General features: G+C 32.2%; 15 protein-coding genes across 23 annotated transcripts in view; 10 read left to right on the plus strand and 5 right to left on the minus strand.

Annotated features, from left to right (window-relative positions):
• The window catches only part of Bm9882 (Posterior Sex Combs gene., putative), a gene marked incomplete at both ends in the record, with an annotated part of 4144 nt that extends 499 nt beyond the window's left edge, over window positions 1-3645 (minus strand). The window contains 8 exons of the mRNA XM_001899694.1: window positions 286-449; window positions 520-985; window positions 1074-1328; window positions 1631-1848; window positions 1977-2181; window positions 2418-2635; window positions 2977-3209; window positions 3543-3645. Coding sequence (XP_001899729.1) covers window positions 286-449; window positions 520-985; window positions 1074-1328; window positions 1631-1848; window positions 1977-2181; window positions 2418-2635; window positions 2977-3209; window positions 3543-3645 — 1862 coding nt within the window. The remainder of the gene's footprint in view (window positions 1-285; window positions 450-519; window positions 986-1073; window positions 1329-1630; window positions 1849-1976; window positions 2182-2417; window positions 2636-2976; window positions 3210-3542) is intronic.
• Window positions 3646-8021: 4376 nt separating this feature from the next.
• Bm7709 (Uncharacterized protein) lies at window positions 8022-9066 on the minus strand (the record flags this gene model as incomplete). The annotated part of the gene is made up of 2 exons (XM_001899695.2): window positions 8022-8222; window positions 9013-9066. The coding sequence occupies 2 exons, from the start codon at window positions 9064-9066 to the stop codon at window positions 8022-8024; spliced, it is 255 nt and encodes an 84-aa protein (XP_001899730.2).
• Window positions 9067-23321: 14255 nt separating this feature from the next.
• Window positions 23322-24716, plus strand: Bm13099 (Uncharacterized protein; the record flags this gene model as incomplete). The annotated part of the gene is made up of 3 exons (XM_043076731.1): window positions 23322-23414; window positions 24364-24561; window positions 24663-24716. The coding sequence occupies 3 exons, from the start codon at window positions 23322-23324 to the stop codon at window positions 24714-24716; spliced, it is 345 nt and encodes a 114-aa protein (XP_042932665.1).
• Window positions 24717-25997: 1281 nt separating this feature from the next.
• Window positions 25998-29899, plus strand: Bm9880 (Protein cec-1., putative; the record flags this gene model as incomplete). Its single annotated transcript, XM_001899696.2, has 9 exons — window positions 25998-26063; window positions 26933-26976; window positions 27112-27329; window positions 27428-27732; window positions 27959-28102; window positions 28308-28377; window positions 28594-28736; window positions 28976-29047; window positions 29771-29899. 9 exons carry the CDS (start codon window positions 25998-26000, stop codon window positions 29897-29899), a joined length of 1191 nt encoding a protein of 396 aa, XP_001899731.2.
• A 591-nt stretch (window positions 29900-30490) lies between these two features.
• Window positions 30491-30655, minus strand: Bm9879 (Uncharacterized protein; the record flags this gene model as incomplete). Its single annotated transcript, XM_043076732.1, has 1 exon — window positions 30491-30655. The coding sequence occupies one exon, from the start codon at window positions 30653-30655 to the stop codon at window positions 30491-30493; it is 165 nt and encodes a 54-aa protein (XP_042932666.1).
• A 5718-nt stretch (window positions 30656-36373) lies between these two features.
• Window positions 36374-37648, plus strand: Bm9878 (Uncharacterized protein; the record flags this gene model as incomplete). Its single annotated transcript, XM_001899698.2, has 3 exons — window positions 36374-36410; window positions 36552-36619; window positions 37085-37648. The coding sequence occupies 3 exons, from the start codon at window positions 36374-36376 to the stop codon at window positions 37646-37648; spliced, it is 669 nt and encodes a 222-aa protein (XP_001899733.2).
• A 1933-nt stretch (window positions 37649-39581) lies between these two features.
• Bm2621 (Hypothetical UPF0287 protein C35D10.17 in chromosome III, putative) lies at window positions 39582-40291 on the plus strand (the record flags this gene model as incomplete). Its single annotated transcript, XM_043076733.1, has 3 exons — window positions 39582-39616; window positions 39956-39988; window positions 40144-40291. The coding sequence occupies 3 exons, from the start codon at window positions 39582-39584 to the stop codon at window positions 40289-40291; spliced, it is 216 nt and encodes a 71-aa protein (XP_042932667.1).
• A 980-nt stretch (window positions 40292-41271) lies between these two features.
• On the plus strand, window positions 41272-42388 carry Bm17379 (Uncharacterized protein; the record flags this gene model as incomplete). The annotated part of the gene is made up of 4 exons (XM_043076734.1): window positions 41272-41362; window positions 41465-41540; window positions 41659-41777; window positions 42348-42388. The coding sequence occupies 4 exons, from the start codon at window positions 41272-41274 to the stop codon at window positions 42386-42388; spliced, it is 327 nt and encodes a 108-aa protein (XP_042932668.1).
• Window positions 42389-45913: 3525 nt separating this feature from the next.
• Bma-unc-16 lies at window positions 45914-58207 on the plus strand (the record flags this gene model as incomplete). Of its 4 annotated transcripts, XM_043076735.1 has the most annotated exons (28): window positions 45914-45973; window positions 46751-46891; window positions 47033-47191; window positions 47389-47509; window positions 47626-47806; window positions 48711-48832; window positions 48957-49107; window positions 49588-49628; window positions 51339-51453; window positions 51587-51722; window positions 51910-52094; window positions 52221-52346; window positions 52458-52644; window positions 52805-52948; window positions 53454-53637; window positions 53728-53852; window positions 53951-54041; window positions 54167-54238; window positions 54422-54541; window positions 55049-55184; window positions 55467-55547; window positions 55852-55919; window positions 56318-56466; window positions 56542-56713; window positions 56852-56965; window positions 57311-57517; window positions 57913-58029; window positions 58113-58207. In XM_043076735.1, 28 exons carry the CDS (start codon window positions 45914-45916, stop codon window positions 58205-58207), a joined length of 3600 nt encoding a protein of 1199 aa, XP_042932669.1. The 4 variants fall into 4 exon arrangements, with proteins under 4 accessions (XP_042932669.1, XP_042932670.1, XP_042932671.1 ...); XM_043076736.1 differs by lacking the exon at window positions 54422-54541; XM_043076737.1 differs by lacking the exons at window positions 45914-45973; window positions 46751-46891; window positions 47033-47191; ... (3 more) ...; window positions 48957-49107; window positions 49588-49628 and having other exon boundaries at window positions 51341-51453.
• A 928-nt stretch (window positions 58208-59135) lies between these two features.
• Bm9877 (Uncharacterized protein) lies at window positions 59136-62178 on the minus strand (the record flags this gene model as incomplete). The annotated part of the gene is made up of 5 exons (XM_043076739.1): window positions 59136-59228; window positions 59554-59778; window positions 60218-61221; window positions 61584-61828; window positions 62021-62178. 5 exons carry the CDS (start codon window positions 62176-62178, stop codon window positions 59136-59138), a joined length of 1725 nt encoding a protein of 574 aa, XP_042932673.1.
• Window positions 62179-65317: 3139 nt separating this feature from the next.
• Bma-smc-3 (glycogen synthase kinase, putative) lies at window positions 65318-72980 on the plus strand (the record flags this gene model as incomplete). The annotated part of the gene is made up of 31 exons (XM_001899702.1): window positions 65318-65332; window positions 65489-65600; window positions 65926-66068; window positions 66189-66278; window positions 66374-66496; window positions 66604-66667; window positions 66744-66858; window positions 67030-67132; window positions 67245-67448; window positions 67641-67762; window positions 67866-67953; window positions 68145-68270; window positions 68400-68503; window positions 68634-68733; window positions 68920-69019; window positions 69120-69244; window positions 69442-69528; window positions 69627-69777; window positions 69864-69979; window positions 70067-70170; window positions 70312-70393; window positions 70485-70619; window positions 70697-70828; window positions 70940-71048; window positions 71119-71300; window positions 71429-71635; window positions 71792-71938; window positions 72030-72104; window positions 72270-72444; window positions 72623-72729; window positions 72909-72980. The coding sequence occupies 31 exons, from the start codon at window positions 65318-65320 to the stop codon at window positions 72978-72980; spliced, it is 3615 nt and encodes a 1204-aa protein (XP_001899737.1).
• A 1140-nt stretch (window positions 72981-74120) lies between these two features.
• Bm18187 (Uncharacterized protein) lies at window positions 74121-76865 on the plus strand (the record flags this gene model as incomplete). Its single annotated transcript, XM_043076740.1, has 8 exons — window positions 74121-74178; window positions 74759-74835; window positions 75175-75289; window positions 75417-75571; window positions 75718-75858; window positions 76043-76171; window positions 76289-76352; window positions 76423-76865. 8 exons carry the CDS (start codon window positions 74121-74123, stop codon window positions 76863-76865), a joined length of 1182 nt encoding a protein of 393 aa, XP_042932674.1.
• Window positions 76866-85390: 8525 nt separating this feature from the next.
• Window positions 85391-115731, plus strand: Bm1977 (the record flags this gene model as incomplete). Of its 4 annotated transcripts, XM_043076741.1 has the most annotated exons (16): window positions 85391-85426; window positions 98563-98709; window positions 101821-101975; window positions 102760-102873; window positions 105685-105839; window positions 110283-110361; window positions 110956-111188; window positions 112719-112807; window positions 113011-113128; window positions 113664-113748; window positions 113971-114121; window positions 114429-114552; window positions 114738-114859; window positions 115004-115179; window positions 115258-115471; window positions 115636-115731. In XM_043076741.1, the coding sequence occupies 16 exons, from the start codon at window positions 85391-85393 to the stop codon at window positions 115729-115731; spliced, it is 2094 nt and encodes a 697-aa protein (XP_042932675.1). The 4 variants fall into 4 exon arrangements, with proteins under 4 accessions (XP_042932675.1, XP_042932676.1, XP_042932678.1 ...); XM_043076742.1 differs by lacking the exon at window positions 85391-85426 and having other exon boundaries at window positions 98683-98709; XM_043076744.1 differs by lacking the exons at window positions 85391-85426; window positions 98563-98709 and having other exon boundaries at window positions 101833-101975.
• Window positions 101594-102018, minus strand: Bm457 (Uncharacterized protein; the record flags this gene model as incomplete). 2 transcript variants are annotated; one of them, XM_043076743.1, is made up of 2 exons in its annotated part: window positions 101594-101621; window positions 101760-101968. In XM_043076743.1, coding segments are annotated over 2 exons (237 nt in total), but the record flags the coding sequence as incomplete, so codon positions are not given. The 2 variants fall into 2 exon arrangements, with proteins under 2 accessions (XP_042932677.1, XP_042932679.1); XM_043076745.1 differs by lacking the exon at window positions 101594-101621 and having other exon boundaries at window positions 101908-102018.
• Window positions 115732-118888: 3157 nt separating the features above from the next.
• Window positions 118889-121637, plus strand: Bm6541 (the record flags this gene model as incomplete). Of its 2 annotated transcripts, none has more annotated exons than XM_001899706.1 (10): window positions 118889-119101; window positions 119183-119271; window positions 119456-119548; window positions 119670-119754; window positions 119848-119989; window positions 120105-120238; window positions 120516-120691; window positions 120837-121006; window positions 121173-121279; window positions 121497-121637. In XM_001899706.1, the coding sequence occupies 10 exons, from the start codon at window positions 118889-118891 to the stop codon at window positions 121635-121637; spliced, it is 1350 nt and encodes a 449-aa protein (XP_001899741.1). The 2 variants fall into 2 exon arrangements, with proteins under 2 accessions (XP_001899741.1, XP_042932681.1); XM_043076747.1 differs by having other exon boundaries at window positions 119033-119101.
• Between the last annotated feature and the right edge of the window lie 259 nt (window positions 121638-121896).

Here is a 121896-nt window from a genome sequence, read left to right on the forward strand (position 1 = left end):
AATTAATTAATAAAACATATATATCTCGACGTAAAGTTTTATGTTTCATTTTGACAAAAAGCACCTTTATTAAAAGCTTTCACAACACCAGTAATACTTATAGTTCATCATAAAATATTCAACGTAAGAAAGACTATGGGAGAACATTCATTCATCTACTAGAAATAATATCCTGTCCTTTAGAGGATGTATATAATTTAAGCTAATCAAATGTACTTTAATAATGTGACTGCTCTGTGCATTACAATTTCAAAAAAAAAAAAAGAAAAAAAAGACAAAAAGAACCTTAAATAAGGAGTGGCTTCAGGCACAATGGGCATACCACGTCCAGAAAGAATATGTTTAATTGGCTGTGCGGCAATTTTTGGATCCATAAACAGTGGTGGTGCCTGCATATGTATCGGTGGACTAAAACCAACATGTTTTCCATCCAAAGGGAAAGAGGAAAGCTGAAAATAAATTATGAAGTTAATGGTAAAATATAATTTCCTTTAAAAAAAAAAAAAACAAATTACACACCTTATTTCCAATTCCATTTAAACCATAACTTTTCACTAAAGCTTCATAATTTGTTTTCATTTCCAATGGACGAGGCTGTATTGGTCTCGGATGGCTGATTGTTGTTGCTGTTGCCGCCGTCGTACTTGCCGGAGTAGAAATAGTTGTAATCACCGTGGTATTTTCCGTGATTTTCGAAATTGTATGTAATTTACTAAGGGTTTTTTCTTTGTTTGTAACATTCTCAGTTTTCACATTGGATGAACTCGATTCTGTTTTAATACCATCGGTGGATATTAGCTTCATAGCTTGCAAGCTACCGTTTTTATTTCCAGGTTTACTACTTGATTCCATAGATTTGTCATTAGACACGAGTTTAGACGACGATTCAGCAAAACCAGATGCTGCTTTTGCTAACGTCTTCGTCTTGGATCCCTTAGAAATCTTTGTTGAACGACTTGGAGAAGAATCAATGATTTGTTGTAATCTGAAAAATAAGTTCAGTGTGAAATATACTTCTCTGAAATAAGAAAGATGAAAATATAGTATGTTACAATAACTTGTCAAAAATTTACTTGTTATCAAAGGATGTCGGCATTAGCTTTGCTTGTTTTGTAGCTGGTGTATCTTCATGGGGAGGTGTTTTTGCAGGAGTTTTTTCAGTAGACTTTATACGTCCACTGCTAACAGACTTTTTGCTTAAACCCGTGTTTTCAAGTCGCATTAGCGGAGGAGGTCCTTTTGCAAGCGGTGACACACCGGTCATGCGCTGCACAGGTATTGGAGATGCAACTTGTTTTTTTGTTGGTGCAGTAGACTTCCTCTTCTTCCTGTTAAAAAAATCTGAAGTTGAACGAGAAAATGTGAATTATTTATTGTATACGTGAAATACCTTGGAAAAGAAGAAATTCCTGAACGCAAATTCATTATTCCATACTAATTATCTTCTTATTAGTCTAAGGTAAGGGATAAATTTCAGATTGCAATATTGCTACACGCTTAGAGTAATCAATAGAACTAATCATAAAAATCATCTAAGTGCGCCCAGATATTTCACGACCAATTTATAGAACAAGAAACTTATTTAAACTAAACTGTATTTGAAAATGGAAACGATAAAGAATCATCTCACCTAGGTGGTGGATGCACCTCGGTAGTAATGATAGGCTGGTGATTCGGTCCACCTTCCATCATTGAAGTATTTAGTGAAACCGTTAGTGCTGGTAATTGTACAGGAGTTTCAATTGCAGCTGCAACCGAAACGCTTCCCTGTGAAAGAGGTTCTTCAGCAACCAGTTCCGGCATAAATTCCATATCTAACACCGGTGGTTTTTCCTCTTCGAGATGTCGCTGTAATATAGTAATTTTAAGTATATATGTTTAGAAAAAATTCAGAACTTGTGAGATCAAAACCGGACTTCCAGTGGTACTGGAAAAACGATATACATGATAAAATTTAAATCTTTCCAGGTACTTACTTGCAAAGTAAAAAGAACTTTCATAGGTCCCAGACGTCGCCATGAAAACATATAAGCAACATCCTGTAGTGTGCATTGATCATCCAACGTCACATTGCAGTCACTGTCGACAAAAAATAATCGATAAGTATCCGAAACCTCCAACTTCGCTTCCAGTAATTTCCGCAATGCACTAATTTTTGTTGATGCTTGACAACGAAAATACCTGAAAAATTTTATTCCTGAAAACTAATAAAATGCACGATATTAATGTTCACAGTCGTAAAAGGCAACAATTATTAAAACAATAATAACAGTCTACTATTAAAAAAAGGAAAAAAAAAGATATGAAGAAAAAGCTGAAAAGGGCAAACATCGAGAAAGTGGTGAGACTACGGAATCTATAAATTAAACTTACCTTCAATTTAAAAGGATTAAGGACAGTCGAGAAAATATGAATACCTTTTGAATGTAGTCAACATTGCTTCCTGCTTTTCTAAGCGATCAGCTTCTGCAACTGTAGAAGGTTTGTCATCGAGCAACCTTGATGCATTTACTGCTTCCTTATCATTATTATCTTCATTGGTGTCATTATCTGACACACCCGGTGATACGTATTCTAAACATAATGAGACCATTTCATTTGGAGCACACAGTTCTGAGGCGAGTTGCATGAGCTTCTAAAATTTGTAGAATTATTTAACGAATTGTTCCCCACTTTCGCTTCATAATGAATTGCAAAAAAGTCAACACAATGCAAAGGTTCATTAACAAAACAATTTCTTTTTTAAAAATCAACTTTTTTTCCTAACTTTCCTACATAATCAACGATGCCAACAAAAGCTCGCTGGACATGACACAAGGGGTTACATAAATGTAAGAATCACAGAAGCTAGAGAACATCTTTAATTAATCTTAGATCGGCTTGTGAAATTTCAGTTCCCGCAAACCTTGTCATACCAAGATACCAAAAATTAAAACGTGAAATCTATCCAATCAAACAATCCCAAAAAGAAATCACTTTATCAAGAATTGTTGCTTTCTCATCAGGTGAAACGATTCGTTTCTTGAGAAATTCACCACGCTGAAATAGCTCTTGCCAATAAACTTCTGGCACCATTTTGTAAACCAATTTCTGGAGTGTATCATCACGTACAAAAGCATCAGAAAGATCTCTGCCGAATGATGCGGCACACTTTGTACAGTGGTACACTTCGGTTTTTTCGATATTATTCAACAAACAAGCTCGACAGTCTGAAATTACGTAGCATATTGTATTATACAAAATAAATTTTCAGATATTTTATGAATATCGATGATAAAACTAACTCAGAATTTTAATAAAAAGTACAACATTTAGACCACTAATTCTAGTGTAACTTTAACTTGGAATTAATCTGAGGGAAAGAAACTGAATTATTAGAACAAAATACATTTTAAAAAAAAGTTGAAAATCTCTATGGAACGGATGTTCGAGCAAACAGAGTAGCGCAACCTATCAATATGAAGGAGTAAATGAAAAAGAAAAAATGAGTGAAAACGATAAAATGTGAAAAGTGAAGAGAAATGGGAAAATGAGCAACTAACAGGAGTGAAGACATTCGGTAAGTGTCACCGCATCAATCAAATACGATTTGCACAACGAACAACATAAATTCTCGTTCAGATCTGCTCCATGAATGTCTTTCATAACTGAAAATTAATTTACAAATCAGTGATTAAAAATTATTTCACATTAGGAGAACGGTTCTAGTTACTAAACGTCGTCGCACAGCAAAACCTAATCATTTGTTCGATACATCATATTCTATGAAAAGATAACTGTTAACCTTGATCACCAGAAAATTCGAGAAAGAGAAAATGGAATAAGACAAAAAAGAAAAAGAAAGTTAACAAATGACTAAGTTTCTTGGAAGTCTCTGAAATTACTAATTTTTCTTTTTAAATATATTTAAATCACACCTACTTCGTGAAATTTGATGAAATCTTTATGTCGCTGTAGAATAATAAGTCAAATAACTATTTTAGCCTTATTTACTTACTACAATTTTTTATGGTTATTACCATACTTTATTAATATTACCTGCTTTGTATGAAATCTGAGTAACATCTCAAGCGAGAATTTCACATCTGACACTGCCGTATCATTCAAGCTCATATGATACTCACCGAAGGCAGTGTCAATTTTACATCTTCATATAATCGATCTTTAAGATGCAGAATGTATGAGTAATCTAAACCAAAGTTCTAGTATTCGAAACACAAGTCTCAAACCTGGAATAATAATAGGGATCGGAAACAAACAGCAAATGCACATTTCAGTTCAGTTCCAAATATATGGATGGCGTTCTTCTCTTGTAAAACAGTTAATCAGAAAGAGGTGAGGCAACAGAAAGTTTATGATATAATGTTTAATAATTACATTTTTTCCTTCATCGGTTGCAAAATTTGCAAAAACCTTCCGCTTTATAAAAACTGATACTAAATGCAAGACAATAGTGCATTGGAAAATTTCCGTAGAAGATAATAAATCAAACAGAAAATATATTACTTGCTCTTTGAACTGTTTCCTTCTTACATCCAATAATTAAATTTTTCTTACTAAACTTCAACAAAAAATCCAAACCAATCAAATGTTAACAAACAGATAAAGACAGGAATATACGTTATAACTGGAAATATTGCTGCAGAAAATAGCTTTTCAGCGTTATTGTTACTTTTCTAAATGAAATCGCCTTACCATGACACTCATGAAAAGGAAAGGGAAAGCTTCACTGAATTTGAAGGATATCAAATGCTTTTCTTCTTAACTTTATAAGAAAGCTCACATAGAAAAAATGACTATGTAATGATCAATGATTACGCGACCTGAGACCCAAACAGCACTCTCGACCAGCCAACAGTCATCGACCGATTAGCAAATTAAAATTTATGTCAGTGCAAAACGACATTTTCCATTGATAGCCAAGCGCACTTGGCAATTTACAGTTGAAATATTCATTCGCCTTCTAACTAATCAATAATCGCCTCCATAAGATTCAAAAAGGCTATAGCAAGTAATTAGGACAAAACGTATTGTGACAAGAAGGCAACCTTAGCAGTCGTTAAGCAGATAACCTATGTGTAATACCTGAAGCACACGTCCTAAGCCTTATTTATTAGGAAGAATGATTTCAATTTTACCAGGAAAAATGTTCTACTCACTGTAATCGAATTATTCATTGTAACAGAAAATGAAAAGGTTCCTGTCTGACATAATGAATAAAAATGTGTGTGACAATCCCTAAGATGACAGTGTATCTGAAATATTGCACTAATTATGAGCTTAAACTTCGACAAGATTAGTGAAAAGCGAACTTGACGATAATGATAAGAACACTTCTCAGATTATAAACTAATAATGATATCAAAGCAAAATGCATCATAGAGATTTTTCAGCAACGGAAGATGAGCGACGATGGAACTAATAACTGGAAAGTTAAATTTAAATGACAAACAAAAATTCAACATTACTAGTTGGATCGTTGACACCTCTTCAAATTTTGCAGATTCCTCATCAATGTTTGCTAAGAGCAGATGCAGAAAATGAGCACATGCATTTAAGGGAGTGTATAATTAACACGTGTTATAAATTTCCTATACTAAAATCTAAAGAGAAGAAACTGTGTATAGTTTTCAAAGCACAAATTATACGTAAACTATACACTGTGTAAGTTTTAGGCTTGTAGAGTAAATCAAACTAGGATAAGCCTTAAATAAGCAAGTGGAGTCAGAAATAACCTTCGGAAAATACAAATGAAGGAATGGATTAAGGAAATGAGTCAAAAATTGAGTGGAATTATCATTGTATCAGTGATGGCGCAAATGTACTTTAACTAGGTTATACATGTCGTTCAACACAAGCTTAAGATATTAACTTGTAACTATCAGCAAGCTCGCTTCAATCCGCAGCAGCTAATTGAAATTAATAGATAGGATTTTAATTGTGACAATCAAACAGCAAAATTTTCATTCATGTGCAAACATGCTTTGACACTTCTCAGCTATAAGTACTATGACGGGGTGAACAGATCAAATATCAAAGCACAAAATTACAGAAATAGCAATAGAAATGTTAGAAATGAAGTCCAAAACTGTTATAAAGCAACAAAATTATTTAAACAGTTATTTTTCTCATTCAATTTGATGTGATTTCTATGGTTTTGAAGACAAATGCAACAGTTTTTGATTGTTCGTTACACTAAAGCAACCTAATCCTTAAAGAAATCGTGGACATCGTACTACCATTTACAGTTTTCACTAACCTTTAATTACTCAATTACATGATCAATTTAACTTGTGAAAAATCTCAATGTTCTCCCTTCCATGAAACTTTCACAGTGTTACTTCACCTATTTTATTTAGGAAAGACGGTTCGATCATTCATTCATCACATATTGAAATCAGCCGAAAATGAAAGGATACTCTATATTGCACCGCATCATACGCTTATTTAGTATTGCATTGGTATTATCAAATCAGCAGGACAACTTAAAAGATGAAATATGACCTGAAAATAGGAGGACAAGGGCTCTGGCTGTAGCCTAACACTGAGATGATAACGAGTGGCTGATAGGACTGAGGAGTGGAGTAAAGCCCTGGAGGGAATGCTATAGCCAAATAAGAGAACAGACGCATAAGTGATGGATCAGTTCTGCTCGACCTGAAGAGAATGAGAGAATTGCGTGTGTGTGTGTGTGTGTGTGTGTTGTCATTCAGTACAATGTGCACCCCTCTCCGCTGCCCCCACGCGCCCAACGGACCTATATCGTCAAATCTGTCCGTTGCTGTTTAAGCTGCCCAGTAGTTGCCTGCAAGACACTATTTCGGGAACAAATAACCCACACAAATAATCATACTGCAAACGAATCGGGATGACAACGAAAAAACACGCCATCACCACATGAAGAGAAAGAAGACCAAAGATTTCTGATGCTTTTGGAAGGGAAACTACCACATACATACATACACGCAGAAAGGAAAGAAGAGGATAGGAGGGCAAGGAAAGAAGCGGGGGCAGCGGGGATGCAGGGATTGCACCTGATTTCACTTTGACAGTGCTGCTGCAAGAGAGGATGAAGAATGGCCGTAGCGTCCTGCAGCTGCAGCAACGAAAAGCTAACACGTGGTGAAAGATGATGCAGGTGGGTGGGTAAGACTGAGGGAAGAAAGGAAGGACTTATGGTAAGTGGGGCGGGAGGGGCGACAGACCCCGAAGAATCGTGCAATAGACCGGTGTGTTACGTTACCTTGCAGTACAGACACCCATGCACTCGTCCTAAACATGGAGAGTTGAGAGGAGGAGGGGCGAATCAATGGGGAGAGACTGAGAGTACAAGATGAGAGGGCCTTTTCAAAAATTAGAAATTTGTGAAAATCTGTTGGGAGTACAAAGAGGAAGAAGGATAGAATGTACGCAGTGGAGCGTATGAAAAAAGAGCCAAGTGAGAAAGTTTTTTAGTGTAGAAGAATGGACAGATAGCATAACGCCATACTTATCCTTGGGTAATTATGCCCACCTGCACTCCGGTAAATACTCCATCTTTTCCTATCCTGATTTTCCCAACCATTCATAATTCTATATATTTGCAATAAACGACAAAAGGAACCGAACACTTCTCATTTTAACTCCTTTACAAAATGCGATTCCCATCTCTTCCATTCAATTTCAGTGAGAATACCCACCGTATGCTACTCTCCGGAAAACAAGTTTGAAGAATATAGTAGCTAAATGAGTGATTTCTGGAAAAGTGCAATGAATACTAAAGATGGATTGTCAGCAGTTTGTGATAGTTTTTGTCTTTATCTAGTTCTAGTGTCACCTTTCCTAAAAGCGTGTGTCAGCCATTTCCCACAAACATATTCTTAACGCGTAGGTTAGTTATGTGAAGTGACATCTCAATTCGTCAGTGAAACAAATTTAAGTTAACGAAGGGAATACGAGGTCTTTCGAGCTTATTTCCCCTAGGCCTACCCATCTACTCATTCATTTACCCACTTATTTACCCCACATCAAAATGCCATTCACTATAGTAATAGCATAGCACCAGCACCAGCAACAACAGCAGCAGCAACAGCAGCAGCAGCAGCAGCAGCAACAACAATAACAACAACAACAACGCTATACCATGCCATGGCGTAGAGGCGGGGCATACAACCACGCCTTCCTCTCCCTTCCCTAACTCCCAACTCACGCAGCCAATCACAATACGTCTCCCTTCTCCCATACTATAGTCTGCAGACAACGATACACTGTAGCTCAAACCATTGAGTCCTCCTCTATCTATCGATTGATGCTTATCTATTTCTCTATGTACGTCTCTCTATCTATGTATGCTACGTATGTGTCTGTGTCTGTATCAAAGCAAGCGGACACCACGTCTGTCCGTTTCGGTTAGAAATGCATGTCAGTCTGCATTTTGATGTGTGTGTGCAGCACTCATGGGGCCTTATCTAGAGAATATGTTCACCACTTCATCCTCCATAATATGCCTGTCCGATTGGCCCACATACACACACACACACACGCATACAGATATATGTTTGTGCATTTATAGATATGTACACGTAACACTCACGTACAGACGTAAACACGAACACGCGCTCACTACATGTATTAGTGAGCCATGTGCTATGGTTTACAGTAATGTGACATATGAGCAAGTAAGGCCAGAAGAGTAGGTAAACAGCATTTTTCGACATGTGCAGTGAAGGAATTCGATTCACGGAATTTCCAGAGGGATCACGACGAGACCGGAATGGGGAATGGTTACAACGGGCTTTCGTGCGGGCAAAATAGTGGGTAATCTGCGATTTCGGGCAGAGCGAGTCGAGCAAGAAATCAACGACACATTCCTTTCCACCCCACCAAATGAATCCGTCCCTTCGACACTGTATGCACAAGCCTGCCTGTCTCTCTGCATGTCTGTGTGTGTCTGCGAATGTGTGTAGTGTCTATGCATGTATGTATTGTGTATGTGCAAATGGAGCACGGAGCTCGTTGGGGGCGTCGACTAACAAGGAACGGCACTACCCGCAATGCCTGCCCATCCATTGTTCGTCTTCGACACATGATCACTCTCCTTCTCTGGTAGCTCTTAGCATGCCCATCCTCTCTCGCTAAGTTGAAAAATACATTTAAATGAATTTAGGATGAGGATTCTGCACAGGCATGTGTCCTCGTTGCTAAGAAGACGTCCTTCTTTTTTCCTTTTTTCTCTCAACCTACCCGAGATCTGGGTATCTCCTGTCGAGAATATCTACCACAAACAATCCTCTTCATCCACACCAACACACAAGCGTACACACAAACATACACACACTCATTGACCCACATTCTACCCCCTTGCACTCATTCACTCGTTATCGGCCGAATACGGTAGCATTCGATTACCACTAATGCTAGGTTACTTGTGCTCTAAGCACAATTTCAGTGACGACAATAATTAGTAGCACCTCTATGCGACAGCAGAAATGAAACAAGGAGATGGGAAGTATTCAGGAAAGCAAACTTGCAAGTGGACAGCACTCCCACGGCAGGGGAGTGGAAGAATGCACGGCAGCGAATGTTTAGATAATAGCGCAAGTGCAGCGTGGACCAACCATTCTAGCAATCTACCGACAGTCGTCCTTTGTTGCTGATGTATCTGTCAACGTGACCTTCCAACACTAACAGTTTTTGGTTGGAAATAGAAACATTTCGGGCTAACGTCGAAATTCATTTTGATTAAAATATTAAAAAATTTACTTAAACTGTACTTTGACTATTTATCTTAAGTAGATCAAACGATTGATCTTGTCATCACTTATATCAAATCGTAATTTCTTTCTGAGCATAAAAATAATCTATCAATCCGAATAGAGTCACAATGGACTAACACTACTTGCTGTTACTGACTTCTAAAAATAATTATCATTGCGATACTGCTTTATGAAACAGATGGAATATTGAAAAGCGGATTAAGGACAAGAGGAAGTAGTAACATAAGTGTCTCTGCTATACAGAGATATTTATCTTAAATGAACTTTCATTGTCATCAACTATAAGTGAGCGATCAACGATTTCTCCCGTTGATTTACAAAACCAAATTTCAGAAACTTTTCCAGTGATTATGTCGTAAGAGGTACATCATTTTTCTGGCTTTTGGTTAGGATTTCCATTTCAAATCATTATGAAAATCGAAGAATTAATTTATTCATTGAATATTTATTAGTGGGAAGAAATTTGCTGTTTAACCATTTTTTGGAATCGGACAAAAGATTGCTTCAAAACTCCTATCCTACGCCACTTCACAATATTTCTAAAAAGATTCCCAAAACTGATGGCCACAATTTTACAACATGATATTACCATCTTCCAATAAAAGACTTATTTAGTTCATTTCGTATGTCAAAACAAAATGCGTTTGGAAATTTTGACAAAAAGAAGGGAAATAAATGGATTAATGTATCTAGTCACTGAATGTCTAATAAAACTAATTTCACACTTGATCATGCATTAAGTGGCCATTGTACGGGAAATTGTTGGCATCAGAAAATATGAGGAAGCACTGACATTTCGGTAGATTGATTTTGTTACTTTATCTTACAAAAACGAATAAATTTAAAAGAAAAGTGCTAAATTTTTTTTTTTTTTTTTTTTATTGAGTATTTAGAATATTTCACACTATGATAACCTAAAATGGGAAGAAATATTTGTGTTTTTCTGCCTCAATATTTTTAAAAAGGCGATAAATACACGCTGCAAGCATTAACTCTTGAAATTCCTTTTTTTTTTTTTTAAAAAAAAAAAAAGAAAGAAAGAAAAGGGGAATCTGAAAGCGAAATTATGAACTGAATTTGAATTTAAATTAAAGGGACGTTGAAATTAGGACAACAACGAAATCAAGACATCGAAAAGGAAAACAGATGTATTTTAATGTATGTGTATTTCTAATTTTGTATTTTTAAAGTTTTTCAAAGCTTCGTGAAGTTTCAGCTTCTCATTTTTTTTTCTGTCTTAGTTTTCTTATTTTTGATAAAATATGACCAATGCGATTTTAACATATCTTTTAATGATGTAGTCCGGTTATGATTTATAATATAAGCTTCAATTCCTCAGAATGATTAAAACTGAACAAATCAGATAAATGCATACAATTCCGCATACATTTCAATAATCAGGAATGTTTAACTTAATAACTCTAACTTATAACATGTAACTAAGTTTTGATTACTGACTTATATTATAAATCATATCTAGCATAATACCTTTCTTAAAATCTCAGGATATTTCAATAAGTCCATATTTTATATTTTAGATGCTGGCCACGAAAACCTTCTCGGCAATTACAAAGGTGAAAACTATAGTTAGAAAATTGAGATTTTCAAGTAATTTTCCATATTATCATGCATTCAGGTATGAGTAATTAGGAAGGATACAAAAAATTTACACGGCATCTGCCTTGTACAGTTTTCAGTGTGAATCACCAATCCGATTAAAAAATTATAAATCACCAAATCCGAAATTCGAGAAGTCCAGAACTCCTTTTGCTTTACTCAAAATATAATCAAGAATATAAATTATTTGTCAGCCTACTGTAATTTGCCGGTACGATAATTTTTAGTTTTCACTCTCCAGATAATTTGGCAAAATTATGTAATCTAATGTCTGGACAAAGATGTCTTAAACTTTCTATTTTCACCTGTTGCAAAGCAAATCCAGTTTTACCGAAAACAGGTTGCACATGGCATAATTTCTTCACAATTACCATACACGTTGCTATTTTGCAATTCTCAAAGTTACTCTGAAGATACGACATAAAACTAATTCTATAATTAATAGAAAAACATTCTCGACTTGATATGCAAGGTATATTCTTCCTGCCATATTGTCTTTACAACCCCAATTATAAAAGTTATCTTGACAGCTGATGAATAATATCCAATTTGAATTTTGGTAACTTCTCATAACATAACTTTTCAGCCAAATTGTTTAAAGTTTTCTAGATCTTGTGATAATTCTAAAAAGAGATGAAAAATAGACATATGCATAAATTAATAAGCAATCTGTTGCAAGTTGATCGTTGAGGACGTTCATCTCGTTTCAAGAAAAACGATAACATTAAACTTGGCTTCAACGTGTCCATGAATATAACGTTTATTGACCTTATTGGATTGTATGTTAGTGGGTGATTGTTAAGCAGCAATCATGCATGCTCTTCGTGCATCACATATTTTCAGCTCTTGAAATGTTGGTTGGGACATTTCGATAAGTTCCATTGCTTTTAATTGTTGCTTCTGATATTGAACCGCTTAATTTTTCCCTTTTTTTATTTTTAGAAGATTCATTTCCCGAAGAAAATGTCTGCAAAGAATTCATTGCATAATGATGCAATCTGCATGCTATGTGCAGCGTGCTGTTTGCTACTACTTGTACGAGTCGTTCATCCAAATATATGGATGTGTCTGCATTTGTCTATAACCATTCATTATGTCCTTGTACATAATGCTAGAGGAAAGAAGGTGTAACCAGTCAGGCGCTTCTTGTCCACTGATCTGTTTGCTCATCTGCTAATGGTCTTTGTCCACAAATAAGCGCTAACCACTCCATTCTATTTTGCTAAGCTAAGCACTGAAATTAGCCACAGAGATGGCCTCTTTTACAGCTGTCGAGGCGTCAATGCAGCTTTGTTCAAAGAACTGACAATTGATTGCGCTGTTAATTACCGCCGCCTTCATTGCCACAATGCTAATTATTTTTACAGTAATTGGGAGAGGACTGAATCAGTACCAAGTTATGATGGCATGCTGAAGACCACCTCCTACATGTCATCATTGTCCCATTGCGCCCACTGTCGGCTCCTTTGCGGCAATATTTCTTAAAACATCTATTCACACTTCCAAATATCATTCCACTGATAAAAATCGCTCCCGAAATAATCCAACCTTTGTCATCTCTTTTATTCTATTCCATTCTGTTTCTATTCTATCCTCCCTTACTTGACTATTTCATTTCACTCTATATTCACCCTTTCCTCTCTTTTCTCTGTTATGCTCTTTCTTCCATTCTATTTCTTTATATCGTATCCCATACCATCATAAAATATGAAATAGTTGAAACCCATCAAGTCACAGCAGATCTCACTTCAACACATAATTACGACTTCAATAACCTCAACGGCATTGATCTGAGTATGGAAAACCGGTTACTGCTTTCAGTGCATATTGTAACGCCGTGTACAATTCTCGTTAGATTCTTCTCCTTCCCTTATTGTTCAATTAATTAAAATTAATTTCATAGTCAACAGAAGAAATTCAGGAAAACATTTCTGCATGTCACATTTCTCATTACCATTTGAAAATTTGTCAAAGACCCTAAAGGCCGCTTAAAGAAAGATCATGCGCAAGTCGTACCAGAGAGTTGGTGACAAATTGTCAACGAAGGAATTTCATTTTGCAATGGTTTTCAAATACGTTTTAACAGTGAAAAATTAGCAGTTACAAAAAAAAAAAAAGACCGAAATTATGGCAAAAAAAGGTCAAGATAAATTGAATCTTTGCGCATTCTTTTAAACTATAATGAATAACTTTTTTTCAGGTGACAGGAATTTGGACATTCATTACCGGGCTAGGTCCTAATCACGTCAACTTTTATTGTCACTTAAATTCTAATAGCACTTCGTTATTGCAATTTCAGGTAGCTAAAAATACTACTGGTGAGGAATAATAGGGTATTTGAAAGGCATAGTGTTAAAGTCTGTAACCGTAGCTGTTCAGTGAGTGAGCATTTTCATGAGGACAGTAAATGAGGACTTTTCCAGGCCTTTCCGCCTCATTTCAAACATTCAAAGAGCCATCCTAGTAATCTCTTCACCACCATACTGCAAGCAGTGAAGGAGAGCGGCTGTTCAAGTGCTACTTGCAGGCAGTTAACAAACGGGCTGATTACTACTACTTTTACTACTACTGCTATTACTACTACTACTACTGCTATTACTACTACTTCTACTACTATACTATTACTACTACTACTACTACTGCTACTACTACGACTACTACCGCTGCAATTACAACTGCAGTGAATGCTGGCATGCAACGACTCACTGCATTACAGAGCTTCTCCACCTCTCTACTTCTCCATCTCTCCGCACTACTTAACATATCTGCCATCCTTATCGATACATTTGTACACACATATAAATGTATATGTGTACATTTATAACGAAGCCTGACACACACACATATATATATGTACACACACACACACACACGAGGAGAAGGCTGTTGATGATAGGGCAAGAGGAGAGAGCACTCTGCAATGCGACGCATCCATTGAACATTCAAAGAGCGATGACAATATCGCTGGGGACTTTTTCTTTATTATATTTAGGAACACATGACTGAAGGAAGAAAAAACGTGACAACGCTCGCTGCATGCATCTGCAAAAGTATTCACGTGGTTCTGCAGTGTACAGTGCACTAACACAGTGAACATTTTGCCAGTTTGCAATATTATTTTGAAGCAAAAAACTTTGTGTCAAAAAATGGAACTGATCCTCGGCAGAGAGTTATACAGAAAGGAAGATAAGTGCAAGTAAATAGCTGACTAGAGTGAACAGTGAATTCTTCAAGACCAAAGGATTATCACTTCCCAAACCTATGCATATCAATAGAGGATTCTTTTCAGTAGAGATCCTCAATGAATCCGTCTTTTGCCCTCTTAACTAAGCAGTCATTGCATTCTGTCTATTCCACACATTTTAATACCATTTCAGAACGAAAATTCAAGGATGAAATTTGTTGAAGCCTGAAATAATAATAAAGTGAAAATTGAACCTTCACTTCAATAATGATCGATTTTCTCATTATACACTTTGCTTTTTTGCTTTTGCATACATCTTTTCATTCTTTTCTTAAAATATCTGAAAGTTTTCTTCAAGCGTTCCCTACTCATAACTGTCCTGAATGACAAAGTTAAAACTAACGTAACACTCGTAATGCTGAGCTAAACTCTAAGCGCAATATATTTCATAAATAGGTTTCACTCTTCTCTTTCTTATGGACACTATAAAACAAAAAACTTCACCTCTTATATTCATTATCGACTAATTCACATGCAATTGCATGCAGAAATTCAATCGTGTGCCATTTCAACGTGTTAATCACAGTTACACAATTTATTTATTTCTCTTTTTAAAATTGTACATGGAAGGAGCAGAAAACTGCGTATGGCGAATTACGTTAGCAAGTGCGGCTAAGCCCAAGCTAGACATTCTTATGAAGGCGGCAATACCAATAGATTCACTGCTAGCTCACGGGATGAATTCCATCCGTGTTAAAATGCCTAATACCAACAAAAAACACATTTCACTTAATAATTACATAATTTCATAGTTAAAAATGGGCGCATATGGCAATTAATGAGTACACAATAAACAACCATCGGATTATCTCACTAGCAACTGGCACACGTCTATAGCATTTAAAATGAGAATCAGAAGACGGAAAAAGCGATAGCAATTTAGTGGTCTTTGTAAAATGGCTGGCGCCGAAATGTTTTAACAAGTAAAAATAGAATTGAATAAATGGCTGCTGCTATATCACCACCATTCATTTAATGTCTGTACTGTGAGAAACCATTGACCGATGATGTTCTCGTCCATGATTAAGACAGTTCTTTTTCAGTAAATTTCAGGTGATAAAAGTTATATGGAAATAATCTGAAATTTAAGAGAACTATACTGGTAGATATTTCAATAAGAACTCCACCAATTTATTTTTTCCTTGTGGTACTGCGACCGGACAGTGTTTATGTGAATTGCATTACGTTTGCAGATCTTACGTTAAGCCGTTGAATTTAATAAAATAATGTAAGACAATTTACTTTAGCATTTGTATCAAAATTCGTACAACATGATAAAACATATTTGCAAAAAACTTGTTCTAACTTAAATTGTATCAAAAATTTTGATGGGATAACAGTTAGGAAAAATTTATGACGTATAATTTGAGAAAACTACTATGACGTATACCTACCACCACGCAATTTAGAAAAGTTTTAAAAGATGGGTCGGCTACTTAGGAAAAATTGAATACATAAAGCATACTTTAAATTTGGTGCCAAACCCTAATTTAAGACTTGAAGTCTTATTTCGAAATATATTTTTTGGAGGAAAAGTTCAAAAAACCTTCCTACTAGCAACCAATTGATCAAAATTGTGACCGTATGAAGATTATTGCATTAAAAAGAGAATCATCGAATAAAGTTAGTGCTTCAAAGTAAAACATTTTAAAAACAGTGATTTGTTGCCTTATTAAAGCAAAAGTACCGTAGCAGAGTTTACCATTTTCATTAATGAATAATCATCAGATGTAGAAGTGGAAGTATCTGCATTATCTGAATACAAATCTTATCTGATATTTATAAAATAAATTGAAACTGCTAAAGGAGATGTGCAGATAGAAATTTTCCAAGATAGAAATATCAAAGCGAAAATAGTTGGAATCAAAGCATAAGGTGTCGGTCAATAGTCAAATAATCTAATGTAAATAATTATTTCCACTAGAAGAATGATATCTTTAGTAATTAGCCATTAAATAAGAATTAAGATTCGAATTGCAGCTTCTAACAGGGTAGATGAAAGCAGGCAATATGATGATATCTGCAGATCTTTTTTTGGTTTGTAAGTACAATTATACTCATTCACGTTTCCTTCTACTAATGCTCTGAATCATCTTGCAACTCATCACGTTTTCAAGCGTAACAGTTGAAAGCTATCAGGATAAGCTGAGTAATGATAAGCTGAGATATGGATAAGCGAAGTCAAAGGAAGGAAGATAGCAAGGCCAAAATAAGATGATAAGACAAGATGAAATTTCGGCATAGTATCCATTTTTTACTGCCCCCGTCTTATCGTTTGTATCATTGAGATGAAAAAAAAAAAAAAAAAAATGTTAATTTCAGAGAAGATATGAAAGGATTGAAAGTATTTGTGATTAAATGGTTTTCTTCTTGAAGCAAAAAATAGTCGTCTTGATTGGAATGGATTGCAATTTTTTTGATGTCGAATGCAAAATTATTTAGAAACATTGATGATTTCCAATTTCTTTTTTGATCAACATAAAACTTTCAAGAAATGACGATATCATTTAAATAACAATCGTACTTTGAGAAATACTTTGAGACCCAATTGCTGGATATGATCTTTTTTGTGTCAGTACTGTGAGAAATGCGGAATTGTCCAATGTCGTTGTTAATGAATAGCCATTCCTTCATTTATCCATCGACAAACTGAGTGACACGTCTCTCCTAGATGGGTCAACAGTGAAGATATCATCTTTCCTTTGAATATTATTTAATCATGTGGCAATCAGATGAATGCAAATTCTAACTTTCTGTAACTTTAATTGCAAAATAGTTCCGTACGTGAAAGTTAATTTCTCTTTTAACTAATTATTTCTTAAGAAACTGTTTCAGTGAGTGTGCGCAACAGCATTTTTTTTTTATTTTTTATTTTTGAAATTGTGACGAATTTTTATTATTTACCAACAAATCTTTATTATCAAATTTCTGTTATGCAAATTATCGAAAGTTCAATTTAATAATTTTTTTAATTAAAATATTGTTAAATTATGCTAAATTTGAACAGATAGTACATCAACTAATCGTTTTATTTCAATGTTTCATTGTGATGCAGAGCACTGACAAGTAATCAGCATATCATATTATGATCTGATCTGATCTGATCTGATCTGATCTAATCCGACAAATAAATAAATGTGTTTCCTTTAAGTGAATGTGTTAAGATGTCTGAATTTATGCTCTGCAATCATTCAAAATCATAATGACGATGCCCTCGCCGCATAGATATGCAGACACAGAACAGATACAGACATAAACAGACAGAAGCGTAGACATGCACACATACATGCATACGGACACACACACATACGCAGACATGCACACACATACACGCACTTACACCCCTGCAAAGTCTCCTCACTATATCTTTTAAATGTGACGTTGAAAATTTGTCGCAGTATACTAGGACTGTTATAGAGCACTGCGATTTGGTTTCTCTGGCTAATGAGGAATAATTACATCTCAGTGTTAGACTAAGACCAGTGCACATCCATCAAATATTTGAACTTTTTATCTCAACTAGATTGTTTAAGAAGACATTTCAAAATTGATGGTTGAGAGTTTTTCAAATCTTAGTAGTACCAAAAAAGAAAATCCAATAACAAGGAATTTTGAGAGTTTGAAATCATTTCAACTTACATGCTAAACTTATAGTATTATTAATAATCATTTCAGTGTAAATTTCCATTTTATGTGCATCTTTTTCCTCACTATATAACGTGAAATGAATCTTAGAAAGACAATATCTGTATAATTTGGAGGCAAACTATTTGTAAACTATTGCAGTGTGAAATTTTAGGATGAGTAGCTAATGATGATGATTAAATGTTATAATGTGGATACTGTATTACATTATTTTTTTAATTCATAATTAGCTCTTCTCCCTCCAGACAATTCCTTGATAGAATCTTGCCGAGTGAATGGGAATTGGCTTATGAAAATGCCTGCAGTTGGTGATGATGAAATTAGCAGGAATAAGTGATGGAAATGTCATTTATAAAACAAAATTAATCATATGCTTACTAGAAAGTCAAAGTAGCAACAAGTTGGTATGACTGCATCATCGCTTCATTTCGATCCTGTATTCCGCTGAACTTTTATTTGTCCAACTGTCTCTATAAATGTTCATCTATTACCAGTATATTAGTGATACATGTAAGCAACAAGGTAAACAAATGGTGGAATTAAAAAAAAAATTAACTCATCAATGATTAAGCAAAGTTTTTGTCTTAATTCAATTGAATTCAAGAATGTGTTTAATCATCCCGATCAATAAAGCAATTGGGCACATTAAAATTTACTTTATTACTTGAAAAAATGAAAAGGATGAGGTTGTCACTAACATTTTGTAACAGATCAAAATTTTTACTGCAAGATGCAAAATTACTGAAAAGACACAAAACATTTTTTAAAAATTCTAGCTTACTTAAATCTCACTTTTGTACTTTCTTAAATCCTACCTTTAAATATGCTGAGAAAGATCTCGCAACCATGTCATTTATATGAACATGATCTTTTATTGATTCGATGAAAGGTTAACCGGCTCAAAGATAGTGAAAGCAGCATGATTTCTTCATCACATGCTTGTCCCTAAGTACTCACAATGCATTTGTCCTGATATGGAAACGTTATGGAACGCTGGAAGTTTTTTGGAATTATTTATGCTTTACTCATAGGCCTATATTGATTGAAACCTGTTGTAAAACGGATAGCTTTTGAAAGGCGATAAGAGTTAAATAAGCTGCAAATATTTTCATACTAACTTAAAATTTCATTACGGGTTTGTCATTTTTTCAGTTCATGTTTTGATAAAATCACTGATTGGCTATTTTCGAAAAAGAAATTGCTGAAAGGCTGACCGTTAACTGTTTGTCATATAATTGGCTTTCACATTGTCACTTGTCAGTAATTCCAATGTTACTGCTAAAAAGGTTTTTTTTTTTTTACTGATAAGGTTATTGAATGAGATTAAATGAGACACACCCTATTTTTACACAAATACTAGTCCGATGGTCTGATAATTACTACTGCTTCAATGCTTCAGTTAGACTGAATTTGAAAGGTCTATGAAAGTTAATTCTAAAGTATGAATCGAAATTCATTCAACCATATTTAACTAATGTGTCGAAACTCTTTCAATGGCTGACAAAAGTTACTGAGAATAATAAGAGAAACACATTTCATCTTCCTTACAGTAATGGGAAGTGTTATGCGGTCCCTTCCCTCCTGCATTACGGCCTGTTCCTCTTCCTCAGCACCTCAACATTGCGCCTTCTCATCTCTCCTCACGCGGGGTCAGCCGAACGAATTTTGAATATGTGCGGTGAGTTCAACAAATGATGAATGGCAAAAGAATGAAGTAAATGACATTCCAGTCTCAGTGGGGTGCTCTTCTCTTCTCGGAGACAAACAGACAGACAGAGAGACCATTACTGTACAGTACGTGAAGTCGCGCATCCTGGAGGATTGCCCTACCGATTGATTGGTTTACTCGACTGCACTTTGAAACCAATTCATCACTCTTCCATTTCTGATAGAGTAGTTGAAATTATGAAAACGACTTACAAAGTCATTTAAAACGAATTGGGAATGGGCATAAATTGTGTCGTTCTCTTCTTGTTTCTTTCGACTCACAAACATAATTTATGTTTACCTGCAAATTGCATGAGAGCATGTATTGTATCTTTTGATGCTTACTGTGCTCTTTGATGGCGGTACAGGACTGAACTGAAGTATTGCATACTACGAGTGAATTAATGATGACAAAAGAAATTGAACCTCTCTAATATTTCAGATCGACCTTCCCCTCTTCTGTAATTTTGTCTCTCTTCTCGGCAGGTGAGCTGATAAATAACCTATCGCTACTACTCGACCAACGATGATATCATTTTCGCAAGCAAATATAAACGCATTCAGAAGTAACTTTCCACTAATTGGTTGTAAGTACAACGCAGATGAGTTAAATTATGTTTACTTTAAAAAAAAGTGCAAGAAGAATTAAACAAATACAGCTTGAGCTATTAAATTTTCTGTTCCATTTGATTATTTAGAAGCGGAAGGAGAAAAACAGAAAAGAGAAAGAAAGGTGAAGAGAGAGGGAGAGTGAGAGGGAAAGAAAGAGAATAATTAAATGTTGAGGGAATGCTGATCTCCAAACATTCCAATGAATTCTCAACTGTCCATTCTTCATTATTCTTTCTAGAAAATTTCTAATATGCATTGATTACTAAATGATTTGGAGTGATAGAATATCGACAGATTTCTGTAGCGAAATCTCTATTACAGAACCGGTTATTTATCAAGGGAAAAGGGTAAACAACAAAACCGAACACTGTATACTATTTCAATATTGTTCTAAATTTAAGAGAAACTGCCGCTTCCTCCTTATCTTTTTTAAAAAAAAAAACAGGCAACTTGTGTTCCTAGCTAAAAACTAGTATGATTTAAAAGAAATCTAAAATGAATTCCGATCTTAAGCCTTTATTAGCAGATCCCTTATTAGCGTAATCATAGCATGCACTGATAATTCATTTACATTTTTGGTAACATTACTTTTCAATCAACAATTACAGCTGCAATATAAATTGTATATTAGCTTAACTTCTCAAGCATATTTCAAACTTTCTTATCAAAACCGAAATGTCTTCGTTGTAGAGTTCATCGCAGCACTTTCACCGCACTATTTCCGATTGCGGTTTTTTTGAAGATTTATTTTCGATTTCTTTGAAAAGTTTCTCAAATAAAAATCATCAAAATAGTATCACGATGTGACATTTAATTTGGATATTCAAAATCTAATTAGCTCAAGCACTGTATTGTTAATTGATAATTGGCTTTATTTTACACTTTATTTTTGATTGTTTATTGCAACGGAAATAATAAAAGGATCTGTAAATGTTTTTTTTTTAATAAGAGACAACATGCTATTTGTACTTACAACAAAATGAGTATCACAAACACTGCAGTCGTTGCCGATGTAAGGTGCAACTGCAAATCGATTAATTCTGATGTTTTTTCTAGGTCAAATTTCAAGAAATCCTAGAAACTTCATTATCAATTTATATCTATTATTAGCAATATTATATTTTTTAAGTTGAGGCTTGTTGATCTTCCTATATATATATATATATATATGTATATAATGAAATAAGAAGTTTGTATACAATACTTATCACCGCAACATAAGGAGGAGAGCCATCCATCAGAAGTAATGAAACTAAGTCGAAAGCAATCGTAAGAAATGCGACAAATCTGTTGACTCCTGCTCTATCACTCATAGATTGATCAAATCGAAAAGATGAAAAACTGGAAACAGATGGAACCAATTATTTGCTTCTAAGTTTGCTGCAATTTTTACTTTATCACTTAATTTATCTTTTCCGCTTCTTCAATACATTACCATTTAAAGTTGATAAATTAACTGATATGACCATAAAGATGAATCATTTGCGGTTTCGCGGGAGTTTCTTTCCTTGCAGTATTAGCCATTCAATCTATTACTTTGACTAATTCTGTACTTTAATTTAGATGGAAAGATAATGTTCAAGTTTATTGTCACTGTTTTTTATCACTTCATAGCTGTAATTTCTGCGTAGGATGAAAGCAGCGTTTTTCGGTATTTGCTGATTTCTGCTCAGATGGTGATGGTAATACTTCGATACGAGCTTGTGATTTTCTAATAACTAATAACAGTTCTTATTTTGTCTTGAAATAGTAGGAATGGATAAATTGATTTGATTAATGATTAAATCGAAATTAAAAGAAATGACAAGGATAAAATGAATAATGAGTTGAGGATGGTTTGAGAAAGTCATAACCATCAATCATAGCATCCTCCCATGTTGATCTTCTCTGCTGTACTGTTTTTTCTTCTTCTTTCTTCTGTTTATTCTTGCATTCTTGAGTAGGTTTCAATTTTTTTACTCACTCTTTTCCGACAATTTATAATTTTTGCTACATCAGTTATGAATGTTTATCATTTTCTTAATAATAATACAAGACGAAATCATTCCGCCCCCAAAACTTTGAAGTGATCAACAAGTCGATTACCTTTATCACAATCTTAGAGCTGTTCTGTTGATTTACTTTGACTTATATTGCAGATATCACACCTGTTCATTAGCAATGAAAAGATGCTTCAGGTTAATTGTATAATTAATTAGTACTTCTGAAAATAAACTTCCTCTTTATTGCAAGCGGTTCATTAACCAACATGATGACAATGTCAGTAATAACGAAATTAATAATTCATACTAATAGATCATATTCTCTTGCTGAATTAGTGCAATGGAATAGACAGTTACAAATATCGTTCTAAACATTCTGATAACATCTTATAATAGACATTTATCTGAAATACTGATGTCAGAATCAGTAGAGTTGTACTCAATACTGCGAGTACTGGCCGCCAATCTCGAGCACATTTCAAAAAAACACTGCAGAGAAAGTAGAAATCGCTATTATAGAAGGACTGATGAGAGAAGCGGTTCACAGACAGCTGATGAAAAACAATGAACCTCAAGAAAATCAGGGAAGTGTCAAATAAAAAGAGCACACTTTGGCACAGGTAACATTTATTAGTGATAGGATACGATCGAGTGAGGAAGCGCAGTGAGTGTTCGAAAGTGGTAGTTTCGAGAAACGAAGGCTAATAAACAGTACCGAAATAGCGTTGACCTTTGAGGTGTATGTGCAACATTTATGATATGGCGGGGTCGTCCATCTATATATGGCTGAGAACAGAAGTGCAAGGCGATGGCGCCACTGTCGCTATGGAAATTAAGTGGTGTCACTATTTGGTATGAATTTTGAAAATTGAGTGGAAGGCAAAAAGCCTTGGTCATGTAAAGACTAACAGGTATCCTCTACTTCGTCATACAGGCGGTCATTTATGCAAATTGACTGATTTATGGGAGTGGAAATGTCCTAATGCATTCCTGGTCCTGAAATGAGAGTCAGTGTCCACTGATTCAGGCCGCTCATTCGGAAGTACAAAGCACAGTAATCTCTGTGTGGTCACGATAATAATAAGAAGGGATAAGCAATAATTAGCGGTTGGAATGAATGTTGATTAGGCAGTGGTCATTATTCACTTCTATCTCATCATTTCAACTGTAGGGAAGAGGAGGGATTCATCTATTTCTCCTCCCTTACCTTTTCATTCAATGCAACAGATGTTCTGCGCATTGTGTCACCAAGTACTATGCTGTATTTCTATTTAATTAGCCGTAAATATGTCACTATTACCATGATTACTACACTAATCATCACTTTGTTATTTAAAGATAAATTTGGAAAGTGTGTATAAACTACAAATATCTCAGTTATAATTTCTTCATTATTTGCACCTTTTGGCGTCCATAATTTTTTCAGTTAGAGTTGAATAAGTGCTCTTAATGCTAATTGCTCTTAATGATAAAACAGAGATACTGCAAATATATGAAATATAGAACTCACTAAACGAATATCCTTCTGCAATTCCGGATTACGGGAGATTCTGACGGATAAAAAACACTTTGCTTTATTTTGCAAACGACCTGATGGAATAAGATGAGAAGGAGCAATGCTTGTCGATAATGTCTTTCATTTAATAGTTCTAACAGAATGAATGTCTTTCATCTAATAGTTCAACATTAAGGCAGCAGCTGTAGGACAGGAAATTATGAATATTTCATTTTTTTGAAGTTTGAAGCGCAGAGTAATCACAGAGTAAAAATCCGTCTCCAGATACTAATTCATTTTGTTTAGAGAAGTGACCGAGTAGAACGTCTACAACCGATAAGAAATCCGACCGAAGCCACAACCACACGACACACGCACCTATGCCTTGCTCAATTCCAAAATACTTCTCCGTTTTCACAACGATCCAATTTCACGACTGAAAACAACATTATCTCGCTGGAGGACGACCTGGTTCAATCAATTCTTCAGTGGAGTTGTGACTCGGTTCTTGATTAGCTTGTTTGTGAGTAGAGTGGTTGCCTTGTGGGTTGGCGGAATTTGTCTCCGATAAGTGAAGAAAGTTTTGACTATTAAGATGATTTTAGGGAATGTCATGGTTTTATTCGTTTCTGTCATCTCTCTTCAAGAAGCTTCCATAATTTTTTCCCAAGTCGAATTACTGATAAATATCGTCAGAAAGAAAATGTGTGTCTTGTAAGTTAATTTGCGATAGATGTTGGAAGTTGAGAGCACGGTGTACATGTAGACCAATTATAAATGTCCTCCATGTCACTTCTTCAGAGAATAGCACGAATAGGGTTAATCACTGGTCACAACCATAAAAGCTTCAGGTTCATGTTGCAATTATGATTCATTAATTAAGGAATTCATGTAGAGTTTTTCACGTACAGTTCTCATTCTCAATTTTCTGATTATCTGTTTCTCTTCATTCTTGAATTATCTTCCTTCGATTATTATGTGTTAGACGGTTTCTGTTATGTCTACCAAACACTCAGAAGTTCGTAAAACAGTTTAAAAGCGAAAACATATAAGCCCTTTTGAAATCTTCACTTCATTCTTATTCCAAACACCTTAATTATCGGCGTGTAGAAATGATTTCATTTAGAGTGTAGAGAATACTTTAGGGGATGATTTCTCTCAGATTGGATGAATCAAGAATGTAGTGAATGATATGTAACAAATGCTAAATAGCTGTCAGCCAGCAAGTGGTATTTATATTATGAATTGATAGAAGTATACGCGTAACTATGGAAATAGAAAAACGCGATTAGAAACGCGTCTTCTTATTTCTTTATAAGATCATTGTGTGAGTGTGTTGTACTCTTTGGCTGTGACGATTGCCATTTGATAATCAGTGGTTGCATATACTTTCTTGCACAGTTTTCTCTTACCAGTTGAAATCTGATATGTCGCTTCACTCTTCTGCAATTCAATTTCAAATTTTGATCAACTCCACCTACTTCTCGCACTATTACGGTTTAAATAGAAATAAATGGGATGGCTGTTATTGATGTTTAGCACTTCGTTTTTCTTGATTACTGATGCATTGTAATTCAAAGCTCATTTTACTATTGTGAAATTATAGTTGTGCTATTATGGGAAGTATAGAGGCTTTACTGCGTTGTTCTATTGTCAAACTAGTTGCTGCTTAATTAAAAATAGTGATGCTAAGCTTGATATTGCATTATGCTCTGTTGCAAGAAATAAGGGAGTTGATTGAGAAATTGATGCAGAAATTCATTTTGTGTGATTTGCCAAAAGCTCGCATAAAATATTATCTGTTCTGTTTATTTTCTCTGCAGGCTATATTCAAAGTTTTTTATTCACAATCGTTTTTTATGCGGTTTGAAATTACTAATCATTTGTTTGTTATGGATGCAGCAACTTACTTGAAGTGTGCAATTATTTCAGCATAAATTATGGATCCATTAGACGGACAGGACGTCTATGCAGCGGAAAAAATTCTGAAGTCTCGAACAAGGAAAGTAAGTGAATGTTTTTTTTGAACATTGTAATGTCTCTAAGCTTACTTTGGCTGTCAGTGTGATCTTACGAATCGATCGTGATAATGGAAATCTAATAAAAACGCGTATTGCTACTGACACTTTAGAATTTAGCTTTAAATGACTATTTAAATGACTTTAAATGAAATAGTCCCATTTTGCTGTTTTCTATTTCTGCGAGATTTGTGACCTATGACTATAAAAAAATATTTAACAAAAATGCACTCGTTGATAAGCCGAATAATAAAGCATACTATGCACAAGGTGATCATGAATTGATATAAAATGTTTTTGTAAATTGTTGGGCGAATTATTTTAAATTTGCAATACAGAAAATCCCTGCTGCATTTTTATTGCAAAAATATAAACCCAGTAATTATTTCGTAGTGGCTTTTTTATGAAACACTCAAAAAAATATTTTTTCTAATCTTCCAATATGTTTTAATCAACATTATCAAACTAATCATAAAACTCGAATTTGCACCCAAATTTTTACCCTAAAAAAAAAGGAAAACGTACGTTAGGATTTATAAAGACATCTTCATAGAATAATATTTAAAATGATGAATCATTTTTGAGAAACGAATCATGTCATGATCTCTGTTAAATTTCATATGCTGATTTTTCAGTAATCGTATTGGATTCTAATAAATCGTTCAGATTACACGCTTTCTGAGATCATTGCAGCTAGTTTATTTTCGTTGAAACTGAGCTTATTTAGCGCTTCATTGAGCTACTGGCGTAGTTTTTAAAAGCTGATATTTGACTAGTAACATTATGATTGAAAATTGAATCGTTGAAATTATTAAAAAATGTGCTGATAACTTTTTCTTCAAGTTTTGGTTTTAAAGGGGAAAACAGAATATCTGATCAAATGGAAAGGATGGTCAAACCAGTAAGTTGCCTTTGCTTGTTAATTTCTCACTACTTAGATATCAGCATTCGTATATCATTTTTCACTCGTACATATTCAATTGAATTTTGTCGTAAAATAATTCAATTTATTATTTTATGATTAATCAATCCTTAGGCATAACACATGGGAACCGTCAAGTAATATCTTGAACGAAAACCTGTTCACGGAATCAGGTTTTTCCATACCAAGCGATTTCAAAGGTGGGACTCGGAAGGGAAACAGGAGGTCAAATCGTGGAAGGAAGCGAAAAGTAAAAGAAATTTCAGATTCCGATGATTCAGATGACGATAATCACAGTTATGATGAAGGTGCTAGTGAAAGTCATTCAGAAGGTATATTCCATAACTGTTTACTAGTATTTTCAAGATTATGTAATTTGGTTGTTCCTCTTTTCCAAATAATTAAAATACTACTAGTTGTTTCTTTTAAGGCTCAGAAGTTTCACCAAAGTCAAGTATTCATTCAAGGCTCGGAACACCAATACCAAGTGGACCTGTTGTAGAAAGCAGTAAATCCTCAAAAACGCCTCGAAAACGAGGCCCAAAAAGTAAAAAGATTTTAAGCGATGTACCGATGACTTCAATCCCAACTCCAAAAGTCAATGAAGTGAAGCATAATGATGACAGTAAGTTAGACCCGAAAGAAGAAAAGCCGGATGAAGAACAAGTAGCTGAAGATTCTCTGGAGATGGAAGCTGAGAAGGAGCTGGATAAGAAAGAGGAAGCGGAATTTAGGGTTCGTTCAAAATCGTGAATAATCTCACTTGAGATTTGTAGTGCAAATAATAACTGAAGAACGAATTAAAAACTCTTCATCGTATGTCCCACAAATAATCAGGAATTTGATCTTTTTTCTTCATTAAGGCGTCCATTTTTCTTTTTTGAATTTTGCACTTTGTTTTCTCCTTCACGTTTTTCTTTTCTTGTTTTATTATTACCCAGGAACTTTGTTTCTATTGCAGATTCTACCGTCGGAGACGATGTTGAATTTACCAGGTGCTGACAAAGTTAGGAAGGATTCTGCATTATCGGAAGCTGAAATATTCAGGACCATTAAAGATGATGAAAGCAAATTGGTTGAAGAGAAAAACGCAAAAAGAGTTGAGGTAATCCAGTTAATTGTTCATATAAAATTTGTTGAGGTGATAGTAGGAGTTGTAAGAAAATAAAATAAGTTGCAATTCGTATTTATCCACTTGTCCATTGAAGACATAATGCTAATAAGTTGAATAAACTGCTGAAAATTCTCAAAGATGTATTTAAAATTTTGAAGTTGATTAGGATGAAGCAAGAGCTGTTGCTTTTTTATAGATAAAACTGAAGAAACCCGAAGTTTTCGAAGGTCGTTCTGGATCAGTACAAGTCGTTTCTAATGGACAAGGTAAATTCTGCTATAATTGAAGTTTATCATTCCTCATTCATATTAAGATTAATAGTGCAAAATGAGGATTTACTTATTGTCCATATATTTTTTTGTTTTTTATGTGAAATCTACCTACACATGGTTATTTAGTTTTTGATTGGGTGGGTGGAAGTCAAGTTGAACTGTAAAATTTGTCTCATTATGAAGCAGATCACAGAGAGCTTCATTTTTCAGAGCAGGTAATTAATAGGTTGGCATTTGTTGTTGAAGGGACATCTGGTTTGTCTCGTAGTTCAGAGCAGTTACAGTTACACGACTATGGGGACAGTGATGAGAGACGGATTCGCGTAATAGCTGATCAGTTAAAAAATGAAACTGTTAGTTTCCAAATCTGATTGATACATCTTTTATATGTTAATTAATGTTTAGTACTTGTCTTCCTTGTTGTTGTTTTTAAGCAATTGCTAAACATGATCATTTTGCTACTTGTGTTTCAAGGATTTCAGTTATAATCCTTCTCCTATAGACTTTCGAAAGTGTGATATAAGTCGCATCCGTACAATCTATTTTCAGTTATAATGGATTAAAACCATGCTGAAGTTTTGCTGTGTTACAGAAAATTTGGACTGATGCTAACAATACGCGTTTCGAAAGTTTTCAATACAATGGTTCTCACACAATCACCGAAGTAACAGTCAATCAGCATACTGTCCCAATTATTGAACTGTAATTGTATGTAAATATTTGAATTGATGATGCCAACTGATGATAGTTTCTTGTGTGTCTTTGGTATATTTGTTTGTTAATTTCGTATTCCACTTATTGAAGTCTTCAAAACAATAATGTAGAATAATTCTTAGTAGCTTCTCATATATTTTCGAAAATACTGTGTACCTTACGTCCCACTATTTATCTTTCATAATTCCATAATTCGAGTATAAACTTTTATCCCAGTATGTTCAGTGTGTACTAGTTGAAAATCATAAAAGCTGAAGAATTCTGGTTGGAAATTTAATTTTCAGTAGCTGATATCAAAGTTCTTTGTGACTTTGTTTCCTTTCTCATTTTTTTGACAGCTGCAAAACGTCATAGTTGTGCTTAACTCTTTGTGCCAAACAATTCTGCTTGTAAAAGATAGGTTTGAAAACCGGAGGATTCATTTTGAGAAACGTAACCACTTTTACATTTTCATAAATTTGCACTGGTCTTGAAAGGAATTATCGATATTTTAATAGTTAATAGACAAACAGCTCTTGAATTGCTATATGTACAGATATATTCGTAATATCATTTCTTTACAACACCAGGGGTTACTGTAGTTCTAGTAAATACACGGAATTTCGGACTGTATATTGATGTAGTGCGTGACATAGATAGTGTATACGCCCTCATAAATTAGTTTTTGATGAAGAATTCTACTACATCCGGAATGATGGTTAGCCAACCATTTCGATATTTTGTGGGAATGTGTCCAGAACGAATGATTGAGCAGAGCGGTGCGGAGCGACTGACTAGTGCTGGTGGAAGAGCGGAGTTGTGACAGAAGAAGAGGGGATTCAGTGGGTCTGGTTGGAGCTTAACGGAAGTAAACGGGAGGAACTGAGGAGTACAGTGCTGTCAGCACTGTACATTAGATGAAACACCAAAAGGTAGAATACTGCGGAGACAAGAAGACAGACGTTCACTCGTACTATCAATTTAGAGAATGAGAGGCCTGGTTTTTGTCTCCACTCTATTGGCTTTGTGATGATAACTGGTTGACAATATGAATGATGCGATAGCATCATACGCATCTGTTAACTCTTCAATTTTATTGATAGAATTTAATTGAACTTCACATAAAATCGATGTGACTAGACAAGAACATTTCAGCTTACTATTAAAAAGATAAAAATTTCTAAAATTTCAAAAAGAGATAAAATGAGAAGTTATGCTTGTCGTATTTCACTTCACAATGAGTTGAAAACAAGTCGTCATTAATTAAACAAAGTGTTATTTGGATTTGGTCTTATGTGTAAGTTTTTTTACTCGGAATCATACTTTCATCTATATCAGGCGGATAAATTTCGTGCATGATACTTCACCAGTAACAACAGGAGCCATTTGCACACAAACGATTATAAAAAAGTAATTAATGTGCTACGGTAACAGAGAAGGGCATCTGGAAGCGTGTACCGTAATTTGTTATTGGGTTAAATAACGGAGATGAGGTGATCATCCGAAATACCACTGCCATACGCTGCGACGATGCATGCATTACCAGTGAACGAGCAGTTGCTGCACATACGACATGCATTCTGCAGTCATAGCTGCAACAATAATAATTGCCTTCTCGCACTACTATTTAGTTGCGCCCGTGCTCAGTAGACAAGGAGCCATCTCAAATCAGCAACCCTCAGGGCACTCATCCATCTATCCTTCAATGGAAGACGGATAGGTTGACAAATATGTGCACCCAACCTGTTCCTTCCTTCCTTCGCTGGCACTATGGTATGTACACATGGCGACAGGTCATCACTTTGTCATCCTTCATTTCACTAAGGGGTCGTATAAGAAATATTACTCAACGATTCGAACTTGCATCATTTGCTAGTGAAATTAAAGTTTGAAAAGTGAAAAAATGAGAAAGTAAATAGAAATGGCAAAGGAAGAGGAAAGTGTTTGAGATGCTCAAATTTCAGTGTTTGCCCTAACATTGTTGAGAATATAACGAATGAATCAATAAATTAGTTACATATAGAACCGTTGTTTGATAATGTCATCGTAGCGTTATTGAAGCAATTCAGAGGCTCGAATGTGACATTTTTGCTCCATTTCCATGGCTTCTCTTTGCCTTTCTGATAACGATATAATAGTATACTGGTGATAATAATATAATGGTCACTTTATATGAGGGAATGGGTCATCTCACCAATAACAGAATAAAAAAGTTTTTGCTTTCTTTATCTGTTTCAAAATTCTTATAAAATTTATTCTTCGAGTACGCATTTATAAACTATTCAAATGCAAGTCCTTTTGTATTGCTTATTATAGAAGAGTAGAGAAAGGAGTGGAATAATTGACAAAATCTTGATTTGATAACGAATCCACTATTAATAGTTGCATGATAAGCACTGATGTAGTTCATTGTGCATCTATACTTAGAGTCTCAGACGAAATTCTGCATCCGATAATCATCAATCAAGATAGTCAGTCATCAGCAATGCAGCATCGCTTTTCAAACTAACGGGAGAGAAGTGCCATTGTCGCAGTGTCCAGTAGAGAGTTATCTTTTGCTATGACATCTATTCCAAAACAGTGTAGTTCAAGATGACACTGGGACGAACAGCAGCATACTGTAAACTTGGTAAGTAGAATGTGAATGATGACGAAAGAGGAGAATCGTTCCGTTGTTATTGAGGGTTTAAAATGAGGAAGGATAGATGAGAACATTTTCAAGCAAAAGTAATGAAGTGGTGAAAGGATAAAGAAGCGGTAGATGGATGGCGTAGTTGGTCTTAATTAGTGTTCAGCAGTATCCATCCATTAATGTAAACATCCAAACAGGAAAACAAGAACGAAACACAAGCACATAGTAGTTTCCATGGAATATTTTATAAATACACTTGTAAGATTAACTGCTTAGATGAAATATTTCGGGTAGTTACTAAAGTAAATAATAAGTAGGGCCAAAGATAATTAATTAATTACCTTAGGAAAAAAAAATCAAAGGCTAGCAGTATTAAGTGTTTGTATTCATGTTGGAACTAGATGGGTCTTATTACTTTTTGTATTTTTGAGTTTTAAATAGGTAAGACTTGGTTAGCTTAAGTGATTCTTGCTTCTTAGATTTTACGATACTTTTTTACAGACTGACGTTCTCCAACCCACACATTCTCCATTTTACTTACTTCAATTATTTAGTTTAATCCATTTTCAAATGGCCAAGAAATAAAAACAGTAGATCCTTGATTTTATAACAAGAATTTTTACAATGAGCAAGATTGATTATTATTACACAATGGGAAACTGATGTCCAGTGCATTATGCTCCCGATCATAATTACAATTGTTATCTCTATTTACACTATGACTATCCTTGTTATCATCACATTGTGATAATTTGTATATTTAGAAGAATGTGATCGGCATTGGAAGTGATGATTATGACGAACAGGATGTTTAAAGGTCAGAGTTCATCCTCCAATGCGATTTGTTTCTAATCAAAGAGGTATGTACGATGTAGACGACGAAAATAATTTTAGGGAGCAAATAGAATAACGTCATTCTTGTGTGCTGCAAACATTACTTTACAACTTAAGGTTTTTTATTACTTTCAATATCTGAGTTAATGTTAATGCTTTAATTTTATGTTTAGTAACCTTATCGAAAGGCCATTAACATCGCAAGCAATTGGCACAACAAGCAGTTCGACAGTAACAATAACTAATGAAGAAAAGCAGAATCTCATAATAAGGTCATATGGAGTAATGCATTTAATATAGCCATTAATCTAAAAATTTATTTGCGGGTTTAACATAAATCTGCAAGTTCAAACTAAAATCTAATGTCTCAGTTTTTATCATTTAATATCCATCAGTTATTAATCCTGCAATTGTACTTGTAGTAGAATAATTGTTCACACCTGTACTATCAGAAATTCAGAAATTTTTTCGCTTCTATCTAGATCATATATCTCGAAGTGTCCTGCTTTAAACTTATTGCTTTTATCTGTCCTCTATAAGCTTTACATTTAAAGAAATTATTTGCATAAATTTTTTAATGTGAAATATTTCACTATTATATTGCTTCCATCAGTTATTATTTTTTAATTTTAATTTTTTAAATCTAATTTTATTCAGAATAAGGATTCAAAATTAGAACAAACAGTTTAAATTTAGAAAAGCAGAAATTTGAACGTCGTTGAGAATTGCAATGCATTTAAATCATAAAATCTTGAGGAAGCCAATTCTAATACTGAGTGTGGGGTTGAAGTATTTAATTAATTTATTTTTTTTTCTTCTGGAATAACAGAGGGAGATTTCTTCTAAGTAAAGAATTTTGTTGCATTTCATACGGATATAGTGACTAATAAATTTCTAAATTTTTATATTTTCCTGTAAGTGAAATTTACTTCTGTTTTCTTGAAGTTTAAATTTAATATTCATCGTGCTAAGAGAAATGATTTGTAAAGTATGTAGGACAACTTAAATGATGGACTGGTTGATAAGTTAATATGAAAGAGAGAGGATAAAATTCTTTTTTCCGAATTTGTAAGATTTATACAATTAAAATTTCTTACTTATTGGAAAAGTTTAGCTTTTTTCTTCGAATTTTTCACAAGCGAAGAAGTTAATTAAGCTTCTTTATAAATTTCAATGTGAACTTTTACGTATGATAAATTAGACATATTTTGTATCTTACAATTTAAACCAGTATTGCAGAACTAGTTATAGCGTTGCAAAAGAATTGAATGCTTGAAAAAAAAAGATATGTGAAGCGTCTTAGATGACAAGTTAACCATCCATCATACACCTTAAATATTTGATTTGGACTGATCTGCTGGATAAAATAGTAAATTAGTTCAAAAATAGTATAACAACTTGAAAATGTATATTGCTATATTAGCATCATTTCATTAACAAGAAAGCTGCACTCATATTTTACTTCCTTAGAATGGTGTTCTTAAGAGCTTTTTATCCTAATAAGTCAGAAAATTGAAATCGTACATTAGTCGTGCAGTAATTACATAAGATAACAACTGTACAGGAATGTAATCAGTTATCATCGCATTTCCTCACCAACACTCATGTTATCATTATCAACCTCACCATTATCACCCTTATCACTTCCATCATTATCATCGTCATTTAAAGACCTGTCGCATCATTTATTCGACTTCTTCAAATAATTATTACTACAAACGTCATGCTGCCTTTAAAATAACTGAAAATAACTGTTTCTTACTTAGATTGCAAACTGATGTAAATATATTTAGAAAAGAGAGTCAGTTATCACTGTATTTCCTCTACTAATTGCTTCGAAATAGATAGAAGCAGTTGTTCATTCACATGCAGAATGAGACTAACGAGAAAATAAGTGCAGAAGGGACTGAAGTGAGCCCAAACTTTTCTGATCACATTGAAAATTTGTTTTAAAGTGCAACAAATTTTTCACGCATTATTAGATTGAAAAGTTCATTGAAACGTGGAAGTAAAAGAAAAATTAGATGGATAAATTTTCATCTTCTTGCACCCTCACTTCCTCTCCCTCTCTCTACATATGAACAAATAATTGCGAACACATTTGTAGATGAGCGGTGATAAACTATCTTATTGCACTCATGATATGAACTTCTAGTACACTGATAAACTAGTGATATGTGCAGAAATTAATCATAAAGAACAGAGAATTATCTTAAAAGTCAGCAACTACAAATCCATTAAAATATTTCATTGCTGTCACAAAGTTACTGCTTATCATAAATTTCGTTCTCACAAAACCAAATCCATCTGTAATTGAATTTGTCAAATTCACAGGATCAGTTTGCATTTTCTGCTCTTACATCTATCTAACAATCTCGTTGTGAAACAGGTAAAAATAAGAATAAAACCGTAAGATGCAAATATTTTTATTTTCTTCAAGAATGCGAAGTACAGTTTTTCCAGTCCGTATGATACAGTAGTTGCTGATGGATATCTTCAATCTAATCATTTGTTATTATGTAATAAAACTTTCCTCATAAGATTACTTTCAATAATTAAAAAACCATTAGATTTTCATATATTTTAATTCTCAAACTTCGATTCAAAAAAATGATTCATTAAAAGCTGAACGAAATATTTTGCATCAGATTACCTATCATTTGCTATATATAGTTTTATTGCCAAATGTAACAACGCATCAAGAGATAATGTTCCCACATCATTAAAAACATTAATCTGATCACTTTTCATCTTTTTAGTTCACCTGGACAAAATCACTTCAGAGAATTTCAGCAATTGTAGTCTATCATTTATTAATTGTTGTGGATTCAAAATTCTAAACATTTCCCAAGAACGATTTGAGAGACTCCATATGCCAAATAAACCAAAAATCTTATGGACAGTTCATTTTTATGAAGGAAATTTGTCAGAGTGAATCAAACATGAACTATTAAGTGCCATCTTTTGCTTTAATACTACTGATAATATTTCATAGACCTTCAATTAAAAAAAGTTCAATGAGTCTTCTTAGTCTTTGTTTCTTTTATGTTGTAGCAAATAAATTGGGTGTTATACAAAACTACGCAATTAGTAGGAAATAGAAAACCCATTATTATATTACAGATCACATCATTCCACAGTATATATATATATATATATATATACTTAAAACAAATTATTTTTTAAATTACTTCACACAAAACAAGTGATTCAAAATGACAATTTTGAGGCATCATTATAATTAGATGAATTTAATTGCTGCTTTGTCATCAAAGACGTTCTCATCATAGCCCAAAAGTTTTATTGCATTATTTCTCAGAAAGATTTGAAAATGCAGAGTTTTAAGTTATGTATAATCAATTTTCACAAAATGTTTTATTAGTCATTACTTATAAAACATGTATCCTCTTCACAAAGAAAGAATCAGCTAGTGCTAACTCAAATAAAAAGTTTTCAAATACGACAATATCTTTCACCGATCGTTTATATTTGTTGCAGTTCTGAACATTTGTTACCTTTTTGAGCATTTTAACATCTTGGTTTTAATAATGTGTTAACAGAGGAGAAAAAGATTAATTTATTTTAAACAAATGTAACGAACTATAAAAATTGATTTTTTAAGATATTAGAAACAGTGGATGTTTGTGGCACTACTGCATACAACTATGTCAGTATTGGGGGTTAAAGGTCAGAGTTCAGCATAGTGATCTTTACAGGAGGAAAACATTCCCTCCCAAAATCCAAGAGATGAGGTCAGACACAAAGGTGAGCATAGCTAGAAAACTTCCCCTGCTATTTTTAACATTGCGCAATCCGCTCTGCACGATTTCAATGGTTCCTGTCAAAAATAGAATTGATCGTTCCACAGGTTTTTTTTTTTTTCAGATTTTATATTGAAGCTAATTAAATTTAAATATCTGAAATAGGTTTTCTATTTCTAATGAGAAAATTTATGCAAATTCAATCAAAAATTTAAAAAATTTACTGGATCGAAGAATAACTTTTTCAGATAAACAGCAAAAGAATAATGTGACGCAGCGAACCAGAAAGCGAGTATCTTGTCGGGAGAGATGGCTGGTAAGAACAATTTCAGATAGATTTTTCATTTTCTTACAGTAGTTGAAATAAATGCTTTTCTAGGCTCAGCCAGGTGCATTTTTCAACTGTAATTAATTAGCATGATTGAGCTGCCTTACAAAAGTAGTGATCGTAACTTAAGGATTGTATTGCTAATAATAGATTGAACGTTGTTGAAAATGTCAAAAATATTTGAGAGAAAAATGTAGTTAAAAGTAGGATATTCAGGAATCAAGATTTTATTTTAAATACAAACGCAAAAGGTTTTTACGTTATTAGCAATAAAGAACATAAAATAAACAGAAATGGATATTTCAGAACTAACAAGTCTGGGATTTTGGAAACGAAATATTTAGAATACCCTGAGGTATTGAATTGCGGTATATTACGATGATCGGATAGTTTTGCTAAGTTCGACTAAAGTATTAGCTAAAATATATATTTCATTTCACTTTCTTTTTTCAGAAGAAATATTATAACTTAAGCTTATTGGGATGGCTAACTAAACCACTTTCACCTTTACAATCTGAAGAATCAGATGATGAACCTATCAGCAGCTCACCACCTCCGAATCAACTATCACAGAATCTAAGGATAGAAAATGAACCCGGATCAATTCAGTTAGCAGAAGCACCAAATGATTCTCAGTTTCCCGTATCAAGCATTCAGCTATTCACCGAGACAGTCATACCACAGGTAGAACCTGATAATTTAGCGTTAATTCTGCCAGCTGAAGAACCTTGTGACCAACCACCATCACATCTTCCAAATATGATACAACGTGTCCGACAATCTAAGTTGTGCATTGATCCAAAGAATTTCGTCGTTCCTTTCACTCCGATAATAATAGAGGAAAGGTTAGCTGGTACCAACGAAGTTCATACAACAGTGATCAATACGTGTGGCATGACAAGTCTACCATATACCCTACACGACGATGATCCATTTGACACCAAATATCCCAATCCTAAAACATTATTACCTCCAATATCAGTGTTTCTCAATTTTCGTCGTGTAAGACGATCATGATTATGTACATCTATTTAAACGATGTGTTGGGATCTCTGCTTATCGAAATTTGAAAATGATTTAATAGACTTTAAGTTTTTTGTTTTTTAATAGACCTTTAAGACGTCACAGCAAGAAATTTTTTTGAAAAAAAATAGGATCAGGTTTCAATCTTAATTTTGTTCAAATCGTTCGTAGTTTTTCTTTAAACAAAAATTCAATATGTGACTCGTTTTATGGGTTTCTCTTTTCTATGAGAGTTCCACTTGAAGTTTTACAGCAGTCATATTTTCAAAGATTTCTACCTCAGATCCCAACACATCACCTTTTTTTTTCTTTTCTTTTAATAGAGAGGATATAAGGTGGAATATTAAAGCAATAAGCCGGTACTTTTTTAACCCTTAATTCCACAAATTTCAAATTTCACTCCTTTCCATTATAACGGAAAAACAAAGTTTATATATCTATGCGGAATCATTAACTTATTCTTTGTTTATTATTTACTTTCTAATTTCTGAGTTGTTTCTAAAGTTGTTAAATTCCAGAATTTAAAATATGTTCAGCATCAGAAAATTTTATGAGCAAAGATAGTATAACACTACTTCGTCTTTTCTGAAAGTGCCTTCAACTAATGTCTATTTAACTTCTAACAGGATTGCTTTTGAAATCTTTCCTCACATGAAATGCATGTCATTAATGTCTTTCACACTTGTCAGCTTCTTTTGTTTATTTCTCAAATATATTTTCAAGTAGCTTATAAATGAAATAGAGTGCCATCTGTGAAGTCAAATGACTTCAGTTAAGTTTCAGAAAATATTATACAGAAGTATTGCTATCAGTAATTGCAATTACTAATAGGAACAAATCATTTCAGAGAAAATAAGCATGATAAAGTCCATTTATTTATCGTTATCAATTTTAATGTTATGAAAGATGACAAAAGGGAAAGAGTTGCAGTGTTTTATGTCAAATGATAATTTCATTTATGTTATGGTGAACTGCACAGAGTTAATCTTTTTTCATATTATTTAGTCAAACTTTCAAATTCATTATACAGTTTTAATGTGCAAAAATTACTACATTGAAATAGTTATTACTGTTACTATAAGTTAATTATTTAAAGCACTTGTTCAACTAATTTTTATTTCTAATTGTTACATCAGTTTTATCAAGCTATTATATCTTTACGAATCTTTACGAATTTTATCAAGCTATTATATCACACTACAATTTCACCTCGTATTTCATTTATTTATGGAACTTCCACGAATGACATTCGACACTTTAGAATTATGAGAAGGAAGATGACAGACACTTGGTCCCAAGAAGACATCAAGGTATTAACAAATGAAGTGGACAACGGTCACCTAGAACCAACTCACCTTCACGTGGCGCTTTTTGCTTTGTCTGTCAGCTGGGAGTAAAGACATAGATACACAGTAAAGATATCGTTGGTTGCTGGTAGATAATTTGGTATGGATTAAGAGAGAAATAGAATGTGGAAGTTAGGAGAGTAGGAAGGAGGGTAAGAATTGGAAGAAATAGTACAGTGTCAGATTGGCCCTTCGCAAAATATTGCGGCAAGGTGGAAGGAAGAGAAAAAGAGAACGAAGTGGGTCTACAGTGATACATGGACTAGTCATTGTAACATAACGTGAGTTCGATCCTTCCAGTGTTGCTGGGCTTGTTTTTGGTTTGTGGTGGTTGGGGAGCAGTTGATATTGGCTGTGGTGGGAGAGGGATGAAGGTAAAACGGTAATTTCTGGCCATCGAGGTAATACCAGAGGTAATATTCAGACATTTCCTCGGACATAAGTCATTTTTCGGTTTATTCGCAGGATGTAATCGTTTTGAACCACAACGAATGAAACTATTTTCTGGTTTCCAGATATAATATTCACCATGAAAGTTTAGGTTTCAGATGTTATGATCAGTATTGCAGTGGCAGTTTCAGATGCTTTCAGTACTTCGTGAATTTGACTTTACGAAGTGCAGCTGTTGAGGCTTAATACTCTCGAAAATGAAAAAAAAAAGTGAGCTGACTTTTCAGAGTTTTTATAGTCCTAAAGACTTATTAATAAACGAGAAAATCATTTGGAATAAAGATAGATGTTTTTCAAACATGCAATTCTACCTTCTTTCTTTGTGTGTAACAACCCATTGATGCAAATTACAGGTTGTTGAAGAAAATTATGTTTAGGACGACTTATTTTTGTAAAAGAAAGGAAGCCTTGAACACGGTGTAATAGAAATTTGCAAAGAATATCTTTTTGGAAAGAATGATAAGCTTTTCAAAAATAAGAAAAATGAAGTAACTTCTTATCACAGACATCCGGTTGTCAGTGCATCCTTCTATTCAAGGTTAATTTATTAGCAAGTATTTCTGTTTATTTCATTATGGAAGCATTTTAAGTCTTTCCACATTTCCCTGTTCTAAATGTTATCAAGTAATAACTGTGCATATCATGGGATTATGTTCACAAGTTCATTTAAGTCGATGGCTTTTACTGTTTCAGGGAGTGGTTGCAATTGCTGATAAAAGAAACTGACCCCTTTTCGGGAGCTCATATGATAACAGCTGTGTTTTTGACAGATGAGGGTAAGTCTAGGAGCAATTCTATTTCTTTAACATTTTGCGGTTATGCATCAGACGTGATGGGATAACAAAAACAGTTTCCAATGTTGCAATTCAATAAACTTAATTAGTATGCTCTTAGTTTTTGGATGTATCTTTTTATTACAAAATGTAAATAGAACTATCTCTGTGTTCAGTGAAATTACTGTATTTTTGTCGCATAATCTTTTTAATCTATCAAACATATCTAATAAAATATCTTAAATATGATTTAAAATTATGCAAAAAGTGTAAATAGAACTATCTCTGTGATCTAGTTGTACTGCATGACTTACCTTTGTTGCGAATAAAGTTTTATGGCATCATTAGATGTTCACATAGTAGTACTTCAAACTTCAGTATACTTGTATACAATTTTTTTTTTTTCATTTGTTTAGTTTGTCTTTTCGCATGTTTGATTTGTCATATTTCAACTTTTTTTTTACAGTTCAGATAATAAATAATTCATTGATTTATAGTATAGGATTACGTATTATTTTACAATTGTATAACAATTTTTCATTAATGCTGCAAAAGATAATGACAGCAGTGGTAAATCTGATTTGGTGCTGGTTATAATTAAGTTCTCTTTTTGTTTTGAACCGATATGCTATATATTTTACTATTTTCTAGTTGTTCTTATTCATTCTTCAAAAAATTTCCATTCAAAGGACCATACGTACTCGGAAATTTCATGCATTAACTGTGACGAAGTGGTGTTTTTTTTTTTTTTTACTTGGTTTCTTGAGCATGCGTATGTTGTTGCGGTGTTGTAGTTACTAGATAGGACAGCAGTGGGTGTAGAGTGTCATGGGTAGTCGGGAAAGCTATGGTAATCGATAGGTCAGTGCATTCAGGATGTCTTTCCAGAGCTTACAAACGCGTTATATTTTATTTTCAGAGAAATTATATGCATCTCTTTCGGTTTCCAAGCGTGATACATTATTTACATTAGCTGCAAGTGGTGTGATGAGGTGTCAGCTAATTAAATGTTAGAGATTATTTTTCAGGAATTTTTCAGGAACGGAAGATGCAAGCTGATCTTTCATACTATTCACATACGATTGAATGTAATTTTTTGATTGAACGCTTGGAGCGTTGTTACGCCGATCATCCATTTGGTTCGGTTTCAGATTTAGTTCTCGAAATTTGTCAAATTTCCTTTGTGATTCGAATTAAAAAAGTGTTAAACTGGAACACTTTTTCAATATTCTAACTTTCAGGAAAATTTTTTGGTTACTGTGATAAAAAGGCAAATGACGTCGCTCTCTGTTGCCACGAGGAACGAGTTTTAAAAAGGTTTAACCTTGGAACGAATCATATTTTTATTTCACTGCTTTTTGAGCGTAACATCAGAGTTTCTGAACCTTACTGATGTTTTATAAATGTTATACATTAACCGCTCCTTTTTTTTAAGGAAAAATAATCCACGATATTCTTCAAGATCAGAAGAGAACCACTGTTTGCCAGAAAGTTCATATACAGCTACTCTCAATAAATTGAAAGAAGAAGGTGTACTTATCATTAGACCAGAAGGTAGGGGTTTGTTATTTCACTTTTTTCTTTTATCTTTTGAAAAATTTTCTCTTTACAATAGGAAATTATAGGTTTAAAATGTGATATTTTAGTGATGATTTGAGTAATGTATATAGAAATGAGGGAATTAAAGCACTGTAAAATATTTTATTCCAATATGATATAGTCGATGAATAATTAGGAAGGAACTTCTATGGCTAATTCAGTAACTAACATCTTCCGCATAAGAAATATCAGAGTTTTGAAGAAAACATGTCTTTTTATTAAAATACTCAACTATGTCTGAGTAACCATTTTTATCAGCAACATCTAAAGAAGTATCACTGTTATTATTCTTATATTAGCATAAATCTCTTTATCTATAAGATATTTAACTATGTCCAACCGACCAGTTTGAGTAGCAAAGTGCAAGGAGCATTGCTCTCATTACTCTTTGCATTAACGTCAACCTCTTTTTCATCTATAAGAAGATATTTGATTATGTCTAATTGCCCTTTTTTTTGCTTCCCCTTTTTTTTTATGTTGGATTGCTATAAAACTAATAGCTTATACCTATTATTCCTATTACAGATTGTGAGCGGCGACGCTTTCGACGATCAGATATATCGTGAATTTTTAACATGGTTTCGTTATCAATCGCTGCTTGAGAATGAATACGTAGTTAATGGTGAAGTAATGGACACTAGAATAGCTTTATTATGAAATTAGAGTACCTTTTATTGACTTATCAATTTTTCTTCAATTCGTTATGAACTTTTATTTGGTGCGTACCTATTTTAAACCTCAAATTCGTAACTTTCATAATTATTTATTAATTTGACGTGGATATTCATATTAGTTTTGAATTTTTCAGGGTTAGTTGATGGATCAATGGATAGATTCTCTTTTTCTGTGTGAATATCTATAATATTTGTTTTAAATGAAAAGTACAGGTTATTTTGGGACTAATGAAGTCAGTGTAAGCGTCTTTGAGCTCCACTTCTCTAAGTTATTATATCAAGCAGTTAATGTCCTTTTTATGTCATGTACACATACCTTGTATTTTACAGTAAATGTTAGAGAAATAATTTTCCGTTGTCGCTTTAAGAAATTAAGATAGTATGAAGTTGTCAGCAGTATATTGGAAGTAAGGACTGTACGTAAGGACATTTATTATAAGTGCCAAAGATGAAATACAACTAATCATAATGGCAGTTTACTACATATTTACTTTATATAATAGTTTTTTATTCTTTTCTCTTGCGATTAAAATTCATGAGAAAAGATAACGGAATAGCTTCCCAACAGTGAGTTGAATCTCTTCATACGCTTCTTTCCACTGATGGTTTTTATGACTTCACCCGAAAATCTGAAAATGAGATTTCTCCTGACTTTTATTTCTTATACATATATCGATCAGTTAATCCTTACTAAATTTTCAAAAACTATTGACAATTCATACGTCAATTACATTTTTTTTTTTTTTTTTTGCAGAACTAAATGCCGACTTCGAACTCTTTCATCTTTATTCACTTCTGGTCCTGTTTTAACTCTCACCGTTTACAGAGCTAAAACTCTCTAAAAAAAAAAGCTAAAACTTTATAAAACTTATAAATAATTTAATTGCCTAAGTGCAATACTTAGGCGATATGATGTTTCGTGGTTTAATTTAAGAAATCTTACTTTCCCTATGTAAGCTGCTATGATTTCATTTTTACGATAAAAACTTTAGCTTTGTAGAATATACATAACAACAGATCACAAAGTAATGACATTGCTTCAGTCGAACAGCTGTGATTCCGTTGATGTATTAATGGTTTGTTGGATATATCATGCTCTGTTACACTGACTAACAAAAGAATGCGTACATTAATACTAATAAGACATACTGAATGAGTAGTAGATGGTTAATTGTGTCTCATTTTAATTACCTCGTTTTAATAAAAAGTGGCAATTTGTTTAAAATGACTTATGGACTGTGTGGTGCATACAATTGTTCAGAATGGATGGTGTGCAGTGCTGGAGATATTAGTAATCTGTTGAGATGCACTTTCTGTATGATTTCGTTCTGTATACCTTTTCCGATTATTAAACACAGTAACGCTATTTATAATACTGCAGTCCACATTTTATTTATCAGAAATTCCCAAAAGCTTTAAATTCCAAAATGATGAGCACTACCTGATCTTGTTAATTTTTCAATATCGCAGATACTATGAAATATTGAAGATTCAGAAATAATTTATGTTCCTCCTCATTCACTGCGTTCATAGTGATGAAAAGTCCAAATTGATGGTATGACATACGATGTCATTTATCTAATGTGTCAATCTTATAGTGGCTGTTTATTGAAAATTTCTTCTCGGACATTTTCCACCTATTTTTCGGCTTAGGTCAAGTGAGGTCAGAAAGTCACGAAGTGCTGTTCCTGAAAAAGTTTCTTTTATTTTCTAACTGTAAACATCATATTCATTGTTCGAGTTCGATCTGAAATTCAAAATTTTATGAGGAATAAAATTGAGGCGAATATTACGATAAATAAAAAAAAAAAACGAATACTACGATAAACTTTGGACGAAGTAGGTACAGCTATAATGATCAGAGATAACAGTGATCTGTTGTAGCATTGTGAAGGCTTATCATGAATATCGGTTGTTGTTAGACTACGAAGACTGAAGTGAATTGAACTGTAACAGGGATAGACGAAATACATTGTATTCTACTTCTTGGCTATATTTTAACAGAGCATACGTCAACATCATGACTTCACTGACGATCTATGATTTAAATTTTCTATCAAAAGGTTGGGGAAATGGAAATCCAGTAGAAATCCATTTCCAATTGCACTTCCGTAATATCAGTCAGGAAATACATACTATTAAAGCATAAGGCATGAGCTAGAGAATCATATGGAAATCACTGCTATGAGCTACTGGTAAATTACTGAAATGTGAATTTCAGTAATTTAAGAATGGCATTGAGTTGTGCATTTGAACATAAATGATGTGATGCATTAAATGATAGCAACTGGAACTGTAGTAGCAGAGCCATTTCAGCTTACATTTCATTTTCATCTGTCCCCTCTTGAGAAAGCTTCGACTTGCAACAACTTTTCCTTCCCATCGCTACTGTTTCATGGTAACACTTACTGTCATTGTCCATCACGACCAGTTTTTTACCTTCCTATTATATTTACCGAATGGCCTGTACAGAATTACCGGGAGCGATTGTATTAATGGATGACCGGCGAGCCAAAGCAGTACTTGTCTTGCTCCGTCTTTCCTCACACTGTGCTGATAGGCTTCCTCTCGGGAGATTTGATCCAGCCTGCACTGGGCCTTGCATTCATAATAGACCTATTTCCAAGGTTCTAGTTGGAAGTGTGTGTATGTATGTATGTGTGTGTATGTGTGTTTGTGTGTGTATGTAGCAGAGGAGAGGAACGACATCGATCGACAAACTACTGCAAGGAGTGGAGGGAGAGGGAGTGTTGAAGTCTTTGAGAGAAGTGTTTGGAATGCGGTAGGAGACACTCCTGGGTGGTGCCTTCTTATGCGGGTACGTCTTCTGTCATAGCATTTGCATTATATGGGACTGGGTAACATACTCAAGTGAAAGTAAAATTCAAAGGTGATCGCTTCGTGCTTAGAAGACGTTCAGTTTTATTATGATAGTCATCAAATAGTTTTATGATCTCTTCAGACAATATCAGAATCTGTTGAGATAGTTGTCATCTTTTCATCTCCCAATTCAGTATGAGAAACGCACTGACAACTTTTGACCCTTCAAAGATTTACGAATGTTTTGGAGGTTTAATCGATGTACTGGAAGAAGGATATTTCTGAATTAATCCTTCTTTCTAAGCTCACTATTTGTTATATGGAAAACATAGCCAGGCCTTAATAATCTTTGTACCTTTCTTAATAACTATTTTTATCCTTTATTGTGCTTTTCCGTTGTTCAATATAGACGCAGTTTGTATCATATTCATAATTCAACGATCTCACCCGAAATTTGGTATTGCGTTGAGCGTCCTTATCATTTTAATTCAATTTCTACATTCTGCTTTACAGCTGGCTTAAAAGTGGAGTTAGCGACTACGTCCCCAACTTCGGGACCAATATTTTGTTGTGAAGTGTGCCGCAGAGGATAGAATAATGGAAATTACTCAAAGTAACAGTGTGATGCATTCTTCCACAAACAGCAGTAGCAGTGAGGTATGCTCTTTTATTACTAGTGGTATGCAAGTCTTTAAGTATTCGAATATGTTTTGTGGGAAATAGTTAAGTAACTTCAACATTGGTAAAATTTATCTCTATTTTAACCTTTTTTCTGTTAAAAATGATTATCAAAAACGAAAAAAAAATATTATAATTGTGTTGGTGTAATAGCAGATATTTTTCTGTACTCACCGTTCTTTTCATTGTCATCATAAATAAATTTTAATAAATAAATATATTTATGTCGTCCAACATTAATCATACAATTTTTAATGACTTTGATTTAAAGGCATTAACTGTCACCTTCTGTATTTGCCAAAATTTTCTATTAGTGTTTTTCGCTATCACTAAAATTCTTGCAATAGGAGTGGAAATAGGCAGTTCTGTACATGACCAACATAGGCAAAAAGAAGAAATGTGGCAGCTTTCCATCCAGATGTTTTGTCCTCCAGATGTCATGACTTGTAGTTGTTTTTAGTCTTATGTTTAGCTTGTTGAGTCTTTTCCTTCCTCTTTATGCAACATATCTTGTTACTCTTCTACATCTCCTATGGGAAAGTAGCATCTGTTGTTGTCGTTTAATGAAGTAATTATTATTACTTTCTTGCATTAATTTTTCTTTTAAAATAATTATCAGTTTTATTTAGATTTCAAGTAATGTTCTGATTATTTGCTCGGATTAATTAGAGATGTGTGTGTGTGTGTGTGTGTGTGTGTGTATTAGTATAACTAGTGCTTGTTTTCTTTTGACTGATAATGCAAGTTTTATGGTAGATAGTGTACGGTGCTACTGGATCAATTGGTTCGGCAGGTGATGACACTCGCGTTATGTCGGAAAAAGTGCAAGTGCTTGCTTCATCAATTTACAAAGAATTCGAAACTATGATAGAAAAAAATGGAGAAGACAGTGTCAAAGTAACTGTTATTTCTTCTCTGAATAATAACATTGTTTTGCGAAAAATCTATTTCAGTTTTGTAGTGTTTATCACTTCAAATTAAAATGTGACTTTGATTTTTCCGATAAGATTTCAATTCATTTGAATTAAAATATTACAGAATCTGATGCCACTAGTTGTCAATGTATTGGAAAGTCTGGACCTTGCATATTTGGAAAAAGAAGAATGCTCAGTTGATTTGGAAATGCTTAAAGAAGATAATGAGCAACTGATGATACAATATGAAAGAGAGAAACACCTTAGGAGAGCTCAAGATCAGGTATTTACTCATTATGAGGGAGCTTATGGCTTGTTTCTCAAAAATGTGACTGTTTTTTTCTCGATAGTGATTTATTGTTAGCACTCAATGCATACGCTCTATAATGACTATAAATTAAATCTTGTGTAACCCATTAACAGGTAAAGTTTTGTGCTTAGTCTAACGATCTTGCAAGAATTCATGTTTATGTTTTATAGAAATGTTTGGAAATTGAAGATTCACTGATAGAACAAAATCGAGAGCTTGAAAGTAAAATTGAGTCTCTGGAGTCGATAATGAGAATGTTGGAGTTAAAAGCGAAGAATGCATCTGATCATGGTTTGTGGAAATCCAAGAATTTATCGAGACTATCAAAATATTTTCATAAGACATGATTTCTCCTGTTTATATTTAATTGCCAAATTGTTAAGTGCTATAAGTTTCTTTTTTTATAGCTTCAAGACTGGAAGAACGGGAAGCAGACCAGAAAGCTGAATTTGACAAATTACACGATAGATACAATGTTTTGTTGAGAACACATATTGATCATATGGAAAGAACAAAATACCTAATGGGAAGTGAAAAATTCGAAATGATGCAAAGCATGCCTTTACCTTCACAGCAGTTAAGAACAAAGTGAGTGTCTAGTGATTGATATTACTTTTGATAAGTGTAGATTGTCAACAATTTTTTAGACAACCTTCTTATCATGTTCAACATATTCACTTCTGGGAGCTCATAGATCCGTTCAAATCAGAAAACAGTTCGATCTATTTCTATTTTAACCAGCTACCACTTTTTTATCATTTTGTTAGTTCCAAGTGAAGATTTGATGAAAAATTGCATTGCATATTTTGGCTTAGACTCGTACAGTTAAATGATTTTTAATAGTTCCTGACAGAGTCACTTTCATCGTTGTTTTGAAAGAGGAAGAGAATTTACATATGGTAATTGTCAGTGAAGAACAAAATACTGTTTTTCCTTCAACTTTTAGTTATTAACTTCATTTACGCCTTAAATATATATAGTGGGACTTTCATAAATTTCATATTAGAGATAAGTTAAAAAATATAAAAACTGTAGGGTAGTTTAATTCAAAATGACTGGAAAATATTTTGAAAGCTTTTTCAAACAGTCGGTCAGAAGGTGCATTTCATAATTTTAATTTGCTGCTTCATTATGTAAATGGCTTTCGTTAGATCAAATTACAGTTATTGTTCATCAAAAAACTAGGTATGTGCATGCAAATAAAATCTTTATACTGCATTCATCATCAGAAATATTTTCATAGAGCAATTTAATTGTATAGTATTTCTTGAAACACAAAAAATTAATTTTAGAAATCTATAGCTAGGTGAGGCTTTTTTTAGCAGGTAGATGGGTCTTTGCTCTATTCATTCACTTTTTCTCGAGATGCATTGCTTTTTTGTTGTGTATTAGTGATTGGCTCTTATTATTTCTAAATCAAAAAGTGTTTTAATGGGGATTTAAGAATAGAATTTCTTCCTTTCGCATTGTATTGACAGCATATGATTTTCAGAATGGGAATGGCAGCTTCAGTAGATGTAAACGCAATTCGCGGCGTATCTGATTTGATAAGTGCTCATATGTCACAGAGTACCACACTTGACGTCAATCTTGCCAATCATATTAGTAGCGAATGTGATATTTTTATAATCAAAATAACTTTTTACTTTTGTCCATAGGAAATAATTATCAGAGTAAGAAATGAAGCATTACTGTCGAAGAGTAGATTTATATACTTGAATATAGTAATTTTTTTGAGCTGATTGGCATGATGAATTCGGCCAAAATGCTTCTGATATACTACAGTCACCTCGTGATTCCTCAACCTTGGAATCGCCGCGTGAAGTACCTCCAGTACTTCCTGATAACACTTTTCAATCTTCCACATCTGTTCCAGTAGCAGTTGCAGTGTAAGTCTTACATTTTGGAAATGTTTTGTCTTCGCCTTTTAAAGAAACATCAAAACTAAAATATTCGGTAAGAGTTGGTAAAAACTGATAAGTTTTGTTTGATATATAACGTCTGATGAAGTTTCGTCAGAAAAAGACTCTTGAAAAAGACTACTGTTCAATCGTTTAACCGTTCTTTCCAGTTCCTTTTTTTATAATGTTATTAATGATTCAGCTAGCTAGGTAAATTAACTTACCAATATGTGACAATATCATTCAGTTTACTTTGAGCTTCTAGGAATAATTCTAGCATGTTTTGGTGCCTCTATTGCTTCCAAGAAGTGTTTAAAGGGTATTGTGATAGAAAATTAACTCCAGGTTTTTTCCATCGAGCAATGAATTGTGATATGCCATATTAAATGATTTTTTAAGATTTTTAAAATCAGATTCTTCAAAAATTGTTGATTGAAAATGCTTCATCTGTTTGATAAATTATTGTAGAACCAATGATGCTGTGGATTCTCTTGGCGCAGATCTAACAGGTATTTTTGTCGTTCACTTTATTTACAGGAGTTTAATTGATGTGGTTTGATTCAATTACTGTTTGGACTTTTCGTTGGACTTACACCTCATTCTGAAATCATCTTATCATTAGAGTTATGGTTTCCAAAAATTGATTGAAACGTTGTAAGAAATTAAAAATGCACGTGAGTCGAAAAACTTTGAATTTTGTGCGTGTTTTCAACTAAAATTTGAAAGGGGTGTTTCTTCTACAGGTGCACTTGTTGATCCGGCTGAATTTGCTTCCGCGGGTAATCTTTCTTTTTGCAAAATTTCCTGATTGGTATTGGTGGTGTTTGCTAATACGATATTAGAAACATATACAATACTAAAACTTGTTGACTCTCTTTTCATATCAGATCTATTTGTAGCCAGCACTTTTCATAAACCACTGTGACTATAATTGTTTGGTTTGCACCGATGAAATATCACCTAACATGAAATAAATCCACTATGCGAAGTCAGTCAATTGACGTGGCAGATCACGAACGGAAATCAATATACGACGAATAGGGAAGGATCAGAAGAAATTCGTTACTGTCACTTTTTGAATTATTAATTTTGCATGAGATTATCTTTGATTGCTTCTTTAGTAAAATTGCATGGAACGCTTTTATCGATTCCTTATTGTCTTTTGCAATGCTGAAATGAACTGGAAATAAACACTGAAAATGAATGAGTCATAACTAATATTAACGATAAAGTTACCTTTTGTCTGGTGTAACCGTCAGACAAATTAATTTTGCTTATGTTAATAATGATATACTACTTGTGATTTTGTTGCATGCATTTTTTTTTTCTGTCTGCACGATTTTTAGAAGAATTCCCTTATGTAAAGAATGTTGGTAAGCTATTTTGAATGGTTATCTACCGTTTTAAAGTTTTTTGGCTTTACTTTTTTTAATTTTATATTCAAATTCCCACTGATGGAAATAAGCAGATGCTCAGAGCTCATATTTATCCTTTTTAATTCCACTTGAATTATTTTGAAGTGAGTTAAGTTTTGCCATGCTTACCATTTTTGCTATACGTTTCCTTTTTCGTTTGCATCTCTACATTTCGCTATTCCACGCTAATCGCATGTTTTTTGTCGAACACTGTGCTTGTTCCTTCTTGTTCTCACGAATTTAATCAAATTTTCATTTCTTCTAGTTTGTTTCAATTATTACCAATTTGAAAATAGCTAATGCTTGAAATCATTTCCAGTGAACGACACATTTATCGGTATGTTATAGAATCTGTTGTAGTATTTGTGTAACGCTGTACTCATCTTTTTGTATATGCTATTATGTTTCATTTTCTCGAAACAGCTACTAAGGTAAAGAAAGATAACTAGCATTAACATTTAGAAATGATTTAGAGGATATAAGCTTTTGTTCTTTGTTTTCTTTTTGTAAAAGACTTGTACCACACTGATGGTACGGCATGCATGGAAGAACATCTGTGGTTGTCGAAGTCATTCTGACGCTAATAAAAAGATGTGATTTTTTCAAATTTTATCAGAATGATTTTGGTGACTATGTTAGGATTGTTTAGACAAAGTTTTTCAAATAAATTCGCATTCTGAATCATTGAAGTTCGGATTCAACAGAACTGCACGATGTTAAATATAGTTGTGGTATTGTATGTTTATGAGACACTCTGAATTTTTTCTTTTTTTCAAATCTGCAAACTTGATTTACATGCTTCAGGAATGGGCCGTGAAGTGGAAAATTTGATCAAAGAAAATACTGAATTACTGGAGACGAAAAATGCCCTTAATATTGTGAAGAATGATTTGATTGCCCGTGTTGATGAATTGAGCAGGTTTATTATTTTAACTTGAGTTGTTCTTTCGTCCTGCACAATGGTTATGACGTCATACATTAACATTCATTAGTGCTGGAAGCTGAACAACACAAGAAACTTGAATCATTCATCAATTCTGGTTGTGCTTTAGTGAACAAGACATATTACGTGAAGAGATTCGAAGTTTGGAAATGGTAAGGTCGAAGATGAATGAACGGATAAAAGAGTTGGAATTGGAAGTCCGTGAGCTTAAAGATAAGTTGGAAGTTCGAAATGAAGATGATCAGGTAGGCAACACTTTTTTCTTTTCTTGTATTTGTGTTGTGCAGGAGAATCTGTTCGTTATTTTTACATCTTAGCTATATATAACTTCGCAGTTCCCAGATGAATGATATATTATTCACATTGCAGCACATTTTGGAATTTAAGTTGATGAGAATTCAGTTAAAATGATGTTACGGTCTCTTAATTTAGGAGGATCTACCAATGGCACAACGGAAGCGTTTTACACGGCTTGAGATGGCTCGTGTTCTGTTGGAGCGTAATCAATACAAGGAAAAATTGATGGAGCTCCAGGAAGCTATGAAATGGACTGAAATGCAACGTGCTAAGCGTTTGAATGCTCTGAATACTAAAAAGAGTAGTGGAATTTGGGAATTGTTAGTACTGAATTGAATATAAGACAATATTTAGGTTTTCCAGAATTCGATCAGTTACGATGCATATTTTTAGTCTGAGAATTATAAATTTCAAAAATTTCTAATTTTACCAGCAAAATTATTTAGTTTCTCTGGTTTATTTATGCACGAGCCACCACATAGTTCAAATCGTCGGAGAAGAATAGGTGGTAATGAGCGTGATGCCCTTCGTCGTTCAAATGCGAAAACAATTGATTTCATGGATGCAGATTAGTACGTTAACATTGCGTATTCACTAAATGTTGTAAATTAAAATAAAATTAGACAAATTTTAAAAGTTTGGTGTTACTCAAATTTTTGATTAAACTATTAAATGTTATTCAGTGCATCCGAAAGAAGGGCTGCAGAAAAGCGACAGCAGTATAAAATTGTAAAGGAACATATGAAGCGTGAAAAAAACGGTGCATATGGATGGTCTATTCCAGAGGTTTTTGGTGAACGCAGTGAAAATACTGTGGTACCAGTCCCAATGTTCTGCAGACCACTCATTGATTTGGACCCTTCATTGAGGGTATTACTAATTTCTATTGTTTTTTCCTTCACGTAAGCAGTAAACATTGGAATAAGCTTATAGATAGTTAGAAAAACAAAAACGTAACTATTTTTAATATTGCATTGCACAAAATACTTCATATTTCATTTTTTTGAAATTAGTGTCACCAAGTTATCAGATCTGGTGTTCATCGGGTGTTACGTTGCGAGGGGGTAGAACACCTGATGGTGGATATATTGTTGAAGATTTAACGCATCGTAGAACTCCAAAAGAATCTATGCCGCTTGAGAAGTCAGTAGATAAAATTGACTTCGCACATAAGGTAAGTACCTTATTGTTGCAGAAATTTAATACATGCAAGCGTTTTTATGAAAAGATTTGAGTAAAATGTATAAATGAGATGTAACCAAATTAGATTTTTAAAATCATATAAAGCAAACAATAAACAGGTGTGTCGAAATGATAGAAAAACCACGAGACACTAAATGTTTGCTTTTACTAGACTACAGCAGTTAAGAAATCTAAGAATAACAAAAGGTAAGTGTAGGAAGAATCGTTTCTGTATATGTAAAATCAAGTATATGCAGCCTTATATCATTTCAAAAAGTCTTTTATTTTCATAGAACATAAATATTTATAAAGTGAAATAATTTAAATGATGCTGCAATGTGGTGACAGAGGATATTAAAGAGGTGAAATTAGAAGTGATATTGATATTACAATATTTATATTTGCAGTTAGATTTTGTTACTTTTAAAGCTTTATTGCCTTGGATGCATATTAGTTGACCTTCGTTATAAAAGAGAATGATGTCACATAATAAATAGGAAACAACGACGAATGAGCGTGAAGTGGAAATGCTTACATGGGAGAGTTCAAGTTTGTTATGGGTATGTAGTTCGAATCAAGGACGTAGTCATATTGTTATACTAGATGCAAACAATCCAAACAGTGTTATTGATGCGTTCCAGGCATGTTCCGCACACATTCTCTGTGTCTCGTCTGTACCAGGTCAATAAATTTTCCTTGTCCTATTGAAAGTCAGATACTTTTTCTTTCAATAAACAGTTAGATAAGTTTTAAACGGATAATAAATTTAAGGTGTTCAAGAGTTGGATTATCCTTCGGAAGATATGGACTGGAAAAAATTTTGTCGTGGTGGCGGTTATGTGAAAGGCTTGCCATCAAATATCAACGAGCAGGAACAATTCGGTGCCGTGGAGTGGGTACTTGTTTTTCTTTAAACTTAATAATTATTTGAATTACTTCTAAAAAGTGACGAAGAGATTGTTGTCATAATCTTTGACGCGTTTCCATATCTAAGGTGGAGTTGCGAAAACTTGATTCGGGTGAAGACACTACGTTAACTTACTGTGGTCCTCATCAGAAACCTTCTCCGCAACGATCACGAGATTGTAAGTTTAGATTTCTAACTGCACAGATTTTATTTTAAATTCATATTTCAAGTATGCATATATATATATAATTTGTTATAAGTACTTTATATAACAAATTATAATTTGAAAATAGATGATTTTAGTCAGTGTTTGTGAACAGAGTGCACCAAGTACTTCCGAGAGTAACCAAGGTCTAAACGAGGTAACTGAACTCGGTAAGCTTTATCTGGTAATGTTCAGCTGTGAATATGACTAAATTGTAGTCATTAGTCATTACATATTGGTAACTGTAAAACTAATAAGTTTTCTATGAATTGTATTCTCATCATCTTGTTTATTGTCGTAACTTCCTTCTTATTCCTCATTGTGATATTAAATTTGCTGAAATACACATGTAGTCAAATTGGAAAACGAAGTGAAAGATGAGAACGAAACGAAGAAAGTTGAGGATAATGGCATTGTGAAGAAATATATACTTCTGGAAAAACTTAAAGAAGCAGCTGATATGGGCACTATTGGTGAGATAATATAGATGTACTGTAATTCCATTGTACAGCTTTTGTGTTTTCATTTTTACGAATCGCACTGTTGTGGAAGTAATCATTTCTATATTCTTTAGCACACTTATCAGGTGCCAAAAAATCCGTCCAAATTAGTGAAATACTGAGTTTTTTTTCTAATCAGGTTATTTTATTTTACTTTTTTTAGTGCATGTTTTTATCTAACTATTCACTGATGTTTCGTAGTTATTTTGACATAATTTTGATTTAACAATCTTAAATGTTAGACAAGTTCATAACATAATCCTGTTTCATTTTCATTTATACATGCCTTTTTTTAAGGTACTCCTGTAGTTTTCTATACTGATAATGATATCAGAATTGTCTAACTAGAATATTTATCCTTTTTTCTTAAAATGCTACCTTTGACAAATTTTCATGATTGTCTGTGTACAAATTATGTAGTAATCACCTCTCAAATATATGCATTTCAGAGTAATTGTTAACGATTCTCAAAACTTTCAGATACTTTGGAACAAGCAGGAGAAGGCGGTTTTAGTGCACTTCCAGCTCATATTAAAAATAAACTCAGCAAGTATGAAGGTCTATCAGACAACGTGACTTCTCTGCCAACGATGTGGATGGGATCTCAGAATGAGTAGTAAGCTCAGTTATGATGATTTTTTACTGTAAAAGTTTTCTTAGTCTGAATGATATCTTACTTGAATGATACATGATACACTGAAGAATTTGGTATGGAATGACGTTTCATCATAATTGGTCAATGCAGTTTCAGCCACTATTTCTCAGTTTTCAAATTCATCGATCTTTTCTTGTTAATTCATTAATGAGAAGCTGTTTTTCCGGCATCATTTCTTCATTGTCTTATATTTTTCCACTAAATAGTTTTTCTATGACATATAATCTTTTTCTATTTTTCTAGTATATTTATTCATTCGGCGGTATCGAAATGGCGTAAATGTTTACGGCGTATAAAGATGTGTGACGCGGTCCTTTCCATTGTGTATGTTGTAAATGATTTCATTGATAATTATACATGTTTTTTTTTTTTTTTTTTTGTAACTGGATAAACAAATGGAAAGAAAGGGAGTTGTCTTTGTTTCCAATTGAAAATGTGAAGATTCATTAAGCAACTGAAACCTCTTTCATATATCTCAAGTATTTTTTGCACTAACAAAACGACCCGGGGTATGTTCGATCTTTTAACTCCTTAACCTTTCAGCGTATCAGATATTTATGGGTATTTATGGATGGATTTACTTGATTTTTGAAACATTTCTTTAATAAGTAAGTTTGTGATATTTCAGACATTACAAGGGAAGAGTATTCGCCGCGCTGGCTAATGGATCTATTGCTGTTTTTCATCGGAATGCAAGTATGTTTCATTAATGTATTTTTATTTTATCTTGTAAAAAATTTATGGAAGACGAAATTATAGTCTCTTTGTCTCACACTATTCCCTGGTTGTATAGAAGAAATGGTAAGAATATGATGATGAGTTAGATATCCTAGTAATTACAGTAATGTCCAAGAGAGCTGACATTTTGCATTTCTTATGTCGACTAAATTAAGGTGTAATTTAGTTTGGTTCTAGATCATTGTAACTCGAAGTAAATCCGGAATAAATTCGTCCGGATAGTTTTACTTACATTTGACAGAAGGATTCACATTTGCAGTATGCAAACTGCAATTCTCACCGTGATTTTTAATTTATGAGATCAGTCTTTTTTCCCAAATATATCTTTACTGCCAAATAACGCTGTCGTTTTTTAGATGGTGGTTGGTCTGAAGCAGGTTACCATTGTATCACTGTCGGTCGTGCGACAAGTTCAGTAAGATCACTTTCAGTGGTGGGCGATCGTTTGTGGGCTGCTTATCGCAACTGTATCATTGTCATTGACCCAGAAGATCTTACTGCGAAGGTTATCTTTATTTGCTATATTGGTGCAGAGTTCCACGAATAGTATCCGTTTGTTGCTAAATTATTCCTCTTGTAGAAAGTTTTTGCTGTGCATCCAATACGAAATAGTCAAGTGCATCATATGCAATGGATTGGTGATGGCGTATGGATCTCTGTTCGATTCGATTCAACACTTCGACTTTACCATGCCTATAATCATGAACATCTTCAAGATATTGACATTGAACCCTATGTCACAAAAATGTTGGGTATGTTTACGTAACACCTAATTTTGTATAGGAGGATTAATTGAGTAAGAGTACGCTGATGTTCATACAGTCTTCAAACCGTTGCTTTTTTTTTCTTTTCATTGATTTTTCTTGCGACAGTGAAGTTATTCTTTTTAGGCACTGTTACGCTGGATTATTCCTACATGCCCACGACTGCGCTATTGGCAATCTCTCGACGTTTATGGATTGGCACAGGAATGGGTGTTATTATTTCAGTACCCCTTTCTGGAAGTAGGTCTATGCTCCATTTTTATAAATATGGTTTTTGTAAATTTACATCAATAGATGTTATAATTTAATAACTTAATAAAAAGCTGAAGACAATTTTTCATTCTGCAAATGTTTGAGTGTATTTTATATGAAAGTTGAATGCACTAAACTGTAGTGCTGGGTCCATTTTTTTAGATTGTAAGCTTCCCGTATATCTTCTCTTTAAATGCTTTCCATGTTAATGCTTTCAAGTTTACTATTTAACTGTGGCATGGATCAGCTGTTTGCTGATGAGTCAACTTTCTATGGTACTGCCTCCTTCCCGTCTTAGAATGAAATATAATTAATAAAAATTTACATTTGCAGCTAATCAAAATCGAGTTGAAACAAAAGTAGAGATACATTCACATACTGAAGATGTGCGAGGTCCAGGTGGATTAATTAGGGTTTATGGTGATGTGGCCTGCGAGACAACATCGTCTGGTAGCTTTATACCATACTGTGATATGTCACATGCCCAGCTCTCATTTCATGGACACAAGCATCCAGTGAAATTCTTGTTGGCTGTCCCTGGTGAGTCTTTTTGAATGGAAGAATAGTCGGTTTCTCATTCATCAGTTTACTACACTCTATTGTCCTGAAGTAATGTCAGTTTCTTACGGTCGTGCTAGGAAATTAACAATACTTTAAATCAATCCATGATTGCAAAAAGACAAACAAAGTTTACAGCTTTTCTTTTTTTACTTTATATTCAATATGCATGAATCGCGTGTACTCAACAAAATTAGGTTCACAATTCTATATGAAACTAGAAAAACAGAATACAGTTGCGGTTTTATGCTTACTTCTGCTGTTTTCAAAACTGTTAAATTTTATTAATCATTTTGACCACTTTTTAATTTGGTTAGTGCAATTAATTTTTCTGTGGAATGTTTTCATTTTATTTTTGAATAAAGGTGCAAATGCAGGTGTCTCATCGGGAACCCCTACGAAGTCGTTGGATTATGCTGGCAAGTTAGATAAATTGGCTTCCCTGAAAATGCTTGTTATTTCTGGTGGTGATGGTTATATCGATTTTAGAATAGGTTTGTACAATAATTTTACCTGAATCAAAGCTATTTTCTTTTTTCACGTATTTCCGAAATCAAGTAACTTTAGCAAAATTTAGGAGAAGAAGATGCTATAGACGTGACAGATGCAGTACGAACTCGAGATTTGTCTCACCTGATTGTTTGGGAAATACCTACTAAACCGCTTTTTTAACGACATGACAGCACATTATTCAAACAACATTTAAGCTGGATTTCTGATACATTTCAATTTCCGAATTTTTACCAGATTTGTATTTTCCTGTTATGTAAATCTTTTGTCTTGCATCTTTTTTGTTCCTTTTGTCATGATAACAAGGCTAGTCATTCGCTCCTTACTTTTGTTTGTTTATAACAAAGTCGGGAACTAAATCCATTTCAACATTCAAAAATGTTGTAGAACTTCTTATAAAGTATTTCGATAGTGGGAAACTGTTGCTTTATTTTCAGTATTATATCTTATCATTTATATTCCTTTTCTGCAGTGTTTGACTAAGAACATGCTGGTTCATTCAAAATTAGTATTTGTCATATTTTTGAAGGTTCTTAATTTTGTAGTTGTGTGTTTTCATTTAACATATAATAATTATATAGATTTTGGCTTTATAAACTGTAATAGAATTTAATAAAATTTACAGTTCCGATAGAACGTAATTGACTGTTTTCCAAATATATTGTAAGTCAACGAGATGCTTCTAACATTTATAGGATTCTAAAATCATTCCCTAAAATGCCGGTGACGTTCTCTTTACTTAACTGTAATACCAGTGAATTGATCAATTTTTATAAATGCTTTTGTCTCCAGTTTTATCTTTTATTTTCTTTTCAATAAATTCTGGTTGTCTGGTGTACTAATATAATTAGTATAATTCTGATGATGCGTAATTTTTGATTTGTGATGCTTGAAATTTATGATGCTTAAAAGTGAATGTGGTTGTTAAGAAAGTAGCCTTACTGTAGAAAGATGCCTCTTAATTTTCATTCTAAAAATAAGGTTTAGAGTAGGCTTTTGAATATCCATTCAGAGACCGCTCATTTGTAACTGGCAAAATTAAGTTTGGATGATTAAATATGACAATACATTGTCTTTTTGATTATTTCCATCATTCGTCACAAATAAATAGTAAGAAATTGCGTTTTCTCTTGCGATAATATCCTCTTCCGATCCATTGATGTTCCAAAAGTAAGTTTTGGGTCTGCAAAATGTCATCTAATTTAAGGAGAAGAAAGAAATGGTAGTTCTTCACTTCAAAAGTTACTACAAGGAATGATCAATACGGATTTGAAACCGATCTCGTAGCATTGGTAACGACGAGCTGAATTTGCGCGCTCGTTACATAATCTTGCTGATAGCGAAGAGGGGAAATTTTCCATCAAATGCACTGCTTAATAAATAAAATTCTCGAATGAACGGAAATGAATCACTACTCTCTTCCTACTCCTTATCACTAAATGGTAGTGTATTTGACAAATGAATTGATTGCGAATCATCGTTCCGTACAGAAACAATGGTCAAAATACCTCATGAAATTCAATCGGATCTGAAAAAACGATGAACTCATGACTTGATAATCGAATTGGCCGTTCTTCGCAATTTCCATAAGTTCCTTTGGTATTCAAACATTTTTGCTGGCAGAGTCGTCCATCCTGATCAGTTACTGTAATATAGAATTCCACAAGTGGGCCAAACATCTCCGGATTCAATGTACGTAAAACAGCAGACGTTTTATTTTGAATCAACTGTCCCTATGAATTACATTAATTACAATAATATTTGAAAGCACTGTCATTCTCGCATTTTGTAATTAAAACCCTTTCCAATTGAGAATTTTGCCCGTCTACTGGATTCACTATAAAATTTATTTAATTATTATATTAAACAGACTTCGAGTATGCAATGCCCCAATACAATCATTGGTCTGATGCCAAAGTGAGTGGTGCATAAAAATAAATGAAATGGTATACAAGATATCCTCCCTTTTTTTTATTATTATCTCAATCTTAATTAAATCTCTTAATTTTTATGAATTGAAGTTTTTTAATCTAGTGCTCAAATCTGAAAAAATTTTGTGGCATTTTTAAAAACAAATGGTTGGTCTAAGTTTTCCCAGACTGAAATAGAAATTCATTGCCAATTTAAAGCATAAGCTTTATAGCTTTCAGAATTGCAAATGATGTTACTTACTTTGATGCTTTCAGTGAAACCATAAGGCATGTTTGCTCCGCTAAGTGTAATATCACAGACATCAACAGCTCGGTTCAGTAAATTATTACGTTTTGATTTACCTTTAATAACAGTAATAAAAAAGTAAACATATTGCGAGGGAACACTGACAGTAGTGGTCTTATATTGTTCTTCGGCCTGCACTGGTATTTTTGCATCTTTCATGCCAAATTCAGGAACCTTTCCGAAATCAGGACCTATTTTCAAAGATTTCAGCAATTCCTCACTGGAAGATGGTCTATCAAATCCATATAAATGAATAATGCCTTTTCGCACTTTACTAACTGCTTCTTGCTGTTTGAATTTTCTGTGGGAGTCATCGTATTTCGATCGTTTCTTTGTCGGAAATGTGTTGTTATCGGATTGAACGAAATGGATCGATTCCGGATATTTCTTAGGAGATGTCTTGTTAATTTCAGCTTCACCTTTATTTCTGAATCCCCCGGAATGCTTCTTGACCTTCTTCCTATTTCTATTTCGTTTTATAGGTAAAATTATTTCTTTTTTGTCGTAAGAACTGTTTTCTGTACTACCTTTGAATTTTGACAATTCGATCGGCATAAAATCTAGTATTTGATATTTACCTTCTGAGATTACCCAATGAGATATTGAGCTATTTTTCGCATTTTGTACATCAGTTCTACGGATATGATTTGAATTTATGTCTGATGTGAAGTTCCTCGTCAGAAGTACTGCTTTCGGCGGAAGTAATGAATTTTTAAGATAGCTTGCAGAATTTCTTGCGATGGTAGTGTTTTCAGATACTTTCATAATAGTCGTCATTTCTTGCTGACTACAGCGCCCCTGATCACATTTTGATTGAAAACAGCTTTCTGAATTATTTTGGAACTTCGTGCAGTCACCATTAGGAATTATTTTACTAACGCATAGATGAGTATTCCGATCACAGAACAACCATCTTTTGCTGTTGTTAGTTTCACACAGTGAACATCCTTTTGTAAGAGCTGAAAAGTTTACTATAGATTTCAATGATTAATTACTGTAACACTAATTTTTGAATGCAAAAGCCTGTCTCACTTATTGTTACTCATTTAAATGCTTGCTGTTATAATCAAATATTTGATTCTCGTGGGTCATAACTGCAACGAAAGTTTGATTCAATCAGTTAATTTATTTAACCGAATAATTAAACAAGCAAACGTTCTTTCTGTAACGGTATCTTTTTTCCGAGTGAAATGATGAAGTAATAACTTCATTTTTGCAAAAGAAAACATTAAAAGCTGTTATTTTTCACTTTGTAAGAATCGATCTAAAAATTTTTTACCAATGATACTTGCAGAACTTTTAGAAATTTTCAAAAATTCACTGTTGTCAGGAGGTAAAGTTTGCCGCAGAAATGTCAGTAATGCACCACTTTTACATCTTTGTTCAATTTTCAACAACTGTCGATCAGTTTCTTCTTCGGTACTGTTCATCAGCAAATTGTCATTGCTTTCATTTACGTGCTGACACAGCTCCATCAGCATAATCGACGAATCTTTCGGTTCCGCCAATTGAGTGTCCATTCGGTAATCCCAGTACGGAAGTGCCATTCCGATACTCTCTTCCAATCTGTGATAGGGAAATATGTGAATGATCACAAAATAAAGTCAAATTATTAAAATGAACACTTTAGAGCTTCAGCTTTTCAGCATTAGCTGAAGAAACTGTGTTACCACAGCGGAGATCCTCCTTAGTAGCTTCAGAAGATGTTGAAAGCGAAATGAAGTTTAACATTCCACAAAAACTAATAGAAGCATTTACCTTTCAATGATTAATTCTTTGGTCATTACTGCTACTGCTAATGCATCAATCAAAGTAACATTATTTGTAGATTCTTGTCGAAAATGCTCGAATTCATATTGCAGCAATGACAGAGTTACTTCATCCAACTGTCGCAGTTCTTTCCGTCTATCCCACATATTTTGCTAAATCGTATTAGATTCAAAAAAGTTCGAAGTACAGTACTTTTCTCATTTTGATATCATTTTGGTGATATAGATTAATGCACTTTCAGCAGAATCTTAACTTATAAGTCATTAGAAGAAGCACTATTCATAAAGGAACGGAAATGCAAATATTGCTATATTGGCAGCTTTTATCAGAACATTTTTGATACTAGCGAGCAGTCTGCTTTTGCTGGTAATTCTTTGTTAAAATTTTTGTAAAACTTACATTTTGCAGTTCTCTGTGAGTTTTCAGCGATTGAATCATTATAGCGAAGTATATCAAAATAGCATAAATAGGTAACATAATTATTCTAAACTTCAATGAAACACAATCATATATGACAGTTTCATGCCCAAAAATGTGAAAGAAGCTTGCATATACAAAAACATTAGTGGAATTTAAAATAACAATCTAATACTGCCTTAAACTCGCCGATAGTATAATTTTATTTTAAATTTGTCATCCACTTTTTTAATTTTAATTAATTCATCTTCATTTTTAGTTCTTTGTTCTCACTATCAAGAATTTAAAGCATGCACCTAAATTTTAAGTTCAAAGAAGTAAGCTCGTGCTTCTAAGGTTCCTGGAAGACTTGTGCATTCTATTGTACCTGACATGAAGCTATAATCATAAATACCGCAGTTCTGGAATACATAAAATTAATAGACTATCTCAAAGATTATGAAATACATTTTGGCATATTAGTAACTGCAGACTGTAAACTGAACATAATCTTGCCTTGTAAACAAAATTGAGATATGCAATATTTATTGTTTACTAAACACGATACTGGCATAGTAATATGAAACTTCTGATGGTTTATTACTGACTACAATACAGCAGTTCAGCCAATTGTTAATGTCATAAAATTCCTGTGATGAAGAAATGAAAAATTCCAATCTTTTTGAAGGCTGATTAATTTAGAGATTTTTTTCATTAACAACAACTAAATCTTGTCTTACTGAGGTTAAATGAAATATTTATTTAAGAAGATAAGGGAAAAAAGACTAAACTCATCAACGGCTCAAAACTGCTTGTGAATAATTAATTTAACTCCATCTCAGAAGCTGTTGGTTCTTAAAGTGTTACGTAATATAGCGAGTCTAAGGTAATTATGGTTAGTATAGTTTAAGGTAATTATAGTTACGAGTCTAAAGGTAATTATAGTAAAACTGTTCACCTCTTTATTTTATTTGTTCCAAATTCTTAACGTAAGATATGACGAAAATGAAGAGACGAATAAAGAATAAGTCTCATTCTCCTGGTTAGCTTGAAATTTTACACTAAATTAGTGAAAAGAGCTGATAAAGTGAATCAATGACAAACTGAGAAACTGGGATAGAAGAAATGACATGAATTCAGATGAAAATTTAGATACATGTTATGTTCTCAACTTAATAACTATTAGATTAATAGCAATTAATGATTTATGCTCTCAACTGAAACAAAACTCACAAGAGAAGCAAATAAGATGGACTATCCTGAAATAGAATAACGATGGTTTTTTGTTTTTTCAGCAATGGTTTTTCAGAAATAGCAATTTCTAGGTATTTCACTCCTGGAAACGATCAACGAATCTATGTTCTGTTTGCTTAATCAATCAGCTATATTATACGCCGATCTTTTACCTTCTTTCTCCCAATATTTCATTTCGAGACGAACATTCGCAACATTGCCAAAACTATTAATATCTTTTTGGATTCCAACTCTGAAGCATTTATCCAAAAGTGGACATTTGTTACAACTTATAATTTACAATATTTATAGCTTTATACGCTTCGTTATAGCTTTTAACTCTTAGCGCTTCAAGGAAAACATCAAGCACTAAATGGTATTGTTAAACACTTTCGTTCTCATAACAGTGTCATTTAATAATTTAATAATTAGGACAATCAATGGACATACATGATTTAATACGGCTAGCAATTCTGTCTGCTATTTCTTGCCACTTTATTGAGACTGAGCCAAAGCAGTACAGAAATAATGCATGAAGAGCTTAAATATGTCTTGCCATAGTTCATTATTTCACAAAGTCTTTGATCTTAAATATTGCAAAACTTCACCAAAAAAAAAGTTGTTCCAGAAAGGATATAATGAATAACGAGTAACTGATCATAGATGCTTCATTATGACGTGAAAGTTGAAAGATTTAATACTGTAAGTGGAAAACATACACAGATCAAGAGCTGCAATACTATTTATTTTCAAAATACTGCAGTTCGCACAAATGAAAAAAAAAAGCGCTTTTATAAAATTATACAGCAAACATAACAACAAAAAATAATATAATAAATGAAAGGCTTAAACTGAAACTTTAGGAGGAACTAGATTATGCTTATTACATTGAAGACAGGTCAATGCATGGTGACAGTGATAGCTATAACAACTGATAATGCTGAACAAATGAAAATTTAATGATAATTAAGCATAGTATAATAATATCATTTGACATTAATGACAATATTATAAATCTAATAACAAATAAGAAGACGAAGTTGCAATAATGAGGAAGGGAATAAGCAGAATATGCAGGTGTCGGTACCTTGTTTACAGGTCTCTTCCCTTAGACAGAGCTAAAGTAGAAAACCAAACCTTGTACTGGAGAGCATCGTCTGACAACTAATTGCTTTGATTGCAATAGTATCTGCTATTCTCTGGAACCATTATTTCCCCTCACCAGCAACCTCCCAAACCTCTAAACCAAACTCCCCACAAACCGAACAACACTGACTGGCTAAGTCCGAAAATGCAGTGCTTACAGCTCAATCTCGGTATATATGGTAGGCCGTATTAAATATTGTAAATGTGGAAACATACAATTTTAAATTTAAGGTATTCGTTGTGATGGTAAGTAATGCACCGTTCTATTTAGTTTAAGACAGGTTTGTTTTTAAGGGATTTCTGCGCTTGTTTTATTATTATCATTCAGGGTCGGAAAATGTAGGCAACATTTTCCAGTTCGAAAGTTACAAATATATGCATGTTGCGCTAACTGGTTCGAGAATAATTGCCATCATTTTTTGTAATCATGTTTCAGGTCAAACTTCACGTACATACTCAATGAACGGTTAATCATTTCTACTAACCAATCCCGCACTGATTTACTCTACAATGTATATCAAAGAAGTATGTTTCTTTCTCTCTTTATTTCCCTCTATAACCATATATTTGATAAACTACTGGCTTAGATCTACTAATCTTTATTTTTCTTTTTTAACCCAAATTAGTGTCGGGATAGGATATTACTCTTTTTAAACTTTAATATCAGAATGATGGTTATAGGTAAATATAAGTGGATTTCGTAGTTATCGCGAAACAACAGTCAATGATTTTTCACCGCGACATAATGTTGTTGTTGGACGAAATGGTAGTGGAAAGAGTAACTTTTTTTTTGGTAAGTTGATAACTCGAAGTAAAACTATAAGAGAAAGAGAAAAGTTTGAATTGTAAGAGAGAAGAAGAGCCTCTTACATATTCCTGTAGTGTTCCTTCGATCCATTCATCTTGGGTTTACTGGAATAGCTTCTTTTTAGAATTTGGTAACGCTTGCTTAGTCTGGCGTTTATGCAAATATTCGGATATTAGTACTCGCGAGTCTTCTGAAGTGCTTATTACTCAGTTTTATTTTGCCACAAAATTTACATATCTTTATTAAACTTTCAACACTTTAAAATATTTTTTTATGGAAAATGTTTGAAATCTAATCGCTGTGCTTACAGCTATACAGTTTGTGCTTTCGGATGAATTCAGCCATCTTAAAGCAGAACAAAGGCAAGGTTTGATTCACGAAGGCACTGGAGATCGTGTTACAACGGCCAGTGTTGAAATTGTTTTCGATAATGCCGATCACCGAATCGTTGCCGTGAGTTTGTTGCCATTTTTGAAATTGAAATCGATGGAAACATAATTTTATTTGTAACAAAGATCGAGTTTTTGTACTTGTATCAAACACGTAGAATTTTATGGAATTCATATCTTTCAGATTGAGGCAAATGAAGTGCGTGTTTTGCGACGTGTTAGTATGAAGAAGGATCAATATTTTATCGATGCAAAGTTGGTTGCTCGTAGTGACGTGAGTTTATAATCGCTTCATCCAGTTTTTTGAATTTCTTTAAAAGTAACGATTCTTTTTTCCGAAAATTATGAACACCTTATTGTTATCATTAGGTTGTGAATTTGATGGAATCGGCGGGCTTCTCTCGTTCGAATCCATATTACATTGTAAAGCAAGGAAAAATCAATGAATTAGCTACATCACCTGATTCACACCGCTTGAAGTTATTGCGTGAGGTTGGAAATATTCAGTTTTGTAATTTTCTGTTTAGTTTTGTAATCTTCTATTGTATTCTTCAGAAGACGCTGTTTTGCTCTTCAAATTAGGGAATGGAATATTTTAGGTGGCAGGAACACGAGTTTACGATGAACGGAAAGATGAAAGTTTGAAAATATTGCGAGAAACAAGTCTGTATTACTTAATTTTGTCTTATGTTAAATTGGTTTTTTTTAATTTTTTCGATAAGTGGAGAATTCTTTGCAGATGCCAAAAGTGAAAAAATCGAGACTTTACTTGCATTCATTGAGGAACGGTTAAAGACTTTAGAGGAAGAGAAAGAAGACTTAAAGGAATATCAGAAGTGGGACAAAATGAAAAGGTTATTCTATTTTTCTCGTTCTGTCCTCGAACTTAATGCATCTTTCTAGTTCAATAGTAAACTGTTGAATTGACTATTTGTTGATTAGTCTACTTTTTTTTGTGTTTTCAGATTGGTTTTTGCAGACACTAAAATCTAAATAATATTAATCTCAAAATCATTATTTTGTAGATCTATAGAGTATATGATATACGATAACGAGTTGAAAGAAGCTCGAAAGAAACTAGACAAGTTGGCTGAACAACGTGAAGAAATGAACACTCGGCAGAGCAAGGTTTTTTTTTTTTTAGATTTATGAATTTCATTTGAAATTTTTTTTACAGCAAGTTTAAATTGACGTTTGTATTGCCTTTTCCTTATATTCTGTTGCATGTTTGCATCTGCAGGTTACAAACGACTTGCTAAATGCTCAGAACCGTGCTTTACAAGCATCAGCAGAACAACGCAAATTAGAAGCACGCTTTAAAGGAATGCGAGAAGAAAAGGAAGCGCTTCTAGCTGAACAGACCGAACGTGTGCAACGAAAAACTGAATTAGAGCTTTTAATCAATGACTTGCGCGAAGATGTGGAGAAGGAACGCTCTGGGAGAGTAAGTTTCTGTAATCGATGTGCTGTACTAATGGTACTAAGCAGTGTAAATTTAACCACTGCACCAACTTAAATATTATTCTTTTTGTCATGGTTTCCAGAAGATTTAAATTATTGAAATATTCAAAAAAATTTTGACGATGAACCAACATACAGCTTATTAAACTTTCCGAATTTATATGATAAAATCTAGGATAAAGCGGAGGATGTGTTGAACAAGCTTAAAACAGACATAGCTGCAAAAGAAGAGGAACTCAATACAATTATTCCAAAATACAAAGCCTTAGTTGAGGACGCAGCACGATTAAATACTGAGTAAGTGTAAGAAATCGCTGTTTGAGTTTGTCTGTTGCATAAGATATTTTCGAATTGAAAATATTGCTTTCTGTGAACAGTATTTGTTGAATAACTGTTACAGTATTCGTATTGCGGAACAAAGATGCAAAGAACTATATGCAAAGCAAGGATACAGAGATCAGTATAAGACTGTTGAAGAACGCGATAAGGTTTAACTTTAACAAAATTTAGTTTACTTTCACACTTTTTGAATTCGTAAATTCCAATTGTGTATAGTTTTGATAATAGCAATTAATTTTGTTATTGGATAATTGTATGATGATATTCATGCTTATCCGGAGATCAGCTTTTTGATTTGTGTACAAAGCAGCTAAAATAATATTAATTAAAATCAACCTAGATCTTGCAAAAGGAAATTCGATTCTATGACCGTCAGCTTCAAGATATTCATGAACAAATTGCTGGTATTGAAAAAAGTCTTCAGGATGAAGAACAAGAAGAACAGCAACTTCATCAGAAAATTATGGTATACGCTAACAAATCGTATTATGCTTAATTGAATGAATTTCTATGTTTCATCTGTCCTTTTTAATTTAGAGTAGTAGAAGGTTTTTTCTCGACCAATTAATTATTCAAAGCTGATGTGTTTATTTAGGAAATTGGATTAGGTGCTGAAGAATTTGTTGACAAATTAACAAAGATGAATCAAGATATGGCCGATTTGCGACGTCGCTTAGATGAAGCTAGTGTTACTCAGCAGTAAGTTTGGCATTTTCGGAACCTAATTTTTAGTTTTTATTTTGACAGGATTTAACTGCATGAATTTATTCTATTTGATCTTATTTGTTCCAAATTTATTTGAAAATTTACTGCTCTTCATGAACTGCAGAGAAGCATCAAGAGAAGAAAAAGCATCTCGTGATAATTTGGAAGCAATCAAAGTTGATGTGCAACAAGCTGAGCAAGATTTCCGGCGTCTGGTTCCAAGGGTATTATTTGATTGCTGAAAATGAAAATTTTTACTAACCATAAATAATTGTATTGCATATTCAAATGAATCATTGCAGAGATTAGTTGCATCAGAAATTCTGTGTTTAAATTTCATCTTAAACAATTTACATATCATAAGCGTATTCTAATTTCACTAGTCATTGTCTGGTCTTCTTTATTTTTAGTCTGTAATGAATGGAGTAGATAGCGTACAGCATGTGCTAAATCATTTTCGTACCCAAAATCGTAATGGACAATATGACTCTGTTTTGAGTGGCTACCATGGTATCATTTCCATTTCGCATCCTTTCTCATTTTATTTCTTAAGTGTAAACACTTAATCGGGACTATTAATCATCTAACTAAACTACCTTAAATTACTTAGGTATTGTGATTGAATTGTTTCGTTGTGATAAGGCTTACTACCAAGCAGTTGAAGTTACTACTGGTAATCGTTTATTTTATCATGTGGTTGATGATGACCGTATTGCGATGAAAATCATGAAAGAGGTTTGTTTTTAGTTGAGAATATCCAAATTTATATATGAATGATCATAACAAGAAGGATTTCTTCTTTTCTTTTCGTTGCTATTTTAATAATGATGGAAAGAGATTTCAGAGAAATGATGGTGATAAGGCAGATAGGCAAAAGCTATTATCTGTTTGCCTTATCTTTTGTATTTGTCCTTACTAGTGTTTGGTTTCAGATAAATCAGCAAAAACTATTAGGTGAAATAAATTTCTTCCCCTTGAATCGTTTGATTGCCAAACCAAGAAGAGAAGTTAATGATCCGGTGAGGAATTATAAATCATGTTAATGAAATGATAATTGCATGCAAATATTCATTGTTTATTGCGTATTGGTTGTTAATCGATGTTTTATTTGTTATAGGAAGCAAGACTTTTAATTGATGGAATGGAATATGAATCCATCTACGGTGTTGTTTTTCGTCATATTTTTGGCAACGTAGCTGTGGTACGTAGCATGCTTGCTGGCAATCGTTTGGCAAAACGTGAAGGATTTGATTGCGTCACTTTCGAGGGTTCATTTTGCTTTTTTTATAGCCTGTGAAATATCATGAGATACCACGTCTTTTTCTCACATTTGTTCTTTATGAATCTATTTTAGGCGATCAAATGAGTCGACGTGGCGAAATGACAGGAGGCTTCCTTGATGTGAAACGTTCTCGTTTGGAACTTTATAGTGCCGTTCAACAAATGCATGCGCAAAAAGTTCAATTTGAGGTTTTTTTTTTTTTTTTTAATTTTCAAAGCACAGTGATTTTGTGAATACTTGAAATAAAGCATTTTAATTATACGAAAAATGTTCAGGAAGCTCTTGAAAAGGCAGTCCATGCCAGTAATGATAAAGCTTCAAACGTAGAAAAGTTGCGTATGGAAGTTGATACATTGGAACGTGAAGTTTTATATTTGAAGTAAGTTTTGTTCTTTATTCATTGCTCTTTTACTGCTTGAAATAGACTTTGAGAGATTAAAAGGAAATATTTTTCAAAATGCAAACAGAAATATCAGTTTGAATAAGTTAAAAATTTTCTTTCTATTTTACATCCCTTCAGGGACAAGCATAGAGCCGCGTCTGAAAAAAAGCGTTACTTGTCACACCAACTCCAGCAAAGTACAAAGAATAAAGAACCGAAGGTTTTCTAACAGTTATTTTTTACAACAAAATTACCTGAAATTAATCTAGGGCAATAATTTTCCCTTACTTTGTCTACTTTTTTTCTTGCAGGTAGGACAATGTTTATATTTAAAAAATCGAATCCGCGAAATGGAAGCAACGAAAGAAAGTTTACAACGACAGCTTGGCACTCCTTTGCTCTCACAACTCAGCGACGAAGAGAAAAACATGCTTGATCAATTGCAGGTAACATCTACTGCTACAGAAAAATAATGTAGTCAATTACTATTTCTTTATTTTTACGATATCGATGTTTATTGTAGGAAGATATAAAAGGAAAAAAAGTACGCCTTGATTCTGTTAGTCGGTCGAGGACCGAGTTAGAGTCCACAAAATTGCGACTGGAGAATCAGTTGACGACGAACCTTCATCGCAAAAGGGAAAGCTTGCAGTCGGTAATCACACCAATTTTTGAATGTTATATTTGCATATCACTGTATAAGTTTTCATCATTTTAAGTTTTTATATTTTTTTAGCCTTAATCTTTGTTTTAAGCCATTTTTCAGAAAATTCATGACATATCTGTTGATGAGAAACGTAATCACCTTCAGTCAGAAATGGCGGAACTTAAATCTGTTAATAATCGGCTTTCTGAAATCATAACGCGGCTGTCTGGTTAGGTTTCCGTTCTGTTGGTTTATTTCTCATTCATATTTTAACGCTTAAATCTTACCAGTTTTTACAGAATTAGAAGAACATTTGGGTGAATTTGAAGTAAGCGACGAGAAATTAACGCGCGAATTGGAAGACTGTCAAGAGCAGCAAAAAGATTTAGAAGCTCAGGTCGCTGATTTTTCAAAGCAAGTGGACTTAATTTGCACGAAGCAATCAGCAATGCAAACAAAACGAGAGGAAATTACCAAAAAGGTTTGCCTTTAATGTTTCTTATTTTTCTAATGCATTTTATGTATTTGTTTCTGACTCGCATCACTAAACTTTTCTAAGAAAGATAAATTCTCTAAGAAAGCGTCCACCAATGAATTTAAATGTTGCAGATACGCGAACTTGGTTCGTTACCCATGGATTCGAAGAACTACGAAAGTTATTCATTGAAGCAATTAGATAAGAAGCTGGGCGAAGCCCTAGAACAATTGAAAAAGTATGAAAACGTAAATAAAAAGGCACTTGACCAATTCGTACAAGCAAGTGGCCAAAAGGAGGATCTTGCAAAACGAATGGATGAACACAGAGCCAATCAAAAGGTTGGTGATAAGAAAATTATTGAAAATAAGAAAAAATTGTTGATTTGAAAATGTAGATAAATAAGAAAATTATTGAATAAAAAAAAAAAAACAGTGTCAAGTGATGAAGGAGTCTCTTTTCGTTATTTCCAATCAATATTCATCAGTTATTTGCAGGCAATCAGCGATTTACTCACCGTTCTGGATCAGCGTAAATATGAAGCCATTCAGTTGACATTCAAGCAAGTATCAAAAAATTTCCATACCGTTTTTGAAAAACTCGTTCCTGGTGGTTATGGAAGTTTAGTGATGCGAGTCAGTCATGTGAGCAAGCTGTTACTTCTGACGTATTATAATAAAAAATGTTGCGTTATTCATATTCTTACAAGGAATAGAAATATTTTGAAAATTGCAGGATGAGGACTCACAGCCATCGCAGGATCAAAGTGACTTACATCAAATAGAAACTTTCACAGGTGTTGGAATACGAGTAAGTTTTTGTATTATATTTATGTATTATATTTTTTTGTATTATATTTTTTTTTATTTATGTATTATATTTTTTTGTATTATATTTTTGTATTTTTTTGTATTATATTTTTGTATTATATTTAGCAATGGATGATATAAGAAACTTTTTGAAAATATTTTTAAGGTTTCATTTACGGGTACATCTGAAACTCGTGAAATGCAGCAGCTCTCTGGTGGGCAGAAAAGTCTGGTAGCTTTGGCTCTTATATTTGCAATTCAGAAGTGTGACCCAGCACCTTTTTATCTTTTTGACGAAATCGATGCAGCTCTCGATGCGCAGCATAGAAAGGCAGTAGCTGGTTCGTTTTTATATTTATTTTGCGTTATAAGTCTTTCGTTCAGTAATGTGTTCATAAATTTCAGTTTCTTAGAAACTTTCGAAATTAAAAAAAAGTATTACATTCTCGCAAATTTTTGTTTTATCTTAATTTGAAAGGCATTTTTCACTGCCATTTTTATCATTATATATTACTGCAGATATGATTCATGAATTGTCGGAGAATGCACAGTTCATCACGACAACCTTCCGACCGGAATTACTAGACAGTGCAGAGAAGTATTATGGTGTTCGGTTTCGGAACAAGGTAACTTGAGAGTTTCCTTCAATTTGTATAACCAATTCTTGAATTTGCTAATATTTTCATGACTTCACGTTCAGAAGTTTAACTTCTGACTGTGAAGTGAATCTAAACATTACAGTGCTGCTTTCGTTGTATATGCTTGCCTTGATTACTTTTTCTAATTTTTTTCTGTTTTTTTATAGGTTTCACACATCGATATTGTTTCAAAAGAACAGGCATTTGATTTCGTTGAAGATGACCAGACACATGGTTAGTCATATCAGTCGACTAAGGTCACTTGAGAAGCAAATGTTGTGGGAGTGTTTATGGAAGTGTTTCGCATAGCGAAGAGTTCATAGTTCATAGCATGTCGAGACTCCTCTGCTAAAAGATCTTCTCACCAGTGTGGATGTGCAAAATCTGTAAATATTCCAGTGTTTATTTCGTAATATTATACTAATTCAAAATTACTTTTTTGTCATGGTCATTTCTATTTTAATTTTGTATTCGATTAGAAACGTAATATTTTGGGCATCATTTTTAGTTGGTTTTGTTGAATGTTTGCCTCAACCTCAGTGACCTCATATTATTGTATTCCAACCAGATAATTTAAGATTATCTCGATTCAAAAGAGCAAGTGATTTAATTAACACTTATCCCAACAAAAATATGGTCCTAAATTTCTTTTGTTGATTATTCATGGACGATGTTTTATTGATTTTTTTTTTGCAAGGCATTATTCATTTGATTTATAAATTTCTTGTTGTTTGATGTGGAACTTAAGTTCATCTCTTCGTAAAATTCATCTTGTCGCTAGACATTTTCCTGTCGTTTTTCCCGCTTGTTGAAATTGGAATTCACCATTTCTAGCATACCGACTGATTTCCACTGATTTTTTTCTGTTAATTAAAATCAAACTCTCACTGTAAAATAAAGTAAATTGTAATTTGAACTTTTGGAAATCTTGAAATTAGACATCAATCGCTTTTGTGATTTAGCTTTAGGAAAACCGATGTAAATCTGACCAGTCACATATAAAGCTCTTCATCTCTCCGCTCTGATCACTCATAACCCTTCATTGAATTTCTAAATCCTTCTTTCTTCCCACTAATGCGATTAGTTAAATTTTCAAAAATGAAGTAAATTTCAGTCATTTGATTTAATGGACATATTGCAGATAAAGAATATTGCATTCAGATTTGCTCTATGAATTCTTCGATGAAGTTAAAACCAGAAGTTAATGACCAAGATAGGAGGGGAACTTTTATTTACTTAACATTTAATTTAACTTCGGATTTCCCATTACGCAAGATTAAGCGAATTTTTTTTTGGATTTGCATATAACAAACTTGGATTCAAATAGAGGAATGTTCAAGCTTCATTCATTTTTCTAGCATTGTTTAGTTGTGAGCAGCATGTCCAACAATTCATTACGAAAGAAAACATGGAGTGAAATCTGTGTGGAGAAAGATGGTACTGGTGATATAATGCTTGATCTTTCCTTCTATTGAAGTTGATAATAGGAAGGGTTTTTTCGTGTGGTACCAGACAACTTACTTGGGTCATTCAGGAAATTTTGGATTTCATTAGTTTGTGAAAATTGTGGAAAATTTGCACAAAATTCGTACAAGTTTTTTAATAGGAAAAAGTGTGAAAAATAAATACTTTGCACTACTGCCAAATGCTTTCTGTATAATACCAAAATACTTTTTCAGTAGTTAAGTAATTATATTTGAAAAACTTGTATATATATATTGCAATGTTTGACTCATATATATATATATATATATATATATATATATATATATACAGACAGACAGTTATACACAGACAATCCGAAATTGTCAGATGAATATTGGGAAGTTGTAAAAACTGGAAATCCAGATGCACGTTCTTTGCGGATATCGAATTTGAAAGAAAAAAGATATGAGTCAAACATTGCGATGGAGATGGAAAAGATATCATGTTTAAATATAGAGTTTAAATTACCACAAAATGGGATAAGACTTATGTGTATATGAAATTCCACTGTTTCATAGGAAGTTTTGTTCAGTAGGAATATTACTCAAAAATATCGATTTGATTCATGAACAAAGTGCGGTAGAATTACCAAGTAAAAAGGAAGTCAAGGTTCTGTGAATTATTTTTCGAAAATGTTAAAATTGTAGTTTTCACTTGTCGATTTCGCTAGTAAAAAAAGTATTGAGATTGTGATATGTTGCTTTTAAGATTTTGGCCTTTTTAATTTAAATTTAAATCCGTGTTAGTAAGTTGTCAAATGAAGAAAACTGACAACAGTTAGTTTATTCAGCCGTCATTAGTGTTCATCTTATAACTTCTAGAATGTACGTCTTCTTTGGTTGTCAAATAAACTTCACTACAAATAATTCGGAAGCAAAAGGACCCGAAAAAAAGATTCCAGAAGTTTTTACCCGAAATTTAATTTCTTTCAAAAAGTTAAAATTGTAGTTGCGGATGAAAAATTTGAGGTTGCACTCGTCGGGAGTATTCAGTAACGTCTACCGTGGCACACTGCTTAGTCCTGGACCACGCAAAGAAATCGCACTCAAAAAAACTTGGCCAGGTGAAAATAGGCCTCAATGATCCCTCTTCAATCTGAGCCTTCGTTTTAAAAAATTCTGGAAATCACAAATATAAACGAACAATATTTGAATTTGGAAGTGTTTAAGAACTAACTGACCTAACTTCAGATTTCGAAGGGGACTCACAAGTAAATACAGAACTGAACATACTGCTTGGTTTGAGCTGCAGATGGCACAAAAATATTATTCGAGTGTTGTATACCTTTCGAAGTATTACTCCAGATAACAAGATATTTCTTCTTTATCCTTCATTTTTGAATTATGTGAAAATGTTGACTTATCGAATCTTTTACAATTTGCTTGAAAATATCGCTATTCAGCAGATGACAAAAAAGTGAGAATGAAAATTCATAGCATTTGATTTGAAATATTTTTATTTTTTATCAATTGCAATCAGCTCCATTTTTAGATCTGTGAGACAATGATATTTGAATATTTACCGAAAACAATGTCAAACATTGTCAAACAAATTGGTGGTAAATATCCTGATTATATCGACATTAAATTGTATTCATGGCAGTTGTTCAATGGATTGAGTTTTTTGTCGAATGTTACTTTGTTTACTGACTGATGTTGTTTTTACAACTTTATAGATTGCCATTCGAATTCATAGTTTTCTTCCTTGCTAATTGTTTCTATTCTTTTAAAATCCTTTTGTGAACACTTCTCGTTTTTTATTTCATGAATTGAAACATTTCAATGATAAATTTCTTTATACGTAAGCTTTATTGTAGAATCATATTTGTCATCGCGACATAAAGCCACAAAATTTGCTTATTGAACCAATCAGCGGTGTGCTAAAAATTGCTGATTTCGGTTCGGCAAAATTTATGAGAAGGATGACAAAATCTACTTCATACCAGGTATTGGTTATATAAAAATAATACTTGAAAGGTTTTTCTTATTTGGATTTTTTATCTTCTTCACTTTTATTAAAAAAGACGAAACCAAATTTCTTATGCTTTTAGCAAATTGTTCAGGTCACACGATATTATCGTCCGCCAGAACTGTTGCTTAAAGCCACTTACTATTCACCTCAAGTTGGCAAGTTTTCTATAGTTTCCCTGCAAGTTGAAGTGAACTTATATTGACCTCTTATGACCGTACTATTTAGATGTTTGGTCTGGTGGTTGTGTACTGGGGGAAATTACTAAAGGCAGCATATTATTTCCCGGCAAGAATGCAAAAGATCAGTTTAAATTAGTAATGGATGCTCTCGGAAGTCCGGATGAAACCGATCTTATGGATATGAAAGCGGCTATATCAATCGCTGGTGCTCGTATTGCACCACGTGGTCTCAGATCCATTCTACCTTATGCCTCTGAGGAAATTATTAATATCCTTCAACGAATACTTGTTTATAGTCCCGAAAAGCGCTTGTGCGGTAAAGTATTCTTGTCGGACCCATTCTTTCAAGAACTTTTCGTTCCTAATAAACGCCGAACCAATGGAACTTTTGTTTCCAATATAATCACTCTGGATGACTTACAAAAATTACCGTACGTCTTTTTAATCTCTAATTTTGCAAAGAAACTCATAGCTGCAATATTTTGCTAAAAATTTCTTAATAATAATTCCATTTTAACACAATTTCTTTACATGATAACATGCTGAAGTCATAAAATTGTTGAAGAAAGTTACAAAATTAAGTTTGATCTAATTATTAGATGTATAATAACTTAACATCAAACTATCTGAATTAATTAGAAAGCAAATCAATCCGAATGCTTCTAGAAACACCTCTTTAAAAGGAAAGTCAATTTAATGCAATCAAAAATTTACAACTGCTTATGAGAGAAAATAAACAATCCTAAAACAGCCAGAACTTCACTTGAACAGCGTAGAAAGAAACAACAACGGATTGATTACAGCGTGTTTTGTCTTCATTACAGTAGTTTTAAAAAAAAAAAAATTATTCTCGAAATCAATGTGTTACAATTTAATTTAAAGTGCAAAATGAATTTTTGAATAAATAATGGCAGTATTGATAGTTGAAGTTGTTATAAAAATAATCATAATCAAAAAGCTTAAATAAAGTATTGAGGCATAATTTCAATTCTAACGAAAAGAATTGAGTATTATAAAAAAGTTTAAACAAAGTTTCGCAGCTAAATTAACGACAAATATCCTTAGTTTTGCAGTTTTTTGTTTCGAAAATGCTTTAGAGCAAAAGGAAAAAAATTCCGGAAGATGTTTTAAGTAAAGTGATAAGAAATTTGAACATTTGTCATTCCTATTTGAGGTTGCATTTCTGTGTGGAAAAAATTATATATTTATAAGAGTATGTTATTTATATGATATAATTTACTTCCTTTTATTGGTCTTCTTTCCTATTGATTCACTTCAGCAGTCATAATTCTTACATTTGGATTCGAAATTGTTTGTCTGAGAATAATGTAATATTCAGAATTTCAAAGTTTTACACTTGAATGAAAATCACATCATTTTAATGTTAAGCAAGAAATTTGATTTGTCATGAACATACAATTCTCTGATAAACAATTATATATTAATAAGTGTTCAAAAGATTGGTTGCACTTATGAATCAAAAGAATAAGGAATGCATCAGTTAAGTGAAAGACTGTGATTACAACGATTTGGACTAAATTCCTCGATCATGAATTGAAGTTTGTGTATCAAAAATGAATGCTGAATGCTAGATGGAGTCCTTGACAGCTATACGACAAGAATATATCATGTGTGTGTGTGTGTGTGTATGTGTATTTATTATGGGTGCATACGTTCCTCAGAACATTACTGGCACGAGTACCGGATATGCAGATGCGTGGAGAAAACTAGAAGGTCATTGCATGAAACACCTATTATTTTCCTATTCCTTTTTATTGGCTACACCGAATTTGAATCTCTCCTGTCCAATTCATTCCATCCAAAACCATTCTTTCATCTTTTTCTACAGACTTTTTCAGATTACTTAGCTTATGTATTACTTCCATTTCGAAAAAATGATATCTTATTGCTTCTATTTTCTATTCGGTTCGGGAGTCTTTTCATGTATGTGATCGTTTGGTTCACGAGTAACTAGGACTAATTTTTGGTGTTTGCTTAAAGTTTGCAACTCAGAGTAGACCTAATCCATCTGTAATAAACTCTATTCTCTTTTTATGTTGCGACATTGATCTCAGATCAAATGAAAGTCAAACCTTAAATTTATCCTCTAGAGTTTAAAACGCAATCTGAAAACACCGAGCTGTTTAGAGAATAGAACAGATGGATGCATATCTTTCGAATACAGTCGTCCATGATCAGAATAAAGCAGTCAAAATGACCATCCTTAAAGGTCTTTTTGTAGGAAATATTATTAATTTTTAATGAGAAGGTAAATGAAACTTCTTACGAATTAACAATTCTAAAATGATGCTTTTTATCATTCCCGACAATAATTCAACAAAGTTTTACTTATATCAATTAGTTTCATTTAATTGTTACTTTAAAAGGTTTCTGATTAATAAATTCTTAAAACTCATCTTTCACTTTTTTTTTTTACTTATTATTAAAACTGAAGTTATTTCACCTTATTCCAATTTAGCTCAGCATTCATTCATTATTTGACTATGAACTAATAAAATAATGGCCGTTTGCACAGTAAATATTGGAAAATAAAGATTGAAATGCAAGAAAAGAATGAATTTAAATGAAAATGTTGAAATTTTAAAATCTTTTTTAAAAAAGAAACCAATAACTACTCTAATCGTTCTCAAAAAAAAAAAAAAAAAGAAAAGAAAAACTTGATAGTTCCACTAATAGTTTTATCCAATTGAAATTATCTAATTTATCAATAAGCAAAAAACAAAAAATGAAAATTTAGAATTGCTTTTAAAATTTCATTTTTAGATAACTTTGTTCAGATGGTTATCAGTCTGTAACTTTTGTTTATATGGTAAACAATCTATCTGTTTCTAAAAAAGATCGAACTTTATACAGCTATCCATTAATTCTACTGAATTTTATTTTCTCTCTCTTTTCACTTTTACAATTTCTAGCATAATTGGGTTGCTGATATGACCAATTGATCAAGTGATTAAGGATTAACTTGATATTATAACGATGAGTAATTTTGTTAGTAGAATTTGGTTACTATAGAAAGTTAAGTATGAACATTTTCAGGATGCAATATCTGAAACATAAAAATAATCCTGTACTACTTTTGTTTTTTTCAGAAGAAGTGGACCGCTGGAATTATTTTAATAATAATCAGCGCTTCCGTTAGAATATTAATTTATTGCTTTTATTATTTCTAATGGGTGATCAGAGTTTCTGAACAAAAATTAATGCATATTTTATTCGGTGGAAAATATTTTAAATGAAAGTTAATATCAACCGGCAAATCAAACTTGGAAAATTAACGGCATTATAACACATCATTAAAGTTGGGTCATCTTTTAACAGTGATAAAGAAAGAAATCAAGAATTATTATTCATTTATATAAAATAATTTATTAGTAGGAAGATTTAATGAAAAGGAGGGGAAAGGACCAATTATCAGAAACTGTTTCTCTTCACTACATCTTATCTAGAAAGGTATTTATATCCAAATGGAAGTCTTTGATTCTGTCTTTCTACCTGTTAATACAATGGTTGAGTGGAAATGAAGTATAGGAGAAAAGGAAATGGTAAAGTAATGCAAGCGATATTTATAGTCTTCCATTTCACTTTCTACCTCTTCATTTATTAATTAGCCAATTTGGTCATGAATTTTCTTTTTTCACTTATTTCCTAGCCTAAATGATTCTTATTCTTCTTTTTAAATTCTATTATACCATCTGTCATCTACTCATATTATATATAATATCTTTTCTGATCGCTTGATTTTCGCTTCCAATAAATTTCGTCTATTATCGTTTAAACTATGAAATCATTTTATCTGAAATTATTCTAGTAGTAATTGCAGTGGAATAATTTGGAAATTTCCGGCTGCGAAAATTTTTTTCAAATTTGAGAAATTTTCAGAAATTGGCTTTTTGTGTTTGTAGGAGAATGAAGTTTTCCCATAAGAAGGAACACTTCACTTTTGCAACAGTTCAGTGTCACAAGCAATTGCTACTGATAATGGTTTTCTTCCCTTTCCTTTTTTACATATGCCAATGTGCACTTACTTCCCTTGTCAGCAATAATGAGTTACTTACAATTTACCTCTTCAAATTTCAACACTCCTTTTCTGCATCATCTCTGCTTCTTCTTTTCTATGCAATATGCCATTTGCTAAATGGTCTGCCAAGGAACTGAGATAATTAGAAACTTATTCCAAATGTCAAAAGCTGAACTCTTGAAGATCAGAGGATAACAACACATTGAACCATTTAAATAGTTTTGTTGATAGCATATCTCATCCTTGATACTGAATATTCTATTTGTTGATTATAATTAATATCACGGAATATCAATGAATTAATAGGAACGGAGTCGAAAGATCATCCTAGATAAGTAAGCAAGTTATCAAAATGAGCGAGAAGTATTGAATGAACTAAAGATAATAGTCTTTGATAATCTCCCCCACGATTAATTTATCAAATAGCCTGTGGTCATTTCTAAATTGGTCAAATTTAATTCTCAAAAAGGAACAGAAAGTATAGATGGGTGATGACCAGAACTCTCAGAGAGAAGAATAGGAAAATGAACCAACACTGGGAAAATCAAGAAGTGAACACTGGGCTACAACCATGGTTGTGACGTTTCATCTTGGCTCTTTTGCCTCGAGCCAAGGATGAGTTTAGGACTGCATCTCTTCCTAAGCTTCTCTTACTCTCAATTTTCACTCATCATCTCTTCCTCTTCAAATGTTACATTATTCAAGGAGCTCAATCTCATGTACTTTTATTTCTCACCACACGCACCATTTTCTCCTTCTTTGCTTCCAACATTCCTTATATTTCAGCAGTTCCCTTCTCATCTCTTTCTTCATTCTCTGCTTTGATGGGCACAATCCGCGACCCAACAGCTGAGCGCTTGATTCTTAAAATAATTTCTAGTGGGATGGTAGGGCTTACTGGATTTAATTCGTAAAATTCAAATACTGAGGAGCATTTCAAAATCTGAAATGAAAAGACTGTTTGACATTCGATGGGTGTGAGTGGAACAGCGGCTAATTCTCTCTTTCGCAACTTTATTAATGCAAATTCATTGGAGAGTATAACCTGGACATGCTATATTCTGCAAATGCAATGTGCTTAACAACTTCGGGGAGCAAAACAGAGAACCAGCAGTGCAGGAGAAGGAAGGACTTACAAAACATTCAAGTTGCCTACAGGAGTAATTGCCTGAGTTTTGCGCTGATGAAAATCTTTTTAGCAAAGAAAGATTTGTCAGTCATTTTAATGGTAACTTAGTGTGCACAATTCACACATTGTGCCTTAGACTTGTCTGACACATAACTGACACTTCGGTATAACTTAATCGTTTCAAATTACAGAATTCACAAATGCATGCATCATCCGACGAATAGGGAAAAGAAGTTTAGATTTTGTAGTTTTCTTTACTGAATGATTATTTGTTAGTTAGTCGAAAGCAATGAGTTTCACATAGTTTGTGTGGTTCATCATGAACAGAACTGTACTTCCGATGATATTTAGGACTAGCATCACGACACGACAAGTTGCTAGCAGATGGCGTTGTCCGACTGATCCTCCCATTGAAAATTGTCTTTATACATGACATAACAAACAGACAATGAATATATGGTAATAGAAATTATGATAGGTTTTTCACTTGTATTTTTGAGTTATCCATCATTTCATACTACCTTTGGTACCTCGATACCAGTCGCACTTGGTTTCTTGAAAGAATACTGTCGTGTTAGCTTCCTATTATATACACAATTTCTATGTCCTCCTTAGTCGCTCAATGCTTTTTAGTGTGTTTTTCTCAAATTTTTTATTCTGTGCAAATAAATCCTACTCCCTTTGGCATCATCCATTTGTTACTCTCCGTGCGACACAATAAGATGTCTTTGTCACCAATACTTACCTCAATAATTGATTTTCATAACTGTTCGAAGTAGTTATAATAAGAATTTTTGCTGATCCTGCGTGTAAATTTCTAGTTATCAAGCAATTATCTTTCGTTACTTTTCCACAAACTTATCATATATTTAAGAGATTTGATATCCTAACGCATAAGAGAGAGAGAGAGGTGAATAAGCCATTCAACAAATTGAATGACGAATTACATATCTAATCGGACGACTTTGAATTTAAGTTTTCATTACTCATCAACTGTGTATCGATCTCCCACGTAATGGTGATGGTAGTAATCTCGTCTATCATGATATCTTTTTTCCCATTTTGTTGTTTTATAACTTCTATAATAATCATATATGTAAAGGAATTTTGATTAAAAGTGTCAAGCTAATGAGTCACTATAAACCAAACTATTAACTTATGCAAGCGTTTTTTGTTTACTTTTTAACGCTATTTCTCGTATACATATACATAAAAAAAGATTGATTGAATAAAATAATTCATAGTTGTAAAAGCAGTGCAGAAGGAAATTTAGAGAAGTTGCAGATTACATTGCCTGTTGGAGAATGAAAAGAATTCGTGATGGTGGATAAAAAAAGAGAACGTAAGCCAGTATTTAAATGGAAATTAGGGCAACGAAACAAGAAAGTAGTAAGGTAAATAAGTGAACCCGAAAGAAGTTTTACAGTATCTTCTTATCATATAATGGAGGTTTCAATCATGTCTTGTATTATATGGGATTTTTTTTTATAAAATTCAAAATCTCAGAAAATTTCAAAAAAAATTCGTGAAATTCAACCGTCATGGTAGTGTTTTTTCTTTCTGCTCTAGGTATAGTCAGGTTTCTGTCAGGACTGTACTGCTTTGCTTTTGGTGCATTGAAAAGTAATAGCTATGCTTAACCTTTTTTGATAAAGATAGCAATCAATTATTAGTGATAACGGTTCACTTTTGATCATTTTTATGTAAACATTTCTTTTATTGTGCTTGTTCAATACTCACTTTATTCGTACATATATGTATTAGTTAAATTTAAGAGACAGCGCATCATTTCTAGTGTGTCATTTATTCGTTGATTTCTGTTTCAATTTCTGATTGCTTATTTAATGCTTTCAGCATGAGCTTTAAAGTTAGCAAACTAAAGACGTTATCTTTCTTTACAGTATGAGAAAGTTTCTTGATAACAATGATAAGAACTATTGTGGCACGAGTATGTTAAATAATCAATTTAGTGATTTTTTTTTTTTTTTTTTTTCTAAAGGAGAATCGGATGCTAAACGAAAATTGTTTCTGATGCCTTTCTCTAGCCACTTGTGCTTTACAAGAATTTTGCAACTGCATAATATATATTATGTTAAGTAATCAAAACTGAATTGATAGCAACTTGAAATGATGGCTAATAAATTTGTTTGTTCAGATCAAAAAATTCTTTTAAAGTTTTAGCTTGTGATTATTGAACTTCTATCGATTATTTGTGCTTTCCCATTTTTGAAAGGATAGCTCATCCATTGCAATGCTGTGTTAAGCTTAAATTGCTTGAGTAAATAGAATGTTTCAAGTATTTTATATGTTTTGGCTATCGTTTCGACAGACTTTAATGCTTAAAGATTAATTTCATAGTTAACAATTTCATAATTATGCTAGCAACTGATATTTCTTCAGACTCAGTTTCGCCTGCACTTTTAAATAAGACATTGATTGCTGGTATGGGAAATTTCGGGAAAAGGTTATCATTTATCACAATAAATACAAATGAAGATCCATCAGCAATTGCGATATTCCTGGAAGAGTTAGATAACCGCTGTTGCATTCTTTGTTTAAGTTATGTCGAATACATACAAGAAGTAATATGGCGTATTCAGCAGCACATGTCTTTATGTGACATTGACGTTTTGTCAGAATAGAATTATGATATGAAATTATATGACAAATATACAAAAGTAGTGCAAGGAGTAAATTGATTTGATGACATCTTCCAAATGATAGATCTGCATGGCACATTTAATGGTTACTTAAATTACCTTCGGGGAAGAGGGAAAGTTTATTGCGAAGGCTAAATTTAATTTCATATGCGAACGACCGCAATTTAGACTAAACTGTAGTACTCTGATGTTCTGTTTCATATATTCCGCTGTGTGACAACTTATCCCCGTCTCGTAAGCTTGAAGTGAGTTAACTATGCTTTAGAAAAGTTTTCTTTCTTAGTTTTTTAAGATTATTAAAAAGCTAATAAGTTGTACATTTGAATCATTTGGGTTTTTCATCATTTCTTTTGAAAAGAAATTTGAAAAATACTTGATAACTGCATTTTCATCAAATTTCTTGCTTTTCAAGAAATCCCGGTCTGATGTGTGAAAATGATAGTGCTACACCTCCTGAGAGGTCAGACATATCGAGCTTTCTTTTTTAACTAATTTGGTTTACTTAATGAATTAACTTAGCGGATGACTGCACCAAAGGATTAGTCAGTTGTTCAGTGTTTTCATGAGACATATATCTTAATTAACTGAATATAATGACGGGAAGGATAGTAAAGAAAAGAGATGAAATGTTTTATACATCATAATCCTTCCAATCATTAAGTTTGAAAATCTAACTAACTGGAATTATCATGCCTTTCCTGAGGAATAGAATGCTGCTGAAAAGCTCGAAATTTAACGTAGTAGAAGTCAGAAATTTAGTAAAAATTCACAGAACTTCATTTAAATTTTAAAAAGTTCTTTTATTACCAACTTTGCATCCATTTTTTTTGTGGCTGAAAAAACTTTTTTTTTTTTTTTAAGTAACAGAATGCATTTATAGATTACTACGAATTGTTGATGTAACAAATATTAATACAAATTCGAAAGTAAATCATGTAATTTAGCCTATTTGGTTTAGATACATTAATTGACCTAGTATAATTTATAAGTTCCAGTATTTCGAATAAAAGGAAATGTTTTGAATTCTTAACAAAATGAATTTTCATTGATTTGAATTACCTTCGTCGGTGTTTGTGATCTTTGAAATTTTGGATGATGAAGTCGTTCAATGTATCGATAATCTATTAATTTAAATATATCATTTCAGAAGAATTTTGACCGTATATTGGAAGCGTATGAATCAGTTATGTCGAAAGACTATGAGGAACCGGAGCCAGATTATGTTAGTTTTTGTTTGTTAAATTTTAGCTTATTCTTTTAAAATGGATGCAGAAAGGAATTTCATGGATGCTTGTTCTAATGGCTTTAAGAAATGCATTCTTCCTTCTTCATAGATTTCCTCTGGACATTGTTTTGACTAATTTCACAATTTTCAGTGATTAATAATCCATTGAAGTGATTTGTGAACTAATGTTTTTGAAAAAAGTAGCAAATTTTCTGTTCTTTGATTACAATATTACTAAAATTTAAGAATGAAAAACAATTCATTTCTATAATTTTACTACCTGTTATTTACAATGTCAAGCGATAAGTAATGGTCTTGAGATTTTTTGATTTGATAATCCAATTTCTAATCTGATGTTTTTTGCGAGAATATTTGAATTCATTTACAATTTCATATTTCCTACATCGCTTCTTTTGGGAAGAACCATTGCAATTTGCGTAGGATTTCTCAATAGTTTTGTTTGACAATATGATTTTAATTCGTAAACGATAAGAGATAATATATCATATTACTCTTCTTCGACCCAATACTTTTTGCGTTTAGTACCTACAATCAGAGTGCACGCGGTCTGGAAACATTAGATAGACCTATCAGAGCACTTCATATCTACTACTGCGCAAAGCTTCATGATTGATAGCGCTGATAGTGAAGTATAGCTTATACCGCTGTGATAATGGCTTTGATTAGATTACTGCAATTAGTTTTAAGTATGCACTCTTTTCTTCAAATCGACCATCTGTTTGGATAAGAGCAGCGCAACAGCAGAAACTGTCCTATATTGTTTCTTCCTGTAGCAGACATTATGTCCGGAAATTCCGTTTTATATGTCTATCTCTTTTTCTGCCCGCGAAATAGACGAACATACCCGTAGACTAATATTATAATTTCTCAAACTTTTCAAAGCTTGAAAATTAGATTTTTTGTTTATGTGGTTCAACATAAATTCATTAGATTGAAAAAATTCTAAAACATTGTCATTCAGTTCAAGTTTCAATTTTACTACAGTTAAAGTTTCAGTTTTAATCCATTTCGTAAGTAACTAAAATATTGTTTTAATTTTTGAAATATATCGAAATATAAGTAAGAGTAACAATTCGAAGTGTGCTGTAACTTTTATCTAAGGTTTGTAGCTAAAAAAATTTGTCGCATCTTATAGTGATGTTATATTTAAAAGTATTTCTGTAATTTTGCTTCATAATTTTTCTTTTTTAATGAGGAAAGTAATTATTCTAAATTTCAAATATTTGTATAATCAGTGCTAAACTCGTATGAATTATCCTGCAAAAAGGCGTAATATTTTCGGTTTGATTCTTATGCAATATCTAATATATTCTGTCTGAAATGACTTTGTTAGCGAGCTTGATTATAAGTTTCTTCTATCATTAATAAATGTCATTTCTCTTAGATATCATTTCCTCTCGCTATCATAAAATTTGTCTCTTAATTAATATTAGATGGATTAAAGTGATAAACGCCTCTGGAAATGAATTAATTCCTTTAGCGATTGCTAATGCTTTTATGCTTTAAATTCTAGACTATAATGAGTATAAGTTTTCTTAGTAATATAAAGTTTTGGACGTATAATTGGGCATAGTATGGGAGGCAATGTAATTCTGTGATGTTTGCATTTCCGTAAAAGTTTTAAAACAAGAGATTAATAGTAAGCACTTTTCACTTTTATATTTATTTCTAAATATCTTTGGCGCTTAAAAATGTATCGCAAAGTTGCGAAAAGCAAAGTAAAGTAAATAGTTCCTTATCTTACCTTATATGTGAATAACTTTACCTGAAAGTTAAGCCTCAGTAATATATATATATATATATATATACTTACATTTTTCTCTTTCATTATTTTCCTTTTCACTAAAACAATAATTTAAAAAAGTTTTCGGAAATTACAATGTCGTTTTCGTACATACTTGGAAATAGCCTCAGATTCAGCATATGACCAATATAAATAAATCCAACATATAAACAAATTTAATTTTAGTGGCATATAAAATTTCCTTCATTTTGCTTATTTCCAAATTTACTATTCATAGTCACACAATTTACTATTCCCATTTCTGAAATTACAAATTTTGATCTCATCGTTTTATATATCTGATACTATATTTTGGTTAGTCCAGTATTTATTTATGCCACGAAGATTAAGTTTTTTAAAAAAGCTCTCAGAATAGGATAATTGGAATCAATTTTGTCTGTAAGGAAATTATCGTTTGAAATGCTATAATCTCTGCATAATCAAGATTTCATCAGTAAATTGGTTTTGAAGTAATTTCAGTTCAATATGCTATATATATATATATATATATTATATATATATATATATATATATATATCTTTCATCTCAATCTGCATTATTTTTGTTGGATTTCCGAAGATCGTTGTCACAAAATTTAGAAACTCATTGCGCCGTTGTTCTCTTTTCTTTCAAATTATTATGTCTCTCATCATTTGTCATCTAAATCATAAGTTTGTTAGGCAAATTTAAGCTTTTTTTTTTGCAGTATTAAGTAAAGTGGAAATGGGCATCAATAGAATTGTTTTTAAAATGACTGACTAAGTGCTCAGTCGTTTCATATATTTAACAACAAAACTGCTGAGCGCACTATGTTAGCACTAATCGGAAATGCTTGGTGTAGTATATTCATTTACTTTATCAGTTATCTATTTCATTGATTCTTTACAAATAAACAGTCATTACAGATCACTTGTAAAGAATCAATCCAATCAACATAACTCAGATTCTAGAAACTTTTTATGTAAGAATCCTTTTTGTTGCTTTTTTCTAGATTATCTTTGCTAAATGAGTGAAGAATTGATTTGTTGAGAAGGATGATATTAATGATCTGTAGTACTCTATAAAATATATATCTTCTAGTCATTCTCCTACTTTGAGCTAATCTGAAATGCGATCAGTGCTGCTGCATTAAAATGCAAGCGGAATTTTCAATTGTTTTGCTATGATGTGGCTTATTAATTTTAGCTGGTCGATAGTTTAGTTCAGTGAAAAACGTAAATTATTCTGCTCCAATATGGGTTATATGGTATTAACGGGATGATATTAATGATATGGAGGAAGGAGGTTTGAAAAGAGATCCGGAACATTTCCGGTTACATAGTTCGTAAGAGTTAAAAGATATTGCTGTCAAATTCATAACTTCGTCAGAAATAGTGGATTGTGAAGAGTGAAATATTAATAAAATAGGATGAAATTAGTCATCGAAGTAATCCTGACGATTTTCATTTGCATTCCGGAAACAATCAGTCGTCTAGAAGAAATCAATTAGAAATGTGTTTGAAAGAAACATATAGATTTTGGGTAAATTATGAAGCCTAAGTCCTTTCTTCTGTGAAATTGGTTGCATATGTGTTATTGACGAGTAAGGAAAGGCGCTAAAGACCACGAGAATATAACGAAGTTGGATGAAAGCGTTGTATCGCATCGTATTTCTCATCAGTTTGTATCTTTCTTTGCCATTCACTTCGACAGAATTTAATGACCCCTTAAAAATGCAGTGTCTTCTTGACAGTACTCACCTCTGTGATTCATTTAGGTTCCGATCCATCAGATTTTGTAACAACTTCGTCAACACGAATTAATTCGCAAGAAATTAATTTAATGTCTCACATAAGATTTTGCATTGATGAAATATTTCACTGTTGGTATTTCTGAAAATTATTAATCTTTTGTTGCATTCAACGTTTTCTAGCATGAATTTTCTGGGCAGTATTTTTATATAAATTTTTTTATAAAGCTATAAAAGTTGATGATCATAACAACATCCAAAAAAGTCTCTTGCCAAACATAACTGTCATTTCAGGAAAGGGGTAAAAGCAGTGATAAATTCAATCAAAATTCTATTCTACTTACGACATTTTTCCCACTATTATCTAAAAAGATTTATTATCTAATTCGTGACTTTTTTAGGTTTAATTCAAAGGAATTTTATATTTAGACATATTTGAAAAGAAAGTATTTTAAAAAAGTTATTTTCCAAATTCATGGCAAATTTAAGAGAAATTTCTTTGAATGATTTTGAAATATTAAAAAAACTTGAAAAAAATTGCGCAGCATCGGCTCTATTCATTTTCATGCATAGCTTACAATATTGCACAGAAGCGTCAATCAAATGACCACCAATTCGTCAGGCGTCATCCTTGACGCATGCTCGAATTTAAATCAATTTTATTGAAAAGAATGAAAGTCCTTGAGAAATAGAGAAAAGGCTAAAAGACGAAGGCGAAGAGAAGAGCGACAAGTTGTTTTGTGTAGATAATGTATGGCGAAATTGTCCATACTCCGCCCGTTTATCATCATTGTATTATTTCGTCCGTTCATTTCAAATTTACGCCAAAAATAAGTGCTGTTCCTCCGGAAATTAACATTAGGATTTCATGTTGTACGCGTGGTCGCTAAGAGCTTAATTCTTTCATCGATTATTTATCATTTATCATAATTAGTGAGAAAATTAACTTCATAAAACTTATTCGTTTTTTGATTGATCGTTAAGAAGTTAATTGTAGCTGTTTCTCTTCCATTTTTTTTTTTTTTTCATTATTAAAATTTCATTCAAAAAAAGAATGAAAATTTGGAAGAAAGAAAAGTGATTTCCGGTTTCTGGCCGCTGATTTAAACAGTTTTCTGCCAAAGAAAAAATATTAGATATTGTTATATTTTTTTTTTTTTTGTTATTTCATATAGATTAAAACGAGAAAAAAGTCGGTAGTGAAAATATTTATTCATTTCTTGTGTTGCTTTCATCAAGTACAACGTTTCACTACGTCATACACTTTTAATTGTCCTGTTTATCTCAATTTTTGATACTGTAATGATCAGCTCGATATACTTACTGATTTACAATTCATTTTTTATCCTTCTTCAACCTTCGTTTCATTATTTATGTTGAAGAGTTTCAAATTTCCCATACATGAATCTTTATTGCTATAAAAAGCCTTCAAAATACAAAGCTCATTAACAAATTTAAATTAACTCGTAAATGACCTTCAGACATCTGAAGTGCAGAAATTTAAAAACAGTTGCCGTTTTTCGTCTTCTGAATCATATGGTAATAAACAATAAGGTAATAATTTCAATATTGTTTAGAATTGAACAACTAATTTTTAACAGTGCTGAAGTATCTGCCCCGTTTTTTGGGTCACCGTTTGAACGATCAGATAAATGTCGAATGACAATGAAACGTGAAGCGTGGAGACAAAAAGAAAATCCTTTGAGAATGATTTTAAAAAAACTTCACACTGCTTTTAATTTACATCACCTGACAAGAGTAAATCTTTGACTCCTGCCTGCACTATTTTGCTTTAAACCATTCATTTAAATTCTTTCACATTGCACTGAGCAGCTTCTTATCACAGAAATTCTAAAAATGGTTTACGCTTTCTTTACCATTATTTATTATTGATTCATTTATCATATTTCGTACTAAAATGCAAGTTAAAAATTTCATCCATAAAATATAAAGCAGGAAAGTTAGATAAGATTAATTGAATAAAAACTTTTCTACTACTTTTATCATTTCAACTTAGGGATTTTTCAGTTAATATTACTGTTGTCAGAAAATCGAATATTAATGTTACCACACTCGAGGTGCAATGTTTTGATACGCGGCAATTTATTAATTCTTGAATTTCATATATTATTTGCCAGTCAAGGAGTAATCAGTTCTACTGTTTATTGAAAGTAAACAGCACTAAACCTTTTCGAAAATCCATGAAGATATTAGAAAGGTTTCTAGCGCAAAATTCCTTTCAAACAAAATCCACAGTCCTTAGATGACCCAGGTGTGATTACTTTTCTTTGCAGTTTCTGATCCATTAATACATATTCATGATTACGTTATTATCATAACTAATATCCGTCGCAGCTGCGTAAACTTTAAAATTCTCATTGCTGTCGCACCACTGTTAGCGTTTGTTTTCAGCATAAAATGATGATTTTCTATACAGTCTGCTCAACCTTCCATATGTGCCTATTCAGTAATTTGGATATAAGATTAAGCTTTGAAAATTTATCTTTTATAATTAATTAATAAAAAGTAAGCAATACAACAATGTGATAAAAACTCACCGCTATTTCTCCTCATTTGACGCAATTAACAAAGTGAAGGATTTTTGCGCCAGTTATTATTGTGCTTTGTGAGCATGATCATATAATAGCAGATAACATTTCTTCTTCAATTCAAATTGCCATTGATCATCTTCAAATATTAATTTCTTTCATGTCATAGTATTTAATGAATCCATCATTGTTTCAGTCAACTGGTTTATGCAAAATACAATAAGTTCTGTAATGTTATCCAAAGCTCAATTCATGGAACTTCTTTTGTTTGTTTTTAATGATTATCAGATCTTCGTCTCAGATTATTTCAAGCGAGTGAGAATTGACCGATTACACACATAAAACTATAGACAACTTTCAGGAATAAACAATAAAAAGCTTGAAAATATAATTTCTAAGCTTCTTATCACATATAAAATATAACAATGTGTTCTGTTGGACCACTTGAAATGAAAATACAATATATGCACTTTTGTAAGAAATTAAAAGTTATTTTCGTTCTAGTTCACATTTCTTTTTGTTAACTGTCACTTCATGTTCATTTATCCTTTTAGTCATAGCGATTTGACTTTAACATTCTCCTAATGAATTTTAGGTTTTTTTTTTTTTTTTCTAATGAATTGTTTTCGTTTAAAGTTTTTTTGCTTTTATGATTAATTGATACATTATGAGTTTCGCTTAATTTTGTCGACACTTTTTAAATTTCACCTGTTTAAATCTTTAAACTTTAATTGGAATTTTTATTTACTGTAGAAGTGATAAATTTAGCTTTCCTTATAATTGTTGTCTAGTGCTTTCAATATACTTAAAAATCATATTAATAAAGCGAATAGTGTAAGCGAGCTATGTCTAATATATCTGTCTATATTGAAATTTTTTTTTAAAAATTCCATTTAGAAACTCTTCAAAAAATCAGGAAAAAACATTCCATCAGAAATCAAATCTAAATGATCGAATAATAAATTGATAATTTCATTTGCCTTTTTCTCCGCCAATCCACTATTTGCTCCAAGTACTTTAGTGATTATTGCAAAACACCGCCTTAATTTCAATCAAATTTCTACATCATAATTCATCAAAATCTTTCTTTTTTTACCCTACTATTAATAATTAATCTGCAAAATAAAATGTATTTATTACTTATAGCTATATGCCACATAAAATGTCAAGTATTTTTTATAGTTTTCTTTTCAATAATATAAGTTTATTTAATCTGATAGATTATATTCATATATTTCTGAAAGTCATCACCTTCCCAGAAATTGTAAATAAATTTTAAAAGCTTCTGCTATTGTAGCTATCAGGTGTGACACGACGTAACGATCTATTGAAAGAATATTTGTCATTACCATATCAGTAATTTGTGGTAAATCTACCAATCATTAAATTTCTTTTAATTGTCACTAAAATTGCGATTTTATATAATTTTCTCACTTAATTTTATAATTTATAATGATTTTTGAGAAATTATCTATGAAGTTTTTATCTTGAAAAAAGTTGAATTCCACAAGCACAATTGAAAAAAAAAGTTGATGAATTTTATCTTTTTTCATGAAAAAAGTGGCAAATAAAATGAAAAAAAAAGGATTTCTTTCCAAAAGTTCCGTACAGTCGTTTGCATATTTTCTGCAATGCCCAAAACTAAGCAATTATTTTGCATTAAAACGGTTTTTTAATGAAATTAAGTATTGGGATGCGAGAAATTTTGCACTTTTAACACTTTAACACTTTCTTTTCCGGAAGAATTCGAATTGTAGAATATTTTCTTTCATTCTGCGAAAAACTGGGAACTTAAACTGACTCCAGTCATTCTCAAAAGTTCACGCTAGACTAATGGGCACTATTGGAATTTGTCTTGTCACTTCATTTAGGAACCTTTCCGAAGATGACTGGAGCATTCCTGCTTCAGAACAGCAGATGATGATAAGCATATAAACATATTCTTATTGATTAAAACTGCTGCAGAATGATTGATTATTTCTAGTTAGTAATTCGTTTATTTCGGATAAACTATTAAATATGCTTGAGATTATTTTAAAATCATTTTATAAAAAAAAATTATTTTCTAAAAAAAATGATTGCTAAAAAAATTAATAAAGGAATAAATGAGCTAATTTAAAACGAGAATTTTAGATGGAAGATGGCATGTAATGAAGTCAAATTGATTGTAATAACTCTTCTAATCGGGCAAATTAATTTTTATTCTTTCCCGTATCACCAGCATTCCTTATTATTCTATCAGAATATTTATCATGAAAGTACCTCGAGTGTTATACATAAGATCAGAACATTGATTATTTTTTGAAATTACTCCCTCCAATTTCAATTTCTTTTCGGAATTTCGCAAATAGTAGCATCAGTTATCTCTGACTGAAAAGCACAATAAAGTTTTGACTTCTTTAAAACTTTTTCCTTTTCTCTACTGTTCAGATAGGAATTTTCATCAGAACGACTTTACAATATTACAAATAATTACACTTCCTGAATTGATGAACTTCACTCCTTTTGATGGATTAGTGGTCAGACTACTTTATTTTCTTTTAACTTTCAAAATTGACGACGTAACAATGTTTTGGTGAACAACCACCTCACATTATTATTAGTAGTATTAAAATTTTCACTTTAAAACAAATCAAAATAAAATCCTATGTAATGTTTGAATTACAGTCCACTGAACAAATTTTATTTCCTATCCTAAGGCAAAATAAAAAATAGAAGAAAAGTATATATACAGAACATCATTTTTTTAAATTTCGGATGTTCTCCGACCTGCACTTTTGCTTGGAAATTTTTCATTTCAGAAAATTGAAATGACCTCTTATTGAAACATTATCTTGACAGAGGTAACCTCATATACCGCTTGTGTGACTTTGAAATTTCTGAAAAATTATGAACTTATAAATGAGACAAATCATAAACCAAAATATTTTTTAAATTCGTTTTTTAATTAAGATTTTAAAGACATATTCTTCTTCATAGATATAAATTATTACAACTTCATTTTAGTCGAAAATTTAATTATTCTTCAAGTCTTTCTGGATTAAGCTTAGTTTAAATTCAGTTTAAATAGTAATTCCATCCATATTACCAAAGTGTTGACAGTTCTGGTGTACTGCCTTTTTTACTTCTTTGTCATTGAAATACAAAAGATGTTGTCATCTGTCTGTGATGGTTGGACTGAGACGGTTGGCTAATTAGTCGCTCGTACATATTTTAATGCTTATTAAATCTTCGCAAATTTCATTTTCAGCTTAAACTATAAACTCATTCTTATAACAAAATGGATACCTAAATATTACCACCTTAAGAATTAAGAATTTTTCTTTCATCTTTTTATGACAACAATCTTTTGGAAGTAAAAAATTAATTTAATCGAGCGTGAAATTTTTATGAATTTTTAGAGATAGTTTTGGAGTGTAATTTTTGTTTGATGTGAACCTGAGTGAAAAATAATTTCAGCTAATTATTCACAATACTTTCTTTGCTGAACTTTTTGGACATTTTTCTGATATTCAACTTGTATAGATGGTAGGCCTCAATAATGTCGCTACTTCGTTTTCCAATATATACATTTCTGATAGAACTTTTGTCCTAAATTTAAAGAAAGTTTGTAAAAAAGATAAAGAAGAATTATTTTTCGTTTGTCAGTAATTTTTCCTCTATCTCATATTATTCCTTTTATCTCTTGATTTTTGCAGAGAGATCATTTGACAAATTTATATTTGATTGGTTTAAATGGTTTTAATAAAAATGTGATGTATCAAGAAAAGAAACACAAGGAAATAACTTCGCTTTCCGTTCTTGTTTATAAATTTATTTCCTTTTGTGGTACGGTTGACCGAACTTATTACAACATTTTATTATAAACGGCAACATGGATAGTCTTACGAAACCACTCAAAATTTAGTGAAATTATGTTATTTCAAACTTGCTTTTTGTTTCAGTTAAATTTTCGGTTCAAGTTAAGTAACAATTTCATATAAATAAAATAAATAGAAATAAATTGATGCTAAAACTCTTTTGCTCTCTCATCACTCTGCACTTTTCTTCTCGTTCTTCCTATGAAAGTAATCCAAATGTTCTCTCTCTCCTCTATTTTGTTTTAGTTATTTAATGACATAATTAATGATAGACGTTCATTCTGCGAGAAAATTTTTAGTTTTTTTAGAAGTTAAAAGAAGTGCTATCTCTCAATTCTTTTCATTCTTTTTTTCTTGATTCTTTTCATTCACATATCATTCAAGTAATAGAATTCCAACCACTAATTTTCGTACAAAAAGATAACTAAACTTTACACTGAAAACTTTAGCAGTCTAAAAAAATTTCTTTCTCATGTTTCTTAACGAATGTCTTTTCCCATACAAAATTTCTCCCAAATATTCCCTTTCATTCAGTCCTTCATTTATTATCACCATTAGAATAATTTCAAAATTTAATTCCGAATATTTGATTGTTTCCTTTTCTACTCTCAATTCATAATTTTAAAACAGAAAAATGCAGAATTATGTTGCACGTGGGTGGACAGGTCACTTCTTTCAAAAAATAACTTTTATCTTCCAAGGTCAGCATTTACTCAAATTTAGACTAATCATGGACGACAATGTTATCACCCACTAAAAATTTACAACATTATGTTAAAATTCTTTTGTTTTCACTTCATTCTGATTTGAAAATTTGATCTTAAATTTCATCATTTACTCGTTTCCACTGTTTACTATAACTTTAAACGAAAGCATTCCCGTGAATATTCCTTTAAATAGTGTAAATTGTAATTTACTATGTTTTATGAACAGATTTTATTCCAACAGGATCTGCAGCTTCTGTTCTTGCAGACTTGTGATGACGACACATAGAACAAACTCGAAAAAGCTGTTCATGATGAAACAGACCGATAGGCTTGCTTCCATCACTTAACTTTTTCCTCTAATATTTTATAGATCTGCTTCAAGTTCATATCTGTCACAAAGGCCAGAATGAAAATTTGAATAGTACACTTGTAATTTGTTCGCCACTACGTAAGAAAGTTTCCGTAATTCAGAATTAAAAGTAAAAAGATAAGTTGGAAGAATGAATATATGCTAATTCAATTATAAATTTCTTTAAGGAAATTTTTTAATAATCTTTATAAAAATAAAACATCGTTTTTGTTAAATTTTTTTCCTATTCCTTAGTTCACTTTCCCCTGTGCTACAAAGAAAAAGTAGAAAATTGAATTGAAGTAAAAAGCAAATTTATGGTTGGTAGGATCATCCTACCAGTGCCTTTAAGCGTTTCAATCAAATTTTCAGAATTCAAAGTATGTGACGAAGAAAGTTTTAAGTATTTAAAAAGAATTAACTATTGATGGGATTAGAACAAGAATGAAAAATTTTTGAATTCCAGTCGTCATTATGCAGCTAATATAGCAAATTGGGTATGTTTCCTGAACATTTCCAAATGAAACACTCATCGACTATTTTGAATTACGATTGCCGTTGTCTTTCCTTACTTGTTAACTAACATTCATTCTCGTTATAAAAGAATGAATTGTTCTTAGTTGTGTCTTCAAAAATAATTGAGCTTTTATGCATTAATTGTAACTAATATAATTTAAATGCTTCATTAAAGAGGTCCAATTTTAAACATCTGAAGTGATGTCCGAAGTTGCCTTGACATTTTTTGATTCAGGAAATATATTTCAAAATAACGGAAGGATCTCGCAATTTCATTTTAATTTTGAAACAAAAGGAAGATTTTTTGATACTGTTTCCTTCTTGTTTTTCCCTCTACCCAAGAAATCATCATCTATATTTATAATTTGTGGAATTTCCTCTTAAAATAAGAGGAATATATTAAAAAATGAGTGGAGATTGTTTTCTCCGTACTTCTTTTCATCCTTCTTTTGCATATTGAAATTAAAATGTGATTAAAATTTGCTTCTAAAGGAATCATTAGTAAATACAGCTTGAAGATAGTTTTATCTGCTCTTTGTTTCACTTCGATTTCAGTCTAGCTTATTCTCTTTTTACAATTCAACTTTTTTTTAAAAAAAAAATTTCGGCATAAATTTTAAAGATTAATAATCATTTCTAGTATTCTTAAATTTTCCAAAAAAGCAGCGTTATGTGTTGCGCGCTCAAACTTATATCTATTGAGATAAAAAAATTTAGATCTAGAGACTTAAAGTATTTTAGTAGCTGTAGATTTGGGTAAATCAGATCTTCTTTATTTTTGAAATAATTCTGAATTAGTTCATTAACTAAGAAGTCTACCTTCAAACTGACAAAGTTATATCAACAGGTCAGAAGCGGATAATGGTCAGTGTACCTATTAGAGTATTGCTCAGGATGACCTCTTTTTACTGCTTCAATAGGACAATGACAGTGACATCTCTCCTGCATATATATATATATATACATATATATATGCTTCTCACAAATGCATAATTTTCTTGTTCATTGGTTGTGCAGAGTAATGTTTATCACACTTCATTTTATTTTATCCCTTATTTCCAGTTCATTTTTTTTAGAAAGAAAGTTCGATTTCATCTCACTTAATTGGAAGTATATTAGTCTTCTCTTACCTCCACTTCTGAGTATAAAACGATGGAAAAGTCTCTGATAGTTATAACTTAGTGCGTTTTTTTGTTAATCCATCTTAAAATTTTTATATTTATTTTTTAAAGTACTCACTTTTCTAAAATTAAGTTTTTATAAGGTGCAAATGTAAATAGTTCATATTTCTCTTTCTCTTCAGATTGTTTAATATTGTTAAAGTAGTTGAATTTAGTTAATTAATAATTGCACATTTTCTAATATTAATAGGAAGATCTGAAGGTATTAAAATTGCTGTCGGGAGAATTTCAAAATTTCTTTCGCAATAAAATGAAGCTTTTAATTTCAATATTGCCATACATATCCTTGCTCAAAAATTTTGCAGGATAACTTTTTTCTTTCCCTTTCTCTTCACGACATATTCTCATATTGTTTAGAAGAAAAGTTGTTTTTACTCTTCTCATCGTCACTTTCATTAGTTGCATTCTTATAAATTTTGTTTATTTGATAAATTTCAGCCGTTAAGCGATTCTGATCTCGTCAGCTACAGAATCTGTCAACAAACACCAGTGCTGAGGATTTTTGAAAGTGACGATTTACCACTGCACCGTGGTGATTTCACATCGCAACACGCAATCATGGTACGATCAAGGCAGTTGTCCGAGGTGAGCTTTTTTTTCATTTGATTGAATTAAGAATCAGGCGACATATGACTATGACGAAGGCTTAGAAATAAAGTGTTATAGCTAATGGAAAAATTTATTAGCTAATTTGCAAAATGTAAAGTCAAATATGAAATGTTTGAAGTATCGGTTTGATAATCGTTCATGAGTGCTTATAGATTTCATTTGCTTCTCGCTAAAAAAAAAACTTCGGAAGTCCTAATTTTGAAGCTTAATTATAAACTACATAATAGCATTAATTTTGCCACGGAATCCTTTTTCTGAGAATAGAAACTTCTAATTTTCATAATACTTTTCCCGTTCTGTCCTTTTTTTGATTTAAATACATTTTTGTATGACAAAAGAGATTGAAGTATTAACGGTGAGACTAATGTCATTCTTCTCATGCATAATGATACATTGAGACTGTGTGCACATTTCTTTAGAAGAGCGGTGTAAATTGCAATTGACCTTGTGTGCAACGCTGGGAAAATCTCTCCAACTTCTCTAATGAGATTTTAAATCTTATTTCATTATCCTTTGATGATTAAAGATGATTCTGTTCTATTTTGCTCCTTATGACACTTTTTCTCCCTCTGAAGAGCTTCTTCTTCCCCACTTACAGTTTAAACCGATAAGAGGTGAATAAGATGCTAAAATCTACTATCAAGAAATAGACACATATGAAGTAAGTTTTTCGAGACCTATAATAACACCTATAATTGCTTGGCTCGGATAATTTGTTATTAACATTAATTATATTATTAACTGATGTGATTATTTATTGATATAATTAATATGACTATCATTCATATTCAGCACCTTCTCAGCCTTGAAGCTTTTGAAAAGTGCAAAACTATGTTATGAGACATAATAAAATAAAGCATTATTACAGTGCAGGTTATATTAACACAGAATTATTCTAGCAGTATCATTTAACCAGTTACTTTATAATGTTCACAAATTATGTCTCGATCTGTAATGAAAGTGGTGGTTGGAAAGACTACAAAAACTTCGGAAGTCCTAATTTTAAAAACAAATAATTTAGCGAACTATATCTGGCAAACATTTCTTAGAGTATAATAGTATTTCAGTAATACTAGAGGTTCTTTCTTCTCAACTTATGACTTAACCAATAAGCTGCAGTATGAAATAAAATGTTAAATATCCATTAGTTCAAAAAGCAAACGCTGAAATGATATGACATGAGTAATTAGTTTCATTTTAAATTAATGCTTTTGATTCTACTGAAGATTTTCTAATGATCACTCCTATCTGCTGACGCTATTTACTGCTTGCTTTCGATTATCTTTATTAGGACACTCTCCAATTATTTTAAATTTAATCAGTTCTGATTAAATTTTAATTTGGTTAATATCATATCATCTCTTTTCTTTCTCTCTCTCCCCCTCTCTCTCTTTCTCTCTCTAATTCACTATAGGAATAACCTTCTCCATTGCTTTTATAGCACTCCCGTTTCCTCTTCTTCTCTTGTACACTGTTATCATCTCCATATTTTCCAAACATCTTAGTAGCATCAAGGCCTTCTCTGGATTCACCCATCCCAAGTTTGTTGCGGTGGAAGCAGAAGATGAAATTAAGTCTGTCAAACTTTTTCCAGAATTTTTTTGAAGTGGACAGAATTTCTGAGCTTACTCTGCTGCAAAGACATCTGTCTGCATCACCTAAAGCTAGTACATGCGATTTATTCAAAGCGAAACAACAAACATTCTCACCCCTAAAATGAAACATAAATTCACCTTTTGGAAGAATTCAATGAGTGGTCACCAAGAATGTTCTGGAAAGAGAATTACAAATCCTTCGATTCCTAATCCCTGTTCATGCCAGGAAGGATTTAGACCCCTACCAAACAGATATAAATAAAACTAATAAAAAACGGCTTAATGGGAACACATTTGCGTATTCTAGTTTCGAGTGTTACTAGTCATAATTTCATATATGTCTAGTTTTTAAGTTACCGAATTCACCAAATTCTAGGCTATTGAAAAGCACACATATCCAATGATAAAAGCTAAAATATATCATTCGAAATTGTGCTGATCTACTTTTTCCTTTAATGTAGCTATGTAACTAGAAGGCGTTAAAGATTCTTCAAGCTATAGCTATAGACAAAAATAATCACTGTTGAACAGTGATGAAAAATATTTGCCGAGAAATTATAGATGAACGTTTTTAAAATTCCTAAATCTATCCAGTATCTCTGTTTCTTTCAGCACCTGGAAAAGATATCGACCTACTACATTTGTTAGTTTTTCTGAGGGAAACTGTAATTTTCCTTAGTTGAGTAATTCAGTCATTGCATGCACAATTAAAATTCTTTCTATACAACGGGGATGATAGGTGTATATGGAAAGTATTGTAAATCACTCGATTTGATATTTGTTCATTTTATTTCACTAGTACCGTTTACCATTAAATCAACTGGCTTGTTGAGAATCCGAACAATCAATAAAAATAAACTTATGTTATCATTCACTTCTTTTGGATGTAAACATTGTTCAATAACTGGCTTGGTCAGTTATGTTACACTGGCACAGTTGAGTCTTCCCTCGAAAAGTCTGTATATGAATTACGAATTCAAAAGAACATCAGTCCATCATTTATTTGGAATCTAATAATGAGTGAAACCGAAAGAAAGGTTTGCAGATAGTCAGTTGGTAAAGAAATGAATTAGAAGAGTCGACTCTGTAATGCTAGTAAAATTATCAATGGATTATACGAATGAATGTCTTTATTTAGTTTTTTGTTTTTGTTTAAAAGTAAAGCAGGAAGCATAAACGCTATGAGAACTTGTTTTTATTTCAATTTAACTTGTAAACTGCTTGTGAATGTTGTTTCCATTCAGTACATAAGATGATTAATTGTTTTACAAACAATTTTCGTAGTTTTTGTTTCTGATTCAAGAAATATCCTCTGAAACTAAAAATAAAGTCTCTCCAACTTATGCATCCTAAATAAATATGTTCATAATGATTAGAGTAGCGTTTAAGTAACAATTATGTAACGTTTGAGCTTCATACAATTACAATTACTTTAAATAAACGTGAAATTGAAGTAATGGTCTTAGTCGTGTTGAAGTACAGATCATTCCAGATAGCGAGCTTGATGGACGAATCAGTATCCGATCAACCGACACTAAAACGTTTCTCACGATACAATCAGTCGATGCATTCACGACCGTCATCTCACACGTGTAACATACAGCCAGGTTCTTCTCAGCAGCAGCAACCGCATACGTGTTCTAAAATGTATGATACTTGAATTATGCTTGGTATAAAACGGACCAATTTGCTAGATTAATTATCCAAAGATTATATAAGTAAGTAACATCCATTAAATAACCGGACTTCTTAGACTATTGAAACTTCAGCTTATTGACACTCCAAAATTTTCGAGGTTAAAATTATTAAATATTTGGAAAACTTTCAGGTTGCTGCAGAAATAATTACGTTTTTTTGCATTGTTAAACACTGCTATTTTATATTAGACATTCAAATATGTGTAACTAAGTTATATATCATTTTGATACACATTTCTTGCTTTAATAATTTGTTACTTACCCTTTATTTTGGACAGGGAAATTATATCAAGTAAAAAAAACCAAATTCATTCTTCAGTTTTCATAAAGCAACGAAAGCAACTTGCAATACCGACAGCACATTCGGTGTAGTAACTTACTTTGTAGGACATTTCAAATGGATTTTTATAGAATTCGTTCTGTGTGTCTGTACATCATTGTTTATGTAGTGTTTCAAGGGCTCTCATCTGCTTCCCTATCAGCAAGAACATTAAATTTTTAGAAAATTTATTCGTATCTGTGAGATGTAACAATTAGCGGTTACTACACTAAAAGATTAACAAACACACTTTGTCTAAGAAAAAATATCGAAAACACCCCCTATGACTATTGAAATATTAATGTTATGCTCTTTTCATAAATGAAAATTAGTTTGTCCTATTTACTATTCTTTTAGATACTTCCATTAAACGTAAGAATTGTAAATTTGTAAAAAGAAACCAATATAATTGCAGTAGCGGTCGATTGAAAACAGGATTCTTTAGCGGAAATTGGACATTACGCGGTAAAAAAGAACAAAAAATGCGTCCATCTGTGCATGACATAACTGTCGTACAGACTGGAAAGCCGTAAGTATTTATTTACTGATTTATTCGCTCCATTTTATTGGTATATCTAATATGCACTCGTGGATTTTAAATTTAAACCAGTCTTAGCACCGGAATCACTTCAATAACTTAATTCTGTGCTGTAACTCCTTCTACATGCTTGAAGCAATTCAGAAGACTATAAACAAAGATTACATAGAGCAGCTTAGCATTAGCTTTTAAGGTCGTTGTTTACAAGAATGCTAACCCTATCAAGATTCAGTCGTTTGACAACGTGATATGCCATTCTTGAATGCTTTTCAATGCTGTATGCCAATATCGTTGAAGGCACAGCTTTTCTTCATTTCTGATTAAACAGATTTGAACATTCTGTTGAATGTTGCAGGAGCAGGCGATTTTCGCATGCAACATCAAATTTGTTAATTGGTATTAATAATGAAAAATTCAGGTCAACAAATTTAGCAACAGCGCAACAGCAGATTCGTCGTTAGTATCAGCTGATCGGACCAGATTGAGCTTTCCATTGCCATTCCAAGAGCACTTCCATTATGATCAGTGCTATCGTGTAAATAGTCCGGGTCTATTCATAATGACCATCTCGTCTCAATAAATGACCATTGGATATTACCAAATTCTCCCCATCGCAAAAATTTTATATCTGTGTTTCATAAAATCTTCTCTAAAGTTTACAAAATTATTTAAAACCAATTATTGGAGTCGGAAGATAAACAAGCAGAAAATGTTATTCTAAGGAAATGTTTTACATAGTGTCATCAATTACCGAACTTCAACTAATGAAAACAGAATAGTCTGATGGTCGATAACGTGATCTTCCAGGAGACCACTCTAAGCAGTCATGATAATACTAACTGTTACTAATTCGTTGATAGAATACGCTCAATATCATTATAAGCAGAGACTTTGTCATTATTTGATTATAAAAGGATGATCTCATGCTTAGTGACCGATATATTAGACTATGCCACAAACTTTCAACGTTTGCATTCATTCCTATTTAAACACCAAATTCTGTATAGGTCACTGTTTTACATTTCCATAATTTAAATTATTAGCTATCCAAAAGATGTGATTTCTCTGTAAATCTCCAACTTATCAAAAAACCTCCGACTTAACAAATTTTGTTTTGAATTTGTTGTATTTCCATTTTAACTAAGTTTAAAGCTGTAGAATTTTTCATGATTTTGCTAAAAATAATAGGTCGAATCATATAAAAGAGAAATAAGAGGAAAAATGGAAAAGTGAATTTGCAGATAAAATGCGACGAGGTCATTGCATTTTAATTTCTTTGTTGCATTTGTTTTTTGCTACAGTTCACTTAAAATTATCAGTTTGATGAACTTTTCGGTCCATTATTCTCCTTTCCTTATTCCAAATTTCATTCTTTTGAAATATTTCATACAATAATTGCGTTTTCCTGTTCCGCCCTCATTTCTTAGTGATAATATGCTTCATTCTCCACAGAACTATGACTCGTATTTACTTTCCATTATCTCCCGAGAGTAATGCTCACTGCTTCTCAGTGAGTAAACAAATCATATTAGCCAAATACACTAGTTTAATCGAATTGCGCTTCCGGTAAAATACTTTTACTTTCTTGAATAATATAGCAAACATAATACCATCCAATACAGATTGATCCTACGTGTAAATGCAATAGAAGTGATAATCCTTTGATTTATTAACATTTTAATGTATGACATCGAAATCTCAAAGTTTTAAGTATTTAAAAAGAATTAACTATTGATGGGATTAGAACAAGAATGAAAAATTTTTGAATTCCAGTCGTCATTATGCAGCTAATATAGCAAATTGGGTATGTTTCCTGAACATTTCCAAATGAAACACTCATCGACTATTTTGAATTACGATTGCCGTTGTCTTTCCTTACTTGTTAACTAACATTCATTCTCGTTATAAAAGAATGAATTGTTCTTAGTTGTGTCTTCAAAAATAATTGAGCTTTTATGCATTAATTATTGTAACTAATATAATTTAAATTTTAAAAAACTTCAACTATTGAGTTTTCTATTTCTATTCAAGTATATTTTGATTCTAGCACTCCTTCTCTTTGTCTCTTGTTTTTCCTTATTTTATGATTAATAACTGAAGAAAGATATTATAACGTCGAGGGATAATGTAGTGTAAAGGAAGTAAGATCAAATTTAGCTACCATACATTACTGTTTACAATAATAGCTGAGAATTAAATTTCTGGTGCAAATGTTTGACAATTACACCAATTGACCAATTCATTAGATATTTAATAAAATAGTTAGAGGCTTTAATAGTTAAAGATTTTCGATTAATTAATTTATAGATTAGCAAAGTTTAACTGCGTGATTTGCGTCACATTTTTTTGAAGTAATTTAAATCATTTTTGTAATTTAAATCATTTTTGGACCCCAGAACATGAGATAAGTGAAGTTTATGATAACATCCTTTTCTCATATCTGTTTTCTTCAAGCTATAAGATGTATTAAATTATCGGTTTTATTCTGACTTTGAGTGAAAAAGTACTGTTACAATAAAATGACTTATTAATGGATTTGTTGGCTGCAAATGTCTTCCGATGATTGCGATATACACCTTTTCATTTCAATACTTCAGCAATTTTGTCCATGGCACATCATCTGTAATAAATTATTAAAAAGCTACCGGTTTATTGGTTTCGTTCACTCCTTTCCTTACAAAAGATAACATCAACTCAAGACAACGATTCATATTTCGCTAAATGAAATGTTTTAAATTATTTACTTCTTAGACTATCTATTAATATGTAAAATTATTAAAAAACTTAATTCGTAATTTGCAGATCAGACAAGTTTTATGATGAATCGAAAAGAGAATCAGTACGAACACCAGAAGAAATAGTTCAGACTACAATAGCTCCACTGCAGTTCGCCCGCGTTTCCGAGAATTTTAATTTTTCGACAAAAGATCCTTCCATAGCAACTAGGCCACTTGGAGGTATCATTCCAGTTGGACTGGCAATTTGCAATAATCGGAATCAGTTTTCTTTTTTTGATATGTTTCTACATTTTAGAGAAAGCGCTTGAAATGCCGAAAGGCTTAATCAGTACAGTATTTTCGTGGAATATAGTCTAAACCATGAGAACATTATTTTTTTGGTTGTTATTAATAGGTATGCTTGACTGTAAAATACAGTGTAATGATGGAGTGCTGTAGAATTTTATAAGCATAGTTGGAGATACAGTTAAAATCAATAAAAAACAGAAAGTGTAATATTTACCAATACAGCGTAGTTAAAAAGAAATTTCATTTAGACTAATAATAGTTTGATTCAATAAATTTGATTAATTGAGTCGTCGAATAATTTATGAAGCTGAGGATATGAAATCAAAAAAAGAGAGAAGTGAATCTACAGAGACGTAATTTTGTCGTATTTTAAGAAGAGTAAAAAAAGGGGAAGAAACTCTGTCTTATAATTTATCACTGAGGTTGCTGATTATTATTGATTACTCTAAGATCAAGAAACAGATTTCAAAGGCCACGACAAGCTAGTGTGTCATTGTTTTTGTAAGACTTATACGGTGAAATCAATTTAGGAAATAAGACAGTTCGTTTCATACTCTGTTTGACTTTGCTGGAAACGTAGAAAAAAGGACCTTTAGGTTATTAAATCATCAATGAAATTATGAAGTTAAAGACGGAGGAAAGATACTTGGAATACATTAACTCAGCTTGAGACATTTTCAAGAGATGAGCAATAATGAAATGAGAAACACTGCTTTCCCGGACTTGGAACCACTCGTTTATATTTGTAATTGTTTTTTTTCTCTTTTTTTAAGGTATGGTTGACTGCGTGAATCAGAGCTTGTTGCGACATCAGATAAAATGAACTGACCTTTAAAATTTCAAATGAAAGAAGGAGAAGGAATAGTAGGGATAGAGATGTTGTGGAAAGTAATGAAATCAGAGAAAAATAGAAATCATTTTAAATCATATCTGTTTATTTGTTGCTAATTTGGGTAAGAATGGACACACTCAGTGACAGTTTGAAAATCCTTATATATATATATTTGAAGGATAGGTAGAAAAACCACGTTTTTACTTTTCCGGAAAAGGAAACAAAAATTGTGACCTGGAAGTATTTTTGGTCATGTTGTAAATTCTCACTTCCTCGTTTTCTTGAATTAAGCTGGAAATTTTTATGCCTTATTTTTGGTCACTGAGTAAATGTTATATATTCTTAATTATGCATGATAATTTAGCATCCTTAAATAATGATAACTATTGAGTAATTTCATTTTCATCGTTTTTTTCGTGTAATTTTTATGCAAACTGTCCTTTATCTAACAGTAAAAGGTTTGTATAGCTGTTAGTTGCATGATCGAAGTATTTTTTCATTTTTCGATAACTCCATCTTTTTTCTCAAAAGTTTGCCATGTTTATTTCAATACTTAAATCTTCTTATTATTTCATTATCTAAAAAAAAAAAGATAATTGTAATTCTTTCCAGAAAGATAAACAATTTAACGTTTGATTGAAACCATTCTTTTTGGTGCAAAAATTAAATATCATCCGGTTGTCATTCACTCGTACCAACAGTTTGCAGCTTGCAGCTGTTGAACATTTTTTCAGTATTTCTTTTTTTGATAAACCAGTTGTTAGAAGGATGGCGGGGACAGAAGAAAACTTTATAAATGTACGATAAATACAATCCTCTTTAATGTTTTTTCTTTCATTTTCTACTTTTCATTCATTATATCTTTTCTTCTTTCTTAACAATTTCGTAATTATTTGATTAAAAAAGCCAAACATCTGTGCACAAGCATAGGAATAATTTAATTCAATTAGGAAATAATCACTTAGTACAAATAATCCAAAAGTTTCAGGATCATTCATAAGATGATTAAATACCGCAAAAATGAAAACAAAAATAATACTTTATTAAGAAAAGTACGATCCTTCTAGCATATTTAATATATCATTCCATTCTTACCGTATCATCATTTGCCATCTATCAGACGTCATGACCTCTGAAAACTAGAGTAGCATTCCTATGCAAGTATTACTCATATTTCAAAATAATTCGTCTACTTCTTCAATAGTATGCTGGAAATAAATAAACGACTGTGAGGTTTTAATTTCTTCCTTTCCCCTTTTCACTTCTCACAGATCGCTCAGGCCTATCAGATATGCCGTGTCAAATCTTTTAAGAGCTTTTCCATTGTCATGGAAATCGGATTCTTCGACCAATGTCTTCGGCCATATTCTCTTACGTTAGCTTAATAAGTAGATTTTGTTTTCTACGTAATTTCTTATTTGTCATCCCAGTGCAGAATTCATTTAACACTACTCCAAATCTAAGCAACGACAACAGATACACTTGAAAAGCTAAGTCATACTTTTTAAGTCATTGGCCGTTTTCCAAAGAGCCAAAGTAACTTAGACAATACCTGTGGCCTAATGATAAGGAAGAGCCACTGTGCATGTATGGAAATGCAACTTGTCATTATCACTTCTAACCTTATCATCATCATTATTATATCATTACATTTCCTTATTATTATCAATTCTATTAAACATATTTCACACTTCCTTAATTACATTATACGCCATGTTGCATATGGCTATTGTAGCATACTTTTTTACACTGTGCTTACTTTCGACCCTAATAGAATTGAATTGAGCAATTTCTTTCTCGCATCATTACATCCAAGGAAAAGTAAACTGCCGGAAGAAATATAGATAACGGAAAACCGATCAGACAAAATAGATGTCGAAACATTTCGTACCATTATCAAAAAGTTTACGTTTCTGTATCCAATAACAAGGCATTTGGTAAACAATTTTATTGGTGAGGAATAGTTTTCGAGAAATAAGTTAATTTGTAAAAGATATTGAACAAAGAATTCTAAATTTTTTGCGGATTTTTTAGTTTGTTTTGAAATAAAATTTTCTTGCTGAAATAAGGTTTCTATAACATTTTAATTGATGCATTTATAGCATGCTTAGATGAACTTCTGCTATGATATGAGTACCATATCATTAATTAGTTTTTTAGGTAGGTATCCATTTTTGCTGTATGTTTATCTTTTAATCAAAGTCAAAATTGATATTGAATAACGTTTCACCATCATCCAACGTGATGATTTGAACATTAAAGAAATATCTTCGATAAGCATATTTCTTTAAGTTTATTGTAATCTCAGGAATGTCTTTCTTTTCCTTTTAAAAAAATTACGAGGGAGTAGTTCTATGGATGGGACCCATTTTCATACGAAACACTAATGTCCTCGCTGACAATTCAATTAAAAAAAAATTGTTCGCTTAAGTATTTGCCTCTTCTCACGAACTGTTACAATTTTAATCAATGAAATGGTATTGCAATGGGCCTATTCACATCTTTTACTACTTTTACCGTCACTGTTACTCCACTTCTATCATCGAGCAACTAGAAGGTCATCCTTCCTTTTTGATAGAAAAGAACATTTCTCAAAAAAACGTATCTAATTCTTCATTTCACCATAGTATCCTCTGTCCAAATGCTTTGTTTAATATCACCTTATTTATAAAAAGTGAACTATAATTGCCTTAAGAGTAGTTAACCTTCAATTTCGATTCGAATTATTACTTCATTCAATATCTTCCATCGTCTCATCACCACAACGAAGAAGATATTATTATCGCAATAGCTTCAATCGCATATTCCGAAGAGATCATTTCAAAATTAGTTTCAATCTGTGTTAGATGGGAGTGTTTTTTCTCCGTAATAATTTTCGTCCTGACAATTAGTTATTTATAGCAGTGTGTCAGTATGATCCTCGGTATGGAAGGATCCGGGAAAATAGGTTTTACGTCTTTTCCATTCTCTTATTTTATGAGAAAATATCTTACTCTTCTCTAATATTACAATTTTTGGACTTCTCTGTGAACATTTGCCGATCGCATTTGATTGATATGATATGCTGAAGTATATAGTAGCTTTTCGTCGCAGATCTGATTCACGTAAGTTACACTTTCAGTACACTATTAAATCTTTTTATTAAATAGGATAGGATGCAAATACACTCCTACTAATGCCAAAAAATCAATTTTAATTTTTCATCCTTACTTATCTGAAAGAATATTCAACAGATATTCTCATTTTTGAGTTCTTTCGATTCATCCCAGTGTCTTAGTATCGAATATCAGTTAACAAAAAATGTAATAAATTGTGATCAAATGATAAAATAAAACAGTAATTTTGTATTTAAGAACAACGGATAAAGCAAAAAAATAATAATAACTGATGAGAAACAGTAGTCATTTTGACAAAAGATAGAACCAATAATATTTCATTAATACACTTTAGACTCTTCCTGTATTTCTTGTTTCTTATGAGTTCATATTTTTACATTATTTTTACATAATATATTCCATAAGTGTTTGAAAATTGTTTTTTAGAACAAGTAACGGGTTGTCGTTTTCCGGTCTATGAAATATCGCAGCAGAATCGATTCGATGACTTTGTTGGTGATCAGAGGTTCTTTTTGTTCGTTAAATTAACATACTATTCTAAACTTTACTTGCTTATTTAACAGAAGTATTACATCTTGATCGTCCTATCTTGCCTAAATCACTGCTCCAAAAAAAAAAAAAAAAAAAAATTCTCTTTTCATGAAGTCTGTCTTTACAAAAAATTCAGTTGTGGAATAATTTGCGTCCAAATTATGTGATCTTTTCAAAACCCAAAACAAATTTCCAAATTAAAAGTAGTTTATTTCGTTTTTCTTCTTTCTAAATTGTATTATATCCAAATTCACTACGCATGTTTTACGTAAAATTTGAAGATGCAAAAATCCATAGAGCCAAACCATACTTTATCCTGCCCACTTACACTGTCAAAAAACTTTAGTTACGATCCAGGAAAAGTTCGTTCCTTTCCGTTCCGAGAGACGACAAATATTATAGCTCTAGTCCTTCCTTATTTAAGAAGCCGACTAAGATGTCGAATCGCTTATCTGTGAGATGATTGAAGAAAAGTTAATTATCTGAATTGCATAAATTTGATTAAATTTGAAGTACATAATTATAATCAATGCAAAATAGTAGAGTTACTCGTGTTATACTTTTCCAGTCATCGAACATTGAGCCTGAAGAAGAGTGAAAGTTGTGATGATTTCGAACACAGTGGGTTACATTCTCAACTATGCAGAAATAATAATAATAATAAATTAATTGAATTTGGTGAAATAATGGAAACTAGTGAAGAATGTGATCCAATTTTGTCAACCACTCATACATACCCCATTGATGACATTATTGACAATGATGCTGACGATGACGATGACAGTGGCGTACATCGCAGTGGTAAGTTTATCAGTAGTATATCAATTTGCTTGCTTTATAGAGTAACTAATTGTTTGGAAATGTTTAATGTTTATCTGTTTTAATAATAGAAATTACTGATTCATTAATGATGAAAATCAAATTTGAATTGCTAACCAACATTAATCCGCGAGAAATAATGAACTTCCCTGCAGTTTTAAGTTCTTATTCTTTTATTCAAACTTCTGCTTTTTTCCTGTTTTGAATAAATTTTTTAGAGATCTTTACAAGCAAATATTTGTAAGATTTTAGAAGCTATAAGCCGAATATAGATTTTTTTTTTTTTTTTTTTTGGTGAAGAAGTATGTCTTATTTGCAGTAAAAATTGCCTGAAATGTTACTTCGTTATCGAAAAAGGTCCTTGATAAAATATTCTTTCTTTAAGATTAGTTTCACTGATATGGGTCTAGCTATGGTATTGTACTAAAGGTAAAAAAATAGTTGTCCTCTAATTAACTTTCGATTTCTTTCACCTATTTATAAAAGTCAGATGCTTTCACTACTGTAATTTTTTATTTTCACTATATTTTATTGATAACAGATAACCTTTGATATTGATTTTCGCCTGTTTTTTTGATTTTATCTGAAGATTTCTTATTTTAATAATATCAGGAATTTCAATAAGTTTTTTTTTGTCACTGTAGCGAGTCCATAATTTTTTTAGTGAGAATACATTATTTCATTTAACATATCAAGGTTAGCGTCATGATTTAGATGTGAACAACTCATTTTAGTTGAAATTGACTGCTTGATTATTACAAAACTTGGAAACAAGTCAACTTTTTGATAGTTTTTCACTAAGAACAAATGAAAATGAACAAATTATTTATTTAAGATCGTTTTCATCAAATGATGGGTTTTAGGCGCTCCTCTTAAGAGTTTCTGTGATAAACAGCCAAAGTCAATCAATTTGAAATGCAATAGGAATGAGTATCTGTTAAAACTTCTCATGACTTTGATTATAAAAGTTTTTTGGATGAGAATATGAACAGTATTGCAACTGGTCATTTCTTTCCTAGAAACAGTTAGTTGACAGTGTTGGACAAATAAACAGCTTACAACCAAGTGGTTTGTTAGAGTTTATGGACGGAAAAGATGAAAGCAGAAACTAGTTAATAACTTTTTTCGTCGAGACTGGATTCTCAATATTTTGGAAGGTCATTGTCTTCGAATCATCCTTTGACTTTGTATTTATCAGACATACAACTATACTTTTCATTAGTTAAACGTATATTAGCCAGTTATTCTTCTGCCATAAATTACCAGAGATTTTTATGAATTCTAATGATGAACTTTGAATTACTCAATGAATGGAATTTTAATTTCTCCTTGAATTTTATAATATATGCCAAATATCTCCTTTACTTTTTCTTTTATTTATCCGCTCTTTCTCTAACTATTCATCTAATTAAATTTTAAGTTCGAATAAGAAATCATGAAATAATGAATTTCTTTATGGAGATCACCTTCTGCGGAGACACTCTATTATCTATGCAAATTATGTTATTTTAGATGAATCACGCTTTGGTATGATGAGACGCTTTGGTGGTATTAAGTCAGTTGGAGCAATTCGAAGGCAGTGGCATCGTCCCGTTGCTGAGGTAATTATTATTTCATTTTTCACTCTTATTCTCGTTCCTGCTTGTAAGTATTTTCCTCTTGTTTTGCAATTTTTGAAAAAATTCCTCAATTTTTTTTTTTTGGATTTCAATCGATTTTCATAGAAATCCCAAACAAATAATTTTGTTAACTGCTACTTCATACTTCATGTCAAGTAAGACTAACATATTCGTATGAATTTTAGGTTTTTCCAAATAATACTCACACTCGTAGTAGCAATAAAGGCGGTGGTTTTTCGTCAACAACTTCAAAGCATTTCTTCTGTACAGGAGAGCGTTCTCCAATGCTTCCCTCATCACTTAGTGAGTACTTGTTCCATACTATTCCTTTTTCACTTGGCAAAAAATAGTCATTTCAGAAATTTTGTCTATTTTCATCACTTTTTCAGTTAAAAAAATTTACCACACATAAATGTTCATTGGCTAAAAATTGATAACGTGAAATTACTTTTAAATTGATTAGCAGCAACTGCTACACATGAAGATTAAAGATTAAAGGGAAGTAAATATTTCTGTACCTTTCAAATGAATTATGCATAAAATCATTTTCCGATTTTTCAATGAATAACAGATTGTCCAACCAAAATAACAAATGACTACATTTAATTGTAGAGTGATGCAAAGGTTAATTGGACTTTTGTTCAGATTTTATTAAGTTAGAGGTGCTAGAAAGATGTTTAATTTATGATGTTTTCATCTCGTTATTTTTAAAAGATATTATGATATTTAATTTTCTATAAGATAAAAATTTGATATATTTCTAGTCTCAATCCACAGCAAAGGGACTACCCTGTACTCATAAATCTATTATCACTGCATAATCATGTATGATTTACAGCACATTTATTAATTGATGCAGATTCGACAAATCATATTGGTACATCAGAGTCAAGCCCATCATCTAGTAACGACCGTCAACAGCAGTACTTTTTATGAACTTGAAATAGTTCAAATGTTATGATTTAATGTATATTTGAATAAGTTTTTGATTTTAAAGCGAGTTCAACTTTTTTTTCTCATCACTAATGCTGATATTTTATATTATATCATGAAAGCAGAAACAATTAGCTATGTCAGAGAATGATATGCCAGGAGAAAATGTGAAGCAGTATTAGAATAAGTATTCTGATCTAAAAATATTTAAGATCAACTCTGCGAAAAAGTTGTCCGGATTTGACGATATCTGGCAGTGCAGGTATGTTGCCGAAAAATATGGAAGCTTGTCGAGCACAAAATCGTAATCGCCGAGCTCATGAAAAGAAACAAGCAGCATTATGGAAAAAGAAACCCATAGCTGTATGCTTTTGAAAACATGTTAAATTATCGTTTCATTGTATTTCTTGCAAGCGAAACAATTCTAAGACTAAAGAAAACATCAATTCCGTCTTCTTTATTGTCGAATATAACCTAAAAGTTATTGCAACAGTTTTTGTACAAAAAAAAATGTGAAGGAGTGACAGTGCGCGATACTGCTTTTATATTAGGTTGGTGCCATGATGAATGAACATTGTGGGATCTTTTAGGTCAGTTTTTTTTTTTTTTTTTTTGGAATAAAAGAATTAGAGAATTGATTCAACAAGTAATGGATAAATATTTTTTTTAGGAGTGGAGTTTAGACGATGTTCTGCTATGGCTGCAACATTGTAAATTAGATGATGTGGCATCAGTAATGATCGGTTATGATATTAATGGAGCTGATGTGGAACGATGGGATAACAGTACCCTTGGTATACTGCACTAAAATTTTTTTCATCTCTCTATTCACTTTTACTTTATGTAGTCATAAGATGATAAGAGAGAGATAAGAGAAGCATATTTTTTCATATAGATTATTTTATGGTTCGAAAATACTTAACATTATCTGAAAGTTTGTGAGGAATATCTTACTGAGAGTGCAACTTACTTATTGCAGAGCAGCTTGGTATATCAACGGAGCACACGAGGACCAAAATATTGAATGAGCTACGAGCACTGAAGGTACGACAGACAAATCCACCAGTTGAAATAAACGGAACTGGTGGTGTTAGGTCTAAGGTACTATTCAGTCTTATATAAGCACGAAATTCCCTTTAGGTTTAATAAATCATGATACTAAAAAGATGCAATATGTTAAGTGTTATCAGATTTGCAATCTCCTCGCATAATTGCTGGATTGAAATCAACCAGTCCTTTTTATAGAGAGGTAAACCTGTGATACCGCTATTCAAATTGGTGCGATCAACCAGTTACGACAAAGTGGTTGCACTGGAGACACCTTTAACAACTCGGGATATTACTGTGGCTGAGGGGAGGTTTGGTTGTCTGCAAGTCACAAAAGTCAACGGTGCTAACATTCCGCTAAGGGAGCAAGACTGGTGCGCTGCAATAATTTTTTCTTGTGAATTTTTCATTTTTATACATTACTAACAATCGGCCAGAAATGAAATTTTCAGCTTTCTGGAAATTAATGAAATGCCTGGGCAAGCATTCCGTTCACCACTTATGTTCACCAAATTAGTTACTGAGGCAAATGGTGAACCGATTAGGTTGGTTGTTCTCAGACGGCGTTTACTTCCTATTGGGGATACAATGGGCAACTACGATTATGATAATGATACTTCCGGTCGTGGTACATTTTTTGAAAAAACACTTCAGGCTCTTGATCAGGTTAGTATCATTAGTAAAGAGGCAATAGAATCGTCCGTGAGAGTTAGGGCATTCTAATCCAGTTAAACGAGTTGTTTAGAATTTTTTTTAAAACTTGAAGTTATAAGTGAATAATTTTTGTTGTTTAAACATTAGTTTAAACGCTTAATTCCCTAATTTTTCAGGAGTCATCGGGAAGCAGTGGAGTATCATCAAGTGAATTGTCTTCAGAGCTACCGCCACTTAACGATGATAATAAATCTCAAGTACTAAGGTTATGATTCTCAATTGGAGGAAGTATTAGAAAAAGCATGAGCATTGTATGCATAATTCAATTATTTTTATTTGATTCAGTTACAATTAATTTTGTTATTAATTTGCAAAATTTTGGAATTTAAAAAATTTCAGTCCTTCAAGTCCCTAGAACCTTACTGAATTTCATTCCAATAAAAATGTGAATATCCATAAAATATATCTTATTTTACAAATGTAAATCCTCTAGTCCAAATATAATACATAATTGTAATTAGTGTTAGAAAAATAGCATTCAAATTGCTCAAATATTGATGAAATTTTCGAATGAGATTATTTTTCTATTTAACAAAAAAATATAATTTATTTGTAAATGCACTAAAGTTGATTTTTGATTTGTTTTATTATTATATATATGAAATGATGTTTTCTAGTTATTTCTTTTTTGATGAAATTTAATTTGGTTACTATAAATCAGTTTCCTTCAACATTTTATAAAATTAAAGCTTCGGATAAGGTAAACCTTATCTGGGAGTTTCCACAAAGATAATAACAGAAAGGAGCTAATGAAGGTAAAGTATTTGGTCTTTTTTTATTAAGTTATTATTCATAAATGCGGGAAAACATTTTCAATAATGATTGAAAAATTATACTAACACCAGTTATACCATCATTCTGAAATTCATCTGAAAGGTAGTACTAGGTGACTGTGTTAAGAACGATGTTATGGATTGCCTGTGCACTAACACGCATGATTTGTTTGAAAAAAACCAAATTACAACGCTTGCATATTTGCATGGAATGAACGGGCAGCCGAGTAATTCTACAACTCTTCGTGATGTCCAACAATTGCAGTTCTAAATTTTCTTTTTTTTTTTTTGAAAAACATCCCAACATTTTCTAAATTTTATTTATGATCCGTAGTGGATGACGACGTAAATTTTCTGCATCATTATGGGGAAATTTGAAATTAAAGTTGTGTGGGCAGTTCATTAGATTTTGGTTTTAGTTTCCACATATAGAACGAAAAAAATGGGGTATCATAAGAGAATTCATTTCAAGAGTTTCGAGAATAAACAAATCTAATTTAAGAAGTTATCACCTCAACGAAATCGAGTAATCAACCAAATTTGTTATCACAACAAAGAAAATAATGAATTAAAGCACCTTTCTTCTGACATTCTATTTCTTTATTCACCTTAAAATCAACTGAGATAAATTGATGTACAAGGTATAAGAAATATTACGATTTGTTCAAAATTTTCCGGAATATAAAAAAGAGAAGTGAATTCTACCTGAAGCAATGTAGAAGGTATTCACTACACACCTTATTGCTTTAATGAACTGTATGAATTTGATTACTTCAATCTTATCATTAATTAAATAGTTAAAACATAAATAAGAGGTTAATCCTTAATGAAAACAGTAGAGCAGGAAAACCGCTAATTAAACTCTTTAGTTTAGTTAAGTTCATGTCAGAAGTTATGTGTACTTAAAATGAAAAAAATAAAGTGAATTCTGCTCATCGAGGCATAATCAATTATTGAAACGTGACACATGGGATATGGCACGAAGGTTTAACGTAAGGCAGATCAGAAAACTTTTTTAACAATCTCATGTAAATTCCACAATTACTTCTGCTTCTAAAATTCCTTTGCTATCCAACAAAATTCTGTTGTGTTTTGCATGATGGATTTATTTCTGTGATATACTCTTGATTTACTGTAGTATTTTCACAAATAAAATTTGCAATGAGTTTTATATGGGGTTCTGCTCATCGATCAGTTTGTGGCAATATTGCAAATAAAATCGAAAGATAAACGATATGATTGGTAAAAAATCTGGTATAAACTTATACGTTAAGTAAAACTTAAAATTATAATTTAAAGAATATGACTGACTGTTTGAAGAAAATATATTATTACCAATAATAATACTTTCACAACTTATTTGGTACATTTTTTCAAAATTTCTCTATATAAAAACAAACTGAATGTTTCAAAAAAGTGTTTCATATAGAGAAAATAAGGATTAGTTTCTTGAATTCCTGCAAAAATCAATAAAGATGCTAAAGAAAACAAAAGCAAATACTGCAATAAAGGGTAGAAAAAACAAAAGTGAAGGAATAAGTTCTTGATTCTTATGATGCATTATCAAAAAACAATGGTTTGGCATCAGTAAACAAAATCATAAATCAAATAATTAATACGAACCTTTCCTAAATTACCACATTTATCCTAATTCAAAATAAATTCCTCAATGACAAATATTACTGATGGATAATAAAATGAATGAAACTAGAATTCTTAATCTATAATCAGCGTAAAACTGATCAATCTTTTGCATATGACTATTATGAAAATGAATTTGAGAAATTTTAAGAGAATTTTTTATTTGATTTCTGTATTATTTTGACCCAGGAAAAAGATTCCGCCAACTTGGGACAAAACAATTTTGAATAATCTTAACAAAAATTCAATTTCTTATCCAAAATAGTGAAGAAAATGAGGGATAGATTTGTGCGAAACTTTTCTACTGCTTATTTAAGAAAGTTTAGAATATCCATCCGATATACTTACCACTTAAGACTCATTTTTGCTTCTGTCTAATTAGTTGAAAATATGATTAAGAAAAATATATAAAATACGACGGACATTTCTTTGGAATGGTTTCCAACCGCTATTGAATTGTTAATAAGAAATTCATACAACGATACGATATAGTTTTTTCCGTATGTTTGCTCAGTAAATGAATTCATCTCTTTAAATGGCACAATTGCCCATGTTACTTAAAGTATTAAAGATTACTTGAAGCAATCTAGCTTCTCGGTACTTTCGAGAAGAGGAAATAGGAACATATGTTAAAATTGGGAAGACACTTCTGTTACTGGTTGGTTTTGGAGAAAGTCGCAGTCCGCCAGTTCTCAGCTACAGATCGAGCAGAGTGTAAATTTTACTATCATTTGCACGGCATCACATAAACCTTTGCGTTTTCTCTTTGACCTGTTAATAAATTAATTAGAAAGTGAAAATGATATTTTAGAAGTTAATTAATAAGTTTACTAATTTTCGAGTAGGTTTTAAAACCATTTAAAGTTTTAATAGTTCGAGTGATTTTATCATTGAAATATTTTAGTTCCAGAATGAAATAAGATTATTGCGAAGACTGTATTGATAATATTTGTAGATGGAGTCGAATGTAACAGCAGCGGGAGACGACGTGATTGTTTCATCGAATGATGGTGGAGGTGTTGATTACGAAGAAGCTTATCTTTTTGCAGAACGAACGAGGAATAACAATAGCTTGAGTCCTGAACAAGCGTTCGCTCATATGGTCAAAGCTATGTTGGGCACTGGGTTACTTTCATTGCCTCTTGCTTTTAAACATGCTGGACTATGGGTGAGTTGCTGTCCTTCTTATCGTTTCTTTTTCCATCTTTCTACTCAAACATTTTCGATTATGTTTGCAACATTTTTTAAGTTGGGTTTGGTTCTAATGGTTATACTGTGTGCCATATGCTTATATTGCATGAGATTGGTAGTTTATGCTGCACATTACATCTGTCGAAGGTTAGTTTTATTTCTTTTTTTCAAAATCGCAAATTCTACAAAATCAGTTTTCCAGTTAATTTGTTGAGGATTTCGAGAATATGCAGGAATTTACGTCTCTTTAATGAAAGGATAGTAATTATGATTGCCTTGAGTGATTAAGATGGAATTTAAATAATATAGATTTTATATTTTCATTTTACAGAAACGGAAGAGATGTTATTGATTATGCTAACGTCATGCGGAGTGCCGTAGAAAGCGGACCAACCTGGATAAGTATCCATGGATATTTCTTTAAGTATGCTATAAACTTCAATGTTATAAATCATTATTTGAGATAAAGTGTGTGATTTCAATTTTATTTTAAATAATCTACTTCATATTTCAGTCTTTACATTAAAATTAATAGTCCTTTACAGACAGCTGTTAAATATTAATATGTTTTGTGCGCAACTTGGATTCTGTTGTGTATATTTTGTGTTTATGGCTGATAATATTCAAAGCGTATGCCTTCTTCTTTTATAAATTTATTTTAATGGACTTTAGCACATTCATTTATTAATTTTTCTGTATTCCCTCGTGAAATGTTCCTTCAAGTTTTTCGATATGAACACGATAATTCATATGCCGAGATCAGTTTGGATGGTATTGCTTCTTATTCCGATACTGTCGATCTGCTCGATTCGTCATTTAAATAAGCTAGCTCCATTTGCTCTTCTTGCCAACTGCTTATATTTATGTAAGTTTCTTATTCACTGTTTTATATCGTTACTAAATCTCATTATTTGCTGAGAAATAACCCAGTAGTTTTTTGTACACTATTTCTTCACTGTTAGAAATGTCTCTTTTTACAGCCGCCGTATTTATCTTGTTGTACTTCTTCTTCACTCATTTGAAACCGTCGTCTGGTTTTCCAGCTATTGGACAGATTGAAAATATTCCTCTTTATTTCGGAACAGTTTTGTTCGCTTTTGAGGGAGTCGCCGTGGTATGATACAAGATTTTAGTATTCACGTTTTTTTAGCGTTCGATAAAATATAGAAATTAATTTCATTCAATCGTAGAGTAAAATATGACTAAGTTTTTGCTAGCCAGACAGTTTTTTTCTGTCGGATTTTAATCTTGTCATTTCCAAAAACTATAGATTTTCTTTACCGAAACTTTTTATGGAATTTTTATAAGATTCATTTTGCTGAAAAGGAAGAATATATTCGGAAGGGCTACAGATCAATATTGTGACAATTTGAATATTCTGTTATTAATAGATTTTACCGGTAGAAAGTCGTATGAGTCAGCCACAACTTTTTATTAAATGGAATGGAGTTTTGAATTGTTCATGTTTGGTTGTGATGATTATATTTGCGATGATGGGATTTTACGGTTACCTTGCTGTTGGTAATGAAGTTAGCGATACCATCACTCTGAACGTACCACACGAACCGTAAGTCACTTGTTTAAATTCTATAGCTCTATAGCTGTAACTGAATTAAAGTTTTCGTGAGATTTGGTTTCTCGATGTTTTTCATCGTATTGTTCTTCAGTTTTTTTTTTTTGTTTTTTGAGTGTAAAAATTTTTTTAATTTCAGAATGTACCAAAGCATTAAGCTCATTTTTTCGATATGTGTGATGGTGTCATATCCTTTACAATTTTTCATTCCAATGGAACGAGTCGAAAAATGGATGACTAGAAAAATCCCAGTCGAAAACCAGACAGCGTACATTTATTTTGCGCGATACGGAATTGTGTTGTTGACATGTCAGCTCATTTTTTGTTTTTTCCATATTTGAAACTCTAAATGTTTATCCTTTTACATGGATTTCTTACAAAAACTGTACCGATTCCTACTTTTACTAAAAATCAAGTATTACATCAAGTTTTTGTAATAAATTTTGCCATGGAGTACTAACTGTTTCTTTTTTAGGTGCAATTGCAGAACTTATTCCCCATCTTGCCTTATTTATCTCATTTGTTGGAGCATTCTCAGGATCTTCGATGGCTCTGCTCTTCCCACCTTTCATTGATCTCCTTGTAATTTTTTATAATTTTATTTTAAAATAATTTTCTTTAAAAGTTTTTATTAGAAAATTAGACTCAGAGAAGATATTAAACATGATATTTATTTCAGAAAGTACTTACTCATAGGCAAAATATTTTTATTAGTTGATAGTGAGAAATTGCAAAAATCATACGATGTATTATGCTAAGTAAATTTAAAATGTTCACTGAATAAAGGTCAACTTTTTAGGTCTCGCATTCTCGAGGCAAATTAGTGCTCAAGGTTTGGCTAATCGACTTAACATTACTACTTTTTGCACTGATTGGTCTGGTAGCAGGAACATACACTGCATTGATTGAAATATTCAGAAAGATTGGACAGCCAGTGTAGAGTTTGTAATCAACTAAATCTTTCTTAAATCGGTAAAAAAAGAAAGTTGTATTTGACTGTGGGAAATTTTTAATTACTTGGGGTTTTCTCCGCTGTCTGCTGTTGTAAATGTAAATAAATTTTACGTTCTTTCTTTAAGTTGCTTTTTTTTTCATAACCAACTTCTAACTTATGCTGGTATAAAATTATTAAAAACAGGTGTTAATATTGTATCTTTTTTATTAAATTCGTGATGGATATCATTTGAAGAACAAATAAA

The sequence above is a fragment of the Brugia malayi genome, assembly GCF_000002995.4.
Source record: "Brugia malayi strain FR3 genome assembly, contig: Bm_v4_Chr1_scaffold_001, whole genome shotgun sequence".
NCBI classification, from domain to species: Eukaryota; Metazoa; Nematoda; class Chromadorea; order Rhabditida; family Onchocercidae; genus Brugia; species Brugia malayi.